Genomic DNA, 144,179 nt, shown 5'->3' on the forward strand with positions numbered 1-144,179 from the left:
CATGATTAGCAGCAGCCCGTTCAATGAGGGCATTAAAGGCAGCAGTGTCCTCTGTGGGAGATGTCTTTATGTTATAAAGCTGCGTGTCATGGGTATCTGGTGCGGTACCCTGGTCTGTGGGGTCATCCCATGCCTGATCTGGGTCTTGCAGGTGATCATCAGGATCGATATCCCCAGGGTAGATGGTATCATCCCCTACATAGTCCTCTACTGCGTCTGCCTCGGAAGGCGTAGGAGAAAAGGACGGCGGATCCTGATGGAAGGGTTGAAAGTGTTCATGAAGCACTGGCTCTGACCCCGCCGGCAATTTGTGTTTGAGAGGAATTTTGTAGGAGTCCAATCCCCTCTCTGGTGTGATTTTCCGCTTGCGGAGCATCAACCTACCAGTGCTGGCGTCGATAAATTGTAGCCGTGAAGGCTCGAGATCTGTTTGTCCAGTGGATGGGGATTGTCTGTTGGACACGTGTCCGAATCTCGAACAGTCTCGGCGCCGTGGGCGGCGGCAACCCAAACGTGATGTTGGTCGGCGCCGAGGGTGCTTTCGAAGTTTTGTGCGTGTCGGGACCCGACGTAGAGTGGAGGGCTGCCCGTTCTCTGATGCGTTGCAACGATGCCGAGACCTTTTGCACGGTGAACACAGATGGCTCTTTGGAACCGGTCGGCACCTTGGAGGTAGGCGTCGAAGCTGCCCCCGACTTTTTTGCAGTCATGGGGTCATCGATCCGGAGGGAGGTATCGACGCTCGTTGGGAGTCGATGACTTGGCAGGCGCCGCCGTTTTAGACGTCAGCGCAGACGGGGTGGCCACCTTGACTTTGGTGGTTGGGGCCGATGTCTTCGGTGCCAGAGGCCGAGGTGCCTTGTGGGGACCGAGGGCCTTCTTCTTTGGCTCGGCACCCGTATCCGCTGCGGTGAGCTCGGCACCGAAATCCCTTTTTGCGCGGTCGGAGCCGATGACCTTTGCCGGCGTCGAAGGAGTGGAGGGCTTCGAGGCCTTCGAGCCGATCACAACCAGTTTCACTTTCGGTTTCGATGGGACTGATGCGATGGATGGTTTCGGGTTCGCTGAATGGAACCCAGTCGTCTTCGATAATAATGGCTCTTGCGAAATGTTCGAGGCCGGGCCTGAAGGCGGGGCCGAAGAACCGTAAGATTGATCTCGGGTAAGGCCCGAAGGCGATCCCTTGACCGGAGCCTCATGACGACATAGTTTTTCGGCCTCCGTATCGACGGGTTGGCCTAGCTCCTCGCTGGAGCTATCTTCCTCGGCCCCAAAGGCCTCATCGTAGTCTCCTACCTCTTCGACAACTTCTTCTCTCTGAAAGATCACCTCATCGTCGTCTTCCGATCGTGAATCGTGTTCGGAAGCGGGGCTGGAGTCTACTTCTTCCACGCTCTCGGCGTCCTCGTCTTCGGTGCTAAAGATGTTGGCTGGGGCAGGCGCCGATTGCTGCGCCTCCAATCTCGCTGCCCGTCGATTCCGGAGAGTCTTCTTTGAGCGGAATCGGGCACAGGCCATACATTTCGACTCATCGTGATCCGGTGAGAGACATTTATTGCATACCGGGTGGACGTCGATGTGTGGGTATTTCGCGTGGCATAAAGGACACCTTTTGAACGGAGTCCTCGATTCCATCGTCGATCGAAGTTTGATGTTCGGACCAAGCGGATCCGAAAAGCTGGAAGAAGGTGCTAAAGCACTAAAGAAAACTAGTCGACACCGAACGGGAACAGTACCGACGACAACTAAAGGCCTTCTGGCCTTAAACTGAATTTTCCTAACTTGAGCTGAGATAAGCACATCCGAACCCAATGGCGGAAAAAAACAATCTAAGGATGGAGGGGATGCCCATGCGCACTGTGGTCCAGAGGAGGAGTCACCTATCTCGTGATACTTCGAAGACTCTTCCAGGACAACAATGTGCAATCATCCGGACCCAACACAAGGCGGCGATCTATGCACAGATATGAATTCAGCAGCCCACATGCCTCGAACTTTACCATATTGACACAGCCGGGCAGCCGGCCCCCAGGCTCACCCACGGTCCCTGTCACTTCGGGGCCTCCGGGGGGATGTCAGTTAGGCTTACTTGTGCTCGGTAAACAGCCCTTACAACAAATCAGTCACTCCGCATGCAATTACAACGCGGTCGTTACAACGACCACGTTGTAACAACGTATACCATTACCCTGGAAGTAGTAACAATGACTTGCGGAGGGGGGAGAAGGTGTTGGATTTAAAATCCAACACCTTCCCTACTGTCCGCATAGACTGGAGATGGAATAGTAAATTATACTATTCCAACCTCCAGCGCCCCCTTTCACAAGTCGTTGTTACGACTTGCGGAGTAATGGTATGCGTTGTTGCAACGCGGTCGTTGTAACAACCGTGTTGTAATTGCATGCGGAGTGAAGGCATGTGTAATAAGGAGGCATATTCCTTGTGCTCCAGTGAAATGACTCCTGATCCACTGACCTCCGATCCGCACGTTGTGGTTTCCGGCTCGGCCGTCCGCTCAACTCCGCGCCATCTTGCCATCACTCGTTTGCAGGCCTCCAATCATCGCGGCACTTGATTGCCATGTATGTCCTCCCAGCGCCGACCTGGCCTGGTAATTAAGCTCCCGGCGTCTTGGCGTCTGCGTCTCTTCAGGGCCCGCCTTTCCCAAAAGCACAGCTTCGGATTCGGCCCGCTCCAGGATCCTGGCATAGCTGGCTGCAATAGAAGTTTGCCTGTGCCCCCACTGTTGTATGTGTGTGCCGCTACTGCCGGGCTGCCGCTCTTTCCAGGGGAGTTTGGCGGACCTCCTAAGCTACGCAGCCATCTTGAGCCGTGGCTTGGCCACGCCCCTGCCACAATGAGACCTGAACTTGGTCCTTACGCTTCTGATGTACACTCCCTTCCAGTCGCTTCACAACTGCTCCCTGTAGCTTCTCATCCTCAAGACAGTGTTCCTCATCAACATAACTTCAGTGCAGCATGTGAGTGAGCTTCATGCTTTCTGTGTCAACCCGCCGTACACCACCTTCTTCGCAGACAAGCTGGTTTTGTGGAGACGGACATTTTTTTGCTTAAAGTCGCGACGCTGTTGCACAGCAGTCAGAATATCACCTTGCCAGCATTCTATGCTCTGCCTCACACCTCCAAGGAGGAGGAGGACTCAATCGCTTGGACCCCGAGAAAGCATTGAACTTTTACATAGATCCTACCAAAAAACACTGGTTAGACTATCAGCTCTTTGTGGGGTTCTCTGTTTGAAAAAAAGGCAAGCCAGCAGAACAGAACCATCTCCCGCTGGCTCGTTCTCTTCATTAGGATCTGCTACCCATTGGCTAGAAGGCAGCCTCCAGAAGGACTATGTGCTCATTGTACCAAGAACAAAGCTGCTACCACTGCACTGGCATGAGGAGTCCCTGTCCTGGACATCTGCCAGGCAGCTACGTGGGTGTCCCTCCATACATTCACGCAGGACTATTGTCTAGACAGTCAGGTTCACCTAGAGGGGCATTTTGCCCACTCAGTCCTGAAGGACTTTCTGGTTTGAGCCCATCCACAGTTCCACATCCAAATAGGTACTGCTTTGGTATCCATTAAAAAATTGAGAAACCTGCAATTACAAGTCTCTATCATAAGACCAAGTTATTTACCTCCAGTAGCACTCTTTCTGGTAGAGACTATCTAGTTGCAGATTCCTCACTGAAACTGCCATTTTCCTGGTGCTTTGATTGGCCTATATCCATTAATAAGATCAAAAGTCTAGGAATCTGCACACTGATCACAATGAATTTGATTGGCACCTATATAGGCTCCTTACATCATTTCCAGAGCGGAGTCACTGCAGAACCTCACAGTGCCATCTGCAGGTGCTAAAAAGGTACTACTGAAAAGTTTCCGGATCGAGTCGGACGCCTGAGGGATATTTAAAAGGGAGGAATCTATGGCTAGATGTTTCTATCAGAATTTCTAAATCTCAAAGATGGTCAAATGAGGGCAATAATAAACAGGCATTGGCAAAGCCAATATGTCTGGTTTTGGCCATCAGCCTTTCATCTTTGTCAGTGCTTCATTTGCTTCATTGTAGTTTTTGCACAATTTTATTGTTGGGGAAACTGATGGGCATGCATCAACCACAAAAAAAAACAAATGCATACAAAAATAAGTTTGTTATCAAAAAGCTTTCACTGCGATAACAGTTCCTTACTTTGTGTGTGGATGTGCTCTTTGTGGAAAGGCAGAATGCCATCATTTACAATGAAGTGAGCCAATGGTTGAAGGGGCTGACCCACTGCTCCATGCTATTTGCTGTAGTGAGTGTAAGGCAAATGTGAATGATACAATAAGAGACCAATGAACGGAGAGGACTGGCTGCAAGCCTTCATAAATATATTAAACATTTAAAGTTAATAAAGTCAAAAGGTCTTGACTAAAGCCAGACCTATAATGGGAAGAAACTGTAATTTTTATATATTTAGTTCATAAACTCGTTTTCAAAAAACATCTCACTGGAAAAAAAAAAACATTTGAAAACGATTTAAAAAAGCAAATGAATTAAAGGAAGGACTGTCTACTCACTGGGACAAACAACTACATTCTCAAGTGTGCCCAGGAGAAGAAGAAAAATAGAAAGCAGGAACTGCATCTAATCTCCTGAACTGAAGCGCCACACAAACAAATAAAATCAAAATTAGATCAGAAAGCGGGATATGACAGAGGCCAAAGGTCAGAACAGAGGCTTCAGACTCAGGATGCCACGAGCTTTATTGCTTGACGTCCAATCCAACTTCCAAAGGCAGAACATGAAATTACACAGTAAAAAATACAGAAACCTTCAGTTTATTTACATCAAAAATCAGTACTCAGAACCTTGCGTGGGACCAGAGGCTCTGCTTCTTGCACAAAGTTCACTTTCCTCCTAAAACTGAGGATACGCGACTAGGGTGTTCTATTATCTTTTGCTAATAATTTTCTCTGGAGTCGAAAGTACCTCCCCACCTATGTCAAGGAAACATAACAGGAGGCAGCTGAACTGACTCTCCTTAGCTTAGGTATGGTGAATCAGTGAGCTTGGAGTAAGGAATCTGCATGAGAGAGGCTGGTATTCACACTGTGTGTACATGATTGAATGAAGTTGTGCTGAATGAGAGGCTTAGAAGCAGGGAGACTGCCTCTAGCCCTGTCCGCACACTGGTAAAAAGGCATATGCACAGTCTTCCTTCAGCCCGGTTTGTTTGTGGCTGAGAAACCGAGGAGTAGGGCTGCTCACACCTGAGGACTTATGGTGCATGTTCTGCCTGCAGACCTGAAGGAACAAGAGAGAAGGCCTGTGACGGGTTTGCCTTCAGGCCTGTCGGTTTGTGAACGAAAGAGTGCTTTTAGCCTTGTTTGTAAATGGATGCAAGAGGAGGAGCAGGTTCTTCCTTCAGCACTCTTTGTATGTGGGCGAGGCTGACACAGCCACAGCCCAGGGTGAGGCTGAGCAGTAAGCTCTGCCTTCAGCCCCTTCTGCACATGGGTGAGAAGGCGAGGAGCAGGGTCTGCTTTTGGCCCTGATGGTAAGTGGATTCAAGAGTGAGTAGTTGTGTTTGCCTTTAGTGGCCTGTGTGTGGGTAAAACGCTGAGGAGCAGGGAATGCCTTCAGTGCAGGGTGAGCACGGATGACCGTGACAATATTTCAGTCCGTCTTCGGCAAACTGTATACAGTCGACGGGAGCAAGGCCTGCCGCCACCGCACACTCTGCCTGTGGGTGAAGGACTGAGCCACACGGTCTACCTTCACCCATGTCTGTCTGTGCGTGCCTGAGGAAGAAGGTTCTGCCTCCACCCTCGCTGTATGCACATGAGGGAGTGAGGGGCACAGCGTGTCCTCAGCTATTTTGTCACTTGGGCAAAGCAGAGGGGAACAGGCCTTAAGCCATCAACACACCAACAAGGTGGCAAGGAGCAGGACCTCCTTTAGCGCGGATTGTACATGGACAGGCAGCGGGGCAAAATCTGCCCTCATGTTGTATCCGCCTGTGTGGACCAGGAGCGGGCGTGTGAATGCGCGAGATGTGTGTACGTATGAGAGAGAGACAGAAAAGAAGCGAGGGGCACAGTCCGCCATCAGCCCTCTACATAGAGGTTTAACTTGGGGCTGAGGAGCGGGGGCTCCATCAGCATTGTTTGCATGTGGGCTGGGAAACAAAATCTGTCTTTGGCCTCGTCTGTTTCTGGATGTGGGGTGGTGGAGCGATATCTACCACCCGTCCCATCTGAATGTGGACAAAAATACAATGAGCAGTATATGCTCCAAACCTACTGAACTCCGTAGTGCTTCGGAATACCTTCCTGTTGTCCTTCATGGACGGCACTCTGTTGTTGCAGGTCACTTTGCAGTAAGACGATGAGATGAAGAGGTCCCCTCTCCTACCCGAGCCTGCTGTTCCTCACCCCCAATGATGGAGGTGAGACTATCTGAGAGTCAGTCCCATTCGGATGCAGCCCCTCTCTGAAATGCCAGTCCTGTACATTAAGAGCAGCCACATCAACTCAGGCGAAGATGGTCTCCTCTCTGCGCTTCTTGGTGAGGATAGTGCCCGGCTTGTGCTGGGCTTCTGGGTGATTGGCAAGCTCCGGAGGGCATGAGGAGACCGGGCTCTCCAGGATGGCCTGCTTCAGGTCATAGAACACAGTTGCGTCCTCTTTGGTGAGGAAAGTGAGGGCCACGCCGCTCTTGCCAGCTCTGCCAGTACGGCCAATACGATGAATATAGTCTGTGGAATAGAAAAGCAGGAATAATGTTAGAGTAAAAGCAGTCTAGGGGAAACCACTTGTAACAAAGCCCTCTTGCGAGTCTGTACTTCTCAATCATGCACTGTCAGGGACTCCCCACTCACAGGCTTTCATTTAAAGGTTACAGGAGAAACGAGGAAACACAAACTTTTCAACAGGGTCATCTGTCACACAGTTTTGAGGGCGGAAGTTCACTTAGGTCAATGTGCACCTCGACTCCCATTCGCTCCCCCAAAATCAAAGGCACAAGAGATTCAAGCCTGTGCCTGTCGCACATCGTAAGAATACCACCTGCCCCTCTACGACACATGAAAAAGATTTAGCCTACATCAAGACCGTCTAAGAAGCCATACTTCACATCTGCAACTCCATCAGAAGTTTCACCATAAACCAACCCTGCATCTCTGCCCTCAAGAACACTGCAAACCCACCCACCTCTGCCCTCAAGAACACTACAAACCCACCCAATCCTCTCACTATTGCAGAATACTGATCCTGTACGCTCAAGGGCCGAAGCCTGCCTGTCGCAACATTGTAAGTACATTCTAGAGTCACACACTTGCAAGGCTGATCCCTCAAAACAGTATAAATAATTTTCATTTTGCAGCCTGTCAAGCTCTTTAGCGGAATCCTCAATATTTTTTACTAATTTCACACAGACCTAGTCTTGATCCATACTGCCGTTGCCACTTTCTAAGTTTACCTTTTTTGGAAGCCATTCACCAAGACTGAATGTTACATTCCCATGTGTTTAATAGAAGGGCGCCTCCCCTGTGACTATGCAAGAACTGGGAACTGAAGAGTCCTTACTGCAGAAGGTAGTCTATTCTCCAGTAGCATGGGTTCTTAGAGATTGATAGGCGAGACACGATCCAGTAGCTTTAGTAGTACCAATCCACTGTGGTTTAGATTATATGGGCTGATAAAAGCCCAGAGGATGGATGCATTTGAGAACAGAACAGCTATAGACCAATATACAGGGAGAAAGAAAAAAACATAGGTATGATGCTTTGCACATACCCTTAAAAATAAAGGTCAGGGGAAAGAGTGTACTCTGGAGTCAAACAATGTACTCAGGAGTGAATTAAAATAACAGCAGCAATACGCCTTAAAAAAATGCTAAACATGCCTTACAGAAAATCGAAGGCTCCTCTGTCCTATCCAGATTCTTCTTTAGAACAACAAATCCCAATCACCACAAGGCAACACACAAGTTAAAACCAAGAACTGCCATATAAAAACTGAGAATACCTCACAGTAAAGGGAATAAAGAAAATTACTAAACTAGGAATCCCCAACTAGCAGCCTAGAAAAATATATAAAGAGAAGCGAAAAGTATGAATAACTTCCAAAAAACAGACGGGCAAGCTCCTTAGACATTAATCAAAGGAACTCAAATACTTTAGCCCACAAGAGAATCTCACAAGTGCTTCAGAAACCACACTTAATAACAGCATTATTTGAAGGTTGTGCAAAACTGTCTGGATCTTACAGCGAAGCCAAAATTCCTGCAATCACACAAGGACAACTTGATAAATCATTTAAAACGTGAGACAAACCAGCTTTAGCAAAGAGACAGAAAAGTAGGCTGTAGACAACATTTCAAACAAAAAATCAGTCTTAACTACACAAATATGTTAAACGATTTCAGCCATCAAGGCAAAGTGCAATATCCACAAAGAAAATAGTAAACAGAGTATTCTCAAGAACTAAAGCATTACTTTAATTCCCCACTAATCCTGTTTGGGTTCTGGATTTGCGTGCTACTCGCCGAAAGCGCTTTGACACCTCATCAGGGGTAGCAAGCGCTATATAAATGCAAACCCTTCTCTCTTCTATCCCTCCACTCACTATCCTTTGTCAATCCAAATACCAAAATCACATGTCCACTGCTCAAATTAATTTATTATCTCCCTAAACTAATTCACCACTAATCCTTTTTGGGTTCCGGAGTAGCATGCTACTGGCTGAAAAAGCACTTCAACGCCTCATCAGAGGTAGTAAGCACTATATAGATAGTGCTTGAGACTACATCTTCTCCACAAATGCTACTCTTTTATTGGGCGATTCCCTCCAAATTTTTCAAGCAACATCAATTTAGGGTTTATGCAAAATGTGCTGCACTACACTATAGTTTAAGCCTCCATGGAATACAGGATGCAATATCCACCAAAAGGAGTACTTTACCCCCAATAGACCGCTTTCTGCCATCAGTCAGCTAGTCAGTCAGTCCCTTCATGAGTAGTTGAACACTTGTGAGCAGGAGGTTTAGCCTAGCTTCGACAGTGTGCCAAGAGAGGTGTTCCTGGGAATAGACACCTTACCTGGTCACTAGTACTGATTGCATCACAGCTGCTTCTGGTTACTAGGCCTAGCGCCTGCTCACCAGTCCTTGGGTGAGGATGCTCCATCATGAACCTCGTGGAGATTCATTGCTGAAGCTTCATTCAAGAAAATAGTCTCTCCTTATTTGCTTACATGTCTTCAGACCCAAAAACACTGAAGAGAAACGCTGTAAAGCAAAAGTCTGCACTTGGCAAAAGAATGTGCACAGAACAGCACAGCACGTACCTTTGCCTTTCAGTAGCTAGCATTCCAATCAATAAAAAAAAGTCAGGAAAACCAGGCTATTTTGTGAGTGGAGAAGTTTGCTTTTGCCCAGGAAACATCTGGCATCAGCTGTCAACCATGTGGAATCCAACAGGCCAGACCTACGGATGTCTTGCTGTCTCAGAGACTTTTTTTGTCAGCCAACCCAGCTGTGCACCTTCCACTGACTACATCTGCCCTGCTTGCCCTCTCAGCTGGCTAGAATATCCAATGTACTGTAAGGGATTGAAATCAATAACCGTATACAAGGTTATTGAAGGATGCCTTAAAAAATCTTTTAGACTCAATTGGAAAGTCTGGCAATTGTCGTGTCTTCACTGTTTTTAAGGGTATTAACTTAATTGTGCCACCTACATCTCCACTGAAGAGTTGTCATGCCGCCAGACGCCATCTAAAGAAGAGTAAGTATTCCTTGTGGAGCTGCATTTTCAATATTTGTCAAATGTGGTGGAAATCTGATTGAACCTTGCTAAACCCACATTACATTTTGTTCTCACTGAGGACTGAATTCAAACCTTACACCCAGCAACAAATCCAATAAACTCCTAACCTTAGGTCCATGGACAATGATACTTCTGTCACCAATATTTCCCCACCACTACGCCTGCCACACAAGCTTGCAGGAATCCTACTCCTCTCCATACCCATTTCCCATCCCCTCAATCTCAGGAGACTCATTCCTTAGCCCCAGTAACTCTTCCTACCTTCCGCTGCTAGTTCCCCATATTCCTCTCGTTGCTGTTCCAGTCGGTTCTCAAGATTCCCCATCCTTAAGCCACATCCCCAGGGGCTCATTTTCTCTTCAGCTTTTGTTTCACAGGACATAACCTCTCTTTCTGTTTCTTTCAGGCCCCAGACTTTACTTCCCTCATCTCACATAATGTCTACACTAATCTCCTCTCAGCCCTTTGCCACCTAGAATTCCTCTTGCAGCCCCTTACATAACCCTTCCAATATTCCCTTGTTCTCCCCAACTCTTCTTACAGTCTTCTCTCAGTCCCCAGACTTCCCTTCCAATCCTCTCTCAACCTTCAAGGCTCCCTTTCTGCATCATAAGCACCAGGGGCATCTCTTCACCAGTGGCAGCCCAATGACTCATCCAGAGATGCTGCTGCAGTCCCAAGCACTCACCTTCAATGTTCTTGGCCATATCGTAGTTCAGAACCATGGATACATCATGGATGTCGATACCACGGCCAGCAACATCTGTGGCTACCAGAATATCCTTAGCTCCAGCTTTAAGGTTAGACAATGCAAACTCTCGCTGTTCCTGTCCTTTGCCACCATGAAGGGTACACGCATTGTACTGCATGGGAAAGAGAAGCAGGGAAATAACAAGCATGAGTGTATATCACAGCATTATCAGCGGCAGTGCTTTGCCTACACAGTAACAAATTAGGTGTGACGGAGTAAGTGACAGAAAGAGATAGGAGTGAATGTGTGAGATGGTTAAAGCTTATGTCATAATTGAGAAATCTGTCATAAATTCTGGGACAACCCAGTCCCTCATGTGAATAAGATTGGTCTAAAATGTAGGGGACAGGACGCCTCGTCAGGAAAAGTGTGTCCATCATGGTTAGGTTGCCCAAGAATTACCTGCTGTCAAGGGTGAGGGCTCCAGATTAACTTTACAAACACTGTGGCTGCACTGGCTGCCAGGAATGCAACAGATAGCATGCATTCGCTTACAACTGAAGTGGAGGTGTAGATTTAAAGCTGCCAAGTGGAGCAAAGTGGAAGTCTGGAAATGGATACCACAAAGGCGGGTAGAACTACTGATATTAATATTAAGAGTTCTTGTTGATGGAAATATTTACAAGGGTGAGACGTGATGGGGATTTTTTTTTCGCTTGAGCCTATACGCCAAAAAGAATCCACTTGACAAAGGGAAATGCGTCAAGTGTTACATTCAGGTTAATTTCAATAAATGAGAGGGGACTCCGCTCTATAAATAAGCACCAGAAGCTATGTCAGTATGTAAACCTTCAAGATACAGACATAGTGGTTCTAAAAGATGCAAGACCGGTTTGGATTGCAAAACTAGGATTACCCAATCTAATTTCATGCGCCACAACTCAACAAAGAAAGCAGGCTAATGTATGTTCAGACAAGTACATGTGGGACACTTTAAACTCCTTGTGTTATCTTACATAGGGTTTCATAATAGTAGAGTGATTGAAACATGATATGGGATTTAATGCTAGAGAGATATAGTTCCCAGGGGCAGAGAGACAGGATGATGAGCTAATAAATATATACACTGATGTTAGATCTTGTGTTCTAGGATATCTACACTCCACGATTTCTCCTATTTCTCATCAGTTCATAGAGTGTACACAAAGACCGACTATCTTTTAGTAAGAACTTGCTGGGATGCATTCAAAGCGCCAAGATAGGCATGATTTCATATCCAGACCATGCACACATGAAATTAGAATAGAGGGTTTCAAGTCGCCAGACAAGGGGGCACAGGTGAAGACTTAAAGACTACCTACTACACAAACCACTTAACTGAAAGGAGATCTAGATTGGAGACTTTTTGTAAATATGTAGAGGCACCTCTACTCTTTCTATCAACTGGGATACATTAAAATCAAGCATTAGGAGTATCCTAGTATCATATGAAAGATGTACAATTGTGAACAACGCATATCATCTGGTAAGAGGCTGGCAAACAATCGAGGACAGGAGAAAGTCCATAAGCAAAGCACAACAGCTAAAAGGATGCGGTGAATAAACAGTCTGAAAGGCCAGTTACCCTTGCTTGAGACTAATAGGGTGGAAAGAACGCTGCTCCAATTAAGAAAACAAACCAGATCAGATACCGGCAAGGTAGCTGAAAATGCAACAGAATAAAGCCCACATAGCAGATATTTGCAAGGCGAGATAGTGGGGGCGGGGAAGGAGAGGGCAGAAATATTTAAGAAGTTCTACCAGTGCCTCTACAGCAAAGTGAAAGGGGTGGGGAGGATGGGCTTCAATACTTAGAGACTTGTTAGCTGGAGAGCCCGACGTCAACTAAGAGGAACCATTTGGGTAGACTCATTGAAAGGGGTGAAGTTAGGGGGGCAATAAAGTCTCTTAGCTCGGGGAAATCGGGTGGTCCAGATGGGCTCTCCATGGACTTATACAAAACATTCAGGGAGTACCTGGTTGATCTTCTGAAAGCGCAGTTCCATACCTTCACCAAAACATCAGGGGTAATTATGACAAAAGCAGATATAATTCTGATTCCCAAGCCACCAAAATATCCTGGAAACTGTGTATAATACAGGATAATCTGGGTATGCAAAAATCTTTAGCGTCTTAGCCAAGTGACCAGAGATAGATATTACTGGATCGATTAGAACCAGACAGGATTTATTCAGGAATGCCAGACACTCAATAATATTCAGAGGGCCACCCGCATAATAGAAAAGACTACTCTGACAGGGATCCCAGTTATTCTGGTTAGTTTGGATGTGGAATTTGTTTTCGCTGATGATGTCCTTTTGACCCTAGTAGACCCACCAAAAGTTCAGTTAGATATCTAGGTCTATATCAGACTAATTCATTAGCTTCCACTCAAAGCCAATTGGAATCCACTGTTGATAGCCATCAGAAAGGATCTTAATACATGGCGGCCCTATGTGTGTCTTGGATAGGGAGACTAGCAATAATTAAAATTAATATCCTCCCGGAATTCTCTATTTATTTCTGCCGCTATCAGCTTATATACCTATGGAGGAAATAATATAGCTGTAGACTAGGTTAGAAGAACTTATTTGGGGAGATACCAGGCCAATGGTATATAGAAAAATAATAAAGAATAACATTGAACGCTTCTTTGTCTAAGGGTGGGCTGGCAAGTCTGGACCTCCGCCGTTATTACCAGATGGTCTATCTACAACTGTTACATGCTTGGTCGATGACACAAATCATAAAACAGGGATACACATGAGGACAGGGCTGTGGCAGCACGTACTATATGGGGTCTTCTCTGCTACCCAAGACATCTAGGCTTGAGAGTATTTATGCCAGTATTATTAAAAATACTATGATGTTAAAGTGGGATGTAGTGGTGACAAGGCTGGATCTGAGAACCTTTCCTTCCACCCTAATGATAATACATGAGAACTTGGACTTCATGCCGGCAATGGTAGGATAATTATTTCAGCAACAGAAATAGACAGACTGCCTTATTATAAAGATCATAAGATGGAACTTAAATCCTTCATCCAATGGAAGAACAAATACGCGATAGGGTGGAGGGACCGCCTTGACAAATGCCAATTGTGTCACTGGGTAATACAGCCACACGTTAAGGGGTTGTGACTCGCCACATTTTGAACTGTTTGTGTGAATGTGCATGGTTTCTGCGCTTAGTAACAGTGAGTGTGTAAGAGATGTAAGCAAGAACTGCTGTCGGCCCTTTTAGCTCCTTCCCCACACTTACGCCCATCTTCTCCAAAGACTTAGCCAACACGTCGCAGCCTTTCTTCTGGTTGACGAAGATGATGATTGGAGGGTCGAACCCTTGTTCCAGGATGTTGAGCAACTTCTTCCTAAAGGGAGAAGGAGGTTTGATTAGATAAAGTATTACTGATCTAATTACACACTGTGGAACACATGCCACTGTATACCTTTGACCAAATTCCCTAACTCATACATCCATCTAAAAAAAAAAAAAAAAAAAAAAAAAAATGATATGCAAGCACCCTAAGATTGCCACACTGCAGAACCTGGAATATAATTCATCAGTAAAACCCAGAGAAAACAAACACACAGTTTTTGTCTCTCAGGCACTCTTCTCAATCATATTTCAGACTTTCCTACTTCCAATCGTAGCAAACACATGAAGGCTTTAAAATCCTGCTTGAACAAGCATTATGCTTCCTGCCGCCACTCCAAACAGCGCTCCTCTTGTTGTCCTGTCATACCCAGGATATAATCCCCACTCTCTCTTTCAACTGATAACACAAACCAGTCCATACCTCTTCTCCCCTTCCGACATGAGGAAGACTTTCTGTTCCACTCTCTCATGAGGTTTGCCAGCAGATCCAATGTACACCACGGCAGGACGCCGCAAGTAACTCCTGGCGAGGCGCTCCACAGATGGTGGCATAGTTGCTGTGAACATGACAGTCTAGGAAAGAAGGTCAACAGAACAAAGAAACACTAAGAGGATTTAAAGTACTAAAGATACATGAAATACTGAAGATGGATAAAAGACAACAGTTAAGTAAAATGAAGGAACAACAGTTTAGAAATACTGAGAGAAGATGGGAAAAACGAAATACTAAAAGAGGTAAAAATGAGTAATAGCGAGAAAGGACTAAAGGTCACAGTCAATCGCTGACAAAGAAGAAGAGAGTGACAGAGAGAGCGTAAAAGAGAGAGCGTAAAAGACAGAGTGAGAGAGAAAGTGAGGGGAAGAGAAAGGGTGAGGAGAGAAAGTTTGAGGGTGCAAGAGGAAAAAAGGGTGAACAAGGTAGAAGGATAGGAAAAAAGAGAGAGGGTAAATGACATAAGATAAGATAAAGGGGAATGAGAGAGCAAGAAAGGAAGACATACTGAGCAAAGAAAAAGAACAAGAGTGAAGAAATCCTGAGAAGACCTAGGATTCACGTGATGAATACAAACAAATATTTACGAAGTACAAGGGGTCAAAGGAAAGAAAGCTATTAGAGCAGGACCATGGTTCAAAACGAAGAAATCGTTGAGGTTATGAAGGGTCAGAATGAAAAAAAAAACGGCAAAGCAATAAAGACTCAACCGAACACTCCACATGCAAGTTACGTACCTGTCTGTACTTGTGCTTTCCAGACTCAAAGTTAGCAATCATTTTCTCTGGATCTTCAGCTTCGTCGGTGTCCGGCTTCTGATTGGTCACTGGTACATGCTCTAGGATCTTCTGGACGTCGGGCTCAAAGCCCATATCTATCATGCGATCAGCCTCATCCAGGACAACGTAGGTGCAGCGGCTCAACACCAGGTATCTGTTTTCCAGCACATCGATCAGACGACCAGGAGTAGCAATGACAATCTGGGTGGCAGGATAAACAGCCATGAATGAATGAACAGCTCAATAACACACAGACAATATGATAGGCACAAGGTTAGTCCATGTCACATGTATATAGAATTCAACAATATCGAAAGGGCTTTGAAACATCACCTACACAAAATATACCCAATTAAGAAGGCTGATTACAGCAAAAATACATTAGGAGGTTTTGTATTACACCAACAAAAAAAAAAGTGAAACTTCATGCAGCACACACAAAAATCACAATAGCAAACCAGGGAACAATTTTGCACAAACAAAACAGAGGCATCCAAGGACTCAATATCAAACTTTCACAACACACACAGGCATGGTGGCATTTCATATTGCCTTTACGCAAACATGGAACAGTTTGATTACTACATAATCACAACACACCCAACATGGGCAGGCTGCATACCGAAGATACAAAATCACACAATCATTAAGGGTATCAATACTACACAGAGAGCAAACATACAGGATCCTGAGAGGATAAGTATCACACAACCAGAAGACACCCAGACTTTGGTACTTCATTTCACATATGCATCCACACAGGAATGGAGAGGCTCCACATTGCACATACACAATGCACATGCGATCATGGAGGGTCCAATTGTTCAAAATACATTCAAAAATTGACAGCATGGCAAGATATCATGTTGCACATTAAGAAAATTTATAGCCAATAATTGGCATATTATTACAAGCAGAAAAGGAGGAAAAACTCGATATCATAAACAATACATACCGTCATGAATGCCACAATATTATACTTAAAGACTCCACAGGGTCAAGTAGCAGCTCAATATGCCAGAGCCAAAACAGGCAAGGGGCTTTATGCCAGGCCTACACTAACATGCAGGTATCACATACAGGAACAAAACACACAATCATTGAGGGGGGTTAATGTTGTACCCAAACAAAACATACACAGACACACAGCGAGAGACATATGCAGACATAGGCCAGTGCCCCAAATTTCAAGTCCATATCCAGGCACCCACATTTAGTCAATCATATAAAAGCTGAAGCCTGTCAGCAGCTGTAAAACTACACTGAGATGGTTACATTACAGGCGATCCGCAATCATGCTACTGCATCGTGTGAGATACTGAAAAGCCCACCATGGACATTTTAGGCAAAGTTTTAGAGGTTAGGTTCTAGAGTCACTAAACTGTTTTGATTCTATTAAACATATGGCCAGCCTTCAACCCCATGGATCATGAGACCCTGCTTCATCGTCTGAAGGTCTGGTTTAGCAGAAGTGGCAAATTGTAGAACTGGTTTCACTTAATGTTACAAGACATCACTCAATGTGTAAAACGTGGCAGCTTTTCACCACAGCCTACTAGGTTAGAGTCCACAGTACTTTAAGGCTTAACTTTATGAGTGCCCCCCTGTTGATTAAAGACAAAGGTATCAGTTGTGAACTATATGCTGATGATCAATTGTGGCAATGTCAATGATAACGCTGGACAGGAAGAATGTTTAAGAGCTGTGAGAAAGAGCTATAAAAAGCTGAATGTTTAGTAAGGGTATTTTCCTACAGCACTGAAACAAACAATACTGGTGTTAAGCAATGATCTTAATAGTCTCTGCTCCAAATTAGTAACTGGATGTTAGTCTCAGGCCTTCTCCAGGCAAAGTAATGCACATCTTATAACTAAGGTCAATCCTTTACCACGCATCTAACAGTAGTAGTCAAAAGGGCCAATTAACATCAATATGCTCCGACTACGATCAGTCCACTGCTATCTTTCAAACCCTGATTATTATTATAACAAGTTGTAGCATTGCCGAAAGTCTCATACTCTGCAAACAATAGTCTTCAACGATGATAATGTTAGTGACCCAACACTTCTATCCTTCCTTCACTCACATGACATCACTAGCTGAGGGCATACCTGGATTACCTTCTATAGCTCCAACTGCTCCCTTATAGTCACTTGACAGATGTGTATCAGCTCCTCACCTAGAGGGAAGGTCCCACAAAGAGGAGTTATTGGTCCTCTGCAATTCTATTTATGCAACTCTTCTTCATATAATCTCCTCCTTTTGTTTTTCCTATCCCCTTAAGCAGATACCCAATTGTTGTTGTTCTTTTCACAGTTTATGTCTGACGTTGAAACTCGAAACTCTGACAGTCTCACAGCTATCCATCACTGGAGGGAACAATGGTCATTGATGCTACACACTGCCAAAAAGGAAGAGGGAATATGCTGCTTACCAGTATGCAACTGTTCTTGGCATGTAGAGCTGCAGATCTACACACTTTTGCATAGATCGCCATCTGGTGTTGGGCCCGGATGTTTGCAGTTTGTTTTTCCTCTTGGAAAGTCTTTGGAAGTCACAAGGTCGGTGACTCCTCCTTTGGATCGTATTGCGCATGGGCTTCGGCTCCATCCTCAGACTGTTTTTCGCCAGCATGGAAAGATGGAGCATAGTAACAACAGTGAAGAAACCCATGTGTGTTGTATCTAAATAAGATAGACTGGAACAGATACAGGTAGCCGGGGAGGCGGGTGGGCGTGTGTAGATCTGCAGCTCTACATGCCAAGAACAGATGCATACTGGTAAGTAGCATATTCCGTTCGAGGCATGTGAGCTGCAGATTACACACTTTTGCATAGACTATATAGCAGTTCCCAACCCTAGCGGCGACCACCGGTATCTGTTGCAGTGGTTTGAAATAATGTTTTTTGTACAGCCTGGCCCACACTAGTTTGCTGCTTGGTTTGCACATCTACACAATAGTGTTTTGTGAAAGTGTGCGGTGTTGACCATGTAGCTGCTTTGCAGATATCATCTAATGGGATGTTCCCTAGAAAATCCATAGAAGCCCCTATCTTCCGTGTAGAATGGGCTTTAGGGGGAACGGATAGCGTTCGTTTTGCTTTGTGGTAGCAAATCTGGATGCATTTTACAATCCACCTAGCTATCCCTGATTTTGAGATGGGGTTGCCCTTGTGTGGTGGAGAGAAAGAGACAGTTGTTTGGTCTTTCTGAAAGGTTGTGTTCTTTGTATATAGTAAAGTAAGGCTCGTTTGACATCTAGCGTGTGTAGAGCTCTTTCTGCAACGGTCTGAGGTTGCGAGAAAAATACTGGTAATTCCACAGATTGGTTTAGGTGAAAAGGGTAAATGACTTTAGGTAGGAATTTTGGGTTGGTACGGAGAACAACCTTGTTCTGGTGCATTTGAAGGAAAGGTTCTTGTATTGTAAGTGCTTGTATCTCACTGACCCTTCTAAGGGAAGTGATGGCTACAAGGAAAGCTGTTTTCCATGTGAGAAATTGCAATTCGCATTTATGCAAAGGTTCGAAGGGAGGCCCCATCAGCCTTGTGAGAACGATATTTAAGTTCCACACAGGTGAGGGTGGTACTCTGGGGGGAATTATTCTTTTTAGGCCTTCCATGAAGGCTTTAATGGCAGGTACTCTGAAAAGTGATAGGTGCTGCCTGTTCTGTAGGTAAGCTGCAATTGCTGCGAGGTGTAGCCGAATGGAGGTATAGGCTAGATTACACCTTTGTAGGTGGAGTAAGTAGCATATGATGTGTTGTATAGACACGTCTAGAGGATTGATTGTGTTGTTATGGCAATAAACCACAAATCTTTTCCACTTGGCAGCGTAACAGGCTCTAGTGGTAGGGCGTCTAGCTTCTCTGATGATGTTCATACAGTCAGGGGGAAGTTTTAGGTATCCAAATGCTAGGATTTCAGGAGCCAGATCGCAAGGTTGAGCTGAGCTGGGTCCGGGTGTGTGATCTCTCCATGGTTCTGGGTTAGGAGGCATGGTGAGAGGTGTAGCTTTTGGTGTGGTACTACCGAGAGTTCCAGCAGCGTGGTGTACCACGGTTGTCTGGCCCATGTTGGAGCTACTAGGATCAGTGTGAGGGAATGCTGTTGTAGCTTTCGCACCACTAAAGGAATTAGTGGGAGAGGTGGAAAAGCGTACGCAAATTTGCCTGACCAGTTCATCCATATCGCATTTCCTTTGGACAATGGGTGTGGGTATCTGGCGGCGAAGCTTGGGCCTTTTTTGTTTTAGTGGGTGGCGAAGAGGTCTATCTGTGGATGCCCCCACATTTGAAAGAACGGATGAAGAACCTGTGGGTGAAGTTCCCACTCGTGGATCTGTTGTGTCTATCTGCTGAGCAGATCTGCCATGGTGTTTTGGACTCCTGGTACATGTTGGGCTAGGAGAAAGATTTTGTGTTGAATTGCCCATCTCCATATGCTCTGTGCTAATTGAGAGAGCTGTGGAGAGTGTGTGCCGCCTTGTTTTTGAATATAATACATGGCCGTCATGTTGTCTGTGCGAATGAGGACTGCCTTGCCTGAAATCCGTGGTTGAAAGGACTTTAGGGCTAGAAAGATTGCTAGTAACTCCAGATGGTTGATATGGAGTAACTTTTGCTGAGTCATCCATGTGCCCTGCACTGTGAGATGTAATAGGTGAGCTCCCCAGCCGGAGAGCGATGCGTCTGTTGTTAGTATTATTTGTGGAACCGGGTCCAGGAACGGTCGACCTTTGGAAAGGTTTGTGGTGTTCCACCACTGCAGAGAGCGATGGGTGCGACCGTCTACCAACACCAGATCTGTCAGTTGCCCCTGGGCCTGGGCCTGGTTCCATTGGAGCGCTAAGCACTCTTGGAGTGGACGCATCTGGAGTCTTGCGTGAGGCACTATGAAAATGCAAGAGGCGATCATCCCTAACAGTTGCATAAACACTCTTGCTGGAAGGGAGTGTTGAAGTACGAATTTTTGTCGCAAAGCCTGACTGCTTGTAATCCTGGCCGGAATGGGGTAGGCTATTGCTTTTGAGGTGTCTATGGTGGCACCGAGGTATTGTTTTATGTGGGATGGTGTTAGCTGGGACTTTTGGTGGTTCACCGTGAAGCCTAGTTGGTGAAGTAGTTGGATCGTAGTGGCGGTGTGGTGTACACATTGGTTGTATGAAGTGGCTTTTATCAGCCAGTCGTCCAAGTATGGGAAGACGGGAATGTGCTGTCTTCTGAGGTGTGCCGCCACTACTGCTAGGCACTTGGTGAATACCCGTGGTGCTGTTGTGACTCCGAATGGGAGCACCTTGAACTGGTAGTGTTGTCCTTCCACTACAAATCTGAGGTACTTTCTGTGAGCATGGTGTACTGGAATGTGGAAGTATGCGTCTTTCAAGTCCAGTGTGGTGAGAAAGGCGTTCTGGGAGAGGAGCGGAAGCACCTGCTGAAGCGTTACCATGTGAAAATGGTCTGAGTGTATGTATGTGTTTAGGGGCCGGAGATCTAGAATAGGTCGTAGAGTCTCGTCCCTTTTTGGTATTAGAAAATATCGGGAGTAGACCCCTAAATTTTGCTGATTGACGGAAACGCGTTCTATTGCCTGTTTTGTAGGAGGGAGATTACCTCCTGCTTTAGTAATGTGGAATGTTCTTGTGACATTGGGCGTTGCCTGGGTGGAATGTTCGGAGGGGTAGATGTTAATTCCAGGCAGTATCCTGACCGAATAATTTGGGTCACCCATTTGTCTGAGGTGATGGTCTCCCAGACATGAAGGAAATTTTGAAGTCTGCCCCTGGCCAGAGTGGGATGGTATGGAGGGAGCGGGGGGGGAAGTCATTGGGTAGGCGGTGAGGCAGAGCGGGCGGCATTTGTTTTGCCTCTGCCTTTATTATTGTTGCCCCTATAGCCGCCTCTTTGATAACCCCTTGTGAAGGTGGACTGAGTGGGGGATTTGTAGGAAGTGGACGCGTTATCGGAGGAGTAGCCTCTAGATGTACTCCGAAAGGAAGAGCGCCGAAAAGAGCGCCTAGGAGGGTGTGACTGTAGGGCTCCCATGGACTTCGCCGTATCGGTGTCCTTCTTCATTTTTTCGAGGGCCTCATCTACCTTTGGGCCGAATAGGTGTTCCTGGTCAAAGGGATGATTCAGGATGGAGGCCTGTACCTCTGGTTTAAATCCTGATATTCTTAGCCAAGCATGGCGACGGAGGAGAACGCTAGTATTAATGGCCCTGGAGGCTGTGTTTGCTGCATCTAAGGCACAGCGTATAGAGGTGTTAGTGATTGTCTTACCCTCTTGAATTAATTCATTGGCCCTAGTTTTATATCTTTCAGGGAGGTGGTGCATTATGTTTTCCAATTCATCATAATGTGCCCTATCGTATCTGGCCAATAGCGCTTGGGTGTTGGCGATACGCCATATATTGGCTGCCTGTGACGCAGTGCGCTTTCCTGATGCGTCCAGTAGCTTTGACTCTTTGTCAGGTAGTGGTGCTTCGCCTGACGCCTGGGAATTTGATCTTTTTCGTGCAGTGGAAACCACTAGGGAATCTAGTGGCGCTGGCCCTTTGATATAGGCGGGATCTGTGGGGGCAGCTTTGTATTTTTTTTCTATGCGTAGGTTAATGACCCTGGCCCTGACTGGGTCCTTAAAAACCTCTGGCGCATGCTTTACCACCCCCTTAAGCATAGGTAGTATGGATGTAGACCTATGTGTGGTATCAAATGTGTCGAGGAGGAAATCCTCCTCCACTGGGTCAGTGTGCAACTCTACCCCGTGATAGTGTGCCGTCCTTTGAAGTAGATGGTGGAACCCTAATGAGTCTTCCGGTGGAGATGGCCTGGAAGGGTAAAGGTCATCTTGTGGGACGTCGGGAATATCTGGGTTATTGTAGTCGTCCCTTGGGTCTGGGGATCCTGTAGGGGTGGGGTCTTGGGGCACATCCCCTATATCGTGATATGGGTCCCCCTGATCATCATCGTCTGAGACGGGGTCGGAGAGCGATGAGGTGGGGGTGGAGAAGGCGGAGTGGGCGGAGGTGGAGAGGGTGGGGGAGGTGGGGAAGGTATTCTGAATGGAGAGGTAGCAGAGTCCTTCCTCTTTGGAGGTGGAGGCGGAGCTGGTTTGTCCAAATGTCTCTTTTTGGAAGAGAGTGCCAGATGTCCAGTTTTTGGATCCCTGGTGAGAGTTTTTTGTAAGGGATCTGGTGTAAATAGTTCCTGTGACAATGGTTGGTCCGTCGGCGCCGAAGTTTTCGGGGCCGATGACTTTTTAGGCTTGTCCGTGCCAGTTTGCTTAGCACTGGGCTTGGGAACCTCCGATTTCTTGATCGGTGCCGAGACGGGCTTCGGCTTGGAAGTGTCGGTGCCGAGGGCCTTATGGGGTTTGGTCGGTACCGAAGATGGCGTCGGTACGGAAGCGCTGGGTTTCGACCCCGAGGGCTTCAGTGCGGAGCTCAGTGTCGAGGTAGAGGCTGGTTTCTTTTTCGGTGCCGAAGTGTGTTCCTCGGCACCGCTGGCAGGCTGGCTCGAGCCCGAGCCGCCAGAAAGCTTAGTTGGCTTCTTCACCTGGCCCGAAGGTGGGGTGTGTGAAGCAGTGTCTCTGGTCTTGCTTAGGCCCAGAGGCGAAGGCGTGACCGAAGCCTTTTTGGGTGTTGGCGCGGGTGTGGGGGGGTATAGTACTCACGACCCTCTGCGCCGGAGTGATGTCTTCCACATCGGAGTCATCGGCCTCGGAAGCACGGACGAGGTCCTCTTCGGTGCGCTGCTGTCCCGGATCTTCGATGTCGTCTCCGAAGATATCGACTGGAACGGAGGTCGAGGAGTGTGCCATGTTTCTTCTGGCTCTTCGGTCCCGAATAGTCTTTTTCGATCGGAAAGACTTACAGGCCGGACAGTCTCGAGCCTCGTGTTCAGGGGAGAGGCAGAGGTTGCATACCTAATGAAGATCGGTGTGGGGGAATTTGGACCCACATCGAGGGCACTTCTTGAATGGAGTTCTTTCCATCAGCCGGGGCCGGCGCTTGGGTAGGCCCGAAGGCTGCCGTCGATGAGAAGATGCGTTGATTTGAGGAGATCGCGATCGAAACAATACCGCGATGTGAGGTGAGGATTCCGCTTCGATCGTCGAACTGGAAATGTTCGGAATCGGAGCGCGAAGATTACATCCGAGCCCGATGGCGGAAAAAAACAATCTGAGGATGGAGCCGAAGCCCATGTGCAATACGATCCAAAGGAGGAGTCACCGACCTTGTGACTTCCAAAGACTTTCCAAGAGGAAAAACAAACTGCAAACATCCGGGCCCAACACCAGATGGCGATCTATGCAAAAGTGTGTAATCTGCAGCTCATATGCCTCGAACCTATATTTGTCCTCCTCGCCACCCTCCTCGCTGTCTGACTTCATAAAATTTCCCGACTCATTGAATTTCACCTCATCAAACAGGAATCGAGGCATTGTTTTTAGCCCATCCATGAAAACGATGGCCTTCATCACCAACACAGCTACAGTAGTATCATTCCAACAGCTTAACGTAAGTATTATCGGCTCATCGATTCCATTCCATACCACACTGCAAATATCGCTTAATAAATCATTGGTTTTCAACCAACTGGATTACTGCACTTCTCTGTTTGGCATTCCTAACTACTCATACATTCTCCTAGATAAGAGTTTGAACAGCACAACCCGAACTTCATTCAGTCTCCCTAGGCAGACACCAAACCTTTCCCGCCACCAAGTAGGGTGGTTAAAGGCAAAAAACAGAGCATTATATAAATGACTAATATAAGTATATAAATCAATTAATAACTGAGGCCCAAACTATCTTGCTGAAACTGCTTCATGCTACTCCTATAATGTAACCTTTGATCTGCTAAACACAACCATCTTACTACACCTAAACCACCATGTGCTCTTCCAAGTTGCATCCCTTTGGCTTGCAAGGCCCATTCCCTTTCAAAGACTTACCATGTGTCATTCAGGTCACCAACTTTGCTCATGGCTTTTAAAACTGCACTGGAAGCCTGAAAAAGCATCTACTTTATAGCGTATCTGTATACAGAATACCACTAAGAATCTAGTCCAGGCTTCAGAAATACTAGTTAGTGTCCTTGTCAGGTATTTTATCATGATCAATCAATTAAGTTCAATATGTGCGTAAATAAAATCCTTGGTCTTCACTTTCAGAAGTGCAAAACCATTATGTGAGCATTATTTTTGCCTTTCACCATAATGATCACGTCTCATGAAATGATAAAAATGGTTGACGGCTAAATAGCAAATACAACACAGGGCTCTTTGTTTAGTGTGGAAAGCAGTAAATTGTGAAGCATCCGCGTACCCATTTTCTTTCTACAAACCTCAACAAATTTTCTACTTCAACTGTGACCAATCGCCAATTATTGCCTAATGAAATCTGGAGGCAAATCGTTCAAAGTAGAAGAAGCCAGGGTATGGAGCACCTTCAAAAAGCCTCATACTGATTTCTGACCTGAAAAAGAGGATTAAACAACCTCTGTCGCTACTGGACTACTCTATTGAAAGACACATTGAACTCCTGAATCTCCTAGTTGATTATATTGATCATTTGTCTGGTAATTGCCAGATGAATTTACTATTGAGCAACTGATGCAAGGCTTTATGTATTTTAGTTCTCTTTATTGTTGATCTGTATTGTTTGGTGCATTGCAGCTAGATTTCTTGGCATTGTTGCGTTTTATAAATAAACTATAGTAGTGAGCACTTATACAAAGACAGAGATGCATCTAAGCACAGACATTAAGAGACGACTACATAGTGAAAGAGATAAAGATGCACACAAATCGTGGCATAGAGATCTATTAAAGAAAGTTTAGATACAGATGTACACATAGACAAGCTAACATACACAGAGAAAGTGATTGATGCACGTGCAAGCACAGACTTTGAGACACACAAAAACTGAAAATAAAAAATGCATGCAGTTACAGAACAGAGGCACAGGTATTTAAAGAAAGGCTTCCAGACAGAAAGAGAAATAGATGTACAAACTCAGACATGCACATAGAAAGTAATGGCTATGTGGGCATCTCTGGTATCTTTCTAAGCATGAAAAGTGTTTGTGTCTTTAAAATGTAATTTTCTCGCCGATGACGTCCTGGTGACGTTGGCCAACCCGGATACTTCATTGAGAGCCTTCCTTACGGAGCTGGACTCCTTTGCGTTGGCTTCGGGGTTTAAGGTGAACATAGAAAAATCCGTTGCACTTAACCTTTCCCTTTCGCTCCAAGGGATGGAAGGTCTGCGGACTCAATACCCCATACAATGAACAAGCAACACGGTCCCCTATTTGGGAATCCAATAGGCACCTACACTGCAGGCTACTTTTGCTATTAACTACCGTAATCTGCACAACCAAATCCACGGTGACATGCAAAGGTGGAAATACTATCCAATCTCATGGCTATTGAGAATAGCCGTAATTAAAATGACTGTTCTTCTCAAAATCCGATCTCTGTTTCAAACACTACCTCTGCAGCCCCCACCCGGTTCGATCCGCCGGATGCAGGCAGAGGTCCTGCAATTTATCTGGCAAGACCGCAAACCGCGAATGAAAAAAGCTATTTGCTTCCTGCCACCCAGTGAGGGAGGATTGGGGATTCCTGATCTTCAACTATATTATCAGACAGCACAACTGAGACACCTTGTGAAATGGAGCCGTACCGAATCTGAGAAACAATGGTTGTTTCAAGACCGGGTGGTGGCAGGCACATCTCTCCAAAAGGTTCCCTTTCTTAAAAAGCCACACAGGCCTCCACCTGTACGCGTCCCACATACCATAATGGCGGCATGGGATCAGACCAGCACTAAACATAACTTAACTACCTTTCCTTCCCAACTAACCCCGCTTTTTTGGCAACCCAGAATTCGGACCAGGGGAGGGTGAGACTATGTTTACGCAGTGGCGCTACTCGGAGTGCCGTGCTCTAGGACATCTTTTTGATGTAGAAGGGGTGCTCTCTTTTCAGCAGGTCAAGTTAGACTACGGGATACATGAATCAGAGAGGCTACAATATCTGCAACTCCGGCACTGGGCACTACAACCACAAAACAGGTCCCACGCACAGAGGCATCTTACACAATACAAGAAGTGGCTGATAACTAGGACCGTCGGACAAGAAGCTAATCTCTGACTTTACACGATGCTAAACTTACGACACAAGCACACATACAATGCGACCTGTGCCTGCTGGGAGAAGGACTTGGGGAGGGAACTGAGCAATAAGGAATGGGATGGAATATATCATAGAGCAAGACGAGGCTGACAGAAACCCTGACGAAAGTAGTTATCTATTGGTACTACAACCAGTGCGAATACATAAGGTGGATCCCAAGCAGAGTGCAGACTGCTGGCGTGGTTGCGGGGAGCACGGTACATTGTTACATGTCCTGTGGGAATGCAAGCACCTACAACAGTACTGGACTGAGGTATTGGACAAGATCACTACACACCTATATATCCGACTGCCCAGATTCTCATCTTATGTGCTCTTAGGGGTGCTAAACCCACTAACATATCCCTTCAAGTCTAGAAGAGGGCGTCGGATTGGGATAGCTCTGGGAACAGCTATACAAAATATCCTCAATCACTGGAGGGCTCCCCAGATCCCCACACACAGGGGTTGGCTTCTACGTTTATGGCACAAACTGGGGATGGAGAAAATAACACTCACGCTGTCCGGAAACGGCTTGGCCTTTGGGGAACTATGGCAGCCTTTCTTGTCACTGCTCACACCTGAATTCCGTGAACTTACTGGCCATAAATACTTATGCTTATTACGCTTGCCAGAGATTGGCGTCCTTGCCACCCCGGACAAGGACAAACAGGTACAAGCACAACTCTCAGACTCCGAAAGACACAATTCAATGCGGTGAATGTAGAGGGGGCGGGACGGGAGAGGAGACGAGAGGGGAGGGATATGAGCCTTTTTGCCTTCTGTATAGACACTGCAGAAACAGGGCTGTGTAAAGCCCAAGGTGACCCAAAGTCTTATTTGGCATTGTTGGATTGTTTTCATAAAATTGTAATAAAAGATTTAAACCTAAAATATCATTTTGTGATGCTATATACCCTTGTGAGAGATGCTTTCCTCAACACTCCAGCAACTCACAGAAAGTAATGAAACTTTGAGGTGGGGTTATTTTGCTGCTACTCCTGAGTGGTGAGTGTTTGGAGGACAGAGGTTCCCTTCCCTAATGTCACTCTTATAGTGGTCTCGTCCCGCCCTGTAATGCCCCTTAGTAATAGAGCAGTAGGGTGATGTTGTTTTATTAACTATGCGAGCTCTTGAGTAATAATACTCCAAAAGAAAGTGTAAAATTGACGTGTCTTTCACCCAATTGCAGTGAAACTGAGGGGAAATAGTATTTTGGGTGGAGAGGAGCTGGACATAGATGTTCAAGTCGATAACTAAGGCAGTTTAACCATTTACTTGCTTGTATGTGTGTTGACTGCCATATTCACCCCACTTGTAGACTATCCTCTGACAGACAAAGACATGGACGTGCACAATCATGGCGCACACACCTTGTTTTGGAGGATTTATGGAGCATATGTAAAAAGAGTAATTCAAAATTTTTCCCCATGGGTCACCAGAAGAAAGGGGAGTGAATGGGACATATAGAGAGCACACACATCCATACAGCTAGAGGTCTGTACACATCTGGCAGACTAATTCTCACCTCGCAGCCAATTCTGAGCTTGAAGCCCTGATCTTCTCGAGAGATACCACCGATCACAGCCACGGTGCGGATTCCTAGTGGCTTCCCAAACTTTATCGTCTCTTCCTCAATCTGCTGAGCCAGCTCACGGGTCGGGGCAAGGATAATTGCATAGGGACCCTGGTCTGAATCTTCAATCCTGTAGTACAATGAGAAACGAAAATTACAACGGAGTCAACCCCACAATATCAACCTGTGGAAGGCAATCAAGCTGGTTCCCTCCCACAGCTGAGCTGCAGGAGATAGGCAGAGTGTACTTTTAATGTAATTTGAAAGTGGCAGCCAGAGTCAAGCAACCTGAGCTGAAGGCGTCAGTACACTTCTTTTGCATGGATGCATATGTCAATAAATGGTGGTTGGATGGGGTGCAGTCAGCAAAATATTGATGCCAACTTTCATCCTCACACCTGAAAACTGTTTTTAAGGGCTAGAGGCAGACTCCAACTCCTTAGACTGATCCTTCTACCAGGTGTAGCAAGGACTGTGCTACAGCTGTAAATGACAGAAGAGCTGGACTGAGTAGCTGAAATGTTGGTACTGTTTCTATACATCCAGACACCAGCACAATTACCTAGGGAAGTGACAAACTGACACACACCCCCGGGCAAAAGAACAGAGTTTGAGTCAATTGCTGACTACCTGGAACAAGGCCATAATAACTCAAAGGTAGGGACTCTTACCAAGAATCACACCTCCATAAAACACAGAACAACTTTGCCTATGTGCTGGATCACTAAACTCTTCAACATGAATAAAACCTTCCACATTATTATTTTTAAAAAACAAATTTTATGTGTATTTATTTTACTTTTTAACAAATATATATTTATTCTGTATAGTGTTATTCCCTCCTTTTAAAAATACAAATTAAAAGATAATATGGTCATAGGTGTACACCTTAATGTAGAGGGGAAAATAACAATGTTTTAAAGCAACTGCACCACTGCAGAGAAGAGTATGTTGGGGAAAAAGTTTCCAGGATCCTGCACAAAGAATAAGATGTCCAGTCTTTACAAATGTTAATAAAAATCTCACGACGGACCTCAATCCCAGACGAGAACAAAAACAACTACAGCTCACAGCCTCAAACTCAACTTAAGAAACATCTGATCATGGATCAAAGTAAGGTACCTTAAAACATTCAGTTAAAAAAAAAATTACGATAGCTCAGAACAAAGAACCCACTTCAAGAATCATCTCCCCAAAAAGCACCTTAACCATATCTCAGTCAGGAACTCACTATCAAAAACAATCTTGCCTAAATCAAGATCATTGCAGCTCAGAACAAGGAACTCATTACCTCATAACATTTCTCTTTACCCAAGAACACAGCAGTCATGCTGAAAAACTAGCTCATCAGAATAAAGATCAGCTCAGGGAGCATACTCTGAAAAACGTGATCACATAATGCTTCCAACAGGGCTTACAGGCAGGAGCTTTTTTTTATTAGAGAACCTGTGTGGTACCATTCCATCACTACCTACATCGTGCACCACAGTGATGTCCCTCTTGTTCACTAAAACTTACCTGTCTATCTTAGGCAGAGTTGTGATCCATACCAGTAAGGGAATCAGGAAGGCAGCCGTTTTACCACTGCCGGTCTCAGCCACACCAATAATGTCTCTGTTTTGTAGACCAATAGGAATAGCCTGCCGCTGAATGGGAGTTGGCTCCTGAGGGGCAGAGTAAAATGAGAAAATGGTGAGTAAAATCTGTTTAGCCACTTCACCCTCATCAGCGATACCATATCTCTAGAGCAGACACGTGGCACCAAAGTGTCAGAAACTTAACACAAAATGAATGGGGCATATTTTACATATTTCACCACATAGCTGGTCAAGATGACATAAGTTCAAGAGACAGCAGTAAACAACAGAATCTAATCTTCACCTTTTGACACTTGGAACTAAACGAAATACAAATTAAAGGGTGCACAGCACTATTTTCGGGAATTAAGGATATTACTAGTCCCAAACTTTTCCAAGCAGAATCGTATGCATGTCAACTGGAGAGGACATTTACAATAGAGACAAACTGTACATTTCAGAGTCCAAAAAAGGCCAAAGACTGCCACCAAAATATGAACAAATGTAAAGATCATGGCACAGTAGGTGAAGACTCTTTGCAAGGAATTGTTTTAAAAATATTGCCAACTTGTGAATTTTACAAGACACTGGGCCAGAAAAACTGGTCAAAACTGTAAGGACTTATAAGTGATCCTTGTAAAACTCAAGTTGCAAGTGACACTAAAATGGTAAATATACATTTTCACCATCAATACAATCCCACTGTATTCTTTATTATTCATTTAAATTGAATTGAGACAGAAATGATTGAAAGGGGTTTTTATTTGCTTTTCAACTATGTGACTTAAAGCTTTTTTCTGTCTAGACCTGGAAATTCTGGATGGATTACAAGTCTATTCTGCAAGGGGGTTGATAATTTGTCCCCATTAACAGTAGGGAAATAGATACCAAATGCTGCATTTTTAACAACGGTAAGGCAGTGGCATAGTTATAACCCGATTGAATCTTAAATACAATTTCACAAGGAGGTTTGAGGGTTCCCACCAAGGTATCTGTATGGAAATTTAGTGACAAATTTTAAGCACATTATGCACTAACATTGGACAAATCTTGGTAGGATTGAAAGATCACTTATCATGGAGATGCTTGGGGTACTTATTAAGGAGTAACTTGTAACTATAAAGAAGTAGGTGCACTTTAAACATGCTAGCTTAGTAACATAGGTTAAAAAGTGGTAGGAGAGAAAAACAATTGTTTGAGATAGTTTCCTACCATTTTTGGGCATTTCCGTGGAAGATGTTGCATGTTGCATCACATTAGTAAAGTAACATTGTAAAATCTTGGTAGGTTGTATTGGACCCAGGTGCACGTTGTACAATTTATTTTTAGTAATAAACTAGTTACCACTCTTTTCAAGTGCTCATAATACATTCTATATCATCTTGTGTTTAGCAAGCTTCCACAATTCCCCAATGTGGAGACTTTGTAAATTTTAGAATAGACCTGTAAGAACCTCCACTGGCAGGCTCCATCATTCAGTGATCCAAATGAACAAGTTACTTACCTTCGGTAACGCTTTTTCTGGTGGATACAGTATCTGCCTGTGGATTCCTCACCTTGTGAATATCCCCTGCGCCAGCATTCCACGGAGCTTTTCTTTCCCAGCACTCCACGTCGACATGGGCAACGTCATAATGCATCGGCTCCGCTCGCGACTCCGTACGACGTCACCGGAGCCATAAGAAGCCCACGTCGGCGTGATGACGTCAGTTCCACCCATTTTGTCCGAGCCTTCGAGGCGAACAGGCGAACCAACGACAACTCCAAGTATACAGTATACCAAAACATATACATAGCATACAAAGAAAAGGAATGCTAAATAAACAAGCATTTCCTACAAATGTACAAGAAAGTATAAAAACATTCCAACAAGACCTATTTCGTGGTATACAAAGGTGGACAACGGGGAGGCGGGTGGGCCAGTGAGGAATCCACAGGCAGATACTGTATCCACCAGAAAAAGCGTTACCGAAGGTAAGTAACTTGTTCTTCTGATGGATACATCTGCCAGTGGATTCCTCACCTTGTGAATAGATTCCCACAGCAGTCCCCACTCCCGGAGGAGGGTGTCCACCTTCCTATACCAGAAAGTCTTGCAACACAGAGCGCGCGAAGTGGCCCTCCCTCCTCATCTCTGAGTCCAAGCAATAATGCTTTGCGAAAGTATGGAGGGAGGCCCAAGTCGCGGCCTTACAAATATCTGCCACAGGAAGACCCCGGGCCAAAGCAGATGTAGATGACTTAGCTCTAGTCGAATGAGCTCTAATGCCCTCAGAAGGAACCTTACCAGCCAGGGCGTAGCAGATCTTGATGGCAAGGATGATCTATCTCGATAGCGTGCGCTTGTGCCCCGCTTTACCCTTCGAATGACCAACGTAGCCAATGAAGAGTTGATCATCCAGACGAAAGTCTTTAGTCCTGTCCAGATAAAAACTCACAGCCCTCTTCGGGTCCAGGCGATGGAGTCTTTCCTCCTCTTTGGAAGGATGAGGAGGTGGATAGAAAACAGGGAGAGTAATGGACTGCCCCAAATGAAACGGAGTAACAACTTTTGGCAGGAAGGCAGCCCTGGTCCTGAGAACCATCCGTTCAGCATGTAGGGTAAGAAAAGGAGGTTTGGAACTTAGAGCTTGAAGCTCACTCACCCTCCTTGCCGAGGTTATGGCTACAAGAAAGACCACCTTAAAGGACAACAGCCTCAAAGGACAGCTATGCAGAGGCTCAAAAGGGGACCCCATCAGAAAGGTTAAAACAAGATTAAGGTCCCACCGTGGCATTACAAAAGGAGTGGGAGGAAACATGTTTGTAAGGCCCTTGATAAACCTCAGTACAACCGGAGATTTAAATAGTGACGGTTGATCAGGAAGGCATAGAAAAGCCGATAAGGCCGAAAGATAGCCCTTAACCGTGGCCACAGCACAGCCCTGCTGAGCCAAGGAAAGAGCAAACTGGAGCACATCAGAAAGATGTGCTTTTAAAGGGTCAATGGATCTCTCTGCATACCATTTAACAAACTTGGACCACCTGTAAGAGTACACGGACTTGGTGGAGTGTCGCCTGGCCGATAAAATAACGTCCACCACATCAGGCGGGAGAGAGAAGGAACTCAGGTTGCCCCGTTCAATCTCCAGGCATGAAGGTGTAAGCTCTGGAGGTGGGGGTTTAGAACCTGCCCCTCCGACTGCGAGAGGAGGTCTGCCCTCAGAGGGAGACGGAGCGGAGGGCACGAGGAGAGTTGGAGAAGATCTGTATACCACACCCTTCTTGGCCAATCCGGGGCGACCAAAATAACTTTGGCCCGGTCTTGGCGAATCTTCCTCAGAACCCGAGGAATCAAGGGTATGGGAGGAAACGCGTAAAGGAGTCGAGAGCCCCAACTCAACTGAAACGCGTCCCCCAACGCCCCCTGCATCGGAAACTGGAGACTGCAAAATGACGGGCAGTGCGCGTTCTCGCGGGTGGCAAACCGGTCCACCCGAGGTGTCCCCCACGTCTGAAAGACGTGACGAACCACCTCCGGATGGAGCCTCCACTCGTGGTCGGCGGAGAACTGCCGACTGAGACTGTCCGCACGTACGTTCAGCACCCCGGCCAGATGATTTGCCATCAGACAAATCTGATGGTCCTGAGCCCAGAACCAGAGACGCAGGGCCTCTCTGCAGAGACAAAGAGACCCCACTCCTCCCTGTTTGTTTATATACCACATCGCGGTAGTGATGTCCGTCAGGACTTGAACAGACTGACCGCGAAGGGAAGGGAGGAAGGCCCTGAGCGCCAAACGAATCGCCCGCAATTCCAGAAGGTTGATGTGAAGCAACCTCTCCTCTGGAGACCAAAGACCCTTGATCTCCAGATCCCCCAGATGAGCTCCCCACCCTAGGGTGGATGCATCCGTTATCACTGTGGCCACCGATGGAGGAAGATGGAAGGGCTTTCCTTGCGACAGATTGCCCTCCACGCTCCACCAAGATAGATCCAATGCAGCTTCTCCGGAGATCTTGATAGACTCCCTGAGATCCCCGTTGTGCTGATACCACTGTTTGCGGAGGCACCACTGGAGCGCCCTCGTGTGCCAGTGTGCATGGTTGACCAACAGAATGCAGGAAGCGAACAGACCGAGCAGGCGAAGGACCTTCAGAACTGGAACAACCGCTCCATTGTGGAATAAAGGGACCATCTCCTGAATGTCGAGAATCCTTTGAGGAGGAGGGAATGCTCGACACACAGTAGTGTCCAGTACCGCCCCTATGAACAGGCTGAGTTGAGAGGGCACCAGGTTAGATTTGGGCACATTGATCGAGAAACTCAAGTCGAATAACAGCCGAGATGTTACCTGCAGATGACGCTGCACCATCTCTGGGGACTCTGCCTTCAGAAGCCAGTCGTCCAGGTAGGGGAAAACCGGAATCCCCGACCACCTGAGATGAGCAGCCACCACTGCCATCACCTTTGGAAAGACTCGAGGTGCGGTAGTAAGACCAAACGGGAGAACCGCAAACTGGTAGTGTTGCGACCCAACCGTAAAACGGAGATACTTTCTGTGCGACTTCAGGATTGGGACATGAAAGTATGCATCCTGCAAGTCGAGCGACACCATCCAGTCTCCTTGCTGCAACGCTTGAATAACCTGCGCAAGGGTCAGCATTTTGAACTTCTCCTGTTTCAGGTAAAAGTTCAAGATTCTGAGGTCCAGTATCGGACGCAATCTGCCGTCCTTTTTGGGAATCAGAAAATACCGGAAGTAGCACCCCTGACCCCTTTCCTGCTCCGGACCCACCTCTATTGCACCCTTCTGAAGCAGGGCTAGAAGCTCTTGCTGCAGGAGAAGCAGATGGTCTTCCGAGCAATAAGCTTGGCAAGGAGGGTAAGGGGGAGGAAACTCCCGAAAGGGAAGGGCGTACCCAGTCTCTACGAGGTTCAAAACCCAAAGGTCTGTTGTAATAGATTTCCAACCCCGTAGAAAGTAGGACACCCGACCCCCCACAGGACTTACATGATCCGGGATGGGGGATCTAGGGCTGCTTCCCTGAAGCCTCATTGGGAGCAGAGGAGGACGACGAAGAAGAGGGGTTGCGACCAGAACCTCTCCGACCCCTTTGCTTTCCTCTATAGGACCTATAGAGGGGATTCTGTTGTTGTTGCTGCTGCTGCTGAGGCTGCCGGAAGGAGCGAAAGGATGATCTTCCGAAACCCCTAAACTGCCGAAAAGCTGAACCCCTAGAAGGTGCCTGCAGACCCAAGGACTTAGCCGTCAATCTGCTGTCCTTAAATCGTTGAAGGGCAGAGTCTGCCTTCTCCCCAAACAGCTTCTGTCCGTCGAATGGCAGATCCACCAATGTGGCCTGAACATCCGCAGAGAATCCAGAGGAACGGAGCCACGCCTGTCTTCTCGCGGCTATAGATGAACCCATAATTCTAGCCACCGAGTCCGCCGTATCCAGCCCTGACTGGATCACCTGTCTGGCAGCCGCCTGAGTGTCCGCAACTACCTCCAAGAAGGACGTCTTATCACCCTCAGGCAATTTAGGGGCTAAAGATTTTATAGAGTTCATCAAGGCATGAACATAACGTCCCAGCAGACACGTGGCATTAGATGACTTCAGTGCCATACTTCCTGAAGAGAAAGACTTTTTAGCCGCCTGGTCGATCTTCTTGGACTCCCTATCTGCTGGAGACTGAGGGAAAGCACCCAAAGCATGTTTCGAGCAAGAAGCCTGCACAACCAGGCTCTCCGGAGATGGATGCGTTGACAAAAAATCAGGATCCCCAGGTGCCACCCTGTACCTTCTTGCCACCTGTCTGGAAACAACCGGAGAAGAAAGAGGTTTCCTCCACACCTCCAAAACCGGCTCCAAGATGGCCTCATTGAAAGGCAACAAAGGCTCCGAAGATGATGTCGGAGAGTGCAACACCTCCGTAAGCAAGTTAGACTTGTACTCCACAGAGGGCAGCTGCAAATCTAACAGATCTGCGGCCTTCTTAATTACCACATGGTAGGGTGCCAATTCCTGTGGTGGAGAAGATCTTGCAGAAGTATGTTCCCACTCTGGGGTCGTATCCAAACCACTTGCTTCTTCTATTCCCTCAAACTCATCCGAAGAAGTGTCAACTTCACCTTCCTCCACCTCTGCTCTATACCTTCCTTCCTCCAATACCCTCTGGGCCTCCCTTCTTGATCGAATCCGGGGAGCCGGCGTCGTCAACGTCGTACGCGGCGTCGGTGGAGCCAGAGGTACCGGAGTCGGAGCAGGGACAGGAGTCGGCGGTGTCGGGGAAGGCTCCGAACCAGGATGATCCACCCGAGACGGATCCACCCTTGACGGATCCCCAATCGGCGCCGGAAACTGCCATGAAGGCGCCATCGGCATAAAGGGCAAAAAGGGGGCCTGAGCATAATGCTGCGGCACCCCCAGCGTATAAGCCATAGGACCCACGGGACCAGTCGGTGCTCCGGATGGGAAGGCCGCCCTATTAAATATACCACACATGGCATTCAGAAATTGTGTCGAATCGGTACCTGGAGCCGGGAATTGTGGATAAGGAACAGACCCTGTATCCCTTTGTGGAGTCTCCGGCGTCGGCTCCGCAGTGTCTTCTACCGGAGCCGCAGATTCATCAGGCACCGGAGCAGGCTCTTCCTGTTCCCGCTCATCCATAGAAACCTCCGACTCCACTCGAACCGGAGTCGACGCCTTTGACGGAGCCGGTGACTGCGCCGGGGACTGTGCCGATAAACGCGCTGGAGCCCGCTTCGGCGAAGGAGATCCCCCTCGGAGACTTCAAAGGAGAAGGAGAAGGAGACAAGTCCTTGCTTTGACGCCGACGGGGCGAAGTCGACCTCGATTTCCTGCTCTTCGAGGACCGACGTCGAGAAGAATGCTTTCTTTTTTTATGATGCTTCTTCGACTTCGACGACCTCGAAGTCGACGACTCCCGCCTCGACTTCTCCTTCTTCCTCCCTCTCTTCTCCTCACCGATCTTTTTCATAAAGAGTTTAGTCTTCCTCTCCTTCAGCGCTTTAGGATTCATCCTCCTACAGCACGCACAATCTTCCACATCGTGGTCCGAAGAAAGGCACCACAAGCAGTCTTGATGCAGATCAGTTATGGACATTAGACCACCACATTCCCTACAGGGCTTAAAGCCCGACTTCCTCGTCGAAGACATACCAAATTTTCAACAGTAACACAGCCAAACTACAAAGTAGCTAGAGAGCACTGGAAAAAACCGTTGCGCGTCGACGGTGCGGAAAAAAGGGAACTGACGTCATCACGCCGACGTGGGCTTCTTATGGCTCCGGTGACATTGTACGGAGTCGCGAACGGAGCCGATGCATTATGACGTCGCCCACATCGACGTGGAGTGCTGGGAAAGAAAAGTTCAGTGGAATGCTGGCGCAGGGGATATTCACAAGGTGAGGAATCCATTGGCAGATGTATCCATCAGAAGCCGTTTTTAAGGGGTCCTGCATCAGAGCCGTCAGGTATCAGTGCAGCTTTTAAAATTGTTTCACATTGACATTATACCTAGATCCAACCAGCAGGGTGGCCTGCGCTTTCACTGGCTAGTTTTGAGTATGTTGTTATTCCCGAGTGTCAGCCACAGACCTAGTCAGTCAGTCAGGCCCATTTTAACAGGAGTTGGCATTGGATAATCAAAACACACCATTTTATAAAAGCACTTGTGGCTGCATATCCACCCCTGGCAAAAGTCCTAATTACAGGGTCCACAAAGAAATATAAACAAAGAAAAACACAATGCATATGAAATTTCCCATTGCCTCTATTAACATTTTGCAACTTTTCATCATAGGTCAATTAGCACACGTACATTTATGAATTTCTCCAGCTAGCGCTGCACAGTTTTCTGTAATAGCCAGCTAGCACATTTTGCAATTTAAAAAAAAAACTCTCCAATTGATTTTGCAAGATTCCACAATGCCAAGTAAATACACTGTATGCCAATTCGACAATACACAACAAACTCACTTTAAACATCCAAACATAACATAGCAGATGCACTTTTATAGTTTTCATAATGTCCTTCTGCACCATTTTGCTGTTTTCTATAAAGCTATTAGCATGCACACTTCATGAACTTCAAAAACGTTCCAGTTACATCACAATCCATGAGTTTATTTGAACCTGGCTAGTTAGGAGCTGGGTTCACTATTTTAGGGGACTTTACTGTGGACAGACTCCTTGTGGGGGTAATGCTGTCTCCTCCAAACCATGGATACCACTGCCTGATCTGTTAGCAATGGAGAAGGTATCAGTGCTGGCAGAACAGAGGTGGGGTGCAGTCCAATGTCATTAGCTGGAAGGCCGAGGCAGGGGAATTTTGTCTGTTTCACCCTGGCCGAGATGTTCTACTCAACAGAAGCATTTTATGGCTCCAGAGAGGATTTCAGCAGGTAGCTTGCAGCTCCCTTTCTGGTACTGACCCGCCATTGCAGAGGCTCGAGCCATAAAGCTTCAGACCGGAGGAACAAGTGTCAGAGAAATAGCAGCACTGAGGACAACCAATAAGGAAAGCCTATTATCTCCTCACAGAAAAGAAATACTAGTCCATTGCAGCAATGGCAACAAAAGAAAGAGGTTTAGATCATCTGGTGAGCAACACTATATGGTCCTGTGAGTAACGTATTGTTTGTTGGGTACCACTGTCATACAGAATTAGGGGCCTGGTATGGAGTTCGGCATACAGCTTCCTCCATCACAAATATCTTGTCCACTGTATTACAAGTGCACTATATCCAATGACAATTGTAATACAGCAGGTGGGATATCCTTCATGTTTGTGACAGAGTAACCTGTCCGCTGAACTGTAAATTAGTCCCCAGGTCACAGCCAAGTTTGTGCAATGTTAGTCCTACACAGTTACTAATGTATGGATGTGGTCCATCATTATCCACTCTTGTACCATCCGAGCAAGTGCAGCCCCTCAAATCTCCTGTACAGTTTGAATTCATGTATAATCCATTACATACTACTCTTTTCCTTCTCTCTTATGTTCACTCCTCTGAGATTTTGTGCTTTCAATTCCAGATCACCTACCTTGTAGCCGCACTGGTCGATGACCTCCAGTATGTGGGGTGGAAGAATGGAGTCCTTCCAGGACCGGATGGGGTTGGGAATCTTCCCTCCCTTGGTAGTGATGCTATAATCTTCACGGAAGATTCGCCAGTCTCTGTCAGTCATCTCGTCAAGTTTCTTCTGAGACCAATGTCGATCATCCCATCGTTGCTTAGCCTCCTTCTTACGCAGTTTTTTCAAACGGACTCTAGGGTAGTAAGAGAGGAGGAAGACCAAGATTAGGATGGGACTGGGGAAGGAGACGTATGGAGGGACAGAGAGGAGATTTAGAGGCAAAGTAGCAAAATCAACAAAGAAGATGAACGAATAGATATGGGATGACTTGCTAGATATTATGAATAGATCGGTATACTGCATTCTAGAATGGACTTGGAGGTAAAATAAAATCAAAGACTTTCAGATGCAGGCATGCAATATAAGAACATGAATGCACACATGCATCTATATATACGAAACTATTTCACTTTTTAGAATATTACAAGGAACCACTGTTTTCCTACTGAAGGGAAATCTTTAATGTCACTGTATTTGCTAAAACTACACATAAAAACTGCAACCCTTTTTTCTTTTACACAAGTAAACATGGCAGTTCTTTGTTTCATTTAAGGAATTGCACTCCTTGGAAACGCAACCATTTTTGAACAAGGATTTAAGTTCCGAACCTTAAGAAGAGCAGGAAAGAAATAAGAACATGCCTCCCTTGCAGGCATGTTAAGGCAACACTGGCCTATTTTTGTGCAAACATGTTGGGTGGGTTAATGTTTTCATCTCACATATCTCTTTAAAAACATATGGGCACATGAATCAGAATTATCTTTCTAGGTGTGGTCAGGACTCAAGTGAGGAGATAACACAGAACACACCCCATGCCTGCATGTTTGGTCTGGAGTACACTGTTTTTGATCCGTTTTGTGCTTAGCATTCACCTGCTGGACATGTTCTTTTAAACATGACCAATGTGTTGTGCCATGCCCTTGTGATTCCCAGAGCAGGCAAACAACTCTACATTTTTTATTCTTCTGTAAATTTTATATGAAGTATATTAAATGGTTTTTAACTCCGTATTTTAAAAAAACAAAACCTATTAGCCTGGAACTTGCATTTTCAATGATTTTGGCCCTGGACGATGATGAACTTGTTTTTCGTGTGAGCTCTTTTTTAAAAACTGCGGTTCGTGCCCGGTCTACTATGTCTTAAAGTTTAGATGGATTATTATTTCTCATGTGCAAACAGTATTTTATTTTATTGTACGATTTTATAATTGTCTTTTTGTACTTTTATGGATTCTCAACGATCCGAATAAAGTTTTCATTGATTGATTGACATGACCTACCAGGCTGGCATCTCTCAGACTGGGTCCAGACATCTGTAACCTTGCCAAGTCAGCAAACTGTTATGCAGTTTTCTTTGCCTATTGAACATGCCACTTTTACTCATTTTAGGCCAGTTTCTATTAATTGCTGTGTATGCATTATAAATAAAGATTTTGTTCCAACCAAGCCCGTTCACAAATACATACTTCAGCCACAATATGCTGTTGTTAACCAAATAAGATAATGTAATATTTATACTTTAAGACGAACATGGCAACAAGAATATATATGCACACATGGTGCTATTAAAAAATATAGAATTTTCCCTCTTTTAAAATCATTTTGCAGCCTTTTTTGAAAATCACTGTGCACATTGAGCTTTCACCTTCAAAGAGGGCGGGATTTAAATAATCCTCCTGTTGCCTTAATGGGTCTTAGCCCCTCTAAGAGAGGTTCCTGTCAGTAGCATAGAAAAGTTGTCACTGGATCATATAAGCAAGTAAATAGGGCAGCGTTGGCCCTCTTCTGGCAGTAACTTACAGCCCGTATTGGGGTACTCTGTGATCGTCCCACGCCGAGCCTCCACGCCAAGGCGCATGCAGCACCACTGATAGTCATGAACCTGGCTACTGCGAGTTAAACCCTAACTGCACATGGGCTTAGCACCCAACCCTGCTGGTGCTCCTAAATATGTTTACGTACACAGAGAGAGAATGCTTGAGAGTTAAACCTCTCAGTGGGATAGTGCCTATGCACTAAACCCATCACTCAGGCAGTGTGTGGATTAAACCTCTAACAGTGAGATAATGCATGTGATAGCAGTGGCTTAAAGGTGAAACGAGCCTAGTGCAACCCTGGAAAGTGGGCCCCTTGACCCAAGTAATCTAGTAAATGAGAACTAAAATTGGGGGGAGTTGGCCCCTAAGACGCCTGTGCCTCTGTACCTGCTGCACAAACTACAGCTGCATGTGTTAAGACCGCCTGTGAGCTATAGTCTGGTTTGCTCCCTACTTACTCCTCTTGCTCCTTCTCCTCCAGGGTTCGCCTCTTCTCCATCAGGTCTCCGTAGAAGTGAGACTGCTCACGCTTCTGCTGTTTCAGGTCAATGCCTGCAATAAATCCTCGTCCCAGTAGCTGCACATGGTGTCGCTCCTTGTACCTGAGAGGAGGTAAGGCACAGAAGTTAGTCCGATGGCCAGCAGAAGTATCACTAGGTACCACAATGTAACCAACCTGTACAGAAAGGAACACTTCTGTGCAGCTATCCTCTCAATTAGAACAGAACAGCAAACACTAAGGTAAATCCCAGCAACATCAGAGATGGAAGTTGCTGAATCAAGGCTATTACAGCAACACGCTAGACAGAGAGAGAGGTCACACAACCAGAACATACCAGGCACACCTTGCAGTGGGAACTCAACCAACTAGGGCAGACAAAGGAACCATTTAACTCTGTTCACCAAATCAGGACACACAAGAACAGTGTAAAGGGGGCTCACCCGCTCACAACATAGAAACAATCTTGGCATAGAGCACTCAATTAGTTGAGGCCTGTTTACCAGTCTACAGGATTACACTTGCTCTTGAGAAATGTTTAAAACCCAACACAACCTTTATTTTTTGTCAAATTATTTTATTTGAATTTTCCCAAAATGCACAGAACAGATAACTATACAACTTGTGAAGCTCAACATAGTCTTGCCACAAGCCGAGATCATTAGATAGCTAAAGATATAACACATCTTCCCCCCCCCCAAGTTCTCGGCGATACCTTTACTAGAATCAGGTGCAACTTCCCACCCCATTAATAGCTTACATATGTCGCATATCAAACAACCTTTCATTTTAACTAGTTCTTTTAGGGGTCCTCTGAAGGGACAGTGCTCTGTCAGAATCAAGTTCAGTAATGGATGCTTGTCGAAGAAGGGGAGACTATCACCTCCAGGAACTACTCTTCCTAATTACGTTTTACTAGGCCTAGTGCAGAACTGAAACATCTCCATTGCAAAACAGTGAGGGAAAGAATAAGGAAACAAGAGCATCTTATAAACAAATGACAAGATAAAAGGGATTGCAAAGGGTTTGCCTGAGGTGGCAGGCTGCCTCATAACATCATGTAACAGATTTGTCTATATACATGGCTGAGGAAGGAAAATGAACAGAGTTTGAGTACTATATCATCATGCCCAGTGACAACATCAGAAGTAGCAGGCCCGGATCTCATAGCAGGAAGGTCTATCTTAGAAGACAGAACATCTTTTGTTTAATGGTACCAAATATGGTTGCCGAAGTCCATCTTCCTTTACTGGCAGCACAGAAATATTGTATTTTTTGGGGGGTTGATTGCCAGCTTACTTAAAAGTATGTTTCCTTTACTAAATGCACTGCCTGAAAGGAATTCCCCAGCAAGGAGATTGGACCTGCCTCCCTCATTTATTAACAATGTTAGAACGAGTTGAACAAAAGGCATGGGAAACAGCTGAAGGAGCGGCTCAGAATCCACCTGAAAATGTACATTGTAAACGTTAATCATTCAGGTGCCTGATGTGCATACGCACACTTACATGTCCGAAAAAGCCCCAAGAAAACTACAAATGAAAGCAAGGGACAATAGACTAACAAAACTATCCAGGCACAAATTTACACAAAAAAGCTCAGGGAGACACATTTCTGCAGTCATTACTCAAGTAAGGAAACCATAATCTCTAGGGCTAACCTTCTGGCCTTAACATCTGGACAGCTGTTCATCCTTTGACATTATCCCATGCTAATGGTGAAAATACAGTGCTGATTGGCTTTCTATGTGCTCTCCTTCTACTGAGAGCTGCACTGCACTCAGCCACTAGACTTTTTATTGGATTTAAGAAGCATGGCTATCTCACAATTTGAGATCAGATAGTTGCTAGCTGCTAACCGAAGCACACTTGCATGGTAAGCTACAGTAACCCACCTTATCTTGTCTCTAAAACTGCAGTCTTCTGGGGGTGGTCTTTAAAACATGCACAGTATCTCTATTACCCATCTTTAACCTCCAATTAGCCTTTCTCTATTGGTTGCATCATACTACGAAACTCTTCCACTAAAACTAAGGAATGTATTCTAGCTTTTAGAAAAGATTTGAAGAGGTTTTTTTGGGGAATAATTTATGTCTTAATCTTGTGTCATTTTTTACTGTACTTATCTTAATACTGATTATATGGGTTACAATTATTTGAAAGAAAAAAACGTTTGGTTCAGTTGCTTAGTTGTTCTTCAATCAGCGGCATACCTAGCCAGAAATCAGGTATCAATCATCCACGGGGTCATCCTAGGGGCCTGTACAATCACGGTTGTCCAGGCTTGCTCGTTGTGGTAATGCCAACACCCTACTCTTGCTTTTCTTAGGGTCTCTTCTTCCTACAGATACCACTAAAACTCACTTAGGATCAGATGTACAAAATGTTTTTTGCTGAGACTAGATATCAATCACAAACCACTGAAATATTAGCGACTACCAAGTTGAGGTAGCAAAGGAAAGTGGAGCTATTTGGATCCTTTCCCTTTTGCAAAATGCAGCACAACGTTCAGAGTGAGTAACTGCCAACTCATCAGATTTTTTTTTTTTTTAATATTGTTTTTTTGCTGTAGAAGCAGCCAGTTTCCGTTGTGGAAATCTGGCAGCTTTGAAAAAGGAAAATGTAAAGATTCCTTATTTTGTGAATCAACCTATTAGCAGATAGCACTCCAGGCCCCAGTGCATGTGCTCTGACCCCCAAAGTATGTGCACGATTCACTAATATCTGATCAGCTTAGTGGTCTTACCCATAAGACCCTGGTATATGGTACAATAAGTACCCGGGCCAGTACGTTAAATGTCACTAGTGGACTGCATCACTTAATTGTGTAGCAACTACAATGATAAAGGTGAAAAAGTTACGCTAGAACTGCTGCTGCAGCCTAGTCAAGCAGCGTTAAAACTGCCAACTCTATTTGGCAAAATAAACCCTTTTGCCAGGTCAAAACCTTCACTTTTAATATTAATAAGCCACCCCTAGGGAAGGCTTTGGTAGCCCACTAGGCAGGGTGCTTACGATTAAAAAGAAAGACATGTTCCTTTGGTGTTTAACATACCCTGACAGTGAAAATGCAAAACTGCAGTTTTTACTGTAGCAATGTCGGTGGTCCCCTAGGCTAACATGGGGTTTCGCTAGCCTCATCGCACCTAGTCCTAACTTCCATTAGGGATCACCAAATATATTATTATATGGATTAATCATTACATTTAATCCAATTCACTGCTGAGATCGCATTTAAGGTAACTTTTAATAGAAAGGCAACTTTAGAAAGTCATCACTTTGTTACCAAAACCTCTGCTCACCTTTCCAGTCTATCTGCAGCAGTCTTCCCAAGAGATAACATGCTGCCCTCCTGCCTGTAAGTGTGAAGTGCTCCCAGGAATAGGGAACCAAGAGAGTTGTTGGTGATGGAAGGAGATGTGACCTCCTCCAGAAGGAAGACTAACTGGAGAGTGAGGGGTGGGTGGGGGGTGGCCACATATGGACTAGCTTCAAAGAGCTGCACACACTTCAGCCAGCCCATTCTTTTGTGTTAGCAGATAAGCTGGCATCCCCTTCAGAGGGTGAAAACCCGTTGTAGAACTGATTTTCCAGGAGGATCGGCTGATTATGCCGGGTACAACCTAGGGGTATGCCTGTTATATTCCATATAGGTACTAGAATATAGGCCTCGGTAAACTCGTTACCCTTCACCTATATTCTCTTCCTACATTAAACTTGTCACGGTTTACAGGGACTGACCTTTTACCTAGCTATTACACTTCACTCAGAACGCTGGTTTTCGCTAGTTCGAAATCTCATACATTATGCATGAGGGTTCTTAGAAGCACAGCAGGACTACCATCTCCTATATAAAATCCATGTACAAAGTTCAGGCCCGATAACATGCTTAGGCCGACACAGTAACACAGCAAGGTAGGACCCCTGGGGTGACCTACGGGTATATATACATCACATCATGAGAAGACAGGGAGAGGAGATTGAGACTTCCCGGCCGACGCGCTGACAGGAGACGCTGAGGTTCCTGCATGCAGACACTCCAACTCGCAGTGGTCTTAACATCCCTCTCGAGGTGTCCAACTCGAGACCAGGAAGGGGTTCCACACTCACTTAAAGTAATGGGGTTGACTAGATCTTAGAGGAATTCTTGGCTTAACTCCTACACCCATGCTAGGTACACTTAGGTATATCTAGATAGGAAGGCATCGTAAGAGTATGCATCTTTTATCATGTGTTTTATATACTTGAATGTATTCATGATTTTAGTAAGATGGTAGAGCGCTACCATCCTATTACTTTCATAGTACTGTTAATCATTTATATCATACACTGTCTAATGGTTGTAGCAGCACATCTATTTTACACCAGAATAACAACTGTTCAATAAATGATTATTGAAAACGCCCAGCTTGTTTTATTCGGTGAATCTCTCTGAGACAGACTAAGTAAGCATGAGTGACTGAGCGAAAGGAAGTACATTGTTTCCATGGTCCTGAGGGATCAGGGCTGTCAAGTTCTGATGTTGCCAGAAACTGTTCTCTCCTTGGTAAGAGAAGATTAGAGTGGCACTGTGAGCTAGCTGATACAGAAAGGCTAACATACCCGGTGGGGGTGATCAGAGCTCATCTGACACCAATCATACAGTGTTTTTGTCTAAACGCGCATATCCTGTATATTTTCTATAGGAACTACACAACATGCCCAGGGCTCCTTAAAGGGGATGAAGGGTTGCTCCATTTTGGACTTGGATAGAGAGGGGTATCCTGGGATTGTCTGGTGGCCAAAGTGGGATGGGTTACCTGATGAAAACCATTGCCCCATTGGCTAGATAGTCCTCCCCTCCAACAATCGAAGATGGCATAAGAACAAATGTTACTTACCTGTAAACTGTGGTTCTCCAGTATTGGTGTCTTTCATAGATTCACATGCTTGAATATTCCCCGTCGTCGAAGTGGGAGTCCCACGGTATATATAAAAAGCAATAAGTATCATGTATATATACATATACACATACCTAACCACATAAGAGTATATACATACCCAAATAAACATATATATATAGTTCAAATAACATATCAAGTTAAAAATACCAAAGGATAGCATTGAGACATAGGAAAGCATTGAGAAAAAGAATCACTTTGCTAACATATCACTGTCACTTTATAGTCCAAACTCCAGCCAATCAGGCGCTAGCACCCTCTAGAACCTTCTCCTCAGAGGCTCAGGCCCTCAGATTTTCGAGCACGAGAGTGACCATAGAGCCGAAAGAGGAGAAGAGAGCCTCTGAGGGGAGGAGGGTGGGTCGCATGTGAATCTATGAAAGACACCAATACTGGAGAACCACAGTTTACAGGTAAGTAACATTTGTTCTTCTCCAGTATTTGGGGTGTCTTTCATAGATTCACATGCTTGAATAGAATAGTAAGCAGTAAACAGTATTCGGCTGACCAAGCCGTATTGATATTGCATGTAATACAAACAATGTATTTAAAGCGCAATAATAATAATAATACCCCAGGAGGAGGGAAGTAGCAGAGGCTCACCTTATTTAAACAGATTTCGTAGAACTGCCTGTCCCACAGCCGTGTCTGCTTCGTTAATGGATTCCAGACAGTAGTGCTTCGTAAACGTGTGCCTGCTGGACCACGTAGCTGCCCGGCATATTTGATGGATGGGCACACCAGCGAACAGGGCAGTGGAAGATGACATAGCCCTCGTTGAATGGGCTCTCACTCCCGAAGACAGAGGCTTACCAGCCTTTTGATGGCAAAAAGAGATTGCTGATGAAACCCAACGGGCAATAGTAGGTTTGGTGACAGATTGTCCTTTGCAAGCACGCCCGTAGGCCACAAACAACTGGTCAGATTTGCGAAAGGATTGAGTCCTGCTAATGTAGAATTTTAGACATCTCTTCAAGTCCAGAGAGTGTAAGCTTTGCTCCGCCGGGGTTTGTGGATGCGGGAAAAAAGTCTTTAAGAGCACTGGTTCGTTAAGATGGAAATCGGATGGCACTTTAGGTATAAAAACCGGATTAGTGCGGAGGATGACACAATCCGATCTGAATTGAAGGAACGGAGGCTTTATTGTAAAAGCGTGAATGTCACTGACTCTGCGGGAAGAGGTCAGAGCAAGGAGGAGGGCCACTTTCCAAGTTAAAAATTTGACATCCGCTGAGTGGATAGGTTCGAAGGGCGCCTTCATAAGCTGAGCCAGCACGATGTTCAGGCGCCACGTGGGTGGAGGACGCCGAATGGGCGGGAACATGCGGAAGAGACCCTTGAAAAATTGTTGTATGACTCTGGATGAATAGAGAGAGGACGAGCCATCTTGTCGGAAGCGAGATATTGCCGCTAGAAAGACTTTTAAGGTAGAGTGCGATAATCCAGACTGCGCTAGTTGTAGGAAGAACGGCAGAATGTGTTCTGGAGGAGCGTGCACAGGATGAATGTGGGCAGAAGCACACCAATGACAAAATCGCTTCCATTTGAGCTTATACGTTTTCACTGTGGATGGAGCTCTTGCCTTAGCTAACACCTCCCTGCAGGCTGGAGGAATGTTCAAATGAGCAAATTCAAGGTGCTCAGGTTCCAAGCCGACAAGCTGAGAGATCTGGGATTCGGATGGCATATCCGACCATCGTTCATTGTGAGCAGATCCGGCTTCAGGTGGAGAAGGATGGGCTCGCGTTGGGATAGGAGAAGCAACTCCGAAAACCATGCCTGCCGGGGCCACCGTGGAGCTATTAGAAGTACATGGCACGGTTGTTGTCTCATCTTCCGCAGCACTCGTGGAATCAACGGAATCGGCGGAAAAGCGTACGCAAATATCCCGTACCAATTGATCGAAAGGGCATTTCCGCACGACCCTTCGTGGGGAAACCAGCTTGCGTAGGACTGGCATTTTGCATTCTGCGGGGTTGCGAAGAGGTCGATTGTCGGGTGACCCCAAAGGTTGAAGACGAATTCCAGCGTCGGTTGATGTAACTCCCACTCGTGGGTTGATGATGCTGACCGACTGAGTGCATCCGCCAGAGTATTGGAAATGCCGGGCAGATGAATTGCTTGTAACGTCATCTGATGGAGTATGGCCCAACTCCAAATCCTCTGCGCCAGACGGGAGAGCAGTGGAGATCTTGTCCCGCCCTGTTTGTTCAGGTAGTGCATGCACGTGGTGTTGTCCGTCTGAATGAGGACTGACTTCCCTTGGAACTGCAGGCGGAAGGATTTCAACGCCAAGAAAATGGCCATTAGTTCCAGTCTGTTGATGTGCCAGCAACGCTGAGCCGCTGACCATAGGCCCTTGACGGATAGATCTTGAAAATGTGCGCCCCAACCCTCCATGGATGCGTCCGTGGTAAGGACGAGTTCTGGGGTTGACGACAGAAAGGATGTTCCTGCTGCGATGTTGGCAGGACAAGTCCACCAATGCAGCGCTTGAGCCATGCGGGGTGACACCACGACCTGATCGTTGAAGGAACCGGAAACCTGGCGCCACTGCTTGTCTAACTCCTCTTGGATGATGCGACTTTTTAGTCTGCAGAGAGGGATCAAAGCGATGCATGAGGACGCCATTCCCAGAAAGGATTTTAATATGCGGACTGAAACTGACTGCTTTGCTGCGATGGAGCTCGCAAGCTGTTGAATCCGTTCCTGACGTTCTGCTGAAGCGAAGGCCATGGTTGTGCTCGTATTGATACAAGCGCCGAGAAAAGTCTTGCACGTAGTCGGCGTGAGTTGAGATTTTTGTACATTGATCGACAACCCCAGGGACTGAAACAGATCGAGACAGCGCTGGGTATCGAGGGCCGCCTGGTGGGAGGATTGAGCTTTGATGAGGCAATCGTCCAGGTAGGGGTATATCTGAATACCCTCTTGTCGTAAGTGAGCCACCACCGGGGCTAGGAATTTTGTAAAGACCCGCGGGGCTGAGCAGAGTCCGAAGGGTAGGACTTTGAATTGGTAGTCCCTGTGGCCCACTCGAAACCGTAGGTATTTCCTGTGGCGTGGTAGTATGGGCACATGGAAATATGCGTCCTGCAGATCGATCGTTGTCATGTAATCCTCCTGAGAAAAGAATTGGAGGATGTCCTTCAATGTGAGCATCCGAAAGGACTGAGTCTTGAGAAATTTGTTGAGCAATCTGAGATCGAGGATCGGACGCCATTCCCCTGATTTCTTTAGTATGAGGAAAAAACGGGAATAGAATCCCAACCCTCTTTGATATTTCGGAACCACTTCGATGGCACCCTTGTTTAACATTATTCGGATTTGTTTGAAAAGTTCTCTGAGATGGGCGGGTGGTGGCCCGGATGGAGGTGTGCGTGGAGGAACCTTCACAAACTCTAGGGCGTGGCCCCTTGAAATTATATCCAGGACCCAGCGGTCCGAAGTGATTAAGGACCAGGTTGAAAAGAACTGGGAGATTTTTCCTCCAACAAGAACTAGAGGACAACTGGGAAAAGGAAGTTCTTTCCGTACAGAGTCACTGCTTCTTGGTTGAATTTCCTCTGTAATTCGACTTTCCTCTGTATGACTTGCTAGTTTGCTGTCTGTAGGACTGCTGCGGTTGTGAATAGTACCGCTGTTGCCCCTGATTGTACGAGCAGTATTGGGACGAGGAGCCACGAAAGGATGATGATGAGGAGGTGCCGCGGCCGCGCGCACCTCGAAAGGGCTGCTTCTTAAACTGTAGAGTGCCGAGGGAACGAGCCGTATCCGTATCCTTTTTAATGGTTTGCAAGGCATCTTCTACATGCTGGCCGAATAATGACTCCCCGTCATATGGCATGTCCAAAATCTTAGCCTGGACCTCTTGCCGAAAAGAGGTTGACCGAAGCCAGCCCCGTCTTCTTAGGACGGCTGCTCCCGCCAATTGGCGAAAACCGGTGGATGCGATGTCAACAGAGCAGTCAATGATCTCGGATGACGCCCTTTCTCCCTCTTGCAGGATTTTCTGAGCTTCCGCTCTTGAATCCTCCGGTATAAGTTTGACCAATGCAGCCATGTCCGACCACATCTGTCTATCATAACGGCCGAGGATAGCCAAGGAATTCGCAGCCCGGACCGTTGTTGACGCCATGGTTGAAAACTTTTTGCCTATAGCATCCAGGCGACGGCCGTCGCGGTCCGGAGGCGCTGACATTGGAGATGATGGATTCTTGGAGCGGCGCTGTGCCGCTTGTGTGATCACTGAGTCCGGCTTAGGTTGAGACACCAAGCAGGCTGGGGAAGAATCCGGAGCTTTATATTTTTTCTCCAGGCGTGGGAGCACCGCCGGAATAGAATTAGGTGTCCTCATTAATTTTAGGCCTTCATTCCATATGAAGTCTATGATTGGCACAGCTCGTACTTGTTTCTGAGGCTGGGACTTGAAGTCATATAAGAAACAGTCCTCTTCCCTAACCACCATGGGAAGGTGAAAGCGTTGTGCTGCTCTCTCCATCAGCTGATGGAACCCTGTTATGTCGACAGGTGGCGAGTTGACTGGTGACCTTGGCGGTGATGCGGGCGAATTGATTTGGTAATCATCCCAGTCCGCCATAGTGTCGTCCTCTGGGAGCTCGCCCTCTTCCGTATCCGGATTGTCCATATTATCATCCTCTGCATTGAAAGGCAGTGCAGGTGTGGAGGGCGTGGGTATCGTTGGCAATATAGGAGGTGGAACCTCAGATGGCGCTTCACGTGGAGTATTTTGAGGGGATGCTGGAAAACGACGATTATAGTCTTCCAACATATATTGGAGGTTGGAAACAAGCTGCACAGGAAGCTGCATCATAGGAACCGGAGCAGAGGTATTTTGCTCTTCTTCCTGTTCATAAAATTCATCCTCCTCAGACTCTTGGCATTTTATATGGAGCTCCGAAGGACTATGAGCATCCCGAAAAAGAGACTGATCGCCTTCATCCGAATCGTCCTCATCCCCTGAGGGAAATAGTTGACGAGGTGGCCGTGGTCCAGGTGGTAACATAACTGGGTCTAGCATGGCCTTACGACGAAGCATTAAGGAGCTGTCCACAGACCCCGGTGCTGGTGTTGACATTGGCACCAATGGCATTGTCGCAAAATTTGACCCTACCGTCGTCGAGGCGACCGTCGACGAAGCAATCGTCGACGGAGCTGCCGTCGACGAGGTTGCTGCCGTCGACGGGACTGTCGTCGACGGGGTGGCTGCCGTCGACGGAATGGCTGTCGTCGACGGTGTGGCTGTCGTCGACGGTGTGGCTGTCGTCGACGAGGCTGTCGTCGACGAGGCTGTCGTCGACGAGGAAGATTTCCTCTTCTTCTTTTTACCCATCGTCGACGGAGTTGTGGACGTCGACGGAAGTGCCAGCTTCCCAGTCGTCGACGAAGAAGTGAGTGGTATCGTCGACGAGACAGTTCTAAGAGACACACATACTATCGTCGACGGAGAAGACGTCGACGAAGTCAGTGTCGTCGACGAAGGATATCTACTCGATACCGTCGTCACCGTCGTCGACGAGGCTGATGAAGTAGCCGATCTCGTCGACGGAGGGGCCGTCGACGGGCCCGTCGACGGTTTTGAAAGTTTCTGACTGGAAACATGTGCTGACGGAGTCACAGACGCCTGAGAGCTACGTCTCGGGGGCGCAGACGTGGAGACAGAGACTTTGCCTGTAGACACTTCCTCAAGGTGAAGTCTCCTCTTTTTCAGAAAAGGAGATGGCAAGTCCTGGACACTTCCACGCTTTGAGGAGACTCCTGTTTTGACAGAGGCTACACTTTCCACCTCAGAAAGTGGGTTGTCTGTGTCCTTTAGTTTTTGAAGCCATATTAAAAGGCGACCTTCTCTATCTTTCAAAGTTTTGTGAGAGAAAGTTCTGCAGATCTTACAATTAGCCACCTTATGATCAGGATACAGACAATAAATACATTTCTCATGGGGATCCTCAGAGAAAAGTCTTGACTTTCCGCAAGATGAACAAGGACGGAAAAGAGATTTCTTACTTGCAGACATGATGAGAGATAAAAAACCTCAAACCAGATCAAGAACTGAGCAGAGCTCAGGGAGACTCCCTTCACACGACGTGCGGTAGAAAATCTGAGGGCCTGAGCCTCTGAGGAGAAGGTTCTAGAGGGTGCTAGCGCCTGATTGGCTGGAGTTTGGACTATAAAGTGACAGTGATATGTTAGCAAAGTGATTCTTTTTCTCAATGCTTTCCTATGTCTCAATGCTATCCTATGGTATTTTTAACTTGATATGTTATTTGAACTATATATATATGTTTATTTGGGTATGTATATACTCTTATGTGGTTAGGTATGTGTATATGTATATATACATGATACTTATTGCTTTTTATATATACCGTGGGACTCCCACTTCGACGACGGGGAATATTCAAGCATGTGAATCTATGAAAGACACCCCAAATACTGGAGAAATGGGGATTTCCCAGACACACTTCTCAGATAACTACTGGAGCGGAAAGAAGAGAGAAGGACTACCCTGCTGCCCCATGGACCAAGCAAAGAGAGGCTGCACCAAAGAGTGGACTGCACCTGCGGCACTCGAGGCACCTGCAAGACTGGGTCTGCTGTGCCCACGCGTGGAAAAGCCACTTGTGCCAGCCTGTAAGAAGTGACTCCAAGGGCTAGTTGGCTTCAGGACCAACAAAAGCTAAAGCGCGCCTTACCATCGCTGGATGCCAAACTGCCGGCTGGGAGACCGAGTCCTGACCTTCCCAATGTGTCCACAAGTCCATGGGACACATAGCCGAAATGGACACTGGTACCCCGAAAGAAAGATTTGTTTACCTGTAAGCAACCGCTAAGATTGCTATAACGGGGAGACCAGCTGACCAGTTGCGATTGGACTTCCACTGGACTCCATTAAGTATTGATTCCTGAGGCCAGAGACAGCCACGGATGCCCATGGATTTCATGGTGGTCCCAGTAACACTCACCACATCTCTTCAGCATTCTTGGCTTTCTCAGTATTCTCTATCCGCAGCAATAGTCCCACTTCTGAGCTGGACCGTGGTAAAGGAGAAAATTGCACTTACTGTTTAACTTCCTGAACCTAGTGGTTCCTGGGTCTGGCTCCCAATGCGCTGTGGCACATCCAAGTGAAGAGAAGTGGCCAGTTGGCTGAAACCTGATAAATTGCTTACAACAATATATTGCATTCACTAAAAGTGAAATGCAGTGATAAACTTACCTCTGAAAAGTAATTTATCTCCCGTTTCCCCTCAATAGATTTTTGTCCTTTTTGAGTCTCTTAAGATAACAATACAACCTATTTTTAAATTGGTGTTGGCTTTTTATTGCATTGTGTTTCTTACTTATTGACTGTTTTGTTACTTTTAAATGCTTTACACTTGTTTCCTTGACTAAGCCTGACTGCTCTGTGCCACAGCTAGCCAGGACCAAGCTAAGGGTTTTATTAAGGAAACATAACTGGACCTGATAAAGATTGTGAAATTACATGGCGAGGCCTCACAAACACACCACATAAAAATGCACTTTCCTACAGTTAGATTTGCCATACAAGATTCAAAAGAATGGTTAATTCTTTGAGACAGTACATCTAGCCCATAAATACTCATCTAGGTTCTCACACAATTTTAAATCAAGTATTGGGGTTGTTTCAGGCCTAGGAGTGGACGAAGACTCGATAATAAATCACAAAATGGAGCATAAGTGATTTGCAAATTGGCATGACAGGGAGGGTACCCGGAGGAGAGATGGTTCACCAATAAGGTCCATAAAAGTAGCCACCCAGCACCATAGTCTGCTAACCAGAAGACTGTCTTCTGACAGGAGAACAGAGAGGGGCTTATAAACAAACCAGTGTCCTTGGAGAAGGCCACACAGATGGACCTCCCTGCATAGTGACTCATAGGCAGCTAGGCTTCTGTCCTGACAGAGAAAATCAAAACATGAACTAGAGTGGAGACTCACGTACAGAGAAATATCTGCCATTACAGAGGCACCTACAGTTAGGTGTCTGCCATTGCCAGTGCTTAATTTTTAAACAAAAAGTGCCAGTGCACAAACTTATATCAGGGGTGCCTAATACTAAAGCTTCGTAATCTTGAGTTCAACTCATGTCTCATTCACCCACTACCAAACACTAACTGCCCATTTATCCCACTCTTACAGAGTAATTTGCCCTCATTCTCACTTCATTTGTCCATTCTTTCTTTCTCTTTCTTTCGCCCTTTTGTGTTTATCTCCCTCTTGATATAGGTGAAAATCTGATGAGGAAATATAAATATAAGTGCAGGTCCCCAAAAATAACTGCTGTTGGGCTCCATCTGTAACCATCGGCTCAAATTACACGCTGTCCATGGCAGAGGGGCTCAGCATATTTAGGATGTACTCACAGTGGATTGTAGTCGATGGAGGTGTCTTCAGAGGCATCCCACTCAAACACAAACTTTCTGTCATTCAAGTGTCGTGTTCGCCGACGTTTCTTGACTCCACCCAAGTATCTTTCCTACATTGAGAGGAAAAAAGAATCTTACTACCAACTGAAAGCCCAGAGAAGATGTAGGAAGGGAGTAGAGTATAAGATATGTAAGGACTGTGGCAGCGCTAATAACAAGAGATGGCTTGTTGCACCAAGCTCTATGTTGAGGGTTTCAAAGTGAGGTAGGTTTGTAGAATAGAAAAACATAATGGCCTGGTGTGTTTCTGCCTCTGTTTTGAGTGTTGAGTATGCAGAAATGTATAGTTTTAAAATACTTTGTCCGTTGTGGAAGAAGAGGACATTCACACTTTTCAGATTTCTCAGCAGAGGGTGCAAATTAAATGGTTATGGATAGTCAACATCCCAAAAGTTCTTCAAATACAGGTATAATTTACATGGGTGCTGTGTGTAAAAAGCTATAAGTACTTGTATGAAAGGTCGATAATGCTTTAATGTGATGATGCAAGCATTTTGCGGTTCTGCGAGTATTCAAGCACATTACCAAGTTTATCATACACAGAGCACTCCATCATAAGATGTACCAATAGTGGACAGCATCACTCACAGACAGAGGAGCTACAGCATGAGCAGTAGCTGTACCTTTCTTCATACACCACAGACAAAGTACAGTATATTCAGTATTAGAGCCAGTGAGACACACACACACACACACACACACGCGCGCGCAAAACAGCATAGCCTTAACCCACAAACAAAAAATACGTACAGCACAAATGGCAGTAGTGCAACCTTAACCTCACTCAAAGTAGAGGAATAGCTTAACAAGAAGGACTACAGACCTACCTCACAGATGAGAAAAAAACAGCAGAACAGGTAGCAGTTGCAGTTACACTCAAATACACAAAGATAAAATATGGCCCGGAGAAAAAGAGCTTTCCTCATGCTCGTTAGAGGTGCAGCATAACTGCAACAGTGAAAGCTTCACTGACAAAGAACATGTTGCAGCAGTAAAAACCTATGTTGTGATCCATCCTGTGTCTGCATAGTCTACATAACAGATTCAAATCAGCTGCTTGCCATGGTTATCCCTAGTCAAGTTTCAGGGACGGAATAACCTACTCAAGTGACGGATTTGAAAACTAGAAACAGCATTGTGGTTTTGATAAACATGAGCACAGGCAAACAGACTGGAGCTCAGAGCCTGTGGGTCCCAAGGTAGCCATAAATTTAAAAGAATCATACTGCATCAGAATCGGGGTGGCCCTAGCATCTGAGTGATAGCTCAGCTGACAGGACAGGAGTGGAAGAAGGGGCCAGCACCCTTCAACTGAACTCTTAGAACTCTTACATGATAAAATTCAGAGATTTACAGTCAGACAAAAGACAGAAAGGCCTGCTTGAAGTGCCCCTTGGCTCGCATAAGATGGAGCAGATTAAATGTAAAGACAACTCCACCTGAGATGCAGAGGTCAATAAGCACAATGGCAACTGAGTCAAATGATTTACTGTATAACATTTACAACATAAAATATGAGTTGGAAGACTTTCAATTCTGAACAGTCAACAAACATCCTCTCTTCAGAGCATTACCATGTTTGGAAGTCATTTACACCCCAGTTGATCAGCCATGTCAATACTTTCTAGACTGACCCATAATGTATGGACTCTTTTCAGCAGTCCCTTCCGGACTCTCCACTACCAAATTCTTTTGTGCAGGCCTTGCTTCCTCAAAGCCTGTGTCAACCCACAGTGCTGGATCCATCCCCTTTGTGACCGAGCTACTACCAGAACACTTCTCATTCATAGCCAGTTCTTTGGAGGCTGCGACACTCACAGCAGACTCCTGTCTTTCACCATCAAATGATAAAGTCTCCCCTCCATTTGCTGAGGGCCAAGATGAGGAAAGACACAAACAAACTCCTTGCTCTTTACACTTTCACACCAAAATAAATAATATTGGTAATGCTTACAATCAGCAAGATTTTTTCCACATACACAGGCGTCACCGCCCCATCTCACTAGGCGTATAAACACCTTTTGTTTTCAAAGCTACTAATTAATCTTTATAAAACATGGAAATCTCACTTGGGGAGAACTGCAATAAACAACTACAGAAATAGGGGCTAAATATCATAAGAGAAAATAAACTACCTTTAGATTAATTTGAAGGATTACTGATGAAAGTGTATGAATTTTGATATTTCAGGAAAGGTAGAATTATGTAACCTTCAGTAACTAAGTATGTATGTGGAAATTGTATGGGGTGTACCCAGCCAAAATACAGCAGGGCACTGTACAGGGACAACCGTACAGTCAACGAGTGACAGGAAAGGTGCCTGGGTTGAGGGAGCAGAAGTATATTGTTATTGCATTGGCATGAACTGTTCTGTAAAGAGGTGCATCTTCAACTCCCTCTAAATTGGAGCCGCACTGGAGCAGTCATGATGGATACGGAGAGGTCTCTGATCCTAGGTGCATAGATAAAAACGACAAGAAGAACTATACTGAGAACTGGTCCTGGTCTGCTCTATCGTGAGAAGTTACAAGATTTCTACACTGATCTTCTACATTTAAACTTATGTATCCACTCCTTTAAAGCAAGGCTACAAATTCCTCTTTTACTTTCTTGTCATATTCAAGCAGCTGCCAAATGTCAAGAGATTTTCTTCTGCCTTCAACTACAAGTGGTACAAAATGGGGTGGTGATGGACGGAGCATCAGAACCAATCAAACACTCACACCCAGTCAACAGATCTGGGTTTGATCCATCACCGTTCTTTAGCCCATTCTGCCACCCCAGTTCAGACATGGCCATATGCAAATCAGTCTGACCCTGTGCCTCATGGGAACAGTCCAGCCCGAACTGACAAGCCATGCCTACCCTGCTCCGTCCATCACCACCCCCTTTTGTACCGCTTTGTTCGCCATAAGTTGGCAGGGTATGCTCAGACGTGAGTCCCTTGCTCACTTTGCCACTGGATTCAAGCAAGCCTGGCTGAAGACGGCTGAAATGCCAGAAACCGGTCCTAGGAAGCTTGTTTCCGGTCCAGGGAAGGCATGGGTTGGCAGTTCGGGCTGGACTGTTCCCATGAGGCACAGGGTCAGACTGATTTGCATATGGCCATGTCTGAACTGGGGTGGCAGAGTGGGCTAAAGAATGGTGATGGATCAAACCCAGATCTGTTGACTGGGTGGGAGTGTTTTTTATTGGTTCTGATGCTCCGTCCATCACCACCCCCTTTTGTACCGCTTTGTTCGCCATAAGTTGGCAGGGTATGCTCAGACGTGAGTCCCTTGCTCACTTTGCCACTGGATTCAAGCAAGCCTGGCTGAAGACGGCTGAAATGCCAGAAACCGGTCCTAGGAAGCTTGTTTCCGGTCCAGGGAAGGCATGGCTTGGCAGTTCGGGCTGGACTGTTCCCATGAGGCACAGGGTCAGACTGATTTGCATATGGCAATGTTTGAACTGGGGTGGCAGAGTGGGCTAAAGAATGGTGATGGATCAAACCCAGATCTGTTGACTGGGTGTGAGTGTTTGATTGGTTCTGATGCTCCGTCCATCACCACCCCCTTTTGTACCGCTTTGTTCGCCATAAGTTGGCAGGGTATGCTCAGACGCGAGTCCCTTGCTCACTTTGCCACTGGATTCAAGCAAGCCTGGCTGAAGACGGCTGAAATGCCAGAAACCGGTCCTAGGAAGCTTGTTTCCGGTCCAGGGAAGGCATGGCTTGGCAGTTCGGGCTGGACTGTTCCCATGAGGCACAGGGTCAGACTGATTTGCATATGGCCATGTCTGAACTGGGGTGGCAGAGTGGGCTAAAGAATGGTGATGGATCAAACCCAGATCTGTTGACTGGGTGTGAGTGTTTGATTGGTTCTGATGCTCCGTCCATCACCACCCCCTTTTGTACCGCTTCAACTACAAGTGGCATGTTGTGATTTCAAGATGTCTCATTCCAAGGGATGATCTGTGGACTGTAACTGATTACTCTTTGTTAACACCCTGCATTCCTTGTCCAGAACTAAATTGATGCATTCCTTTACATCAGTGAGTGATTACAGCTTATCTTTCCCACCAAAGTTGGCAAGCTAGTTATGGCTTATTGCCACATACATACATACATACATTTTAAGGGTTTTGGCTTTGTTGTGCTTGGAAACCTTCTTGGAATCAGATGTCACCATAAGACAATTCTGGTTTCCAACTTGAAAAGTATGCCTTGAAGGATCAGAGACCCTTTACAGTCAAAGCTGCTAGCATCTAAAAGAAGAGCATAGTGTTGTTCCTGCACCAATAACCCAAACAACTTCAATGATGAAAAAACACTAATCTGTATGTTGTGTTTTATTTTATGTAAAATATGGTTCTTGATGAGCAGCCTATCTGAGAACATGTGTCTATATCTTCGAAATTGTGAAGCACAACCTTATTCGAAAGCTTGCCGAGATCTCCCAGAGAAGGTTCCTGATTAGCTTGGGCAATTATGGGAGCTGGGGCAAGAGGTTTCCACTGCCCTCTCATGGATGGAGAAGACCTTTAGAAAAATGAATGGTCTGTAATAAGCCTGCATTTTTTAGGAGGTGTGGTGTTCTGCTTTATTTTTGACAAGTATAAAAGGTCCAGAGTACAAAGACGGAGCCAAAAGAGAGCCCCCTGTTCAGGTATAAGGAATTAACGAGACCCCTAACAACCTGGCGGGAGGACACCGGGCTCAGAAAAAATCTCCCAATTTCTGACCTTGGCAGTGGTGTAAAGAAATTGAGTCAGGTTATGTGCCTCTGTCACTTATGTAAGTTTGAGGGGGTCAAAATGGGTCATAACCAGTCCCTTTACTGTTCTAACCTTGGAAAGATTGGCTGGAGACAGATTAAGGCTTGTGGTTCTGTCTCTCTTGCTAGTGTGGAATACAGGCTGAAGATAAGCCAATCTCCAGGGTCCACATCAAACTGTTGTAAAGGGCTGCATAAAGTGCCTTACCTTAATTGCTTGCAGCTCTTTGCCCTTATCTTTCTCCTCCCGGACCTTGATCCTTCCCTCATCTTCTTCACCACCAGCGTTCTCCCGATCCATCCTCTCCCGGCGCTCTCGTCGATCTCTCTCTTGAGGATCCTCTGATCAGAAAAAACAGAAAGGGGGATCATGCATCAGTGGAAGTCAGAAATAAAGGGATTCCCTCTGCCTCACAACATGCGAGACAGAGAAACACGGACGGTGACCATTTCCTCAAGACATATGGAACCAAAGATTAACAGGGGACAGTTTTCTGTGAGACAAATGAAGAACCATCAAGCAGGTCACTCAACTGACACAAACAAGGGTTCTAGATAAATCAAGGAAGACAACTTACCAGGGGCTGATACAATCAAAGATCAACATCGACAGGTGAGTGATACATGAAAACACATGGAGATAGCTCACAAGGGAGACTGAATTAAAGGCCAGAAGGGGTAGGAATGTGTGAGACATGTGCAGAGACATCAAGGGGACTCAGTCATCCGACATAGTCACGACAAGAGGTCCGTAAGAGTTAAACGTAGACACTGAGTTAACACAGAGCAAAAAGGCTAGAAAATCTGTGGTGGAGTTACAATATCTCACATATGATAAACTTCATGAAATGGCTCTTTTACAACCTTAATGCTAGGAGAGCTAGCTCTCAACCACTCAAGAAGCCACAGGTGTTCACATTATGCCAATACTAGGTGAGATCTATGCACCTCTCTAATGTCAAACTATCCTTCACGAAGAATGTACTCATCACAAAAAGTCAACCACTGAGCCAAAGAAAAAGTCACAGCAAACTCAGCATGACCAACACCATGGTACGAACTTAAAGCATCAGCTTTCGCAGTATCTCTTCTTGAAGAGTTCCGCCACAATGTCACTACACCTTCACTGCACAGGGGATAAAACAGCTACACTAGCACCATACAACTAAAGACAAGGCACACAAACAAGTCTACTGCCCTTAACTACTATCACAAATCGCTATATGTGTGTATGCAAAAATGGCACCTAGTGTGTATGTAAATAGCTGGTGTGTGTGTGTGTTAATCATAGGTGAAAGGTTAAACACTGCAGAAATGCCTTTAAACACAGTGCAAGAGCTCAACAATCCAGTGTGTGCTAACCACAGTGTCCACAACAACAGCAGTGTGTGTGAGCAGAAGTGTATGGCAGGGTATGCATGAATGGGAGTAGTGCAGTGCACAGGCACCAAAGAAGCACAGGATGGGCAATCGAGTGTCCGCCATGTCAAATGGGAGATGATCAGTAGGATTAATGCAGAGAGGCACAATGCAAATGAGTGGCAGAGTGTCTAAATTGACATCGCACAGCATGGGTAAATGGCAGTGGTGCAACAGAGTTGCTGTGACCAGGCCTGAGAGAGCAAATGTGTGCTAAGCAGTAAAAGTAATAGAGCTCCAACCAGTGAGAGTAACAAGTAGCAGATAGTTTCAAAAAACGAGAGCACTACCTAGGTAAATAACAATGGCTCGACGTTTAACAGAATGACACAGTTAGTATACCTAAACATGGAATGGTCAGTTTAACAGGCGCAACACAGCAAGAGTAACTGGGAGGAGGGCAGTGTAACCCAGAACAAAGCTGTTGTAGAGTGGGGAGGGAAGTGTGCAGGTGGCCAAAGGGGTGGGGATATTTGACCAGAACTGCTGGGGGAGGTTAAATATAAATTGAAGGATGCATGGGGAGGAGCAGAAAAGGGTGAGGGTGCGCATGACAGATGGACGGGCGTGCATTGCGACAGTGGTGGGGAGGGTTTGAGTGAAAGTGGGGTTGCACTTTACAGAGAATGGGACAGGGTGCGCTTGATCGAGTGGTGGGGTAGGGTGTGCGTGCAGAGGGCAGAATGCGATTTGTCGAGAGTGGAAGTAAAGTAAATGAGATGACCACAAAAGGGAGCAGCATGTGCATGATCGAGGCAAGGGTAAGGTGTTCATGACCGAGAGAGGGGGCAGGGTGGGAGGAATGGTGCTAGTGACAGGGATGGGACAGTATGGCCATGACTGGGCATGGTGACAGTGATGGAGCCAGCTTGGATTTGATGGGTGTGGGGGGGGCGCAGGGTGGCCATGACGGAGGGTGGGGGGGCATGGCTGTGACGGAAGAGGGCAGGGTGACCGCGGTGGAAGAGGGCTTGGCAGAGTGCATGTGACTTTGATGATGATGGAGTAAGGGAGTGTGTGACCAGGGAGACTGGGTGTACGTGTGGGATGACAGGGGATCGGGTATGCATTACATGGAGGAAGGGTGACGGGATGTCCGTTACCGGGAAGTTGGGAGCAGGATGTGCCCGACAGAGAGAAAAATGGAGACAAGAGGTTAAGGAGAGCTGGATACACTTGACCAGGCAGGGAGTTGGAGCGCGAAGGCGCGGGAATGATGAGGACAGGTTGGGCATGGCAGTTGGTGCAATGAGGAGCAGGTTATGCCTGGCCAAGGGGCAGGGTGTGTAAGACAGAGGATGTGAAGGGTGGGAAGTTTTTTGCCTATATGAGCATCAGTGTCATTGCTGCTTGATACATACTCTGCATAACACTTGGGTTGGGAGGAAAAACTTACAAAAGCGAAGAGGATTGTGGGAGGCTGCAGACAGAACCTCTCACTTACCGAAGGGCATTGGTGGAGCAGAGGAAGTGCACACTGGGAGGAAGAGTACACAATACATAGTTCTACGGATGGAGAGTTATGAGGCAAAGTGACGTCTCCGATTAGAACAAGCACATTGTTATGTTCTATAGACAAACAATATATTTTTTGTTAATTTTTTATGGCATAGGAATACAAGGTTTCAATTTTCTTTTTCCTTTTCACCTTCATTACTTTTTATGTTTCTACTTCTATCCCTTCCTTTTTTATTGCATTACATGGAGGAAGGGTGACGGGATGTCCGTTACCGGGAGGTTGGGAGCAGGATGTGCCCGACAGAGAGAAAAATGGAGACAAGAGGTTAAGGAGAGCTAGATACACTTGACCAGGCAGGGAGTTGGGAGCGCGAAGGCGCGGGAATGATGAGGACAGGTTGGGCATGGCAGTTGGTGCAATGAGGAGCAGGTTATGCTTGGCCAAGGGGCAGGGTGTGTAAGACAGAGGATCTGAAGGGTGGGAATGACAGAGTGGGAGCAGGAGGAGAGTGACAGAGGGGGGGCTGTGGCGTTTAAGGTGCACAAGAGGTAGAGTGCATGAGACAGAGGGGGGTCAGGGTGTGGTCTGCGTGACAAATTGAGCTTAGCAGAGGTGGGCAGAATGTGTAATTGAGGGGGGCACCAGACGTGTAACCCAAATGGGCAGAGTGTGGGTAATCCAGAAGGGTGTACAGGGCATGTAACCAGAAGTGGCAGGGTGAGCAGTGCCGGCTCCTCCGCTAAGGCAGAGGAGTGTCGTCCCACAGGAAAAATAAAATGATAATAACAATGGTATTATCATTTTACTTTTCACTATTATCTGGCACTGTAAAGGCGCAGGCGGGCTGTGCTGGCCGCAGAGCAGGGGGAAGGGGAGAGGTTTGCACACTTTAAAGTGGGCAGGACTGCTTGGCCGGCCATCTTGGCCCGGCCAGTCATGTGCACTTTGCATGTTCCCCACCAGGCTGCATTCCACAGCCTGGTGGGGAACATGCCCAGGCTCCCATTCTCCGTCTGAGCGCCAAACCACAGCATTCAGACCAATCACAATGCTGCTGTAAGGTAGCTTTGTGATTGGCTAGGGGAGCCTGGGTGCTTCCTGTTCCTGTGTGATACGTTGACGAAAATGGAGGAGATCCAACCCCCAGGAAGGTAAGTGCATCTTTCTTTTTCATTAACGCCCCCCTTTCTTTTTTTTTTTTAACACCGCTCCCCGCCCCACCACTACTGCCTGGTCGCAACCCCTCCTGTGTGTGTGCATAACTGAGAAGAGTCATGAAGTGAATACTCCAGCATAGGTAGGATGTGTGTAACCCAAGAAGATCACAAAGCACTTAACACAGAAGAGACGCGGTGTGTGCAACGCAAAGGGGGCATAACCCAGAGGGTAAACAGTGCATGAAATCCAGTGGGCATCATGTGTGTAACCCTGAGGGGGTACAGTACGCATAACTCAGTCGAAGACAATGTGCATAATCGAGAGGGGCACAGGGATTTAGCACTGCCAACCATTTTCCATAAAAGCAGCTCCCTCTACAAAGAATAAGAACTATTGGGGGAAAGCTAATAGGTCTAGAGTTGTTTTTTATTTTGAGTTTTATATCGCACAAAGTAGACCCGAAGAGATCAGGTATCAGAGCGCTTTACAAGAGGACCAGTTTTGTTACAATTAAAACATTTGCCAGGAAGTACAGCTTTACCTGCCTTCCTTTCTACATTTTGTAGAGCTCAGTTACTTCTAGTTAAGAACTGTCCCTTAATCCTTTCTGCGCATTTTCGGACAGGAAGTGCAGCCTGCGTCCTTGCTTAAAATCACTGTAGAGAGTGGTATTCATTTGTATTTCATGTGTGTCTTTAAATGATTATGGAACTTGCTGTTTCAGTATTCTATGATCTAGAATGTTTGTTGTGCAATTTACCATTCTGAACTTACTACTGTAATTGTAATGGACATGTCGTGGGTCTCTCTGCTTTGGAAAAAAAGCTTTCCTAATTTCTTCACTGATCGAAGCGTCACTCTTACGAGGAGCCTGCAACATTCACCCATGCCAAAGACGGTGGGTTGTAGTTTTTTGCCGAACTACCACAGTGCACATGAAGCAGAAGTTATACTATAGCTCCTGCTTGTATGTACAGATTTTCCTGCTTCCAACGCGGGACAAAAGCGAAGAGCCCCACTACAACAGAGCATGGGCTTGCTGCATATGAAACACATTAACCGAAAGGCTCTGCTCTGCTGTAGTATACGTATATATTGAACAATATCCTTTGGAGAAGCCTGAAAATAATTAATATGCAAAGTTGTACAGTAACTGTCAAAGCTATTCCACTTTGCAGCTTAAGAAGCCTGTGTTTTAAGATTCCTAGCCTTGTTCAATATGCCAATACAGTTGTGAGGTAAATGCAAATACCCAAACTCTATGGCATCAGGAACCAAACCCCCAAGTCAAGTTAGTAAATCTGGTAGAAGTGGAAGTTTGCAATGTGGCAGAAAGAACATTTTTAAAAGTCAGGTAAACCAAGGAAGTTTTTTGCCTATATGAGCATCAGTGTCATTGCAGCTTGATACATACTCTGCATAACACTTGGGTTGGGAGGAAAAACTTACAAAAGCGAAGAGGATTGTGGGAGGCTGCAGACAGAACCTCTCCCTTACCGAAGGGCATTGGTGGAGCAGAGGAAGTGCACACTGGGAGGAAGAGTACACAATACATAGTTCTACGGATGGAGAGTTATGAGGCAAAGTGACGTCTCCGATTAGAACAAGCACATCGTTATGTTCTATAGACAAACAATATATTTTTTGTTAATTTTTTATGGCATAGGAATACAAGGTTTCAATTTTCTTTTTCCTTTTCACTTTCATTACTTTTTATGTTTCTACTTCTTTCCCTTCCTTTTTTATTCTTTTTCATTTGTTCTTCTCTAAATATGTACATTTTAATTTTATATATAAAAAGATTACATTCCAATAGTATACAATATTATGCTAACTTGGTGTTTTAAAACAATTTGATATTGTAACTTCTCTATTTACTTTTTGTGTAATTTGTTTTTGTATCTGTTATTCAATCAAATATTTTCAAACTAATAAAAAGGCACATCGACGCAGTGCCTGTTAGAAAGATAAAAAGCAAGGTCAGCTGCCTGTTCATTCACCCTGAATGTAGGAAATCCAACTCTTCCCTGATACCCTGAGACGCAATGTGCTTATATCAGTGTTTGAACTGAGCAAAGGGTTTGGACTCTACTCAGACCCTTTTATGTTCAATGGCAAAAGAATTAAATCATGTCGCAATGGCAAGTTAGCCTGTTCCTGGCATTAGCCACTGTCTCTGCATGGCCAAGGGAGACTTGGGGACTGTTTCCCATTGCCGCAGCCACGAACTTGAAGTGCATGCACCAATGACAATGAGACAATCACTACATTGATTTAAAATATTACATCCACTTTGATAATTTTCCCTGGCACTGGAAAAATACACTAAGGAGTTGTTTGTCAGCCTTTTGGCTTTGTCAATGTCTGTTTTGTTTGTCATTGGTTTTCGAAACGTGCTTTTTGGGAAAACTGCCAGGCCCTGGTCAGTGTAAAAAACAACAATATTTGTTTTTGTCTGAAAACACAAATATTTTTTGATGTTGAAAGGTACACATCATCCTAGTACTCCCTAGTACTGAAATGTACTACATTGTGTGTGGATGTGCTTCTGGTGCGACAGCAGAATGCAATCACTCACACTGAGGTTAGCCAATGGGCTGACTCATTGCTCCCAAGCTGTATACTGCACTTTAGTGGGTGTAAGAAAAATGAGAATGACACAATAACAAACCAATGGATAGGCCAGGCTTAAAACCCTACAAGTATATTTACATATACTTTCAATATAATCAAAAGGTCTAGGCTGAACCCAGATCAAAGAACCAAAATTCATTGTATAGAAATGACACATCATATCTCGTAGGTATTCGGGACCTTAAAATGTTAATATTGCAATTCCTTGTAAACTGCGAGGGAAAGCTGCATTCCCTCCTTCCTTGAAATTTACAAGGAAACTTATTAATGTTTTGTGACCACGTATGCAGTATCAAAGCCTTGAGAAGTTAAACCCTGCCATTGTAGTGGATAATCGTTTTCATTGTGGAAGCTGTTTGTGAGGGACAGGTTCTACTGGGAGAATGACAACTGTGGGCAATAAGGAGAGCAGACACTCTCCTGCTGTCTCTTTAACAAAGTGCATTTTTTGGCACTGCAACCCGTTGCTTTAGGGGAAATGGGTAGCAATAATTGCATTTTGCCAATGCTAGTGTACGGATAGGGGTCTGCTGTCCCTTGCAGTCCTTACATTCGTAGCTGGTCGCATCATGAAGATTGATAAGACAGGACTTCAACAAATCACCACAAACAACCTCTTTACACTATGCCAAATTGTTATGTCTTATTTGGTCAGGTTTCATTGCAGAGTCAGCAAACACAGCTTTGGGACACAGCCAGGTCGACAATACATCTGGCCTTGGTTGGGTAGCTGAGAAGAGCACACTGTGCAAAAGCAAAAAGGTACAGTGCATGTATGTCAGCGTCTAAATGTGCCTCAAAGAGAGTTTGCATTAAAGTCATAGACTGCTTGGCTTTCACTTGACAGCTGCTCCCTTCAATTTTGTAGCCTTTCAAAAGTGGTAGTGGAGCACAAAGTACCAGAGGACACTTACCCATCATCCTCCGCCCTATTTCCTGGAAGGTCTTCCTCTTCTTACGCTCCTCTTCGATCAGCTTCTGTCGTTCCTCAACCTCCTGCTGTCGCCGCTTCAGGGCCACTGCCTCACGCTCTGCTTTAGAGAGGAACTTGGGCTGCAAAAGATCACAGGTACTTGAGACTGGGGCACTGGAATGTGTGCTGCGCTATGCTATTTGGAAGACTGTGCAGAGGTCTGTAAAAGTGTGAAGTGAGATCCACAGTTGGCATGCAAGGATCTGGTGGAGGTGGGATCTGCAAGAAAGTATGCTGGCTACCTTCAATCGGATGTTGAGCTAGCATCTTCAGGAGGATAAGCTGGTATCAGGTCTGAAGAAGAGTGGCTAACATCATGTCTGCATGAGCCATCTCAGACCCACCTGTACGGTGGTGACTTGAGATCTAGTCTGCAGAGGGAAACTTGGCATCTGGTCTGCAGAAGGATAAATATGGCCTGGTATGTGGTCGATGAGCTGAGACCTTACTGATGGAAGTCTGAGTTGAGGGCTGGTCTGCACAAAAGGCATCTAAGGGTGGATTCCAAGTAGGGTGATGTAGCATCTTCAGCAGGCAGATTAGACATTGCCTTGTTTGTATAAATGTAAAAAAAAGGATTTAAAAAAAAAAGGGGTAACCCTCTAACCATCAACCCAATAAATCATTAGAAACCATACACAAAAGGCATCAGTCAGTATGTGTGAACACATAACTGTATAAATTATTCTTCATAACCATTTTTGTGCAGCGCATCATGACAAAATAAAACATTCAAAAGGACATACCTCAATAACTTAAATAAAAAATTGGTAGGCCTAAAACAACAACAAGTTAGCTCTACCAATGTTTTGTTTGAATACTTAAGGTATGTTCATTTGAATGTTTTATTTTGTCATGGTGCAATACGCAAAAATGGTTATGAATAATAAGATAAAGTTAGGCATTCACACACATTCACTAATGGCTTTGTGTATGCATTCTAATAATTGATAGGTTTGATGGCTAGTGCCCCCCCCATTTATTTTACGCATATGCAGTCAATGATACTTTACACATCAGCCTGAACAGACCATGTAAAGTAAATCAAATACATTGTCTGTTCGACGGTCACCCACAATTCGGAGGAAGGTGTGCTGGAATCTGTAGGGAGTGAGCAGGAATATGCAGCAGGGTGTGTGGATATCCAGTTTGTAAAAGGGTGTGAATGAGTTCAGTGTACAAGAGAGGGTACTCGGGTCTGACCCGTAGGATCTGCTCCGCAGAAGGGCAATGACAAGACGTGTAAGCTCTGAAAGAAGGTCAGAGTCTGCCCTGCAAATGGGTGGTCTGAGCCCAGCATGCAGAAGGAAGTTTTTTGCCTATATGAGCATCAGTGTCATTGCTGCTTGATACATACTCTGCATAACACTTGGGTTGGGAGGAAAAACTTACACATTCATCCCTGGCTAACTCAATCACACAGCACGTCCTCGAGACTGGGGATATCTGGATGAGGATATCTGGAGGTGGAGTGTTGGCATTGATAATCTTTTTTGGTTAACAGATCAGCTTGTGGCATGCCTCCCTTGTGAAATGGTGTGTTATAACTCTGTCTTGCTCTCCCACGCAGGAGTATCTCTGTTTAAGAGATCTGCCAAGTGGTGGGCCAATCCAAGGGCTGGTGCAGCTACAGGAGTGAGTGTGGCAGTGGCGTTAGTCCCGCGGCCCTAGGGTAACGTTGGAGAGGGGCAGAAGTGGCTGGGTTATGTTTTCCGGTGCGACTAGAATCACTCTGTAAGCTCCCCTGCTCTGTCACTCGTCTCCCCCTCATTCTGTATCTCCTTGCATCAGCTGACCCCTTCACCAAGCTTTCCAGCACATCTACAAGACAGTTGATATATATGCCAAGCATTTGTCTTAACGACACACCTCCCCCCCACCCAACTGGAGGCCCAAGAAACGAGGTCATATACAAGAAAGATGTGAGAAAACCCCCGGGGGCCAGATCGGATGTCACCAGCATTCTTAAGATACAGGGCCTGACTCACACAAAGGAAATGAGCCAGACCCTACAATCCGTTTTTATCAGGTTGGAAATCATTGCATAAACTCTTCCTTAACAGACGCTTAAGTGCCATGGCAAAAAAGAAGGGCTCAATGTCAAGTAAACCTCAAGCTGGCCTAGTCCCAGTCCCAACCTCACCCTCAGCGCCCACTCATGTGCCCCTGACTGCCCTAAGCGCCTTTTCAGCTGTGATGTGAGCAGGTCAGCACAAAAGGGTTGCGGACTGGGGCCCGCTTGAAGAAGTCCAAGTCCACCCCAAGACCCAGTACGACAGCACCCCACCCAACTAAGTAATACTCCGAGCAAATATCTGGCCAGTAAGGCAAAAACAACTGAATATTTCTTTCGGGAGGGCAGGAGCTCCCGACTTGAAACTTCAGTCCCATCAGCTCGAGTAGTTCAAGCAACCCAGGCGCCTTCTATCCATTCGGAACACTCAATCCCGGTCCCACCAACAGAGACTATCTAAGTAGGGCTGAGTCTCCGAATCTTTTCTTGCCCTGCCTCGTGCAGGGACATTTCAATTATCGAACTATCATCGAACAGCATACTACGTGTATCACTTGAATGCAACCCAAATTCTACAGTAAGTCCAACAACTGGGACAGGGTCTACACACAGTGCAAAGGCTGGGCTTATGTTGCAAGACGACACAAACGCTCTTAGAAACCTTCATACTGCTCCACCCCCCCCCCCCAAGCAGAGCCTTTGCATCTCCAGCGCTTCTTTGGAGACCCAAGTAAATGAACCAGCCCAAGGAATTCAAGGGCCCTCTGATACCAAAAGGGTGCATGTATCACTACCTTACCTGGTACAGGACGACATGTTTCTGGAAGCACACACACAACTGGCTGGAAACCCTTAACAACGACAACTATCGCGGCACTAGCACCCAACAAAATGCAGTTATTCCAAAGATAAATTCTGGTAAATGCCCCCAAATCTTAATATTGAATGACCAAACTGAGTTACTAACTAATTGTGCGGGACCAGGGCATTTCTTTCCTTCACACAGACACTGATCAGGGGAATTTACTGGCCCCCAATAATTCCACCCTGACCGCCCTCCCGTGGCAGTCAGATAAGCTGGAACTTCAACTGGACTTGATAAACACATTAGCCACGTCCATAACCAGGCTGGAGTGTAAATTCAATGCCCAACCGGATAATAATAAAACCTGTGAAAGGACCAGCACCAGCTCCTGCCACCCAATAGTAGAAAAATTAAGAACCCTTCCGGACGTTTTTATCTACTATGATAACAGACTGGAAACAGGTTTTAATAGGGCCCATCAACACAGGCGCTCGCTGTACACCTGAAACTCTGACTGCTTTAGTCACCATTGTGGTACCAAATGCTGCCAGCTCACATCACCGGGGACTATGGCACTGGTGGCCAGTTCGGTAACTATCACCAGCTACTCACAAAACGCAGCCCCGTCACTCGGCAACCAGGTCAACCCAGTGACCATAGATACTGCGCCCCTGAAGAACAACCAAATGCCACTCAAAAAATAGCTTCTCAGTGGTGCAACCTGGGCACTCCAGCGACGCCACACTCACAATCATCAATGACCAACTAAGTGCAAATTTACCAGTACATACCCAGGACTGTGGAGTGCATCTACCATAGGCAGTGCCAATCTCAGTGAACCAACTCAGTCAACTAACCCATGGAGCACATCTTTGTCAAAAGGATCCAGGAAAAGGATGAAAAAGGCCCAAAACAAAGCCAGAAAAAGAACAACAACTAATAATGCAAAAGCTGCCCCAAGCACAGGCACAACCCGCAACTGAAATCCTGGCCAATGTGTACCCTATCTTCCTGGGAATTCCACCCCCAAGGAAGATACAGAGTGGAAGGAATACAAATCAACCGGAAGAACCTTGTGTGCCCTCCTGTCCAGCATAAGAAGACCAAGAAGAGGCAAATACTAATACACACCTAGGAGATTCCTTTCCAGTTTCATAATCATCCAAGGCTCAATCAAATAAAAACAAATGCCTGGCAAAAGCCTGTACTATCCTCAGAAAGACCCTCAAATCCATTTAAAACCCCAGACCTGGACAATATGACTATCTCGCAAACTTAGGTTAATCAGTACTGGGAAGGGAAACTAGGAGATAAGATTGTGGCCAGCTGCATGAGTAGCAACCGTTCCATCAACAAACACGATCTGAACAAGCATCAGCAAAACTGATTCTCACACCCCTCTATCACTCTGAGGGCCAACACAATCTCTTAAACCGATCCAATCTGTTTAGACCGCTACAAACCACGCCGCAACTTGCAAGAATAACCACAGAAGCTATTTTGGCAGTCAAATTTAGAAAATTGACAAATAGCCTAAATAGGCCCGAATCAACAATTGTAGTACTTAAATCCTCTGCATTAGTCACAGACATTTTGTCTTGCAAAACTTCATTTGACGAATGAGGGCTAGAGACGAGGGGACCTCAGCCCCCAAAATACCCTCACCCTCTGAAGGAACAAGGAGCCCACTCAAGCCCCAAGCCAAGTCAGGCAGTATCATCAGGGGGCTGCAATCTCACAACTTAACCTGACCTATAACAATCTGAGGATATCTAGCGCCCATGACAACCAAGACGGCCCATTAAATAAAACTATCTTACAGCAAACTGGAAATCAAAAACAAGGAAATGACTGGAAGTGACCATCCACAACACACCCGAACAACATAAGGAATTACGCCTAACCCAGCCAGCTACTCTGCACAGTGTGAACCTAAAAGCAACGTTTGTATAAGCTTTATATCATGGAACGTGGCAGGCCTTGAGAAGTTACTAAAGTCAACACACCCAAATCCCCACGGAAAGTAATCAATCCCCACATCACTGCAAGCAAATTGAGGCTGCGTAGGTTCCAAAATATCTGCCAAAGAGAACGTAGAGTCAAAGCCAAAGCAGATTTGCTAACAAGACTGCGAGCCTTCAAAAAAAACAGCACGAACAGATGGTTTGGGCAGTCAAGTGCAATCAGACAGAGGCAGAATGGCTGCATGTGTATTCACTGATGATCAAACCCAAACAGGCGGATCCGTGGAGGTATCTAAAGAAGAAAAATGCATTGTAACAACAAGAGTGAACACCATCTCGGAATTCAAGTGGATTGCTCATGTCCATAACCTATATGCTGCTGTGAATGCCCCATATGAGGACTTGCGCCCCAAGTCGACTGCCCTGAAATCAGGTACCCGGAAATGTCGCTTTGGTGTCTGACATTTCCAGAAATCTGCAAAAGATTAGAGCCACAGGGGCACCCTGCCCAAATTAGATACCTGCAGTGGTCTTTAAAGGGTTTCTGGAGCTGTGGACCGCTCTACTACTTCCTCTTTTTCAAACTTGTTAATTGACCGCGCAGGTTCCAGAGAACTGGAGGGGATCTATTCTGAATCCCATTTATAAAAAGGGTGACCGGGCGGACTCATCCAACTATCGCCTGATCACCCTTCTGGATGTTGAAGCCAAGGTCTACGTGTCCATCCTACTTAAAGAACTTGAAGGCTAGGCAGAAGCTAACAACATAATTTCAATCACGTAATCAGGTTTTAGGACAAACTCCTCAACGCTGGACAACATTGTGACTCTTATCTACCTGTCTCACACGGCAAAGAGTAAGAAGCAACTCCCACTCTTCACCTGTTTCGTGGGCTGCTGTGCAGCCTTCGATCAGATAGACAGGACCATTTTATTGAAAAAGCTCCATGGCTGGGGCATTCCGAACACATTACTTCGAGAAATGACATCTCTGTACACATACACCTGGGTTAGAGTCAAGTTAACATGTACCACCCTCTCGAGGAAGATCACGACTTAATAAGGCCTTAAGCAAGGCTGTGTGCTTGCGCTCTTTTTATTCAATCTTCACACAGCTGATATGGGTGCAGCGCTGACACACGTCAACCTTATCCCCCCCAAAGATTGGGCGAACCAAGATTCCTATAATGCAATATGCGGACGATACTGTTCTTCTCGACCAGTCGAGGACTGGCTTACAGAGAGCCCTGAATGCATTACGCAACTACAACATGGCTAACAAAATTGCAGAAAACGGTTTCAAGACCAAAATACTAGTCTTTGGCCACTCACTCAAAAAAATCAACTCACAGGTGGAGTCGGAGGGCACTACAAATAGAAAATGCTGACTCTTATAACTACTTGGATGGATGGTTAACCACCAAAGGTGGACATAAAAATCAACTGAGACATGTCGTCACAAAAGCTAAAGCAATCATTATCAATGTGAGCAAACTGAATAAAACTCTGGAAAGCCTGTCCACTGGTCCAATAAGACAGGTCCTGGCAGCCACTTTGCTGCCAACGATTACTTACGGTCACGAGGCTTACCCGGGTCAGCTAGTACATACCCTGGACAAATACCAGGTCAAGGCTTACAAAAGAGTCTTCAGCCTTCCTCCGTATCTACTGAACTGCCTGATAAGGATGGAATTCGGTCTGGTGGCTCAAATGTGTGCGAGCATGGCACCTTTGTAAGTTACTACTACAGGATAACCAAGGTGCAGGCCGATACAATGAAAGTAGCCCTCCAGCCCATTTTCAGCCAAAATGGGAACCCTTTATCACAACACTTACAACTCGCAATTGACACCCTTCAAAATTACCAAATGGTGTTAAATGGCCCGCAGCTTGTGGGCCATGCTTAAACTTGCCTTGAAAAAAATTAGAAGGCTATCCAAGGAAAGCCACATGAACAAGCTCCAATACTGGAGAGCTCTGCTAGCCGTGAAGCAGTCGTATTCCAGCGCACAATCGGATTTCCTCAAACTGCAGCCCTATCTGTAAAGTGCACTCCACAAAGTCTACTTAAAACAAATCCTTTTTGCCAGGTTAATGGGATTACATACCAAGGAACTTAACCCAAGATGGCGATCTATCAGGGCAATTGAATACTGCTGATTCTGCCAATGAATCTTTAACCCACTGTTCTGCTCGATTTTCCCGGCCTTCTTGTGTTGAAAGGTGATTGAATGTGACTTCAGTCTCTTACCATTCAAGTCTAAGGGTTAGAGTAGTGAATGGAGCCTATTTACTAGGCACTTCGACATGATCCTGTGCTCTTCCCCATAGATCAGGGCTTGCACACATAGCCTAGGGGATAGATTCGTTAGTATTAGGGATAACCTGTCCTGTAGTGAGGGTATTTCATGGAGCCGTGCTGAATTCAGGCCTGGTAGGCCTCAAACGGGAGAGACTCCATCTTTCTTTCTGCTCCGGCAGCTTGGGATGCTTCTAGGTCAAATGTAATGTTTTAGTTATGAGGTGTTATTCGCTTGGAGAGAACCGGTTCAGGCCGGCCCTTATCGAAGGATTGTATTTTTCTTCATACCGAAGACACTACATCAGGCCGGCCGGCTGGGAACGTGTCCTTGGTATGGGGAGGTACAAGAATTTGGTGGGCGGCAGGTTACGGGCCGGAATTTTCCATGAGGAAATGCACCTCTATATTAGTGAAAGTCTGAGGCAGTTACATGTTCAGTTCGTAGGCGGCATCTAGCCGTTAGCAGTAAAGTTACTACTTATTCCAGGGAAGACAGACGCCATCTTGGAGGCGGAGAAAAACCGAGAGACAGATACTCTCCTAGCAGAATAGCCAGAGAGGAGAGAGTAGCCGATAAGGAAGAGGTCCCAGTGACTCGGAGAAGGGTGAAGGGAACAGCGAATAGTGGTGCAGACGTGTATCCGTGACTGCGGAGGTGTGACTTCCAGGCGAGCCGAGGCACAGACGAGAAGGGAACCTAGATGACCACGGAGTGCAGGCTACACACTACTAAGGTGATGTCGACCCTTTCTTATTAGAGTGCATAACTTAATCTTTCACTTTTCTTTGCAGGTTATGTGTTATATTGTAATGTTATGTGATTGCGTATGTAATGAGTAATAAAGTACCCAGTTTGTAGTGAACCAACATGTGCTGCGTGTTCTTGTATGAGAGGGTAGCCTATTCTTCTAGTCAGCTGCGGCTACATGAACAGATGTTAACCCTGATCAGGTAAGTGGTAACTGAATAAGGGAGAGAGGAGCCCCTCGAACCGGAGAACAGGCTATGCTCGAACTGGCAGTCCTTGTGTGATCTGACGAATAGTGAGACTGATTCCCTTCCTGTATGTTATGGTGATCATAGGATGAACTGTTATATGAGACTGCCGTCTGGGTAGAGAGGTCTGGATTCGTATGGGATCGCGAGGCCGCCACTTGTGCTGAGACTGCCGTCTGGGTAGAGAGGTCTGGATTCGTATGGGATCGCGAGGCCGCCACTTGTGCTGAGACTGCCATCTGGGTAGAGAGGTCTGGATTCGTATGGGATCGCGAGGCCGCCACTTGTGCTGAGACTGCCGTCTGGGTAGAGAGGTCTGGATTCGTATGGGATCGCGAGGCCGCCACTTGTGCTGAGACTGCCGTCTGGGTAGAGGTCTGGATTCGTATGGGATCGCGAGGCCGCCACTTGTGCTGAGACTGCCGTCTGGGTAGAGAGGTCTGGATTCGTATGGGATCGCGAGGCCGCCACTTGTGCTGAGACTGCCGTCTGGGTAGAGAGGTCTGGATTCGTATGGGATCGCGAGGCCGCCACTTGTGCTGAGACTGCCGTCTGGGTAGAGAGGTCTGGATTCGTATGGGATCGCGAGGCCGCCACTTGTGCTGAGACTGCCGTCTGGGTAGAGAGGTCTGGATTCGTATGGGATCGCGAGGCCGCCACTTGTGCTGAGACTGCCGTCTGGGTAGAGAGGTCTGGATTCGTATGGGATCGCGAGGCCGCCACTTGTGCTGAGACTGCCGTCTGGGTAGAGAGGTCTGGATTTGTATGGGATCGCGAGGCCGCCACTTGTGCTGAGACTGCCGTCTGGGTAGAGAGGTCTGGATTCGTATGGGATCGCGAGGCCGCCACTTGTGCTGAGACTGCCGTCTGGGTAGAGAGGTCTGGATTCGTATGGGATCGCGAGGCCGCCACTTGTGCTGAGACTGCCGTCTGGGTAGAGAGGTCTGGATTCGTATGGGATCGCGAGGCCGCCACTTGTGCTGAGACTGCCGTCTGGGTAGAGAGGTCTGGATTCGTATGGGATCGCGAGGCCGCCGATTATAAGAGGTCTTGGTATGTATAGTAGGAATTCCCTGTCCTTAGGTGGTAGATATATGTGGTTACCTATTATAAATAGGCCCTAGGGAGGGGGAGGGGGTAACGTTCTAACTGGGTTAGTGAGGCTCTGATGAGCGGGTTCTATCTGAAAGGAAAACCCAAGCAGAACATTTGGCGTCACGAACCGTTTACGAAACCTGTGTGCGTTGTGGTTGTATCGTGTTTGCTTTCGGCGCGTGCGTGGTTTCGTTTGTATATTTTTTCTATATAATTGTGTGTGTAGTTTTTTTTTTCTTCTCTTCTCTTTTTCTCTTTCTTTTCCGAGATGTTTTCTAGAAAGTCGAAATCTACTTTTAAGTTGCCCGTTGATATTCCCGGGTGGGATTCAACGCCTTATGAAGCCTTAGCCCGTGAGTGGGCTGATTCTACTGGTTTGAGTGAGAATTGGAATTCTTTTTTGGAGCTGGCGGAGCCGGCTAATGTGTTTACTTGTTTACAGAAGGCGCCGGTATCTAAGGGTGATGAGCTTCCCGTTTTGGGGCGCAGAGGTTGGATTGTTCTGTCTGCGTACAGGATTCTGCATGAGAGGTTGTTGAAGTTACAGAAAGTGCATAAGGATGTGGAAACGAACTTTGTTGAGATTCAGAATGCTCATACTTTGTTGCAGTGTCAAAATAAGTTGCTTGTTGACAAACTTGAGACGTACCAAACTATTGCCGAGAGGGCGGCTGTGCGCATTGCTCGTTATAAATACAAGAATCGGCGTGGTCGGGTTTCGACGCGAAAGGTGCGTCTGGTCGTGGCAAAAGCCGGACTGGATTGGAATCCTGATGAATGGGATGGTAATATCTGGAACTCGAGTGATTCTCATTCCTCGGGTGAGGAGTCTGCCAAGCGCGAGTCCTCTCGCTCCGGCCGTGATTGTAGGTCTGCTTCTTGCGCCTCTGCTGGTGCACCCCATGATTGCGCTCGTCCTTCGAGTGGGGTCGACGCTTCTTACACTGATTGTTCCTCTACGTGTACTGATCAAGCTCCTTGTGATGCTCGTCCCGCGGTCTCGGTACATCCAGTTTTTCGGCGGAAGTTGCAGCAGGCTCCCGGTGCTCCGAATGGTGTTGCTTTAGACTCTTTGGAGGATTTTACTCAACAAGAAATTAGTGATATTTTGCAGCGATTTCGGCAGCGATCTGGTGAGACCTTACTCACATGGATGGTGCGCCTTTATGAACTGGGCGCTGCTGGCATTATGTTGGATGCTGGCGATTGTTTGAAGTTTTGTTCCTTGAGTTCGGATTCTACTGTACAGGATCATTTTCGTAACTTTAATCGTGGTGGTCAAATTACTTTGCTTCAATTGGCGACTGAGGGTTGTAATCTAAAATATCCTACTGAGTCTGACTGGCCTGTGAATGACAAACCGTGGTATACTTTGCGCGATGCTGCACAACGTCTCATAGAGGAGGTGATGAAAACGGCAATTTTTCTGAATACTGCTGACAGGTTGCTTGATGGTTTGTTGACATCTTCTGTGCGGAATCGTATTATTCGTTCTTCCCCTGTTGCTTATAAGCAGGTCATGATGACTTTATTAATTAATCAGACTGGTAACATGTTATCTATGGTGCTGGAATCGGTGAGTTGGGTGAGTGGTTTACACCTGAACGGCAGTCCCGGCCTGACACTCGTACTCCTGGTGACAATAAACTTACTAGACGTGATATGTTTTTTGGTCTTATGGTCGATGGTGTGCGGAAGGAGGACATTGACGGTGAGACTACTGCTCGTTTGTGGGAAATGTTTCGCAAACGTGGCTTGGATCGAAAGGAGGGTGCCCGGCGTGTTCGGACGACTGAGTGTGATCGTGGTTTTTCTGACGGTAGCGGTGATGACGACCGCCGTGGGCGCTCTAATCGTCGTGATGATCGACGTTATGTACGTGATTTGTCCCCCCGTCATGAGAGAGACAGAGAGAGGGAGGGGGAGAGAGAAAGGGGGAGAAATGATTATGTTAACAGCAGACGTAGAGATGATAGGGATCAATCCCCTGAGTTGAGAAGGAGAGAGGATCGACACGGATTGGCCGATCGAAACCTGCAGTACAATGCAGAGGACAGGAATCCATTTCGTAATAGAGATGGATATGAACAGGAGGTATCGATACCTGAGAAACGTGAGAGTCTTTATCCTGATTTATCCTGGTACACAGAACGCAGTAAAAATGACTAGGAAATAGGTCAAGCTCCAGTACACAGATGGGCTCACAGAGATAATAGACCCTATGTAGATATTGATATTTATTGGAGACATCGTAATGTCCAAAGGGCCCGAGCATTGGTAGATACAGGAGCGGAGGCCACTCTTATTCATGGAAAATCAAAGAAGTTTAAAGGTCAGTCTTTTACAATTACCGGATTAGGTGGAAAGGAAACTCCCGCAGTTCAAACTTTACTTGAAATGAGAATAGGTAGAATTCCTAGAAAAGAATACTCTGTATTAGTGATGCCACTCTTAGAATTCATAATTGGAATTGATATTTTGAAAGGAATGACTTTGCACTTAGATGATGGATGTTACCAATTTGGAACTAAACATTATATATCGTCCAGGCCTGTACGGGTTGGTCGTTTAAGAATGCCCCCCATAAAAGTTCCCCAGGCGACAAAAGTGGTTTGTCAGAAGCAGTATCGTATTCCAGGTGGTCATGAAGAGATTAGTACCACTATTCAGGAGTTGGTGGATGCAGGAGTTATAACCCCAGTTACTTCTGCTTGGAATAATCCTGTTTGACCTGTACGTAAGAGTGATAATTCTTGGCGCATGACTGTTGATTATCGAGAATTGAATAGACACACACCCTCTTTGACTGTCGCAGTACCGGATGTTATTACCCTAATTGAAAGAATCCAAAAACATCCAGGTACATGGTATGCGTCCATTGATATTGCTAATGCTTTCTTTTCGATTCCGATTGCCCCTGAGTGTCAGGAACAATTCAGTTTTACGTGGAACGGGCGTCAGATGACGTTTAGAAGTCTTCCCCAAGGCTATGTGCATAGTCCTACGATATGTCACCGGCTGGTGGCAGAGCATTTGGCTGAGGTACCGGTTCATCCGCAAATTCAGATATGTCACTATATTGATGATATTTTGATCCAAGGCGAAACACAAGAAGAAGTTCAGACCCAATTGGACAGAGTCATTGAGTGCCTGCGTGAGAAAGGTTGGGAAATCAACCCGGATAAATTACAAGGCCCGTCCCAGGCTGTGAAATTTTTGGGTATTAATTGGCATGAGGGGCACCGAGAAGTGATCCCTCAGGTTAAACAGAAAATTCTTGATTTTGCAGTTCCGAGGAATAGGAAAGAAGCCCAAAGCTTCATTGGTTTGTTTGGTTTTTGGCGCCAGCATATTCCTCATTTGAGTCAAATATTGGCCCCTTTGTACCATGTCACTCGTAAAAAGAACGCATTTGAATGGGATAAACCACAGCAAGATGCGTTCAGTCTGGCAAAAGAAGCAATTCAGCATGCTCTGGATTTATGGCCTGTATGTGATGGTGATGTGGATTTGAATGTGTCTGTACAAGGCCTTTATGCGAATTGGAGTTTGTGGCAGAAACAAGGCAAGAGTAGAGTACCGTTAGGTTTCTGGACCAAAAAGTTACCTGATGCTGGTGAGCGTTATACACCTTTTGAGAAACAGTTACTTGCATGTTATTGGGCTCTGGTGGATACCGAGCAATTGACTTTGGGACATGATATAGTTTTGCGACCTGAAATTCCTATCATGCAGTGGGTTATGAGTTCGCCGAAAACTCACCGAATTGGACACGCTCAAGAGGCGAGTGTGATTAAATGGAAATGGTATATACAAGACAGGGCACGTGTGGGACAAAAAGGAGTTGCATCTTTGCATGAGCAGGTGGCGCGAGCGCCATCGACTGAGACTGAGAGTGAATGTTCCGTACCTTTAGTACAGGAGTCTCCTGTTAAGTGGGGTAGACCTTTTGATGATTTGTCCGCGGAGGACAGAAACCATGTCTGGTTCACGGATGGTTCAGCAAGGTTCATAGGTACGAAACGGCATTGGAAGGCAGTGTCCTATAATCCGATCACACAAAAATTGCTGAGTACAACTGGTGAGGGTAAGAGCAGTCAATTTGCTGAACTCTATGCTGTTTATCAAGTTCTGAAACAAGAGTTACCTGGCACATGTCATATTTTCACCGATTCTTGGTCTACTGCCAATGGACTGGCGGTTTGGTTACCGACTTGGCATTCCCATAGTTGGAAATTGCATTCAAAAGAACTGTGGGGAAAAGAATTATGGCAGGAGATTTGGGAAATGCTCCCACAGAGTACTGTTACAATCTTCCATGTGGATGCTCATACCCCGATAGACTCTCTTGACAAATTCTTTCATAACATTGCAGATGAGAAATCTAAAATCGCTGAGGCAGTGGTGGACAGGCAAGATTCTGATATTGCGGGATTGGCGAAATGGGCCCACCAGAAAGCAGGACACTTTGGAGAGAAAGTCACTAGCAGGTGGGCTGCTGATCGAGGAATTTATATTCCCCTAGATTTAATCAAAAATGTTATTCTACATTGTCCCATTTGTCAGCATATCAGGCAACGCAAAGTGCCCCAAATTGTTAAAGGTCATTTACATCGCGGGAAATTGCCCGCTCAAATTTGGCAGATTGATTACATCGGTCCACTTCCTATGAGTAGGAATTGTCAATATGTTTGCACTATTGTTGATACATACAGTGGCCTGCTGGTGGCCCTTCCTTGTAAGCAAGCTACCCAATTGAATACTATTAAAACATTGGAATTGATTATGATGTATTATGGTGTGCCATTCCAAATTCAATCTGATAATGCATCCCATTTTCGTGGAAGATTGGTACAGGAATTCTGTGTGGAAAACAATATTGAATGGGTGTTTCATATACCATATTATCCACAGGCCTCGGGTCTTGTGGAGAGGTTGAATGGCCTGCTGAAAGATCAGTTACGTAAATTAACAGATGACAAGTATAAGAATTGGCGAGACTTTTTGCCTCAAGCGCTATTGATTTTGAATAACCGTCCTTTTCTAAATGCTGAATCCCCACTTATGCGTTTGTTTCCTCCGAATGTTGATGCTAAGCCCAATGAAATCAGAGAGACTGTGATGTACTGGGAAATTACTCCAGGAGCTTTGGCTCCATGTAGAGCGACCCCTGGGTCGGCAGGTTTAGACTTGCATGCCATGAATGACACCGTTATAAAAAGTAAGGATCGAGTCATCATTGAAACTGGTGTTGGTGTTCATATACCAACTGGGAATTTCGGATTAATCGCCCCTAGATCGGGGCTGGCCGTAAAAGGCGTTCAGGTGCTTGGAGGAATCATTGACAGTGATTATCAGGGAGAGATTAAGGTGCTCCTGCTGAATAGCAGTGAGGTTGACTTACTGATACATCAAACTGACCGAGTGGCTCAATTGCTAATAATGCCTGTTTTCAGTGGTGAGATCACAAAAGGCACTGCCCCAACGTTGCTAACTGTACGAGGCCAGAAAGGTTTTGGCTCCACAGATAATCCTGGGGCCAGAGTTTGGGTGCAGTCGCCTAAGAATCCCCCTGAACAAGCAGAGGTCATTGCAACCGGTCAAGACAACACCATTTTAGTTATGAGACCAGGGCAAGATAGCTGGGAAGCAGTCCCAGCTGACAAATGTTACTTACGAGAATGAATAATGCCTGTATTTGATTCTCTTTCAGATCATTCTTTGGACTGTTGCTGCAGGATGTGTCGGCGTTGGACTCCTTTTGGGCTGGTACGACGAGAGAGGAGGGATCCCATCAACCCGGGCTGAGCTGAGAACCCGAGTGTCGCGTTCCTTCGCTGCGTGGGATTCGTCGTCGAACTTTTGGACTACGTTAGCCAAACGAGTGACCAAAGCCCCTCATTTCTGCTTGACACCGATGAGATCGGTGACTGACATTCTAGCGACTTGTTTAGTTGCTGTCCCTGCTTCATTGGAGACTTTGACTCATATTTTCAATATATCGAATGCTCGCCCCAATGTTCTTCTGGGCGATTTTGCTACCCATGAGTATTGCCCCTTGTGTACTGTACTGTCAGACCCGATACCCCCCATCCAGTCCCAAATAGTTACCTATAATATCACACAGGGTGATCTGTGTTTTTTCCTTACTTGTGATCCTAGTGCGATTTCTGAATGTATGCGTTTAAGATTGAAAGGTGCCACTTCATTCACCGCTCATGAACGAACTTTGTGCCTTCAAAGGACACCGAAAACATGTACTTCTGTTCAGAATAACATGACTTGCAAGAGTTTGGTAGTTGCCCCCAGTCATTATCGCACGATGTTACTACCTGCCGGATGGCTCTTCTCATGTGGTAATACTTCCTGGCCATATATCCCCGCGAATATTTCCGGAGGCCCTTGTGCCATTACTAGACTGAGCTTGTTAATGTTTTCATCACATCCGAATGCCAACTCTCGTGTGATTCGAGATACAGTGAGGTTACAGGAGGATTGTGACTCATCTTTGCATTTATATTCCAAGTCTGAATACCTTAGCCTGGCTATTTCAATTGTTGGTGTTCCTGCTTTGGCAGTTTATAATGCCAAATCTATTGGGAAAATGGCCTGCTGGATGGTAAAATCCATCAATCATACTTCTACAGTCCTGTCTGACATGCTATTAGACACCCAGGGTGAACGTAGAGCTATCTTGCAAAATCGAGCGGCCATTGATTATTTTTTGCTTAAACATGAACATGATTGTTCTGATTTTGAGGGTCTTTGTTGTTTTAACTTGTCTGATCATACAAAATCCATTCGAGCTCACATTGATAAACTACATGACTTGACAGAAGAAGTTAGAAAACACATTGACCAGGGCTGGTTTGACTGGCTCTTTAATTGGTTACCTGATTTGCATATGTTACGTCAGATATTAGGAGGTATTCTGGTTACTATCGGCATTTTGATTTCTATCTGTTGCTGTATTCAGTGTATTCCTTCACTACTTCAATTCTGCACACCTGGTACTAGACATAGATCAGTTAGTTTTGCTTCATATTATTCTTCCACAGATATTGGTTCTGTTTAATGAATGTATAATAGACTGAAGTCAAGGGTGAAATGTTCTGCACGATTTTCCCGGCCTTCTTGTGTTGAAAGGTGATTGAATGTGACTTCAGTCTCTTACCATTCAAGTCTAAGGGTTAGAGTAGTGAATGGAGCCTATTTACTAGGCACTTCGACATGATCCTGTGCTCTTCCCCATAGATCAGGGCTTGCACACATAGCCTAGGGGATAGATTCGTTAGTATTAGGGATAACCTGTCCTGTAGTGAGGGTATTTCATGGAGCCGTGCTGAATTCAGGCCTGGTAGGCCTCAAACGGGAGAGACTCCATCTTTCTTTCTGCTCCGGTAGCTTGGGATGCTTCTAGGTCAAATGTAATGTTTTAGTTATGAGGTGTTATTCGCTTGGAGAGAACCGGTTCAGGCCGGCCCTTATCGAAGGATTGTATTTTTCTTCATACCGAAGACACTACATCAGGCCGGCCGGCTGGGAACGTGTCCTTGGTATGGGGAGGTACAAGAATTTGGTGGGCGGCAGGTTACGGGCCGGAATTTTCCATGAGGAAATGCACCTCTATATTAGTGAAAGTCTGAGGCAGTTACATGTTCAGTTCGTAGGCGGCATCTAGCCGTTAGCAGTAAAGTTACTACTTATTCCAGGGAAGACAGACGCCATCTTGGAGGCGGAGAAAAACCGAGAGACAGATACTCTCCTAGCAGAATAGCCAGAGAGGAGAGAGTAGCCGATAAGGAAGAGGTCCCAGTGACTCGGAGAAGGGTGAAGGGAACAGCGAATAGTGGTGCAGACGTGTATCCGTGACTGCGGAGGTGTGACTTCCAGGCAAGCCGAGGCACAGACGAGAAGGGAACCTAGATGACCACGGAGTGCAGGCTACACACTACTAAGGTGATGTCGACCCTTTCTTATTAGAGTGCATAACTTAATCTTTCACTTTTCTTTGCAGGTTATGTGTTATATTGTAATGTTATGTGATTGCGTATGTAATGAGTAATAAAGTACCCAGTTTGTAGTGAACCAACATGTGCTGCGTGTTCTTGTATGAGAGGGTAGCCTATTCTTCTAGTCAGCTGCGGCTACATGAACAGATGTTAACCCTGATCAGGTAAGTGGTAACTGAATAAGGGAGAGAGGAGCCCCTCGAACCGGAGAACAGGCTATGCTCGAACTGGCAGTCCTTGTGTGATCTGACGAATAGTGAGACTGATTCCCTTCCTGTATGTTATGGTGATCATAGGATGAACTGTTATATGAGACTGCCGTCTGGGTAGAGAGGTCTGGATTCGTATGGGATCGCGAGGCCGCCACTTGTGCTGAGACTGCCGTCTGGGTAGAGAGGTCTGGATTCGTATGGGATCGCGAGGCCGCCACTTGTGCTGAGACTGCCGTCTGGGTAGAGAGGTCTGGATTCGTATGGGATCGCGAGGCCGCCACTTGTGCTGAGACTGCCGTCTGGGTAGAGAGGTCTGGATTCGTATGGGATCGCGAGGCCGCCACTTGTGCTGAGACTGCCGTCTGGGTAGAGAGGTCTGGATTCGTATGGGATCGCGAGGCCGCCACTTGTGCTGAGACTGCCGTCTGGGTAGAGAGGTCTGGATTCGTATGGGATCGCGAGGCCGCCACTTGTGCTGAGACTGCCGTCTGGGTAGAGAGGTCTGGTTTCGTATGGGATCGCGAGGCCGCCACTTGTGCTGAGACTGCCGTCTGGGTAGAGAGGTCTGGATTCGTATGGGATCGCGAGGCCGCCACTTGTGCTGAGACTGCCGTCTGGGTAGAGAGGTCTGGATTCGTATGGGATCGCGAGGCCGCCACTTGTGCTGAGACTGCCGTCTGGGTAGAGAGGTCTGGATTCGTATGGGATCGCGAGGCCGCCACTTGTGCTGAGACTGCCGTCTGGGTAGAGAGGTCTGGATTCGTATGGGATCGCGAGGCCGCCACTTGTGCTGAAACTGCCGTCTGGGTAGAGAGGTCTGGATTCGTATGGGATCGCGAGGCCGCCACTTGTGCTGAGACTGCCGTCTGGGTAGAGAGGTCTGGATTCGTATGGGATCGCGAGGCCGCCGATTATAAGAGGTCTTGGTATGTATAGTAGGAATTCCCTGTCCTTAGGTGGTAGATATATGTGGTTACCTATTATAAATAGGCCCTAGGGAGGGGGAGGGGGTAACGTTCTGACTGGGTTAGTGAGGCTCTGATGAGCGGGTTCTATCTGAAAGGAAAACCCAAGCAGAACACCCACCTGATATGTTGTTGCGCTGCACTTCTTCCATCATGCTGCAAACTGTTAAAACCACTTGTATTGCTTACGCGCCAACATTTGCAACAAGGCAGTAACTTTGGTGTTCAGCAGGACAGAGCTGTTGGATTTGGCAAAATTCGGCAAGTACATTGATATCATGAAACAACGACTAAAGGACGCTATCTCCTAAAGATCTGGCTCAATCGATTCGTCTGAGATACTTCCTCGGCTCATAATGAACTGCTCTAAAGCAGCAGCTGAAAGTCTGAAAAGATCCACAATAGTAATCTGTGCCTGGTTTGAGTGACAACACTACTTGATCCTCCCAGTCATTTGAGCCCACTAGCTCCTGAAGCACTATTGCAATGGATGCATCTGAATGGAATGAATGTAGAAATCATGGCAAATGTTTCATAATTCTTCTCGCTATCAGAGGCTGAATTGTCTGGTAAAAAGGAAGCGTCAGAACGCCCACTCTCACTCTCTTGTGGAAAAGCTTTTCGCCTTAATTGAAATGATTGCAGAACATTGAGGGTATACCTTACTCTGTGCAGCAATGCCACAGTTTGTTTGGTATGCATGCCAGGCCTTTCCCCTTTCCTAACCAATCATCTAGTTAAGAATACTCATGGATATTTTGGTGACGCAGATATGCAGCTACCACCACTAGACTGGTTTTATAAACACATGTGGATTTTATTCCAAATGGTAACACTTTGAATTGGAATTTGTTTAACGTACCTCAAAGCATAGGAAGGGATGATGGAGCATCAGCATATGGAAATAAGCATCCTTCGGAAATAGAATCATCATAAAATGCTCTTAACAGGGTGGCTTCTTTCAACATGGTCATTTAGAAATAAATCCGCTTTTCAGAAACATTTCAATAGGTAGAGGTCTGGGACTGGTCCTAATGTGCCATCCACTTCTTGGGTATTAAAAAGTACACCAAGGAAGTATTTCTTTGGTTTGCTGATACCTTCTCTATGCCCACTTTTGAATAATGCTGCCACGTCCCAGAGCAATAAAAGCAAATGATTTTTGTTGGTCTAAATCTTCTTTGGTGCATGTTTGGAGGCAAGTGAATTTACTCAATACAACATTCACCGTCCACTGTGGACAGTCTCATTTGTCACTTATAATGTCTTTCCACCAGTGATGGAAATCCTCAATCTTCTCCCTGCAGTAGTCTTGCAATCTTAGGGGATGAGGGGGAATTGGAAGCGATCCACTGTATGGTGGCAGATCATCCTATACATTTGAATCCTCCTCGAAGAAGTCCTCTGCAAGAGCTGGTGATGTTAGCACTAGCTTTAATGGGGTGGTTTGTTGTAGAACTTGGCGGTTGGAATGTGGTTGGCAACTAGAGCCTGAAGGAATTCTGTCTTGTGTTTTGTAGAAGATCCTTTATTGTAACAACACATTCACTGATTTTCAAGTTTTTTCCTTCTTTTCAACACATTACTGACGTGTAGGCCTAACAAACATTCTCCACTAAAGAGCATATTGAATAAATGTTACTAGACCTCTGGTGTGGAGTTTGACATGCTGAGCCATGTGTGCCAATTGAATAATATGCTGCTGCTGAGCAATTAAGCCACAACATATGACTATGTCAGACATGGTTTGGCATACAGCACATATTTTCCTGCTTTCTTTTATGGCCATCTAGTAGTTTGAACAAGGTTACAAACGTGTCTGTGGTCTGCCACTAGCATCTGTCACAGAGGCTTGAGAGAGTTTAAAAATAGACTATCTTGCAGTACATGATGGCTCCCGAAGAAACTCATCATTCAGCTTACCTTATCTGGTTGTGGTCTAATTCCCGCCCCTTCAGGAAATGCTCTCTTGCAGGCAGAGTGAACTTTCACTTAAGAACCATATCATCATTAAAGTAAATGAGTTCTTCAGAGCAGCTTGGTATTTCTTTCGACTGCGATGCTCACTTATCTTGTCTTCAACACAGAAAGTAAATCGTTTTTCTAGTATTCTACAAGGTTTTTAAACAAAATCGGTCTCATATATTTCCAAGGCCATGCTTCGGAATGTCTTTTTGTATAGAGGAGTAATATGAGGAAGTTTAGTCAGGATAAGATGCTTTTACTGGGTACTGTTCAAATTGTTCTTAGGTATCTAAGTTCATCGTACGTGTCCTATGCATCATTCACCAATGAGTGAATGGGGTGTCTTAAGTGTTTGGCTTTCCTCCTCTGAATCTGGAAACTGAGGCAGTGATAGGTAATATGGTGTTATAGCCCTAGTATAAAGTATATATTGATTAATTCAGGTTGAAATTAAATATGAGCTATTAACTTCAAGCTGTTACTTTCCAAGACTAAACAGGCACACACAAAATGGTAGATTTTACAACTTTGTATAGTCACAATGTGAGTCACCAGAGGTTTCTCTACTCTTTTCGAACACAGACCTGTCAAATTCCTATCAATTTATTTGAATAACTGCAAATTATTATAACATGGTTTATTTGGTAGCCGAAGAAACTGTACTAGGGTTACAACTAGCTTATCCTGGCTATTTCAGCACAAAGTAAAGTCTGCAAGCTTTTTGCTGGTTTTATTGAGCAGTACTGGCAAATCAAGTTGCAAAATCAATGTATCCGGATATTCCAGGGACTCCCCAATCCTTCATTGAATTCCTTTCTTTCCACAGCAATATTTTTAGTTACTTAGAACATTTTGACAGCCACAATTAAGCAAGTTAAATTGAAAACTACATGGACTGCAGTGAAAGCATGATGTGACATTTCTAAACTACTTAAATAACCAATCATAAGTAATGAAGCACTGATATGGGATAATCTTCTCTTTGCTGATAACCTTGATGACAAAGTTCCTTCTCTTTGGTTCAAGAACCGGGTTAGTCGAGAATCTGCTATCAAACTATCCTTCTCTTTTTTGAGTATGTGTTCCAGATAGGATATCGCTCCTAATTAAAGATTTACACATGCTCATTATAGAAGTGTTGTTTATTTTCATTTTTCTGGTGACTTTAAAATAGAAATCAATTCAGTGAATCAGACCCTTTCAGAGTACTACAGTTTTTCTGTGTAATACTCAATATTCTTGTTAAAGAAACTGGATCCAACCTCGACTGGCTCACTTTTAACTGGTCTGTGGAAATTAAAGTTAAAATATTAATAGAAATATCAACAAAGTGTTGGTTGATGTAAAACAGTTTTTGAGACCCAAATTCTATACCTTGTTTTGGATTTTTGTTTAGTCTGGACCACTAGAATTATGCGATTCTGCAGAGGTGGTGTTTCAGCATTAACTATGGACTTGCCTCATTTACCACATAATCCACCATTTGCCTCATCATTCGCAGTGTTAACCCAAAAAATGATTTCTAGCTCAAATAGATGACCAGTTACTAAAATAGCATCAAAACGTGGATCTGTGCAAAGGTGACCTTTCAGATGCAAATTGCTGTATTCAGGTATTAAACTGGGACTAATGAGGCGCAGCTTTGCCCGTACAGTATCAATAAATGTAGAAATGTCAAAGTAAAGACATAATACTGTCACAGATTATCTGCAATATGCCACATAATTTGCCTTTTCTTGCCACATGATTTTTCCAACCTTGCCCAATAATTTGGCCCTCCATCACTGCATAAGTGCTGGGGCCCTGACCAACACCCCACTCTGGTTGTTTGAACAAGAATTGAAAACAACATCATTGTGCACCAGGTGCCAGACTTTGTAGGCAGACCACTGTTAAATGTTCTGCAACTACATTAAATGCACTACGTTTTGGGATAACATCACAGAAAATAATGCAAATACTTTGTTAGTTAGGATACTATCTATATAATTTCCTTATAAAATTTGGATTAGACCATAAAAACCCTATTTTACTGGATCACAAACCATTAATAAGTAATGCTATCTCAGTAGCTCGACTGCTCCTAACGTGGCTGGGCTGGCAAAACACTGACTCTCTTTAAGGTGGTTAATGGTGGCAGGAACTTTTATCCTGCTTGTATTCGAATTTGGAAATTGCCCAGTGCAACTACGATTTACAATTATGTAGAATTAAATTGGGGCCCCTAATTACTTTCCCTAGGCCCTCATTACGAGTGGCTTTGTGCAATAATTATAAAACTCAATAAACAAACGACATCCATGAGTGCGAAATGTATCAGGTCTTATCATTAACACTAATCAGGGGGTTACGCACAAAATGGGACATAAGATGTGGATTGTGGGGCTTACAACGGCACAATCCACGTGTCCTGGTGCTTCCTGGGCTTTTACCCCAGTTTCAAGAATTGACCTGCTGAAATGTAATGACTGTTGTGATCTTTATTCCACCTAGTAACTACTGGATGCAATAACCATTGCAGCACTTAAGTGAGATCCATGAGAAAATAGGTGTTTGGACAGGGATCACAATTTGCCAGCTAATTTGCATTGAGGCCCTTAGAGTGTAGCCTTGCTATATAGTGTGTATTATTCAAAGACTATCCAATAAAATGTACTGGTATTTTGTTCTACTCATGCAATGATATTTTTCCAATCTATATCATGAATATTTGGTCTTTTCCTGATTATGTAGTCTGCCAGCCTCATGGACTCATTTGCCAATTGAAAAAAGTAATCTGCCATTTAATCTACGAACATGCTTCAGAGATTCTCTTTGTATAACGTGATATGTGTGGGTTTGGTGGTGAGTGCATATCTGTGTTTTTTAAGTTTCTCATCTCTTTGGCTTTCCTAATTTACATCTTGATGCTGAGGCAGGGATGGAAAATATGGTTTAGGAGAATTTGATATTTTCTCTTTGGTCCTTGGCTTAGCCAACTTTCATATCCCCAATTTATAGATCAAGTTAAATGACTTCCTCTTGCTTGATTGCTTGGTCAAGTGTTCTTTTGTGCTGCATGAATGAAGGTGTGACATTTTGGTGATCGTGTGTAATGGCTGTAATGTGCCCTGCGTCATGATCTATTTAAATGTGTTTTTTGCCAAATATCCTGTATAGCTTCTTCAATGTGAATGGAGTTTTTACATTTTTCTTGACTTGGAGATATGCTAGCATCGTGGATCTTCTCAATGCAAAAAGAACTCTGGGGCCTGCTTCAGTGGCTGCCCTTGGTGCCAATCTTGTTTTCGGTGCTGATCTGTCTCAGGCACTGGGGCTTGCTTTCCAGGCGGATGTTCTTCAAGTTTAGAGGATTGTTTTAAAGGCAGATCCCTGCCAGGAGGGGCACTGGAGGGCCGGGCTTTCTTGCACTTTGAGAGAACTCAGTGCCTTCAAGCTGATGCTCTGTAGGAAGCTGTTCCTTCTCCTTTAGATATCTCCTCTTCAGAGACTTGCTGAGCACGAGCGTCAAGATGGAGTCTATGTACCCTCAAAAAATGGGTTTAGTTGGACCTTTGCTTCATTCACTCTTTCCATGATCTGACTTCACACTCTACATTTTGGCCAGGGCACCCTTTCTTCATGCAAACTATCCTAAAGGGCAATAATGTTTTTCCATTTCCCCATCACACTCAATGTTTCATTAACCTCTAGTGCTAATTTTCTCACCCCGGCATTTCAGCTGCAGCGCAGTGAGACCACCTACTCGCATTAAGCTGACCAACAGCCTTTTTAAATTTTTAACACACCCAGCAATTGGCTTTATCTTAGTTTCCAGAAAGACAAGAAATAGAAACCTGCTGCTGATCAGACAGTGCCAACTTCTAATGATAACGGCAGAAATCGAAAATGACCAAGGCTGGGCGGATTTCTGCTACACGGTACTCCGCAAAGTGACAGAAAAACTCCACCGTGCTGCGCAGAGTTCCACGAGCGGCAGAGAGCGTTAGGGTCATGCCGTTCACAGTGATTTTGAGCGTTGGGTGTTTTTCCCACGCTATAAAATCATTGTGGTCAGCTCCCATGCGCAGCGCAAGAGGGAATCTTCCTTTCTGCTGCTAGAGTAGATTTTCTACACAAGCAGCAGCTTTCTCAATGTGAACAGAAGGTTTCTCAACATGAGTGGACACAACCTGCAGCGACCACTCGCATTGAGAAATCCGACCTACGGTGCCAAGAAATCTCGCCGGGAGGCTGATTTTCCTCGCTCGTCAACATCAAGTTGGTGAGCGCGAGCAAGGGAAATCCACCTCCCGGCGAGATTTTTCCTCTCTCAGCTCGTCAATGGTCTAGTTGCCGAGCGCAAGGAGGAAAATCAACCTCCTAGCAAGATTTCTCAACGTGGGCAGTCGAATTTCGCAATGCGAGTGGTCACGGCAGGTCCCGACCACTTGCACTGAGAAACATTCCGTTTTTGGGAACCACGCGTGTTGCGCGGAGTGCAGAAAACGAAGCAGAGTTCAGCACCCAGGGTTAACAATTACCTTACCCCCATCCATTCATTATTACACAACCTGCACCATTGGCCTCTGAACATCTTTCACCATGGTTATTCTTCAGTCCAGAAGCCGCAACAAAAGTCTTCTTTTCCAGTCACAAAGCACTTTCCACACCAAGCAAACAACATCAGCAACAAGCCCAACAGCAGGAAAAACATAATCAGAGGTGGAATCCTTGTCCTGATGCACTGTTTTTTGTGAAATGTGAGTAAAAGTCATTTTGTGCAAGCTCAGTTCCAAAACAGACTGCAAAGAAAATAAATTTGACGTACTGCAAATCTAACACTTGCAGGAAAGTGCACAACACATGATATACAACAATAATGCTGCAAAGATAGCATCACTTAAAATAGCAAGCATCCTAGTCCAGGAAGAAGGTGGAGATTTTAAAACAGAAGTGATATTGTCTGAAAACAACCGACTTTATAGCATTTGCTGTCAATACAACAAGCATTGGCATAACCAATAGGTCTCGCTTTTGGGACCTTATAAGTATTTAGTTGTGCAGCACAATATCCTTGGTGCAACAACATTAACTGTTGCATGGTTAAACACTTATAAGGCCACAAAGGCGAGACCTATTGGCTATGCCAATGCTTGTTAAACATGGTAACACTGTCTGGGCATTTGGTTGCACCTCATTAGTACCAGTTTAACACTGCACATAAGTGCGGGAAAAATGCGATGCGGTAAAAACAGTTTACAAAGGACAGAAATACATATCCTATCAGTTTGGAATCGCATATGAAGGTCCGTGAAGGTAATAAACTTCGCGAAAATGTGCGCTTTGAAGTGGCGAGCTTAGAGGTGTGTTGTGTAACGGGGAAAGGAGAGGGTGTCTTTGCGCTATCTGGAGGTGATATTGTTTTTCTTTCTTGTTCTGTAAGAGCAGCTCAGTTAAGGACTGAGCCCGGTTAGTAGATGTAGCGCCCGTTTTACAGAGGGAGAGGCCTGTGAAGCATTTAGTTTCTATTTTTACGACTCCTAAGAAGTAGGCAGAGCGGTGACGTCCCGGCTGCCCACCCCTGACAGAAGGGAGACTGCCATTGCCCGCCGTCCCAACAGCGGTTTATCCCCTCAGCCTCCGGGTGTTCCACATTTATCATCCGTGGCACGCGCCATCGCTTCAAATATTACCTTGGTGAACCTTTTTCACTAGGATACAATAAATACTTTTAGAAGCTGTTCCCGCTGAAAAGGTGTACAGGCAAATGCCCCCTGGAAGTGCCCAAAGCGCTTAATGCGCTCTCTGTGCGTTTAAAAAGCTTCACGTATCAATAGGGTCTGGGGGTGGGGGGGTGCTGTGTGTGTGAGGGTGCGTGTGTGCTTTGTATGTGTGCGTACGCGTGTTGTAGGTGTGTGTGTGAGTGTGCATGTTTACGTGTGTGGTTTGTGAGTGTGAGCGTGTTTGTCTCTGTGCGCCTGTGTGTGTGTGCACGCACGCTGCACGTGATCCACATATGCAATCAGTATTTTTTTTAGATGTCTTTATCAGGCAGACTATAGAAGTGCTCCATATGCAGTAAAATACAGCATTTAATAACTCCTCGAAATAAGTGTTCTATAATATTTAAATTACAAAACTATAGAAACACTAGCTCCTGGTCACTCTTCAAATACTTAAGCAAAATGTGGATAGAAGCGCTCTATAGACATTGCAGCACAGGCCTTAACAGGCACGTCTTCAAAGACAGGCCTTAACAAGCACGTCTAAAAAACGCCCTGGAACTTTCAAGCTTTAAACATTTTCCCAACATAAGCTAATGACTAGTTCCTGGTCAAATCCAAGCTAGGTGGACGTGATAGCAACTTAATCGTACTATTTGTTACATATAGACACTTGAAGACCCCACATAAGTGCGGTTAGAATGGTGTGCGTATTGCATTGATAACTGAGGAGAGTATCTTACACTGGTTGGAAGATCATCACCCAGATCAGATGCATATAAACAAAAACAAAGTGGAAAGTGAAAGCGATCGTGATCGCGATGCACTTAATGACCCGTGAAAGACAGATGGCGGCTACGTGCGTGCACGCTCGCGTGAACTCAAGCGCTAGGCCAACCAAAGCGTGGGGTAGCACTTTAAAAACCCACCTACTAAATGTCTCGCAGTGCAACGCATGCACTGGCTCAGCGAGACCTAAAAATTGACTTATTGTAAAACAAAAGGCTTACTTCATGTTAGCAGTGATAGCACGGTAAAGGCCAGTAATCACAGTGCAAGAATTGACACTACAGTACATAATCGAGCTCTCACTATACGGATAAAGTATTTGTTAATTGTAATTTATTGCTCACCTTTGCCTCCGCCTCCTCCTCTGCTTTCTTCTTGGCTAAAAGCTCTTCCAAGGAAAGTGGCTGCGCCTATAAAAACAGAAGCAAAGTAATGCCAAATGTGGATCATGCACTGCTCCTCTGTCTCACATGCATTCTTGAGTTCCACTGTGGAGCACCTCACCTGCTCCTCCAGGTAATTAAGGAATTTGCCAAAAGAAGCCAATTACTTGTCTGAAACAATAGTTTTGCAGATTTAAGATATTTTAGATTAACACGCTTTCCATATTTCTGCCATCTAGTGGTTAGCTAGAAGAAAAAAATAACCCATTTTAATGGAAAAACATTAAATACAGCAACTGCCAAAGTGCAATCCTTATGGGTCCCCGCGTAAGACGTAGATCGACTACTACACAGTACTACCCCACCTGTCTGCACCATTTTTAGACTACATTTTTACAACCTAGTGTATCAGTGAATGTGTGGCCCAAAGAAAAATAATCCTACACCTCAAATCGATGTAGTGCATTTTGCTTCCGAAGCTGGAGTGTTTTCAAGCTGCAAAAGTATTAACCGGTAACTGTTTTCTTTCAAACTTCTGCAAAAATAATTTTTAAATACATACATGATCTACATGGAGTAGTAATCGGTACTTATAATGGAGGCAGGTTTGAGGTGAAGCAGTGTGAAAAGGTTAATCAGCACCGCTTGTCCCACATTCCTGCCCCATTTTCTATCTGTGTTCATGGAATGATATTCAGCAAATCAATATACAGAATGTAAGGTTTCTGCTTTGCCAATATCCTGTGGGATTTTGTTTTTCTTTGGTCTCAAGTTAAGTGCACCCTAGGTTTTATTTGTAATGTACGAGCTGTGTTAATTTAACAGATGATTCAGTGAACAATGCATCTTCCAATTGTACTACGACTAGGTTTGCTGGCATACTTAATTTTGTTTCTAAAGGATATGAGGAATTGTTTGGCATTCCAGTGGGCCTTAGATGAACCTATTTAATATATGATTGCTCTACAGAAATCTAATGCATGGTGGATTCCTCTCTGCTCATTTGTGTATCATAGAAAATAACTGGTAATTGTATAAGCTAAATAACAAGAAAGTGTGAACATAATTTTGCTATTAATCTGTTATGTATGCACAGCACTAGAGTTTCTATGTGCCTGAACTGCTGTAAAGTCCCTAAGGTCTAACGCCATCTTATACAGGCCCGACCCAATCTTAGTTCATGGAGGCCGCCATCTTCCTTAAATTGGACAACAGTCGCCATATTGCCGGATTCATGCAGAATCCTTGTCTTATCTGCCTTTAAACGCAGATGTCACCAGACCGTATCTTTCTAGGAACTGTGATAGCGTCAAGTTCTTCAATTAATGACAAATACAATATCTAATGCGACATTTGTCTGGGTCAAGTGTCTACTTCTCACCATGTCAAGGCCAGATAAGAACACATACAGACATATAACCAAAATATTGTAATCTGAATTGACGTCCTTTTGCCTTAAATGTTCATAAGGAAATATCTGGAACGCATACCTTGATGTGCATAATCTATTTCAGACATTCCTAAACTTTTGTCAGAAATTCCAATTTCTGATAAGATTTAGGATAGAAGGACTGCCACTCGACCACAGACGTTCCTTCACCCAGATTATCACCAGAGATTAATGCCCCAGATTCTGCCAGGGACGGTTTCACCTGCTGCCATCATACTTCACAGATGATGAATCTTGCCTGAAGCTGATAAAGCCAAGTCCCGGAGAAGGAAGGACTGACTGCTACTGTAGTGGGTGTTTGCCCTTCGAGGGAGAACACTGTCTTCAAGCCTCCACTGATAAAGACAGCCTTTGCTGTCAACAAGGTATGCAGTGCATCTCTTCTCCCCAAGACACTCTAGGCTGCAACTTGTTCTACCTTCCATGCTCTCATAGTTTAGCGCATAGGAGTAGACATTAGGGTGTAAGCTTGTAGATGAATTTTTTAATGACATTTTAACAATGCTGGAATTGTTAATTTTATTCTGGTTCTTTATAGCGTGTCTTATTGCTGGTTTCATAATATTCTGTGAAGTTGTATTAGATGGACTGAGAAACAGTTCCTGTAGTAATGAATAATTTTAAATTAAACGTGTTCATTCTTCTTAGCACAGTGTGTGTGATACTGTGAATAAAAAAATACAGTTGTTGCCGTTTCCATAGTGCCCCTGGTCCCTTTATGGGATTTTTAGTAACCCAAAAACAATACTTCTATATCAATTACATATTGAATAGTGTCTTGCAGAGATACAATAACTGGTCTTTCTCATTTATAGCTGGTCCGTTGAACCAAGTTTACCAGTAACACCCATGGATGGGAAAGCACACCTTATAGAGTGACGCCAAAGTAATTACTTATGCAACAGAACCAGTGAGTCTTCTGTAGCTAAACTTTGCATTTCACTCACTCTCTGCAGTCACTGGTGAACGTAAAAACATTTTTCCAGAATAGAAGAGCGAACATATATTTGTGTAACAAAGTAAGCCCTGATAGCACCATATTTAATTCCTAAATTGCTACTGGGTTTCTAACTAATGGTTACGGTGTAGTTATGTTTTCTAAGAAGTCCTAATAACGATCATGAAAAATGATTGGTTATGCTAAATGGAGTTAGGTCAACCAAATTAATATAACAGAAGCATATCTGTCAATAGTGTTGTATGTACAAATTGTATTCTAAGACTTTATTCATTACAGTCTCTCAGTATCCGCAAGCATCAATAACATATTTATTTACTGTATTTATTATTGTGTTAACATGTAACTTTGTGGCAACTAGAGAAATCTAGTTGGTGTTCAGAAGATTATTACAGATCAGGACTAGACAGTGCACAGAAAATGATGTTGGGTATTGCAATGTTATAGTTGATGTTTCATTACAATAATGCCTTCTGTTAACGCCAACTCGAAAAAGATTTTGCAATAAATAAAATGCACATTAATAAAATTTATATTTTCCACCAACCGCCAGATGGCAGAAAAAAATCAAGGCATGTAAATCTATAATGGAGGAGCATTCCAGTCAACTAGCTAACGGTGTTGTCAGCCTCGCAGGGAACCAATGAGCTGAGGAAGGACGGGACAGAGGACTGCCTTGGAGAACCCGTGTAAACCAGGGGATACTCCCTGTCAGTAGAGGGAAGGTCCTGTTAGCTACAAGTTCCTGCCTGTTGAGGACAGTTGACACGAAGAAGCACAACCATTAGCTCAGTGCTTTTGTTGGCTCCAGAGAGCTTTCAACAACAGAGGGAAAAAGGGACTGGGAGGGCAAGTGGCTGAAGAAAGCCTCAGAGAACTCATGCAAGTAAAGAAGCATTTCTGTAGGCAGAGGAAAAGGCCAGTCAACCCTTAGAACTCGTGTCCGCTAAGGAACGCTCCTGTTGGCTCAGAACAGGTCCGTTGAAGAAAGCTCCTAGCCATTAAATAGGAAAACACGAGCTGGATTCCAGCTAACAAACAATAAGTACTGGCTTTACTGAGTTTGGAGTGTGTGGCTGGAGTAAACCGGAGGCCCAACTGAACTGGTGATGAAGTGACTTGAAATGGTGCAGGATCCTCTGTGTGAAACTCAGACTTTAAACACTGCCTAAACCGTCCAGCTGCTGGATTTGTAGGACTTCAGACTGAGAAGGCATAAGAGTATATCAGCCTCACTCACCTTGCCCTTCTTATCGGCAGCATTCTTCTCTTCTTTTTTCACTTTTGAGTCTTTGCCTCGGCTGGGAGATGTGCTTTTGGGACAGAGAAAAATGGTTACAAACTTGAACTTAGTTCCCAGACAAAAAGGGAACGAATGTTCAGCCTTTACCTGGGGACATGGAACTCAAAACTAAAAAAACTCTAGCAACAGACATGTATCACTGAGCCTGGTCCCAGAAGGACATTGTTTACACCCTACAGTGTACCGTTCTGATCAGTCTCCAGAGTCCTGATCCACCTCACTACATCATCTCAGTATATGGTTTTGCACAGCATTTAAGTAACCTTCAGCCACGTAAAAAACACAATCACTGAGAGGAGGGACATGGAACATCTATGTGCCAAACCATTTTATAAAACCAAAAAGCACCCGCAAAATAACAAAAGAGGAGTTCAAAATCCAATTCATGCCCTTAGGGTGCTATATCCTACATGTCTCTCCTTAGGTACCGCCAAGACCGAAGGATGAGAAATGTTTGTAAAATACAAAATATCAAAACCCTGATTTACAAATTTCAAATGTTTTAAAACAATAACTTAAAAGGTTAGATGAAAAATACAAACACCAATAGGAATTTGAGCAGATTTTAGAACACATTATAAAGGGGTAATGAAGGCACAAGGCCCCAATTGGTTCCGAAGACTGCACAACAATATGTTTTGTCAAATACAGTAAAAACTTCAGTATAAAGTACAATAATGTTGTAACTTGAAGAACAAACACACAACCCAATGGGTGGGTTATTTTGAGGGAATCACCTTATCTGAAATTAAATTCTTTTTTTTACCACTATGCTCTCTTCTGGCAGCTCACATCACTTGCATTCCTGTTTTAATGAAGATTACTCGCATGTATTATACACCCAAATCATTGCGCCCTCAGCATCCTTTTGGTGCCCTCCTCTACCCAGCTTTGTCTTTCTTCCAATTATTTTCATGTTAACGCATCTAAGCCAGAAATCTCTCCTAACCTGGGTTCCAAAAATCCCCTCCGCATCCAGATTGTCTTACTCTTCTCCTTCCACTTTCTCTTCCTTTATTCACCCGCTTACCATATCGCACGACCATTCACTTGCTTTCTCAACTGACATCTCTTCTGTATCATACACTGCATTCATTTCTTGACCTTCTACAAATTCTGCTGCTTTTACCACCGTGCAACGTGACAGCTTATCCAAATATATCTTTTCTTGTCTTGAGCAATATTCCTTTTGGTTTTCTGGTTGTTTCTACTATCCTTTCACACCTTATTGGTATACCAAGAAATGTCACCGTCCAGTTTATATCCCAAGCTCCATGTGACTCAAAACCAGACATACAACTGCCTTACTTATTTAGTAGGATCCGTATCTACTTCTGGTTTAAATGTTGTTTCCTGCGCTTTGTTTTAGAATATATATGTAACATTAACATTTGCTCCTCTATATCTCCGCAGCCAAGTACTTTTCACTTATCCTCACAATTACTTAGGAGGCTAACCCTCCTCCCACCCCCCGCCCCCCACAAAACTGAAATAAAAAGTCTGGGACTCTGAATCGGTCATCTTACCATGGAGATCCCAGCCAAGAAAATAGCTGCCTGTTGCTTTGGTCTACTCAGAGCCCTAAGGGAGGTTTTGAGCTGGCTCCCACAGACTACTCGAAGAACAACTGTTCAAGGCCTGGTGCTCTCACGCCTTGATTATAGCAATTCAGTCTATTTAGGAAATCCTCTGTACGTGATCGAGTGCTTCCAAATTGCTCAGAATGCTGCAGCCCAGATTACTTGAAGATTCCCAAGCACCATCCTGTCTCGTCACCTTTGGAAGGTTTACACTGGCTGCCGGTCTTCAAAAGAGTCAAATTTAAATCTGTCTGGATCACCGAGTGATCTATAATAAAATTATCCTCTAATTCAGCGGTTAACACTTTATAACCCCAAATGATCATTACGATCTAAAGATCAGAGACTACTCATTGTACCAAACATGGAAAAATCTAGGCGTGGAGGGCATTCTTTCATCTATCTGAAAGCTTTGGAACTCGCTGCATTTATCCTTCACGATGACTGAGGAAAAAAAACTAAATTTCGGAAACTACTTAAAACGTATCTCTTGGAATGAGTGGCTTGCTTGATCCTCCGTGTGACGACCTGTTTCTGAGCTGGGAGGCCAGTTTGGGTAGCCATGCACTTCACAAATCCCTAACATAGCATAGCTCTCTCTTCTTGAATGGTTCTTTCGCCTTATTGCTCCTAATCTATGAACTATCTTCCTTTCAACATTCAAACGCCACCCCTGTAGCCCCCAAAGCTATTAAAGTCATCTTAAGCTTTTCCTTCTATCACCAACCTGCATCTCCTGCTTAAATTCCTCAAACCATTAACCATCTCTCACAAAGGAGCACATTTTAAAGGCAATGACATTCCAAAATACAGTGTACAGCCCTTTAGATTGAGGAAATTACAAATCAAAATAGAAGCCAGTGCATGGGACAGACTACACATTTGGACAATAAAGCATCAATCAGAGAGTGATGGAGAAGTGGGACAATTACTTCTTGCAGATGGTGTGTGAATTCTTGGTCTAGAAGCTAACAAAGCTTGTTACGGATTGATAGGATTACCTGGATCTCTTCCGGTCCTTGTCCCGGCGGTGCCCATCTTTATCACGGTCGCGATCCTTCTTTCCACGATCTTTGTCTCTCTCTCGATCCTTATGCCTTCGATCTCTGAAAACCAAAGCAGAAAGACGCTAGTAACTAAGGCTGAAACGAAATGTGCCAGAAATAAACCTGACTCATATGTAATCCATGAAATGTTTTCAAACCCTTCTAGGCAATTCAAAACTCTGCTGTAAATACCACTTATAAAGTGTGACATGCATTTGTACATCCCCTCTCTGCTAAGCTTACCTCTCATTGGACTTAGACCTGGAGCGGGAGCCTCTTTTCTCCCGAGAGCGGTGGCGCTTCCTGTCTTTGGAAGGAGAGATCTTCCTGTCACGATCTCGATCCTTGATGGGAGATGCATCCCTGTCCTTCTTATCCATCAGTTCACCGGCCATCTGAAAAACCATAACAAAGCATTAGGAAAAAGACAGTGCATGTGAAGGATTGCGCATTCTAAGATAGTGAAATAGTGACACTTACTGGTCTAATAATGTATATCGGGGTAAAAGTTACATAAGTGAAAGGAAGACTAGAAAGACTGTTGCTGTGAACTGGCCTCAGAAATGTGAAAGAGCAGACAGCCCACATGATTCTCCCCATTCCATCACCGGTTCCAGCAGTTGCCTTCATGTCATAGAATCTCACCACCAGCACCCACCCACACATTATTCTGCAAATGGGCTTTGAGATGATATCTGGTTGCAATACAAAGGATGAATGAATATAATCCATTATTCTTTATTTCTCTGCAGGGAAATTTTCTGCTACAGCACACCTCTCTGCAACATTAGCATTCAAGAGCTGTTCAAGATGGGTACCTGGGAAAACATCTGTAGATGTATATTTTTGACCAGCAGACAAATAACACATTAGTGTTGTGGTCTACCATCTACGTCTACACAAAGGGCACAGCATAAAACTCTGTAAACCATTCCTAAATTCATAGCACTGTACTTGGTGAAAACTACAGTTTTAACAATTAAATGATGGAAAATCTGAGTTTGAAAAACAAACGTCTTAAAACTTTTGCATTTTAGTTACGGTGCAGGATTAAAGTAGTGCTTAGTGCTAAGGATATGATCATATTTAGGGCCAGGATTTGAGTTTGTGTTATGGATGGGCCATATTTAGCCTAAGGAGATGGGTTATGTTAGTTTAAGGAATGGAGTTTAAACCTGTGTAGTAAATCTGATGAACAGGATTACGGTGCGAGTGAGGGGTAGGGTTAGCATTACTGGCTAAGAGAAGGGCCACTTGAAAAACATGACTGTGAGCCTGCAGTGTTTTTCTGTGTAAAGATGAACTTTTTGCAGTCACAACACAATCCATTATCTGATGAATACTTTGCAAATGTTAACAAAAAAGTGTTTTTAGATTAAAAATGATTTGCTATTGGGTTATTGTTAGGCATAGAGTCAGATACATGTTTGGGTTCAAGGTTATAGTTTGGGGGGTAATGCTAGGGTCAGGATGTAATCAAGGGAAGAGTTTTTGTTAAGGTCAGAGTCCACCTTTGTGGGGGCACTAGGGTTACGTTTTGACTATGATTGCAAAATTGTTATTTTTAACTTACATTTTTAACCATTTGGTCAATGTGCTATAGTGCATATGCTCTGCTGTAATTGTGAGATTATGGTATTTATAATAGGTTATCTAACCAAATTGGATTTTAATCTTCAGTTTATAAACTTAAGACTGTCATCACCAAAACCTTAAGCCTCCAATTGTGACCAACAGCAGGTACTACTCTAGCAAGTACCCAAACAAACCAACTAATTGACTACAATCTAACATAGCCAGTCATCAACAACCAAGTGTGGCCACAATTCCAGCAACGTCTCACAGCCACAAAGTGCATTAAGGTATGCGATATTCCTCTTCCAGAAGGCATCCCTTCAGCGCAATACGCCACCCATACAACCTGCTAAATGCCATCCTGACCTTCATAATAAAACTATAGAAGAGGAACATCAATGCCATCCAAACAGAGAATCTCCACTAGACTACACTCCTTGCCTACAATAATAAAATATATATGCACTATTACAGCATCAAGACCATAAACAGTCCAGGTCAGACTACTGAGCATAATGGATAGAGGACAGACTACCACATATCGTTTTTTTAGACCTCTCTGTAGCTTTGACCACGAATGTGTTCTCTGCACCTCTACCCACATAGGCCTGAGGCTGTAAGCTTTAGGCAAGAACTAGAACATTATTTCTCCAGTACAGGGTTCAACTCGCTCACCTACCTCAAGGGCACCAGTATCACCAGAAGACTTTATTTAACCTGTGGGCCAAGGGCTACCTGCCTTACTTTAATAAATATTTCAAGCTCCTAAGGCATGCTCTGTTCATTAGATACAGCCTCAGTACATCATTATGCATACGGCACAGCTGCTAGCATAAGCTGGTCATCATCTAGAACCCATTAGTAATCCTCAGGTACCTTTCAGGCAATGTCCGATACCCAATAGCCACCCACAGGAACACCCATCCCACGCAGACAAGGGGTGTGCAATTCCCAAATAAACAAGAGTGCACATGTATTCAAAATTTACCAATTTGAAGATACTTATAATGTTCCCAGATTGTTACCGATTAAATGCATATGCAAGTAGAAGAATTATAGCAAGACTGGAAATTGCTTTCAAAATAAATTGAAAACAAAAAGTTGGAAACTTGATAAAATTAAGATTTCCTAAACCATTTTGCAATTTCAAATACCATTTTGCTGAGACATTATTTAGTAAAACGAGTTTGATGAATGCAAACTAGATGCTCAATTTTAAAAGAAAGTCACAAAAGTGCACCCGCAGGTACACGTCCTACACTGTTGCAGATTTAAGACTCAATAATTCACAAGTAGGCCTGGAAACCATACTCGTAGCAAACTTCTGTGAGTTCAATTTTACATGAACTTAAATGCATACATCCATGCAAAAATCGAATGAGCGTTTGCAACCTCACATTCCCAACACCCCCTTTTTTCCCCATCCTGGAAAAAGTTTTACTCCTGCCCTTGTCAGGAGTACATTTCTTGTTTCGTCCTATTTGAGAGGAATTGGGGGATTCCCTTAAACATGTAAATTGGTGGGATGCACAGGGCATAGCAGCCATAGAACTACCGCTTACTCCCTCCTACCAGCTCCTCTATGTAGATTTGCGGAAAAGTGGCAAAACACCAGCCTTGCTGATATCTAAACACTGATATAATATGAGCCCTGGCATGAATGGGGAGGCAACAATCAGATCTATGATATAATGGGATTGGTGTCATAATTAGTCACTTCACTACATGGCACTAAAAGGGGCAAGTAAATTTCTTTTTACAGGACACAGTGGATTTTTGAACCATCCTGACCATCAGACAAGTAGATAGTTTATAAAATTCCACATTGCTGAAGACTCTTGAGCAGCCAGAAACCTCACTCATCGATCAGATAACTCACAACAACCAAACTCATTACAGAAACACCAGACACCCCCTACAACCACCACACCATGCTGAGCATCCACAAGGATATCTTTTTTTGTTTAAACTGTTTTAATGAACAAATTATCAGTTACAGATTGGATAATGATAACACACTACAGGGCACATTGTATAATATTATACGACAACATAGGTAGGCATATGGGATATAGCGTAGGAGAAACAACAATGATAAGGGATGTACAATGTAGAAATATATTTGAAGTACACTGAGAGCAAAACTTAGGATAGTAGGGAGTTGGATATGGATTCTCCATGAGGACCTGTGTGTACACATTATGTGTGAACAGAAAATAAAATTAAAGAGGGAAGGAAGAAAAGAAAGAGTAGAAAAAGCAAGTGTGGGGGGGAAGAGCGGGCTTAGTCAAAAGAGATTGCAGTGAGGGCCTATCTGCTAAGTGTCTGTTGGGGGTTTCTTTCTGTCTCGCTGGGTTTGTGGGCTAGTGTGAGCGGGAGAGGGATTGAGGCTACGGCGGGTCCACCTTTTGTAGGTACAATTCAAGGGCATTCCACAGACAGCGCATGTGTGATGAGTTCTGTAGTTACTTGTACATTACGTTGTCCGCTCTCCTCGTGGTGCACAGGGTATTCCACCATTTGTTGAAGGAAATTTCTTTGGTGTATTTCCACTTTAGTAGGACTGTTTTGGAGCCCAGGGCTAGCATAAGATCTAGGAGCAAAGTGTTGTGTGCATGGAGATCAGTGCTAAGGGGGTGAGCCACAAGGCCTCAAGTAGTGATTAAAAAAGATGGAGTTAGCTGAATTTTAAAGATGTCACAAATCGTCTGCTATATTTTGGTCCTGAGGGGCTGAACCATTTCACATGTCAAAAACATATGCTCAAGTGAACCGGGGGATTCCTTATAGAGAGGGAGAATGCCAGATTATATACCGGATAGCGTCTGAAAAATGTGTTTTGAGACCTCCTGGATGTATGGGGACCATTTATTTTTCAAGTTGCTGAGGAGGTGAACCATCATGCCCATTAGACAAGTAAATAGTTTATTAAATCCACATTGCTGAAGACTCTTTAGCTGCCATAAACCTCCCTCATCGATCAGATAACTCACAACAACCAAACCCATTTCAGACACACCAGACACCCTCCTGCAACCACCACACCTTGCTGAGCATCCAAAATATAATTTTACAACACCCAGAAGACGCTTCCCCTGCATTGAACAGGCCACAGTCAACTTCATCAACACCAGTCCACAAAAACTATGTAAACTATCATACATCCTTCTAGTGTCAGTTACTCCCCACCCACCTGACCAAAAACAAACACAGTCTAGTAGCCACTACATCCCTGCCCCCTCTGGCCCCAACCACACTTCACTTTGTAAATGTCAGATTATTTTCAACTCCTTTCAGAAATACAACCTGGCATGCATCTGGCCACCCCCACTTTTGAAACTATTATGGTAAGCACTGCCAGCGACCATCGGTCCCACTTCAAAACTCTTCCACCCCTTCCTCCTTTAATCTTACACTCTCAGTGACAACCTACACCCGTGACAAACTTCAGCATTCACCACATTCCTTTCAGCAATCACTCTCAATTGATAGAAACCATCAGACCACTGCGTCTGAGCAAACAACCTACTTTCAGTATCCATCAAATGGTACCCTCCCCCTCAACACCTAGCAAAACACTGCCCCTTTATGGCAAACTTCAGACTACTCCCCTTTGGTAACAATCAGTATCCGTCCGGCACACATCAAATGCCTCCCTCCAAAACTGAATCCATCAGACTTCCCACCAACACTTCCTGTATACATCAGACTCCTCTGACACCAATCAGATAACCACTAACATCTATTATACATCAATCTGTGACATTCATCAGGCGGCCTCTGTCATGAACCCATCTATCTAAAAATATGCATTAGGGAGAGGATATTGAAATCGTGAGCTCAGTCACAACTGTTTAAAACGTTAATTACGGACTCCTCCATCTGCCTGGCCTGTAGACGGGTATCATCACATCAATGCAGCTGCCCAAGCAGCTCTCTTCACTGTTTGTAAACAAGGTGAGTAATACTGCAATATTCTACTTATCCTGCAAGCACACTTCAAGTGGTATTTGTGGAGAAAAACACCATGCATTCTACACCTGCCTACCTTCATGGAAAACCACTAGAAGATTAAAAATAAAGGAACAATGTCAAGTGAAGAGCCCAGGAAAATATAATGCCTCACAGGTTCCATGTCCTGCAGCAGTCATAAAGGACTTGGTGAAGGAGATGTTCCCAGTTGCAATAACTGCTGTGAATCCATCACTTCGGGACACTACAGTGCCAGCTCAGGTGAAGCATGCAGTGATAACCCCTATTTAAAATACACATCTCTCCCATACCGATATGGGCATTTCAAATCTGAAATTAACTGCAAGAGTCTAAGAAGTGGTGGTGCTGGACCTATTGGAGGAGTACCTGGCACAAGAGGGGCTCCAGGATGGCAATCATTATGGTTTGCTCAAGGGACCCAGGAAGATGTTGGCCTTTATGGGTGTCAGATCAGCTTTCCCCCTAGCAGCGTGTGCATTATGGTGTCCTTAACTCAGCAACTGGCACTAGTAAAGTTGTTGACACCCCAAACACCTAGGCAAAGAGTCACACAGGGCTCAGCCCCTTCCTTGCAGAAACTTAACATCTATATGTTGGCACTGACTGGGGTCATTTGGGACACGAGCTAGCATTCCACATGCTGGTGGATGATGCCCAGGTGGGAGTGTGGCTTAAGGCAGAGATACGTTAGACTTCTACTCGCAGCTCATAAAAGGATACTGCAGAGTATGTAAGCAATGAGTGGAGATAAAACTGGGTTTTGGGTTGTTCAGCTAAGCCCTCATTTTGTTGATCATCTTTTCCTGGCAAGGCCTGCACCTCTTCATCAACACTGAATGTCCTGAATGAACTTTCCTTAGATGAAAGATGTTGGAGGTAGTCAAATAGAGTACCAATCACAACATATCTAAGAAGCATTATTCTTTCTCTCCAGTTATAACTATACAAGTCAAAGCACTTATGCATTCTTCAATGGATTACACCAAAACATTATGGAAATATGCCCTGCTATACTATCAGGAAGGTACAATGCTTTCAGATCAATAAGGCTCAAGCCATCTTTGGACTCCACAAAATGGCTGCAAATCTCATATGCACTTCCGCAGCTTCACTGGTTGTCAGAGTTGAAGAGGGTGGAGTTCAAGGTATTGTGGGTTGCCCAAAACGCCTTTTGGGCCAATGCACTTTGAAAAACGACCTATCCTTCTGCATATTTCAGTCCTGCGCAGCAATGTGGTTCCTATGCCCCTGTTTTAAACAGGTATGTGCCACATGGTGTATTTCCACAATTTAGGAAGGAAAGTTTTGGAACTTTCTACCATAGACCCAAAGTTTTTAAAAGCCCATTTAAGTTTCAGGAAACATATAAGAGTGTGGTGAGCTTTTTAGCTTGACTCTTGTTTGCACGTTTATTGTCTCTTTAAAACTCTGGTCCAGAGACATGGACTAGTGCCCTTAAGCAGCTGATTTAGATGCAAGTATGCACAAAGTACACAAGAAAGCTACAACTTGACTCATCAGAAGCCAAATGGCGCCCATTAGTTCTCCTCACTCTGACACACGTCACAACCGTAATGCATCCAAAACACCACTCCCATTGTCTGACACCTGTTAGCATACATCAGACCACCTACTGGCACCCATCAGTCACTTCTTCAACATGCATCACAGACCCCTTTCCTGCACCCACCAGAGACTTCTACACAGCTTCTGTAAGAACATGCTCCTGCTCTCCCTTCATCTCGCTACCTTTTCTTGCCCAACCCACCTTTCTGCTCTTTACAGTGAAGCTGAAACCATTTTTAGCGTACGGGCCAACATTAGAATTTCAAATTGCAAACCAGAAATCACTGTTCTGCATCAATGAGACTAGGAGTACTGCAACGCACATGGGACCGGCTTACTTCCTTTCTGTGCCTTTACACCCTACCTCTCCAAACACTGCAACATTTAGGAAAACAGTGAAGATGAAACAGCGAATTCTGGACATGCCAGAACAAGGGACCAACTTGAGCCTCTGCTCTGTAACTGTTCTGCAGGCCAACCTTTCAGGAACATAGTAGGTTCCTCAAGACAAAAGTCCTAAAAAATAATTCGGCAAATTAACATAGGAAATGTGCAATAGTGCCATGAAATCGCTGGAAGTGATGATGCAGAAGTTGCGTCACAACTCTAGCAAACTCCTCACTTTAATGGGAATGCACAGATTTCACAAAGCTGAGACACAATGAGATATAGCTTTTTGGCTGTGCATATATTTACAATGAGTGTACGTAATATTGTGCATTTGACACAGTAAAGCTAACTGAAAGACACTAGAGCGCTGTGCAAGGTCTACAGCAGAACTAGAATCAGAAAAGAATCTAGGACTTGGCTGCTGAGAGGGGAGGTGGACCATTTATTGCACCATGATACCGTTTTCTTTAAAGAGGTGAGTCTTCAACTCTTTCCTAAATTAAAGAAGGATCGTGACTGTCCAGATGGATACAGGGATGCCATTTCAGAACCTGGGTGCTTAGATAAAGGAGGCCTGCACTGCTCCATAGACAGTGTCCCAGCAGTGGGAGGGCGGAGACCAATGGGCGATGGGATTTATAACACAAAACATATGCACATAGCATAAGATCTCGGACACCAGTCAACACAACTAGATGCCAGCACAATAGTAGTAACCTTACCTCGTGTAGTAGAACCACATGTCGAGAAGTATAATGCAGCTGCTCAACTGGCTTCAGTATGCACGCTGAACCAGCATATATATAATAGTTCAAAAAAACTCAACATCTGCAACCTGCACGAGATGCATCTCAACTAAAATTCCATCAACCTGCAACATCCAAACTCACACTGTGAAATATCTCGCTGAGCTGCCCCACTAGACACTCTACATTAACATGGGTTGAATTGGAAAGTTGCAAGGCCCAGAATGTCTTTCTTTATGAAACACTTTTGTAAACTTAATCTACAGCCTCAAACCATTCTACCTCAATGAATGTGGTTTGGATTTCCCAGGTAAGAAACCTGCTGGACGAATCACAACTATAGATCAGACGTAGGGCAAATACTTAGAAATCTCAAATCTCCCTCCTAAACAGGGACAATTGGCACGTCATGTATCCCTAACCAACTGGGTTATATCTAGGTTTTGATACTGTGCATCTTCCCTGTTTCTCTGTCGCTCAGCCAGTGTGAATGTGTGGTGTAGAACGTTGATGTGGATGGTAATGGAATGTGTGGATTGCTGAGAGGTGGAGTGTCAGTTGGATCATGGGCTGAGCAGCAGGAAGACTGCTCCTGGTGGGGCTGATTGCATCTGTACTACTGAACTTACAGGAAGACAATCTAAGAATAATAAATCTATTCATCTATAACCTTAACTTGACTACTGGAACTCCTCCTTTCATCATAACAGACTTCCATTCAATAAAACATCGTATTATAACATGGATGGATGTACAGGTATTTCCATGGCTTAGTTGGTTACAAATGGTTTGGAACGTAAGATATCATTTAGACACCACTAACCTGTGTTTTAACAGGAGAGGTACTCTGAGGCACTGGGTAACTTCAATTGTTTAACCTGAATGGGAAGGTTTAACCTAAATGGGAATCTACCAGCAGTTCTAAGCAGCAATATTTATAACTGTGAGTATCACCCAAATGCTGGACTTCTCTGTTTCCATTTAAAACACCGCCCCTTTTAATTCTCCGATTCATTTCTCTTTCCTTTTAGCTGTGCGCAAGCGTCCCCCCTCAGTCCAGGACACTTCTAACTTGACTCTGTCACTTCGTTGTCTCCTCACCTCTCTCCGTTGGAGCAACGTTCCCTTCAAAGCCTGAGCGTCGCCATGTTCCGGCAACAACCGCTAAGCATGCTGGGAAATGAGTGTCGCCGCGCCTGGCACAACAAGAGGAGCAGCGAATAACTGACTACTACTCTCACCATGCAACAGGTCTACTTCTTAGGAACATGTTGGGAATAGTAGTTCCACCGTGCAATTTACCCGACACAAAAATAGGACTACACGCTACTGAAACATGGCGACATGTTGCAAAGTATTGGCTCGGAAACGCAGAATAATGCGGTAAAGCTGACCATTTTCGAAGAGGTTGGAAGAAAAGCAAATCACCTAGTAACTACTGCGGATGTCATTGAATGGAGAATAAAAAAACTAGTGTAGAATAGGAAGCGATAGCAAAATACAACACAGTATTGCTTCATTGACATGAATAACTATACAAGTTTTACCAAAGATTGGCTGTTTATGGCGGCCATCTTACGAGTAGGGAGAATGAATGAGGACTAAAACTGACCTCGTTATGGTTAGAGGAACATACGTGTTGTGAAAGCCAATTGTTTTAGTAGTATTTGTATAGTATAGTGCTTACTACCCCTGACGAGGTGTTGAAGCGCTTTTTGGCGAGTAGCACGCTACTCCAGAAAACAACAAGCATTGGCATAGCCAATAGGTCTCGCCTTTGGGACCTTATAAGTGTTTAGTTATGCAGCACAATATCATTGGTACAACAACATTAACTGTTGCATGGCTAAACACTTATAAGGTCCCAAAGGCGAGACCTATTGGCTATGGCAATGCTTGTTTATTTTGTATCCCATTTTTCATAACTGTAAACCGGGTATTCTGACTATTGCAGGCTCATTTTGATCTGCACAGTGTATTTTAGTACGTAAATAATTATTATTCTTATTCTTCCTCGTATAAGTCCTAACAATCTGTGGTGGTAATGCCCTATTTTGCCATCTGTGGAAAGGTTGTTTTCTGTGAAAGGGACATCGTATGTTAAACAAAAGAGGGGGGGACCTAGGAGCTAATAAAGGTCCAGTGTCCATGCTCCTAATGCATACATTTTAAACCAACAAGAGGACACTGTTCCTAAAGCAGGATGCAAAAAGTCACCCATACTTGAAGGGTGCAAAAAGTCACCTGTGCATTTAACAAGAAAGAAAAATGTGAACAAAAAAAGAGAGAAACCATAGGTAAAGGGTACCCACAAGTGAAGGGAAAAAAAAACACTTTTCGTCCTTTGATGCCCTCACACACCCCAAGGGGTGTCATGCTTCGTCATCGGGCAGTTGCTCCTCGTAGGGCCGGCACTGCAATTCCCTACGGGCCCCCCGAAGGGTCACTTTATCAGAGATCTTTTATAGGACTGCCGGATGGTGCATGAGGGTGTGTGGGGAGTGGGTTCAATGAGGGTAAAATAGGGGATGTGCGTGCAAAATAGTTAATGAGTTAAAAAAAAGGGGGTCAACATGCAGCGACAATGTAACTGTTGAACCCTTCGCAGTCCAAAAACCGCTCAATAAAACATTGCCCCACCCAGGTAACCACCCAGACCCCTCCATTATATTATATTAATACTAGTCCCGGCGCCTCATTACCGGCGAATGCAATGAAGGGGTAGGTGCGGAGGAGGTAGCCCGCGTATCAACTCTTAAGTAGATGTGCTATGTGATTAGCTTCTCTGAGCCATTTAGCTCAGCACTACTTGTGCTCTGGATTTGCACCCCTCATTTCTGTGTATTTTATTATTGTTTTTCAGCCCGGCCATGTGCGGGCGTCCATTGCACTTGCCTATAGAGGGACTGTCTCAGCAGGGCTAGGTAAGCAAACTATGGGCACTATGAATCTCGTGTGTTACCAGCCTAGTATTCCTGGTGGGACCTTTATCAGGCAACATGTGACTGCTTTGGACGCCACAGAGGGATGGGACTCTATTTCAATGATGGGTGTCTCGTGGGACTGTTAATTCTTTATTTCTTCTTCTTTTGACTAGAACCGATGTGCACACAGCTGTGGCACATTATGAGGCATCAAGTTTTACTGAAGTCCATATGTTTGGTTTATTTTGTTTTTTCTTTTCTAGGTATTAATCATGAGCGGTATCCATCATACAGCTGTTGCCATACCGAGGGTATACAAGTTGCTGTCCCGCCCTGATTGAGATAGAGGGTATTTTATCTCATTTACACTGTTCACGTGCACTTCACTTATTTGAATTATTATGGTCCTGAAGAAGCGCAAATGACCCTGGTTGGGCGAGATAAGCGCGAAACATGTTGACCTATGACCTATGACACCCAGGCATAGTGAGCCTTTGGGGCAATGTTTTATTGAGCGGTTTTTGGACTGCGAAGGGTACAACAGTTACATTGTCGCTGCATGTTGACCCCCTTTTTTTAACTCATTAACTATTTTGCACGCACATCCCCTTTTTTACCCTCATTGAACCCACTCCCCACACATCCTCATGCACCATCCAGCAGTCCTATAAAATATCTCCGATAAAGTGACCCTTCGGGGGGCCCATAGGGAATTGCAGCGCCGGCCCTACGAGGAGCAACTGCCCGATGATGAAGCATGACACCCCTTGGGGTGTGTGAGGGCATCAAAGGACGCAAAGTGTTTTTTTTTTTTCCCTTCACTTGTGGGTACCCTTTACCTAAGGTTTCTCTCTTTTTTTGTTCCCATTTTTCTTTCTTGTTAAATGCACGGGTGACTTTTTGCACCCTTCAAGTATGGGTGACTTTTTGCATCCTGCTTTAGGAACAGTGTCCTCTTGTTGGTTTAAAAGGGACATCGTAACCTGTAAACCTGGATACCCACATGTCTGGGACTAGGGCCTGAAGTTTCACAACGTGTTTTCTTCCCCTTTCCCTAATGCCCTGCTTGTTTTATTTTTACAACTCTTTACTCTTTTTCTAGGCTTTTCGATTAAAACCAGATTGTAAATGAATAGACAGTCTGTATCAATTGATGGAGGCCTTTCGAATGAGTTCACAGATTGTGCGGATGCTGGAGCGGGTAGTAAAAAATGTTGTATACCCCCCCCATTCTGCATGTTTACATTAAACCGAATAATCTATTAATGATAATACTATTAACTCGTTTGTAGTGAGAACTCACCAATTATATTAACAAAAGAATTACATGTGGGATTTGCACCTTGCATGGCTATACTAATTGTAAACTAACCTGAGTACACATATTAATAGTAGGAAAAATAGAATATTGCATGTTATATGTTGCTTTGGTATTGTATTTGTGATTTGTGTTTTATTCAGTGAGTATAAACCGCTCTGAGTGTTGCTTCTGCTAGATAAATACACACACATATTGGTATTAGCGAGGGAATAACATTTTTATTAGCCATTTCTATGTATTAATTACGTTTTTGTGTTTCTTTTGCTTAAGTTGACCATTTCGGCCTAGACAAGATGGCTGAACGAGACGTTGAACGTGACTGTCCTGATAACACGAGGTTCTGGGTGAAGTGCGCATGCGTTACCGCTAGCAGCAGTGGCCTGGATCTAACCCCGGGAGAACATGTACCTCTCAAGGACGCTCTGGGAACCGGGCCAATACCAAAGACAAAGCTTGATTTAAAACCCGGAACTGACAAGTATGATGAGTTCATCATTTGGACCCTTGAGAACTACAACTCTTGACCCCAAGTGGACCAATCAGGACACTCTAAACCCCGATCTTGTTAATTTTTGACATTATTTTCATTATAAAAGTAGGTAGGGAATGAGACTAAAAAACTTCCGCTTATGACAGCTGCTACGACTTTGGCTGGAGACTGACGTTATGCTGACGGAGAGGACGGTGACACTGCTGGACAGCTGTTATCCTGAATCTTTGAGAGACTGAATTGCGGCCTAACTTTGCTGAATAAAATTCTTCTTTGACTGACTGACTTAGAGGACAACTTTAGCCAGAATAGGTAAATATGATGCTCTGAAATGATGACGATGATTTCTAATGTTTCTCGCAATAGTTTTTTAGATAAAGAATACTTGATTAATTGACAAATGTGTTGAGTCGATTATTTGAATAAGAGAATAACGGTAAAGAAGTAATGTGTAGATAGATGAGTCTAGTCACTAAAATCATACACAACAACTAAATGATCCATCTCCTTATGAGAGGGATATCTGAGTGAGTTTGAATTCGATGCGTTTAGGATAAGATAGAGGTATTCCTCTCATGTCAGCGTTTGGAAGCTTATTTCCCTAGGTAAGCAGACCAATGGAGTGTAAGTATTGGTGTTATGGGCCCCACCGATGAATGTATATGAGTGAATTTGATGTCTGAGGTATTTGGTCTGTGAACAAGAGGGAAATTTGATGTTCCGCGCTGCAACAGTTTTTCTGGTAGCAATATGATGGTTTTTATTGTTTTGGTTTGGTGATTATTGCTTGTAAATAGCTTATTGATTATTGGTTATCGATATTGGTTTAAGTACTAACACTCTATGTTGAGTCGTGTTGAGTTTTATGTTGTTTGCACGACTTCTGGGATGTAGGAAGTCGGAAGTTTGTAATGGTTCCGTAGTAGAACAGAGGTAAGCGCTGTTCTCGGGAAAGACGGAATTGTTGTTATCCTGTAGGTACACAGGAGAAACGTGTAACGATTGAAGTTGCACGACGCATTGTCTGGGTTCGATTCGATGACATCGCCGTGTGTTGCCATTAGAGACATTTTCTGTTTGAGAGAAGAGTTTATGATAGCGAAGGTTACCTGTGAAATTCTGGTCTTAGGTACCAGGGATCCAACTGGCATTCCGATAATGCTTATCACTGGAAAGGTAATAGGTACTCTCTGAGCTTGTTAGAAGGACAAAGGAGAGGTAAGCGCTGCTTTGTTAACGTATGTTATAATTCTGTAGTAGGACAGACTGTTCGCTGTCCTCGGGAAAGACAGAATTCTGTGTGAATGTACTACATTTTCCGTATGAAAGTGTGTGTATGAAAGTGTGTGTATGAAAAGGCATTCCGATTAATTGCGAAACTCTGGTTTTATTTCTCAGGAGCATTGGGTCTCCAACTAGAAGGGTGAAGTAGAGGGATGTGCTACTTTATCAACGGAAGTAATGATTCCGTAGTAGGGCAGAGGTAAGCGCTGCTCTCGGGAAAGACAGAATTCTCGTGAGAAAGGTCGATTGCTATTCTTTGGTTAGCGAAGCGGACAATGGAGATGTTTTTATGTTGTTACTAACAGAACTGTAGAAATTGAAACAAAAACGTACCGAGTGGTTTTGTGAAGGAGGGGTAGACAGGAGCAGGAGCTGCCGCAGCGGCTGTTGACGTCAGAACGACCGCGCTGGGATTGGACAGTCGGTCAGAACCGTAAAACGCTCTGCATTGGTGTGTTGGTGTGCGCTGCGCTAGGATTGGAGAATTACAGGGTGACGTAAAACGCTCCGGATTGTTGCGTGAGTGTGAGTCGCGCTGGGATTTGAGAATTGTGAGAGTGACGTAGACGCTCCGGATTGGAGCGTTGGTGTGAGTCGCGCTGTGATTGGACAGAAAAGAGTACAGTTGTAAGAAGAGACTAGCGATACACGGAAGACAGGAAAATGTATTACGATCCACCAGAAAAGGAGAAAAAGTCTTGGTTTGGTAAAATTAAGAAGTGGTTTAAGAAGGACAAACCGATTGTGACAAGGGAAGGACAGTTACTTCCTCCATTGAAAACGCCCGCATCCTTCATGGTTGCAAAATACGGATATCATACTTGTATTTGGTTAGACAATTGGGTAAAATATACGAAGGACGACGGAGTCCTAGCTTTCCCAGAACATGGTTCATTTAATTTGGCAGTTTTGAGAAATTTGAGGGAGAAAATGATGAATTTAGAACCAAGACCTAGACCGACACAGTTTGAGGCATTGACAGAGTGGGAAGACGAGATGCATGACCGAGAAAGACAGAGAAATGGTTGAGGTTATAGGTATCTGTTTGGCAGATCATATGGACATGAGACGCATGATGATCGAATGAGAAGATGGCGGAATGCAAGTATGACTGAAGGTTTGTTTCCCGTAAGAGCTGCAGGAGAGAATGAAGGACGAAAATGTGTAGAAAAGAGACATAATGTGGAAACGAGAGGGTATAGAGTGAATGAATCAGAGGATGATGTCCTTGATGACATGTTCTATAAAAATCCACCACCATATCGACCAGAACCAGAAATATTAACTCCAAGTGCCCCAATGAGAGAAACAGTACAAATCATAAAACATAAAAACGGAACCAGAGTTCCAAAATTTGGGAGGAAACAATTCATGAATAACTTTATTTCGATCATAAGACCATAAAAGTACAATAAAATATATACAAGTACAAGAATAAGACCATAAATAAAAGAAAAGTTTAAGAAAATTATTAAACAATGAGTTATCATGGTTAAAGAAGAAAATAAAACTAAGGCAATTCCACTAGAGAGGTGGAAAAGAAGTTTGGAGGGAAATTAAGTGGAGAAAATTCAGCAGAATTAACAAAAACGACCCTAGAATTAACTGAGAAAATAAGGGAATTGACTAAGAATTTGGAAGCGGTAACGGTTCCAGTAACGATAGGTCCAGTAATGCCTATTTTTGACAAGCAGAAAGACAGCGAACATTGTTTGACAGTTCCATATAAAAGTAATAAACCAGTTGAACAACCCAGTGTGAGCCAGAGAGAGAATCCATGGAGACAGACTATGAGTATGATTGAACCGAATTTTTCAAATAACCCATTTGTAGGTCAGAACTGTGCCAAGAAACGTATGACAATGATAGAGACAATGTCAGAAACTCAAAAAGATTATGGACAAGGAAATGTAGAAAAGCCAGTAAGACCATCAACAGAAGAGTTGAGTGAATGGTTGAGAAGCTTTCAAAAGAAAGACAAGGAATCTCAGTCACTAGATGTGGCAAAACTACGAATAGTACTAGAAGAATTAATAGTAGGAACGATCCCTACGGAAAAGTTAAAAACCTACCAAGATGAGGAGTTGTTATTTTTCTGTAAAAGCATAACGTGGAGAGCAAAAAGTCTTCATGAAAGATTAGAAGAAGTGGCAAATGAAATAGGTATAGATATTGAAAAGGTAAAAGCCCTACAGAAACCATACAGAGTAGATTTCACTGAAAAGGACATTGAAAATATGAATACCACAGGACGAATAAGTCAGATTAAGGAAATAATTATTTTGTTAAGAAAGTTGGGAGATGTGGACAAATGGAGAAGTAGATGGTATCACAAACGAGACGAGGTTTCAGACAAAACGTTTTCAGCTTATCCTGTGAGAGAAAAAGAGAAGGTTGTAATAGAATGCCCTATGAGAGAGATTCCAGGAAGAGGATATGTACATGTCCCATGGACTAGGCAAGATATTTGATCATTTACAAATGATTTCCCTCGACTACGTGAAAAACCCGTCGAGTGGTACAGACAGGTGGACATATTTGTAAAATTGTCTAAAGTATTGTGGATTGATTTAAACAGTCTGTGTGACATAATAGTACCAGCAGATCTGTGGACAGAATGTAAAATAATGATAGATTGGCCGACACAAGAATATCCAAGGGATCCAAAAACAGGGGCTCCAGACCCCGAGGTAATGAAGAAATATGAACAAGTTATAGCATTTCTGAAGAATAAGGTACCTCCTAAAGAGACAGATTGGGTACAAATTGACAGAACACATCAGGAAAGCAAGGAGTCAGTACATGCATACTATGAGAGGTTAATTTTGGCCTTTGAACAATTTAGTGGGGACGAAAATCTGAGTGAAAAGGATCTAAGTCATTTCGTATACAGGTTTGTATATGGTCTTCGTCCAGAAATTAGTGAGATGATAAAACAGCATACTGTAGACTGGCAAAATAAGAAAATAGATGAAGTACTGAGACACGCTAAGTATTTCAGTGATGAGATTGAAGCAAAACAGCGAAAATTTAAAGAAAAGGCTATGTGGGCACAAGTAAAGGTAGCGGAGAGACAAGAAGCTCAATTAGCTGAACAAGCAGGATCAAGACAAAAATTTAATCCTGGGAAAAATAAAGGAAATATAGAGGAAGCTAAGAAGAAATTTCCGTGTCATAATTGCGGTAGGATAGGGCATTGGAAATCCGAGTGTAAATTTCCTCCGAGTACTAACGATGAAAATGCATCATTGAATCCACAGGTGCAGAATGAGGTGAGTGGTCAACCGCAGCGACAGCAGCAGGTTGTAACACAACAGAATCAGGTGCCAAAACCACCTTTTCCACAGAGCAAAAATTCCCAGAAGTATAGCAATGAAACAGGATTCTACAACGGAGAACAGGTAAATAAGCCGCCGCGCGCTAGCGCTGCTTCGCAGTATAGGCTGCAACGCGATGAGAGTGATTCAGAAGAGGGTTATTGACGGTGCCGAAGGGAGGAAGAAGAGTGCTTACTTGGCGCAACTCTAGAAGTAGACCAGACAGGCCCATTTGTAGATGGAAAGGTTAATAATGAGAATATTACTTTCCTAGTTGATACTGGTGCTACTCGGTCAACTGTTAGATCAGCTGATCTTAAGAACCTTCCTCTCTCGGATGAAATGATCCAAGTAGTTGGTGTATCCAACAAACAGATTAAAACTTACCTTACAGATCCAGTGAGAGTTAGCATAGGGAAATTTACTGAAATGCATCGCTTTGTCGTGTGTGACACCAGTCCTGTGAACTTGTTAGGTAGAGATTTATTGTGCAAGATGAACTGCACCATATTTTGTACGCCAGATGGAATAGCCTTTGAAACACCAGATGATGATGTACTGTACAAAATGACCATGGCAAATAGGGAAAAAGAGGTTACTGAATCCTACGCTGTATTTAACCCTGATGAGTTACCCAAAGAATTAAAACAATCAGTTAAGGCAGAAGTTTGGGATTTCACAGGAGAAGACGTAGGATTAATGAGAAATGTAGATCCAGTAAAAATAACAGTAAAAGAAGGAGTAAGTTATCCAAATGTCCCTCAGTATAAATTGACACCCGAAATAATCGAAGGAGTTACTCCTGTGATTGAGAAAATGATAAAACAAGGAATATTGAGAGAAATAATGAGTAGTCAATGTAATTCACCAATAATGGGACTGAAAAAGCCTAGTGGGAAGTTCAGGATAGTACAAGATCTGAGAAAGATAAACAAAATTGTTGTACCATATTTTCCCATTGTACCAAATCCATCTGTGCTTCTATATCAGATTCCCCATGACGCAGAATGGTATACAGTGATTGATCTATGCCATGCTTTCTTTTCTATCCCATTGCACCATGATAGTCAGCAAATCTTTGCATTTCGGTTCGGTGAGTGTATTTTGGAATGGTGCCGAATTCCACAGGGGTATACAGAAAGCCCCTCAATATTCAATCAGCTATTGAAGAAGTCTTTGGAAAATCTAGAAATGCCCGAGCATTCTGTATTGGTCGAATACATCGATGACCTACTTGTGGCATCGAAAACCCATGAAGCTTGTGAGGTAGACACAATAGCCTTACTGAATCATTTGGCAGATGGAGGACTAAAAGTGTCACCGTCGAAACTGCAATTTTGTAAAAAGGAAGTACAGTATTTAGGACATACCATTGAAAAAGGACAGAGAAGAATCACAATAGACAGAATCAAGATCATAAAAAGAATGAGTCCACCTATGACCCAAAGAGAAGTGAGAATGTTTCTGGGAATGGTTGGATATTGTCGTCAGTGGATTAGCAATTTTTCATTGATTGCAAAACCTTTGGTACGACTGACAAGAAGTGATGTGAAAGATCCCATTGATTAGAACAAAGAGGAATTGACAGCATTTAAAAAATTGAGAGATGGTTTGTGTGAAGCATTTGCATTAGGTATGCCTAATTATGAGAAAGAGTTTGAGTTGTATTGCAGTGAGAGGAATGGATGTGCACTCTCTGTTCATGTACAGAAGAATGAAAGATTGAGGAGACCAATTGCATATTTTTCATCAATGTTGGATCCAGTAGCTGTAGCCCTACCTGGGTGTCTGAAAGCAGTAGCTGCTACATGTCGGAGTTTGGAACAGAGTGAGGGAATTGTGATGGGATATCCTGTGAAAGTGTTTGTACCTCATGATGTGGTGATTCTTTTAACAAGGAGTCGTACCCAGTATATGACGCACAGCCGACTGACTAAGTATGAAAAGGTCATTTTGGGTGCAACAAATGTGAGTCTTGTGAGATGTGTGAATGTGAATCCTTCAACATTGTTACCAGATGTGGAAAATTTGGAGGTAAGAGATGAAGCAGATCACGACTGTTTGGATGTACTTGATTTTTGTACAAAACCAAGACCTGACATAAAAGATGAACCTTTGCCAGAAAGTGATTATGTCATGTTTGTTGATGGATCTTGTTTGAGAACAGATGATGGAGTGCTGAGCACAGCATATGCGGTATGTACAGTTGCAGCAGTAGTGGAAGCATCCTATTTGAAAGGGATAAGATCAGCCCAAGTAGAACTGGTTGCCCTGACCAGAGCATGTAAGATTGGGAAAAAATATGAGAGTGATTGTAATAACTGATAGCCAGTATGGCTATGGCGTTGTGCATGATTTCGGCCAAATTTGGCTACAAAGAGGTTTCCTAACCTCAAGTGGAACTCCCATTAAGAATGCTGAAGTGGTTGGAAAGTTGCTTGAGGCAATACAGCTGCCTAGGCAATTGGCTGTGGTAAAATGTGCTGCTCATAGTCGCAGTGGTGATTACATTGCCACTGGAAACAAATTTGCCAATGACATGGCACAATATTGTGCACAAAATCAGAATTCAATCAATCGGGCTAAGGAAAGAGAGGTGATTTCTTGTTCTTTGATGTTTACTAACACTGTGGGAACATGGGAAGAAGTAAGGCAGTTACAGGAAGAAGCAGGAGCTGAGGAAATGAAGCAGTGGGTAAAAGCAGGATGTGCACCCAGAGAGAAAGATCATGTGTGGGTCTATCGAGATGGAAGACCAGTCATGCCTGATAGCATGATGTCTGCCATGGCACGGATGTATCATGGACAGGGACCTATAGGGAGAGACGCCATGATCAGGTCATTCAAGCAGACCTGGTATAATGCAAAGTTCAGACTTGTAGCAGAAAACCTTTGTCAGAGATGCCTAATATGTCAACAATACAATCCTGGGAGAAAGACAGTAGTGAGTCTAGGAACAATAGGCCGAGAAGGAGGGCCTTTTACCAGAATGCAAGTGGATTTCATTGAAATGCCTCCCTGTCACAGGTTGAGGTATGTTTTGTTATGGTATGTCTATTCTTTAGATGGGTAGAAGCATTTCCAACAAGAAGAAATGATGGGATGACTTTGGCAAAATTACTTTTAAGGAAATTCATCCCTAGATTTGGGTTCCCAGTGACAATTGAATCAGACAGAGGAGGACATTTTCAGAATGAAATCATAAAATTGATTTGTGAAGCATTGAATGTAGAACAAAAACTACATTGTGACTACCGACCAGAGGCTTCTGGTGTGGTGGAACAAATGAATGGTACTATCAAAAACAGGATAGGGAAAATGTGTCTAGCCACAGGTATGAAATGGCCCGATGTCTTGCCTCTAGTACTCATGACTATCAGATCAATTCCAGACAGAACTACAGGGTTAAGTCCTCATGAAATTCTCATGGGACGGGCCATGCGCCATGTGTTTATACCAGTCAACAAGCTGATGACTATAACTGATGACATGGTGTTGGAATACTGTAAAGGCCTGGCTGACGCAGTTCATTCTGTGTTTCATCAGGTTGGAACGGACGCCACCACCCTTGAAAGGAAGCCAGCCTATGATCTAAGCCCAGGGGACTGGGTAAGGATAAAAGTCCACAGAAGAAGAAACTGTTTGGTTCCAAGGTGGAGAAAACCAAGGCAAGTCATCTTGACTACAACAACAGCTGTGAAGTGTGCCGCATTGAAGAACTGGATTCATGCAAGTCATACTTTGAGAATTCCAAATCCAGTTTACTGTAAAGAAAAGGAGTATTTTGATGAATCAGAATCCAGTACTGAGTCAGATGACGGAGAGCCAATAGACAAAGAAAAAGAAAACCCTGAAAGGGGGGAAACAGAACCAAGTTTAACTTTTGTCCCCAGAAGTAGATCCCTGAGGAGAAGGTTGCAGATTTCTGATACTAGTTCAGACTCCGAAACTGAACGAGGAACATAATCTTCCAAGAAAAAACAAGGGAAGAGCAAAGAAAAAGACAGTAAAGAAATAATAAAAGAAATTCATGAGAAGGAAGTACCAGATGAAAGATTAAGAGAAATTCCACCTGAAACAACACATTTAGATGGACAGGTGACAGATACAGAGAGAGAGGGAGAGATTATTGCGGAAGACCCCCGAGGAGGTGTAGGGAACTCCAACATTCAGTTAGGTGAAGGGACAAGTAGTCAGTAGGAATATTGCGTGTCGGAGACCCGAGGAGGGACAGAAGTAGGGAAAACAAAACAAGTGGTGGAAAAGGAAACTGTTGAAAAGAAAAAGCAAGTTGAGACAGAGTCTGAAGAAAGCGAAAATGAAATACCAGAAGGCCGAGTTCTGAGGAAAAGAGCTTGGAGAACTGAGAAGAATGATAAAGGGAGTAAATTGAAAAGAGCGGCAAAGGACGAAGTGTGGCCAAATAAAATAAAGAGATTGAGATATCGACTGACACGAGTAAATTCACCAAGGGCAGAACAGGTGAATGAAGTAACGAGTCAGGAGAAATCAAAAGGAGAGACAATTGTAGTTGAAGAGAGCAAAAGAACAAGGAAACCTAACCAGAAGTATACATCACCAGAATGGACGTATGTGGCCCTGCCTGAAGTAAAAGAAGAGGTGGATAGCCAAGGAAATCCAGAGGTGGTTGTACCGGAAGTGGTTGAGGAAGACGAAGAATCGGAAATCCTGAGAGTTATCTTGTCCGATATTGGAGAAGAAGCGGATGTTCAGGACGTTCTGTATACCGAAAACGAAGGAAAAGTGAAAAACGACGAAATGGCAAACTGAATAAGACAAGAAAAACATTGATGAAAAGACAATAAAATAGTGAAAAAGACAAAAACTGGTAGAACCAAGTAGGTGCTTAGAGCCTTGGGTTAGAAAACTAATTGTGAAATAGAAGAGGCTAAGTCAAAAGACACGGCTCATTTTAGAAAAGATGGCAAACATAGAAAGTAGCAAAAGTAGATGTACCTTCCTTAGAAGATGGTGCAAAATGTGTTGTTGTTGTACAGGATTATTAATGCTTCTTTGGAGTATACTTGCTCTATTGATCTCATTAAAAGTTACTGTAGATACATTAGAAGGACATAGTGATAACATAACTAATATAGGGAAAGTTCAAAAGGTAGTTCCGACTAGAATAGATAATAATTATTTACATAAAGACAGGTCTATAACTGATTTTTCTAATAATGTATTTTCAAAATTATTGTACGAATATGTAAAGACAATGGATGTAAGGGACTGCTACGTAGGCATGCAGTTACCTGCCTCTGTTTCAGAAGGAGTGACTTATCACCACCTTCCAGTGACATATGGAATAACATGTAGTGTAATAGCTAGTTTGTTTTATCAAACAGGTAAATTAGAGTATTATTTTTCAGATGTAGATAACATTTTTGCGCAAGTGCCTGCCGTTAACAAACTAAACAAGGTAGAGCCTGCTAAGGTATTAGGTGAATTTTTCTTAGAAACTAAGGAACTAACATTAGAATATATTTTTAGAAACAATTTGACTTGCAGTTTGAAGAAAGAGGAAAAGACATTCTTAGACATGGTTGAAGAAAGGAGACTGAAAATGCAAAGAAAGGCAGCAGAAGGAAAAGTGGAGAAAACAGTCTGGGATGTAGGAATGGAAAAACATTTGAAAGGAAAAGCTAGTCCAACTATAGCTTTAGATTGGCCTCAGAAAGGGAAATTATGCATTAGAAGGAATCAAACTGTGTATGATATTTATTTTCTAGGGAATAGTGAGTGCCATGATACATACCGAATCATGGGTGGATGGGGATTTAAAGGTGGAAGAGATCCAGTCTTTCCAGGACTGTATTTCATTTGTGGGAACAGGGCATATTATCGTTTGCCAGACCATTGGTATGGCACATGTTATGTTGGCCTGGTTTTTCCAAAGATTTTTCATATGGATAGAGATGAAGATGGTGTACATAGTTTAGGTAGTTATTTAGTACGTAGTAAGAGATAATCTTGGACAGAAATTGTGGGTGACATTTTTGGAGCACTGATACCCGCAGTGGGAATATCTCTGAATGCAAACAAAATTAGAAAACTTTCAACAGTAGTGGATCGCTTGTCAACAAGCACCGCTGGAGGATTCTTATCGGTAAACACTGAAATGGTTGCCATGCGTGCTATGGTAATGCAAAATCGACTTGCCCTTGATATATTATTGGCAAAAGAGGGTGGAGTCTGTGGAATGCTGAAAGTTCAACATTGTTGTACTTACATTCCTGACGAAAGTAGAGACTTGAACATTTATATTAAGAATATTACAGAATTGCATAACAAAATTGCACCACTGGAGGTTGAAGGTGTGTGGGAAAAGATTGGTAAGAAAATAACAGCTATTAAAGACTTTGTAGTAAAACTAGGTAGTACATTTATAGGTAAGATATTATTTCCATTAACATGTGTGATTACCTTAGTATTAATAATTAGACTAGGTTGTATTTGTTGTAGAAAGAATAAAAACCAGAAAAGAATAAAAAGAGAAAAATTAAGAAGGGATAAGAAACAAGAAAGGGATTTTGAAGAAATAGAATTAGAAGAGTTAAAGGAGAGTATGTATAAATCAGCAAAAAGTGAAGAAACAGGGGAAACTGAAATATGAATAAAAACGAGAAATCACTTTGCAATCCTGTAAAAGGGGATACAAAATTTTTAGATTGTGTGGTGATATAATCACCAAAGGGGGGATTGCTGGAGCGGGTAGTACAAAATTTTGTATACCCCCCATTCTGCATGTTTACATTAAACCGAATAATCCATTAATGATAATACTATTAACTCGTTTGAAGTGAGAACTCACCAATTATATTAACAAAAGAATTACACGTGGGATTTGCACCTTGCATGGCTATACTAATTGTAAACTAACATGAGTATGCATATTAATAGTAGGAAAATTAGAATATTGCATGTTATATGTTGCTTTGGTATTGTATTTGTGATTTGTGCTTTATTCAGTGAGTATAAACCGCTCTGAGTGTTGCTTCTGCTAGATAAATACACACACATATTGGTATTAGCGAGGGAATAACATTTTATTAGCTATTTCTATGTATTAATTACGTTTTTGTGCTTCTTTTGCTTAAGTTGACCATTTCAGCCTAGACAAGATGGCTGAACGAGACATTGAACATGACTGTCCTGACAACACAAGGTTCTGGTTGAAGTGCGCATGCGTTACCGCTAGCAGCAGTGGCCTGGATCTAACCCCGGGAGAACATGTACCTCTCAAGGACGCTCTGGGAACCGGGCCAATACCAAAGACAAAGCTTGATTTAAAACCCGGAACTGATAAGTATGATGAGTTCATCATTTGGACCCTTGAGAACTTCAACTCTTGACCCCAAGTGGACCAATCAGGACACTCTAAACCCCGATCTCCTTACTTTTTGACATTATTTTCATTATAAAAGTAGGTAGGGAATGAGACTAAAAAACTTCCGCTTATGACAGCTGCTACGACTTTGGCTGGAGACTGACGTTATGCTGACGGAGAGGACGGTGACACTGCTGGACAGCTGTTATCCTGAATCTTTGAGAGACTGAATTGCGGCCGAACTTTGCTGAATACAATTCTTCTTTGACTGACTGACTTAGAGGACAACTTTAGCCAGAATAGGTAAATATGATGCTCTGAAATGATGATGATGATTTCTAATGTTTCTCGCAATATTTCTTAGATAAAGAATACCTGATTAATTGACAAATGTGTTGAGTCGATTATTTGAATAAGAGAATAACGGTAAAGAAGTAATGTGTAGATAGATGAGTTTAGTCACTAAAATCATACACAACAACTAAATGGTCCATCTCCTTATGAGAGGGATATCTGAGTGAGTTTGAATTCAATGCGTTTAGGATAAGATAGAGGTATTCCTCTCATGTCAGCGTTTGGAAGCTTATTTCCCTAGGTAAGCAGACCAATGGAGTGTAAGTATTGGTGTTATGGGCCCCACCGATGAATGTATATGAGTGAATTTGATGTCTGAGGTATTTGGTCTGTGACGAAGAGGGAAATTTGATGTTCCGCGCTGCAACACGGACACTGATTTGCAAGTCCACTTCCACCCCCTGTGCAAGGAGTAAGGCCCTCTGATTGGCAGGTTTACCCCACTAGTGGTTTCCATCAAGCACTAGTCACAAGCGTGCCTCATATTCACTGCAGCACCTAGAGGGGATTGATTTAGCGCATATTGTGCTTATGGGGCAATGCCAGATAGAATTGGTATAGCGCTTCATACAAATGTTGACGTCCTGAGGCTGTGTGTTTGTTGTGCTTGGCTGGTAGAGTAGGCGCTTATTGTTGCCTGTGTGGTAGGCGTTGGTTGTGTAGTAGTGAGTTTCAGAGGGGCGCTAGCGCTACAATCATGTTGTGGTGAACTTTTAGCCGCACTGAAGCGTGTTGTGATGCGGAAGCATAGGAAACAGCCACACTTTCAGAAACATACAACCAGGCTTCTGTCAGAGCGGGGCACGTGTATAGAAGCTGCCAGCCCTTTACTGTCCTCCCTTACATCAGCTAATAAGCTAGCTCAGCGGGTTGAGCACCTGCTGCAACGCAAACAATAACCACATCTGTGCTTTATTCAGGGTTTAATGTAATTCTCAGCGTGACATTTTCCAGCCAGCCCCGGGCTGCGAAAGCCTTAACCTGACTTGAAAGCATGTCCTCTCCCGGTTAATGACTTCGCTCAGTACTAAATTAGATTTGGGAGCTCTGGAGTCGTTTTCTTGGTCTCTTCGGAACAGTTATTTTGTAGTTATCTAGGCTGCTGACTCATCTCCAATCTGAACCTTATCCGAACATGCGATCGCCTTATCTTTACAAGAACTCTGCACGGACCATAGCAGCAAGATAGGAAACGGAGGCAAGCCCGGGTGGGGGAGGGGTTTGGGGCCCAGTGCTGCCAGAGCTTGTGGGCGGAGCCTGCTCTTAACTGGAGTGGGGGAATATGTGAGGAGATTGTGATTATATTTGCATTTACATAGCGCTTACTACCCCCGAGGAGGCGATGGAAGAAAAGTCGCGCTTCAAGTGCCATTTCTTTATAATTTACCAATAAACGTATTTGTTATCTGTAGTTTGTATAGTGTGTGTGTCACCCGTTGAAGTTTTTGACACTTACAGTTATTTCTTTGAGACTGTCACGACAGAAGGGGGAGAAAATACGCAAGAGCACGAGTGCGCGAGGGTGAACAGGGGGCTGTCCGAAAATTTTATTTGTTTCGTGTAATAACATTGTGTCACCATTCAATGACTTTAGAACAATATAAAACTATCACAAGCATTGGCATAGCCAATAGGTCTCGCTTTTGGGACCTTATAAGTATTTAGTTATGCAACTGTTGCATGGCTAAACACTTATAAGGTCCCAAAGGCGAGACCTATTGGCTATGCCAATGCTTGTTTTCTTTCTAATCGCGGCACCTGTGCTTTACTTTTAACATTAAAAGTAAAGCGCAGGTGCCGCGATTATAGCAAAAGTAAAGAAATAGATGTTTGTTTCTATTTCTTTACTTTTGCTATAATCGCGGCACCGGTGCTTTACTTTTTTTTTTTTTTGAAAAACCTTTATTTTATATCAGTGACACAGCTATTCAGCCGACATCCCGGAGGTACGGCAGCTTTTGAGGTTCAACACATGCTTGCGTCCACAGTTCACTGACAGGAGAGCCAAAGGTTCTATTTTGCATAAACATAAATACAACCCTAAACACAAGCAAGGCGAAAGGTACTGTAAGCACCAAGAGAAGTTCCCATCAGGGGGGACGAGCCCCATCACGTCCAACAGGCACTGATCTATAGGAAGGGAAAGGAGGGAAAGGCAGAGACTCTAGAAACAATCACATATCAGCGGGAAAGTCAAAGCCGGAAAAGGACTAAGAGGAAAGTTGCTCCTCAGGCGGATCCGGGTCGGGGGGCAGGCATATGTCCCCTCTGTACTGGTTCCATGGCCCCCACACAGCATGCCATTTCCGAGGGCGCCCCTGAGCACAATACACTGTCTTCTCCCTAAACATGCTCCAGTCCATGTTTTCCATCCACGCTGTCAATGTGGGCGGCCTATTGGAGCCCCACAGCCGAGCGATATCGCGCTTGGCTACCATGTTCCCCAGGGTCACCCACTGAGTCTGTGCCGCGTTGTGGTCAGTAGGACTCCAGACATTCAGAAGACAACATCGCGCCTCAGGCTGCATAACAATTCCTGTCACCTCCCCCATCACCTCATGGACTTGCCTCCAGAACTCCATAATCGCACCGCATTCCCAAATAATATGGAGGAAGGTACCCACCATACCACAGCCTCTCTTACATAGGCCCTCCTCCGGTGCTTTACTTTTAACATTAAAAGTAAAGCGCGGGTGCTGCGATTATAGCAAAAGTAAAGAAATAGATGTTTGTTTCTATTTCTTTACTTTTGCTATAATCGCGGCACCGGCGCTTTACTTTTAATGTTAAAAGTAAAGCACCGGTGCCGCGATTAGCAAGCTAAAAATGCTACCGCCGGCCACAGCTTGCAGTGCATGTGCGCGAGTGGTGCGCGCGCAGCAGTAATCACGCCATATGGCGCCTCTGCTGAAGCGAGCGCCCACGCACATGCACTGCAAGCTGTAGCCGGCGGTAGCATTTTTTAAAGCTTTTACTAAAGTCTCTCCGAGTAACGCATGCGCGCTGACTCAGCGAGACCTAAAAAGGGTTATCGGTGGGTTAGTATAGGGAACTATGCGTTAATTAAAAATTTCCTACTTTACACAAAGGAATTGTATTAAGGATGTGGAGGCGAGGATTATGCATTTCTTTCTCACTCTTTATTGACAGCAAATTCAAAGAAACGTAAAACAAAACACTACAAAACTACGACTCCCATGAACACCGGGAGTAACCATGGCCATCAACAGTCCAATCAAGGCACATTCCGACAGTCCATATATTGTAATCAGCAGCATAGTCCTTTCTCTTTCTGCTCTGAAGGAAGTTAAGCCCATTGGTAATCAATCCGCTTTGGAATCCGATCCTAGGACGAAAGTGTAAAAAGTTACTACCTTTCCCCTAAATGAATCTCAGCAAAAAGCCAAAACATTCAATACTTAAGGAATTGTATGCACCTAAACACTGGTATAATAACACCGAAAAAATATCAGCATACTGAAACACAATTAAATGGTAAGAAAAACCAAATCAGAAACAGATGACAATAGTAGAATCAATACATTATTAACACAAGACACAGCAGAAAAACTGTAATATGAATAAAGGTAACAACAGAAGTCAAGCGGTAGGGTTCCCGGCACTAGCGCACTAGGCATATTCAAATGTTAAAAAAAGATTAAGTAATAAGGAAAAACATGCTCACTTCTCGTGGTTTACGCTAAACACCCACACTAACAAATACTTAATTACAAGAAGAAGGAGCAACACAATTTAAATACAATAATGTCAATAAATTACTAAGCCCTGATGACGTCTTTTTAAGACAAAACGCGTTGGCTGAATTAAGTATCGCAACAAAGAATGATCTGCTATATACAACAAAGCTGCAAGTCTTTAATTTGAAAAATCGAATGACCATTTCTAAGAAAAACTTGATTCAAATTACAATAAAGAAGAATGGATCTACATTATGAACTATCTGCCTAATTACTTCTTTAGTTTTGAAGATTTGATTCTAATATAGACATTATTGTATTTAAATTGTGTTGCTCCTTCTTCTTGTAATTAAGTATGAATAAAGGTATATTACTCCCTGGTAAGCAGAAAATCTCAAAACGACCTCCATAATTTTATCAACAAGCCGATTCTAAAACCCCCAAGGGTGGGAGGCAACCGAAGAGTATGCCCGGGGAGGATAATACTCGCCTCTGCGCCCTTAATAGAATTGAAACTTTCCTTCGTGTAAACTAGGAAATTTTTCATTCTACGGCAGGACCGGAGGCGATGATTATGCATGTTCAAAGCTTACTTACCACCAGAGTAGCGGCCTCATGGATTGGCTTGAAATAAAACTTTTTAAAAGTGGCATCGGAAGACCAATCCGCCGCGTTCATGATATCTTCCAATCTGCCCCCCACCTGGACAGCTTTGGAATCCATAGCCCCTCTGGTAGAATGAGCCCCAAACTCGCTAGTATCGGTGCCGGCCTCTGTCATAATCCATCTAACCCATCTAGCAATGGTAGGGGATGACACAGCCTTGAATGGTTTCTTAAGGGCAATCAGAAGCTGCCGTTCTCCCGGAGGCCGCACCTCCAAAGTCATGTCCTCATAGGCCTTGAGGCATCTGACCACACACAATTTTGGGGACTCAGAAAAAGCTGGATATGAAACCGACCTGATACTCGTTTTTGTCCTCCGTGAGGTGTTGAATGTAACCCCCTCCGGGGTAATGACCCTAGCCGAGATATCCAAAGCCCTCACATCCGACGATCTCTTACAGGATTTGAGACAGAGAAGCATGGCAAGCTTTGCCAAAATCTCCTTCCTGGATAAATATTGGCTGTCTTGCCATGATAACAGCAGGCGTAGGACCAGATTGACGTCCCACAGACCGGCGTAACGTGGTTCCAGAGGGTGAGAAATCCTGAAGCCCTTGAGCAACTTACACACCCAGGGGTGTTCCCCCACGGGACGGTTATCCACCGGCTCATGTCCTGCCGAAATAGCCAACCTGAAAGAATTGATGGTACAATACGATAAACCTTCCTGAAAGAGCTGCGCCAGGAAGTTAACTATATCTGTAACTTCGGCGCCCACGGGATCCAGGTGTCTCCCCACACACCAACGCACCCATCTCCTCCAGGCCGATCTGTACCTCTCAATGGTTCCTGGGGCCCAGGCTTGCTGTATAAGGAATTCAGCCTCTTGTGAAAGTCTGACGTCCTGCCAGCGTCGCCTGAAATCCTCCACCCCATGAGGCAAAGATGACCCTGGAGAACCAAAGGGTGGGGCTGGCCTATAGGGTCCACCAGGACCCGATCGCAGGATGGAAGACGTACCGGGGCATCCCAAGCCAGTTCTAGGAGAGAGGGAAACCACGGTTGAGATCACCAGACTGGAGTGATCAAGATGATCGAAGCTTTCTGGCCGCCGCCACCCTCTGTATGAAGAGGAAGGGAGGAAAGGCAGATGCCAGAATCATCGACCAATCCTGAAGGAAGGCATCTACTGCTTTCGCCCCTGGATCTGGTCTCCAGCTGAAATAGCGGGGTAACTGGGCGTTCCATCTGGAGGCAAATAAATCCACTTGACACACACCCCAAAGCGCAGTCAGTGCTTGGAAAACCGCTGGGTCTAGTCTCCAGTTGCTGGCATACTTGAAGTGTCTGGAATTCCAGTCCGCCACCGAGTTCTGCGACCCAGGAAGATATTCCGCTGTCACTGATATCTGACTGTGGAGGCAATAATGTCAAAAGTCCTTGGCCAGCTCCGCCAGAGCCCTGGAGCGGGCCACCCCCCCCCCCAGTCGGTTGATGTATTGAACCGCCGTTGTGTTGTCCATCCTGAGGAGCACACAACATGAAACCCTGTCCTTCGTGAGGGACCAAATGGCGAAGGAGCCCGCAAGCAGCTCCAGACAATTGATATGGAGAGACAGCTCCTAATCTGTCTATCTTCCTCCCATAGTGATCGGCCCACACCTTGCACCCCAGCCCAGGCGGCTGGCATCCGACTCGATCACTAGATCCGGCTGCGACCCAAAGATCGCCCGACCGTTCCAAGCTTCCATGTGGTCGATCCACCACTGAAGCTCCGTCCTGGCCTCCTGATTCAGAATCACCAGTTCCGAATAGGTGAGCCCCCTCCGTAGATGGGATGCTTTCAGCCTCTGCAGCACCCTGTAGTGCAATGGACCTGGAAAGATGGCCTGTATCGAGGATGACAACAAACCAACAATCCTGTCCAGTTGTCGAAGGGATATCCTGTCCCGTCTGAGATTCCTTCTTGATCTTGGCGATCTTCTGAACTGGTAGATTCAAGGTTGCTGCGTTCGTGTCGATCCTGAAGCCCAGGAAAATCATGCTCTGCTGGGGGACCAACTCCGACTTCTCCTGGTTGATGGTGAACCCCAAACCCTGGAGCAGAGAGATGGTGGTATTCAGATGGGAGATCAATCGCTCCCGAGACTGACCCATCAGTAAGATGTCGTCCAAGTATATAATCAGTCTTATGCCCAAGGTGCGCTGGTGTTCCACTACCGGCTTGAGGAGCTTGGTAAAGCACCAAGGTGCTGACGAAAGGCCGAATGGCATCGTCCGGAATTCGAAAATTTGCCCCCTCCATTCGAACTGGAGAAACCTGCAGTGATGGGGAAAAATGGGAACTGAAAGGTAAGCGTCCTTGAGATCCAGACGCGCCAACCAGTCGTTCTGCAGTAGAAGGTCTCGCAGGAGGTGAATCCCCTCCATCTTGAAGTGGCGATAATCTAGTCACTCGTTGAAAGATCTGAGGTTGATGACTGGGCGGAAACCCTTGTCCTTCTTCTCCACCAAGAGCAGGTTGCTCACAAAGCCCCTGGTATGTAGCTCTGAGAGTGAAACCGCCCCTTTGTCCAGAAGATCCTGGACCTCGTGATCTATCAGGGATTCTTCCTGAGCGGAGAAAACTAGGGGCCGAGGTCTGACTGCTTAGATCGGGGTCCCGCAATACTCTATGTGAAACCCCCTTACCGTCTCCAGAACCCAAGGATCTGAGGAAATTGCAGCCCATCTGTGGGAAAACATGCTTAACCTTCCCCCTAAACGATGAGGAGATAACAGACTGGGACTTACCACCATATCCACCAGCGATGTTATGGACCCCTCCGCGGCCCCGGCTGTTCTTGCCCTTGCCACCATGGGAGGGATAGAATGTTTCTTGCCGGCCATCCTGCCAGCCGATATTTCTTTTCGCCTGGGCTCTGTTAGGGCCTTGGTGTGACATGCAGCCGGAAGAGCGACCCCTGCCTCTTCCGGCCCCTCCAAAAACCTTTCCAGGAAAAAAAAATGTTATCGACGCCTGCGCCTTGTCCAGAGCAGAGAATGTCGCAACGAACCTCCCCAGCTCCTTAACGAAGGGATCGCCGAAGAGTGTGCCTTGGGCCACCGGACCAGCCTCCGAAGAAGAAAGCTCCCCTAGCTTAGGATCTATCTTCAGAAGGAGCGAATGGCGACGCTCCGCTGAAAGGGTGCAGTTAGCGTTGCCCAAAAGGCACATCGCTCTCTGCACCCATCCCGCCACGTCGTCCGTTGGAAGTGGTTGACCGGACTCCTTGGATCGTTCTGCCAGCTCTATAATCTTAGTCAGTGGTCCGACCACATCAAGTAGCTTGTCTTGACAGGCTCTCCACGACCTATCTATCCCCTTCTTGGGGTCCTTTACGTACTTACTAAAAAAGGTGCACAGCTTTGGGTCTATCTCTGGCGTAGCTGTGACCTTGTCAGGCTGGGGAGGACGAGGGCACTCTGATCTGAGGCGGGCCCTCAGCTCCTGAGAGAGTGGCTGGCTGATCTTATTACCAACATATTCAGCCACTTTCTTGTCCGGGACCCATTCTGTGGAACGAGGCCTGAAAATCCCCGTAGGGTCAAACATGTCAGAAGAAGCGCCCTCAGTGTCCCTGGTCTCAGAGCAGGAGGATTGTGGGTGCCAAAACCGGCCCATATCCTGCGTCTCCTCCGAGGAGCCGTCATCATCCTCAAACTCACCCTCCCCCATGTCAGGGAACCCCTCTTCGGGGTCAAAATCAGTGGCGACCTCGTTGCTGGCAATCCTGGGTATCTCCTCCTCCCGGAAGGGTGCCTCTTTAAGCGTTTGCGCACTTTTGAGAAAGACTTCAGTCAGTCGACTGAAGCCCTCAAGGCGCCCCGCGTCACGCTTAGGAGCCTTTCGTGGGCGTGCTGGGATCACCCCACTAGGCCCAGCCCCCCGTCTCCCAAAATCCCAGTGCCTTTGAAGACATGAGCAGACAACCTGTCAATGCTGTCCTGCAGGGGGGCCAAAGCTTGCGCAATGGCGTGGAGAAAAAAGCTTGTCCACCCCTGCAGGAAGGCTCTGAGGGGGGCCTTGTCCTCCTCAGAGGAATGCGAGGGCACATAGTCGTGGTCTCTCTGAGACAGCATATCAAATGGAGGGCAGGAGCACAATACAAAAACACACGCCCGTATGATGACTGTGGGCAGCCCCCTCGCTCGTGTTCCTTTTGAAGGAAATATGTCTGTGACAACAGGACCAAGTACTGCTTCACCAAAAAGTACTCCCCACTACCCCAATCACTGATAAGTGGTCGGGTCTGTTGGAACAATCCCTAAACTCTTACTACGTGGAGATCCCTACGTGAAGCTGCTAAAGGAACACCACTATTGAGTGGGAAAGGAGGCGAATCCTTTTGTTTTATATTCCCTCACACACCCTAGTGGTGTCATACTTCATCATCGGGACACCCAGACGCCTAGAAGTCAGGGTGGGCTCAACCATCTTTCAGGGAGCTCTTAAGAAGACGTTTTTGGCCAGGGGGATAAAGATTAAAAGCCCACCACCAGATCCCAGTTTCCCTTTATTCTTGGATCTGCCGGGGGTAATGATAAAATATAAAGAAAGGGTCAGTAGGGATATTAGGGTCCTAAGACCCTATAGCCAACATGTTTCAGTCCGTGTTAGCCCCATTAAGGGTGCTGGACTTTCTTCAGGGCGAGGCTATGTGCCCCCTGGTATGAGTAGTAAAGCGAATTTCCCTATTCTACTTTCTATAAGGGCAGGTAGCTGCTCCTTATCATTCTTGGACAAGTTTATCTCGTATATTCACTCCATCTGGGAAGAGAAAAAGAAAGAAAGAAAGAGACACCACACACCGTTGTATTTAGAGTTCGAGATTGTTCATATCTTCATGCGTTTATGTACATTAACCTGTGGTAAAAGGTTTCCCACTAAAAACGCAGTAGTTGCGTGTGAAATCACACCTTGTCTATCACACGTTAGTGTTTTCATAATGCCCATTTATGTGGCGGCACTTCGCCGCATCCTGTCATCTTCCACTCTCTAGTGTGTTGTTGGCATTGGTAAAACATCCGTGTCATTCACTCCCGCTCAAACTCGCAACCTTAAAAATTGCCGTATCTCTCAGAATTATTACAATATGTTAAGCATATACTCACTCCGTACTTGTTCATGTGTGCCTATCCCTTACCCCGTTTTGGGAGAGGTTTCAACTCCTAGTGGAACCTCACCACTCTGCGGGGTAGCCCTGTAGTCAAACTCTGTTCGTTCAGAGAAGTAAAGACAATCACAACGATCAGGATTTTGATTTTGGTGCATTTTTAAGACGCCAGTCAACCAACAGTTGCGATGGGGGGAGACAATACAGACAACAATCATGAGAACAGTGATGGAGGCCGGCTCCCGAGGGGGCTGGCTCTCTCTCATACCTTGTATTTGTAATTCCGCTTCGTATTTACTCACGCCATCAAGGGTCCTGCCCCTCGTTCCGTCCTACTTGGAGGTGGTTCCACCGCTTGGAGTAACAAGTTTCCCTCGATCTCCCGTTATAAATGAGCCTCTGTCTGTTGAATAGTTCCATGTGCCCCGCCCATTTCCGGGTCGCGTGATTCGCGTCAGAGCGACTCACATAGGTATTATGGGTGATGTAGTTCTAAACTAAAACTACTGCTCTGTTATCAATGTGAATTCTCAGTGACAATTCTTGTTGTTGTGTCTGCGTCGCGTGTTTCGAGTCAGAGCGACTCGCATGGGTATTATGGGTAATGTAGTTCTAACCTAATACTACCATTCTGTTTTCAATGTGAATTCTCAGCCACAATTCTTATTATTGTGTCTCTTATATAAGGAAAAACTAGAGGAGGTGAATAAAGAAATCAGCGAAAACAAAGACCTCTTGATGCAAAGTAAGGTGAACAAACTGCAAAAAGATCTGAAAAAGTTCCCTCATGAAAAGGTATATCCATACATAAAAGAAGATTACAAGGGCCAAGAAAACTCAGACTCTGGATCTTCATACCAAGGAGACTCTAACAACTCAGAATCAGACCAAGAGGGCTGGTCAAGAGACGACTCAAACAAGAGCTGGAGAGGTAGACCGAGAAGACCAAGAAGAGGAAATTACAACCAGGGATACCAACCACCACAGATGTACCCATGGCCAGGGGCATATGGCCCAATGCCTTATCATGGACCACCCCCGTTCCAGGGACCACAACACTTTCAGACGGGACCATACTTCCAGCCAAATTTCAATCAGAACCGTTTTTTAGGACAGGGCGGAAGGAGAGGAAAACGTGGCTGGAAAACAGGTCCAATGGGAAGACAGCAATACAACAGTGAATACACGGAGCATGACGAAAGGACCAACAGCAGGGACAAGCACATCCCGGGACTAGTGGTGAACCTCACAGATATCACCCTAACAACAGAAGAAATCGATGTCCTCAACAAGGGACTTGGATTTGTGCCAACGGCCTATCTGGATAAATTCCAGATAAGATGTGAACTGAGCAAATTGTTCCGAAAGATAAGGTTAAAAACATTCTTTATGAATAAAGAGACACCGGTTGATGACCACAACCATACATCCTTACGTTTGAAGTCGAGTTTCTTCCCTCCTGCTTCTGTGATGCCCCCGGAAGTAATTGCCTTTGAAGAGGCTGTGTCAAATGAGATTGAGAATTTACCCATCTGAAAGGGCACTTTTGACAACCTGAGCAAGAAAGGCAGAGAGGCCCTGAAAGAACTAATATCTGACATTATTATAAAACCAGCAGACAAAGGCGGCGCTACGGTGATACAGAGCACCTCGGCCTACAGAGCGGACTGCATTAACTTATTGTCAGACACCAAATACTACAAACCTATCTCCAGAGATTCTACTACTCGTCTTAGAAAAACTATAAGTACCTTGACCACTGAAGCTCTGGACCGCAAATGGATAAATAAAAAGGAGCATGAATTCTTGAATTGCGGAGACTCGAGAACACCAGTCTTCTACACGATACCTAAAATTCACAAAGGTAAAATTCCACCACGGGTAGGCCCATTGTATCCGGAATTGGTTCCCTTCTGGAACCTTTGTCAAAATACACTGACTGGTTCCTCCGTCCCCTAGTCACATGCATCAGGTCTTACATACAAGACACCAAACACCTACTGAATGTTCTACAAGATGTCACATACGATCCAAGGCACAATGTTTTCGTGTGTTTGGATGTGGAAGCATTGTATACCAGTATTCCGCAGGAAGAAAGCATTCGAGTATTTGAAACACTTTTACATCAGGAGGAATGGACCTGTGATGCCCCAGTTAGTTGGGTTATCACACGAATGAGCCTAGCATTAAAGGAGAACTTCTTCAGGTTCGAGGAGCAATTGTATCTACAGGTCCACGGTACATCGATAGGCAGCACTTTCGCGCCCAGTATAGCCTGTTTGTATGTTGGACAACTAGAAGAAGAACATGTCTGGACCCCGAACCACTATTCTGACAACATTAAGGGATGGTGGCGCTACATAGATGACATCCTGGTGATTTCGGAGGGTGACACAGCCATCTTGGCCAATGTTCACACGTGGATAAATCAACTCAATCCACACTTGAAATTTACTATGTCCCATAACCAAGAACAGGTGTCTTTCCTGGATGTAAAAATCAGTGCAAAGAACGGAGGGGTTACTAGTTCCCTTTTTTCAAAACCCACAGATAATAACAGTTTATTACATTTGAATAGTGCTCACCCCCGTGCCCTAAGAGAGAACTTGCCGGTGGGCCAGTTCTTATGAATCCGCAGAAATTGTGCGGACCTTAATGGATACAAAGCGGAAGCGGAAAATCTGGCAAAAAAATTAGAAGAGCCTATTCAAAGAGGATTATTGACAAAGCGAGGAAACGATCCCGTAATACACCCAGGGAGGCCCTACTAGAATCACACCAAAAATAAGACACACTCATATGCGTAACAACTTTTAATGCGTCATCCAATGACATTAAAAAAATCATTAACAAAAAGTGGACAGTCTTGACCTCAAATAAATTGAAATTTGACAAACCAATGTTCTCCTTCAAACGGAACAGGAGTCTTAGGGACTCCCTTATACACACTGATTTCAGGAAGACTAAAACAAAAACAACACACCAATTGACACTATGGAACCAACCAGGAGTCATGGGTCATTACCCATGTGGATCCTGTGTAGCCTGTCCTTTTACTGAGCACACAAAAGAAATAGACCTAGGCATGCAGTATGCATGGGAACAACGATCACACACAAATTGCAACACCGATAAGGTAATTTACCTCATTAAATGCCCTTGCCAACTCATGTATGTTGGAATGACAGGGAGAAAAATAAAAGTGCGCATTAGTGAGCATAGAAGTACAATCAGAAGGGCAATAGCATCAACTATACTCACTGCTCACTATATAGAGAAAAAACACACAGACACAGACCTGTGGTGGACAGTAATTGAGAAGGTGAAGGGTGATGGTGACATGTCCAAAATCCTACTAGAACGGGAACAGCGATGGGTGTACAGACTAAAAACCCACGTCTTCGGACTAAATGATTCAATACCGTGGAACCAACTTAACAAGAATAGGTAACTGACTATAAAAGAGGTGCTTTCCTCTCGGATAGCATTATAAAACAATTTCTCTTCATGAAGGTTCTAATAAAAAGCATGATGATCTAGAGTACAGACGAGCCATGCGACTCAAAAATACCCCAATCCCCGACTTTGTAGGTACAGGCCGGTAATGAACGACAGGGTATTCAACTACAAACTAGGAACAGTCTACACCCTATGATATGGAGATGATGCCTAAAGTGTGAAAATCTGGCCATCTCTACCCCCAAATATCTCCCTTTAAAAGCGACACGTGATCCTATCACACCACATACCACAATGACTTCAAACCACATGAACGAAGTTATTATTTCTTTGTCATTTTATTAGGTCATAAATATAAAGTACAACGGACTTTATCATAGCCGCCCTTTACCTCGACACAGAATTGTTTTATAAGCGACAGTATTGTCATGAGACTTCTGTTGTATTCTTTTAGGCATAACTGCGTGTCCCAACCCTGCAGACACAATAATAAGAATTGTGGCTGAGAATTCACATTGAAAACAGAATGGTAGTATTAGGTTAGAACTACATTACACATAATACCCATGCGAGTTGCTCTGCCTCGAATCACGCGACGCAGACACAACAATAAGAATTGTCGCTGAGAATTCACATTGATAACAGAGCGGTAGTCTTAGTTTAGAACTACATCACCCATAATACCTATGTGAGTCGCTCTGACGCGAATCACGCAATCCGGAAATGGGCGGGACACATGGCACTATTCAACAGACAGAGGCTCATTTATAACGGGAGATCGAGGGAAATTCGTTACTCCAAGCGGTGGAACCACCTCCAAGTAGGACGGAACGAGGGGCAGGACCCTTGATGGCGTGAGTAAATACGAAGCGGAATTACAAATACAAGGTATGAGAGAGAGCCAGCCCCCTCGGGAGTCGGCCTCCATCACTGTTCTCATGATTGTTGTCTGTTTTGTCTCCCCCATCGCAACTGTTGGTTGACTGTTCTGGCGTCTTAAAAATGCACCAAAATCAAAATCCTGATCGTTGTGATTGTCTTTACTTCTCTGAACGAACAGAGTTTGACTACAGGGCTACCCCGCAGAGTGGTGAGATTCCACTAGGAGTTGAAACCTCTCCCAAAACGGGGTAAGGGATAGGCACACATGAACAAGTACGGAGTGAGTATATGCTTGACATATTGTAATAATTCTGAGAGATACGGCAATTTTTAAGGTTGCGAGTTTGAGCGGGAGTGAATGACACGGATGTTTTACCAATGCCAACAACACACTAGAGAGTGGAAGATGACAGGATGCGGCGAAGTGCCGCCACATAAATGGGCATTATGAAAACACTAACGTGTGATAGACAAGGTGTGATTTCACACGCAACTACTGCGTTTTTAGTGGGAAACCTTTTACCACAGGTTAATGTACATAAACGCATGAAGATATGAACAATCTCGAACTCTAAATACAACGGTGTGTGGTGTCTCTTTCTTTCTTTCTTTTTCTCTTCCCAGATGGAGTGAATATACGAGATAAACTTGTCCAAGAATGATAAGGAGCAGCTACCTGCCCTTATAGAAAGTAGAATAGGGAAATTCTCTTTACTACTCATACCAGGGGGCACATAGTCTCGCCCTGAAGAAAGTCCAGCACCCTTAATGGGGCTAACACGGACTGAAACATGTTGGCTATAGGGTCTTAGGACCATAATATCCCTACTGACCCTATCTTTATATTTTATCATTACCCCTGGCAGATCCAAGAATAAAGGGAAACTGGGATCTGGTGGTGGGCTTTTAATCTTTATCCCCCTGGCCAAAAACGTCTTCTTAAGAGCTCCCTGAAAGATGGTTGAGCCCCCCCTGACTTCTAGGCGTCAGGGTGTCCCGATGATGAAGTATGACACCACTAGGGTGTGTGAGGGAATATAAAACAAAAGGATTCGCCTCCTTTCCCACTCAATAGTGGTGTTCCTTTAGCAGCTTCACGTAGGGATTTCCACGTAGTAAGAGTTTAGGGATTGTTCCAACGGACCCGACCACTTATCAGTGATTGGGGAAGTGGGGAGTACTTTTTGGTGAAGCAGTGTTAAAACACGGGAGGGTGCACTCCCCTCTTTAGTTCCTCTTGTCCCCTCCATAAGCCTGGAAGTTCTTCCTGCTTACATTGTGTATCACAACAGGACCAAGTATCCTAGACTGCCGGTTGCACCTAGGAGGGAAAACAATCACAGTGGGCTATGCCCTTCAGCTACAACCGCAGCGCGGTGTCAAGCGAGGGTTGGGGGAGAAGGCGGCACGAGCGCAGAACGCTCCCTTCCCCAAGCACACACGAAGCACGGGAGCGCAGCGAGCAGCTCCGTGGTCGCTAAAAGTGCGATAGAGGCTTGAAACAGTACCACCTAGCGCACTCGCGCGGGACACAGAAATTTACGCGCTCGGGCTAGAAGCCTGCCACGCGACCTGAAATCGATGCAACTCCTACAAATGAAAGCGCTCACAGCGCGATAATCATTCACATCAAAAACCAACCAAATATAAGCAATTTAAGCAACTACACGCCAGAAAGCCCGAAGTCAAACCCCCTGAAGTGAGGAAGAAGGCATGAAGGGACTTAACTGACGAGGCAGCAGTGAAGGAGGAAGGACTATGCTGCTGATTAGAATATATGGACTGTCGGAATGTGCCTTGATTGGACTGTTGGTGGCCATGGTTACTCCCGGTGTTCATGGGTGTCGTAGTTTTGTAGTGTTTTGTTTTACGTTTCTTTGAATTTGCGGTCAATAAAGAGTGAAGAAAGAAATACAAAAGAAATGCATAATACTCGCCTCCGCTCCTGTCATAGAATTTCTGCGGTGGGCATGTGCGTCTGCTAGTTGGATTGAATAAGATAATGGAGGGATAGAATATGGAAGGGTCTAGAATGTATCAGTCACACCTAAGGGAGGCCTTCTATAGCCCAGGAGGCAGGGTGCATTTTATTATGTGTGTGGAAGTATATGTGCAAGCATATACTGCCCTGTTGTAGCATTCAAAACGTAATTCTATCACAAGTGACCAGCGGTCCATCAGATAATGGGCTGGCATAGGCAAATTACTTATATGTCCAGCTCCATGATGGCCTGGCCGATTGCTTTCACGTTTGGTGTCCAACGTGCTTTTTAACCCCAGACACGATGGTGGTGCTAAGGTTTAACCTGCATGTACCTAGGTGGCACTTTAGACAGTGTCCACCAAGTTAATCCAGTGTTCTTATCCCCTGGCAGTTTTTCTTTAAGCTTTGGTACCAAGACATAAATCCAACCTCATATTGGGTCTTGTGTACTGCTCCCAGAGGTCATAGTATCAATATCGGCACCCTTCCCCGAAGCATAGTAAGGTACTTAGTACACACTGCAATAAATAATAACTCTACACAAATTTTGTCGTAAAACAGTTTGCTGCAAGTTTCTTTTATACATGAGGTATACCAACATGGTGGGTTAACTTACGGGCAATCCAAGGGCAGGCAGCGATGAGTAACATAAGCCTCCCCCCGCCTATGAGCCAAACTGCACCCTGGCCAGCCCAACTGGTGCCACCTTTTATCTGGGGATTTTCCCCCTTAAATACCATAGACCACCAGTCCATGACTTCACCCACGCCTTTTTAGGGGTGGAGCATTGCAAGGCAAGCCCCCGGTTGCTCTGGCTCACAACTGCCCGAAGGACTAGCAGGGTGCCGACGTTCCCATCTAGGGTCCTGCCATAAAGACTCCTGGGGTTTGGCATAGAGCACCCCTGCTGTGCTCATTGAGAGGGTACCCATTAGTACCAATCAGCCTTTGACCGCCCTGTAACTCCGCCAATGTCATGGGTGTGGCCGCCGTCATATCTGGGGCCCCCCATCATGGCAGCCTCCATACCTTCCTGCAACCTGCAACTATCAGTCCTTCTAGCTGGACCAATTCCCTATCCACATCTGGCAGGTGTGCCCCGTCACTATCGGGGTACCATGTGCTGTTTCCACTAATGAGGCCACGCCTTAATTTACCACACCCTTCTTATTTTATTTTATTTTGAAATTGAGTTGAAACAAGCCCTTCTGCTTAGTGGGCTTGCACATGTCTTTATTTACCCTTCTGTTGGGATGTACGATGGCCTCCCCGGAAGTTGGGAACTACTGTTCTCTTCTTAACCACAGGTCCATGTTACGTCCCTATGGTGCCCTCTGTGTCAATTTGTGCCTTCTGATTAGGGGTTAGCTGTGCTCTGTATTTACCCCTCACTGATCAGGCCCCGAATTCGGGATTCGCTGGGAACTTAATCCAAACCGGCAAAGTGAATTAATAAATTGTGGGGTGAGGACCCGCCCAGCTGGTTTCTGCTGCATATTGGTGATCATCTTCAAGGCCATGAGAATATTTGTTAATAAGTTATTGTTTGTGGTCAACACAATTCAATTATCTTTACTCGCATACCTTTGTTTGTATGGGAGTACAGCACCGGCAAGAAATAGGACCCCGGTGATGATAATTACTTGTCATGACTAGGGGAGGGTGTTTTGCCAGATCATACCATTGCATGGTTCAGTCTGGGGCTTGAGGCCTAGCTCTCCCAAACCCGGCCGATTGTTAGTATGTCCCACCGTGTTGGGGCTGGATCCTGCCCTTTCATGGATACCCAGTGTGCCTCTTCTGCCTAACCCAAGGCAAGGGTGGTCCCAAAACAGAGGTGTGACCGGAGGTTCCTATAAAAGCTCCTCATGCGTTCTGCTTCATTTCATGTTCTTCTTTGGTAGGGCAAACAATTGGTCTGGATGCAGTCTCTGAGTGAGTGACTTCCTTCTTGCCCGAGTATGTACACAAGTGCTTATACTACCCTCTGACAGCCTATCTGCTCAACTACACTACCACAAAACAGAATAAGGTATATTCTACTTTAGCCTCTGCTATACCTCTGGAAACTCACTGGACTCTGTGCCCCTATACCTCTTTTTGATATAGCAATACCATCTTCCTACATTGCCTGGAAACCAGCCCCTGTCTAATTTGGTATTTTGATGCTGTGCTGATGCATCAACCCTAGCATAGTTGGCCCAGCACCAAAATTCTGATACAGATCTTGCAGAGATGCTGGAAAATGGGAATGCTTAGTGCTGAAGAAAACGTTGGGTAAATTGATGCTCAATCCTGCCGCCCTCTCCTAAATTATGCAAATTGCTTAAATAGCAGCCATTGTCCTCTCAACCTTTGTTCCCAAAGCCTTGAGAACTGAGCCCCTCTTCTAGGGCAACCATTCCTACACCACCTGGCGGTGCTCGTCATGGTGCAGGCAGACTCTAACTTAAGTGAAGCATCCTGTGGCATGCACTGTTATTTGACTGGTTTTGCTGAGAGCACATTTCCAATGACTGACCACTGAGGTTGCACCGCTCATCGTTTTACTGATGCAAATCTCTTGAACCCATATTGTGCTATAGCCCAGTTCCAGTGAGATAATTGTCTATTGTGCATCACCAAGTAAATTCCCTTGCTTTGTTCAACCATATTAAAAATGTCCATGCCCGGTCAAATACAGGGTTAAATGCATCTTTAATTAGCTCTGACCTACATGCCCCATGCTTTAATTG

The 144,179-nt window shown here is 44.8% G+C and overlaps 1 protein-coding gene across 2 annotated transcripts; it reads right to left on the reverse strand.

Annotated features, from left to right (window-relative positions):
* Window positions 1–4,740: 4,740 nt before the first annotated feature.
* Window positions 4,741–109,931, reverse strand: DDX23 (DEAD-box helicase 23). 2 transcript variants are annotated; one of them, XM_085600399.1, is made up of 17 exons: window positions 109,724–109,931; window positions 100,596–100,747; window positions 100,308–100,412; window positions 97,664–97,736; window positions 93,977–94,042; window positions 66,750–66,888; window positions 59,374–59,507; window positions 54,349–54,461; window positions 40,964–41,107; window positions 38,597–38,822; window positions 29,482–29,627; window positions 27,916–28,093; window positions 15,164–15,406; window positions 14,355–14,506; window positions 13,817–13,925; window positions 10,513–10,687; window positions 4,741–6,752 (listed from the first exon to the last, which is right to left on the reverse strand). In XM_085600399.1, the coding sequence occupies exons 2-17, from the start codon at window positions 100,745–100,747 to the stop codon at window positions 6,529–6,531; spliced, it is 2,379 nt and encodes a 792-aa protein (XP_085456525.1). In that variant the 5' UTR covers window positions 109,724–109,931; the 3' UTR covers window positions 4,741–6,528. The 2 variants fall into 2 exon arrangements, with proteins under 2 accessions (XP_085456525.1, XP_085456526.1); XM_085600400.1 differs by lacking the exon at window positions 109,724–109,931 and adding an exon at window positions 109,446–109,721.
* Window positions 109,932–144,179: the final 34,248 nt, after the last annotated feature.

The sequence above is a fragment of the Triturus cristatus genome, chromosome 4_2, assembly GCF_964204655.1.
Source record: "Triturus cristatus chromosome 4_2, aTriCri1.1, whole genome shotgun sequence".
NCBI classification, from domain to species: domain Eukaryota; kingdom Metazoa; phylum Chordata; class Amphibia; order Caudata; family Salamandridae; genus Triturus; species Triturus cristatus.

Coding starts and splice junctions, on each gene's coding strand:
- DDX23 (XM_085600399.1), bottom strand. CDS start 100,747: ATGGCCGGTGAACTGATGGATAAGAAGGACAGGGATGCATCTCCCATC. Junction 59,508..66,749: donor AATAGGGCGGAGGATGATGG/GTAAGTGTCCTC, acceptor TTTTCTGATCAG/AGGATCCTCAAGAGAGAGAT. Junction 13,926..14,354: donor ATGTCGGAAGGGGAGAAGAG/GTATGGACTGGT, acceptor TTCTCCCTTTAG/GAAGAAGTTGCTCAACATCC.